We start from the raw sequence: 144,179 nt of genomic DNA on the forward strand, positions 1-144,179 counted from the left end.
CTGCAGTGCGAGCGTGCAGGAAATGCCCTGTATTGACATTGGAATGTCTCGTCGATGTACCTTGCCTATACGTCACAATACAACACCACCTCTTTCCACCATGGCGTATATAGGACTGGATAAGCTTGCAGGAGCTTTCAGAAAGAAAAAAAAACAATGCACCCTATCAAAGATAAATCTGCGTATATATTGAGAATGAGGGTTGAGAAAGTAAATATGGGAACAAGATAATATAGTATAGTCTAGATAATTCACATTTGTTTTACAGAGTTCTTTCATATATACAGTATGTAGGGTTTAGTGAGACTTTACAAAATGCTTGTGTGTTCTCCTCATTGGTGTGGTTCTTTACTCAGGTGAGAAAATAGCAATCGTCCAAACGGAGCAAACAAGACCAAAACTATCTGGGAGCGTCTGAGAGACGAATCTCGATTACGACTTGCTACATTCTTTGCATATATATTTTTTGTGAGGTGTTAAATCGAGCTCAAAGACAGAGCTGTATTTCTACAGAAATTCTACGAATACTGAAAATTTGGATAAGAAAATACACTCACTGTTCTTTGTGTTCAGTGGCTTTTTAATGAGTTTTCTATTCATTTCTTAACTTCTTCTCTTGACCAATAAAGTAAAGATTTCCATAAGGATATTTTTATTTTTAGCCCTTCATAATCCTTGTCCATGTTTTTTTGCTTCCTTCAATTATTTGCTGTGTGAAAGCCAACCACACAGCATACAAAATAAACACAGACGTGGTTTAGACATAGAGGCATCGTAAGGCCTCTTTATACGGATGAAGTAAAAGTGGACGGAGTCCCCGGCCAGAAGGCGAGTTACGAGCCTTCATTTAGGGGGAATTACAAGCAGTGCAGTCATTTCATGCTTTTCAAAAGATTTTAACTGATCTGTTTACAAAGCAGATGGAGAAAAGATCGGCTTCGCTGACTTTCCAATCATGGATGAATTAAAAAAAAAAGACACAATAAGCGTAAGAGCTTGGACTGTTTTGAGGAAAGAAGGCACGCTTTAGCTCCCACAAATTTCTCTCCGGCCCATAATGCATTTCACAGTGTGTTTATTAGCGCACCAGCCATGTGGAAGGCAGAATAATGACACCATGGAGGGAAAAGACTGTAAGGACCATTAGCTAAGTGGAGCAGCTCAGACACAGGAACCAGACGCACACACACACACACACACACACACACACACACACACACACACACACACACACACACACACACACACACTATCACTTCCTAAAAAGAGTACAAATACACTTTTTTTCCCAAGTTAAACTCCACTTCTGAGAATCTTTTTCACAAATCTAAAGCTCTGAATGGAAGCACAGGCGTCATCACTAAGAAACGCCTGAGAGCCGTCACTGAAAAGAGACGATTATATCTGAGTGAATTGCTGCATGGATACAAAGCAGTCTCTCTTTTTTCCTTCACACTGACTCAGAGCCTGGTTCATGACCTACAGAGGTCAGCTCATACACACTGACCACACATTGAACACAAAGAAACACACTCTCACACTGAGCTATGAATAAAACATCTACATTAATTCTCATAAATACAACAAATGCTGCTTATTGACCTGCTTTTACCAGCTTCCCAGCTAAAGAAATCTATCTGGTTGTAGAGTTTGACCTCCTTGCCTATAGATTCAGGTCTGGAACTGCATTTGTGTCTCCACTCCTGTTCTGCCTTGCTGTGAAAGCAGAGCTGAAAGAGTGATGTCACTAATCATCACGAATAATAACTTGGCATCGAGTGGCGCAGCAGGTGCCATAGCGACCAGCTGTCATTTTGACATGAGTAATAAGTGGCATCACTGCACTGATAATGACACCATCAATTTGCATGCAGACCCATGACATGGACAGCGCATGGATCAGTGGGAACCAAAAAGGCCCGCCTCTTTGTTTTTGGAGTATAATCAAGCCTCGATTGAGCAACGCCACTTTGCTTTCCCTCACCATGCTCTGTGCCATGGCACAGATAAAGAAAGATGGCACTGATCGCCCTCTCAATATGCTCAATTATACATGAAACCTAATGATAGAGGAACAGATAGAACGACACAGTCAACCTATTTCAACTGTTAGGCAAAGACTGCTGAAGATATGTTTTAATCTACAGTATAATGTCACTGTCTTTGTTATCTGTCTTTGTGTTGAGCCTTTGCATGTAAAATATGTCTTAGTGCAAATACTTGGGTAGTATTGGGAAGGAACCGTCTGAATTTAAACATCCAGCTTTGTATCCTGCAGTGTGTAAAAAAACACTCTCACACTCACATGAAGCTCAGCTGTCAAAGAAAGCAAGGAAAGTCTTGAATAAAGTTGTCTTACTCCACAAGGTTATGCAAGAAAAAAAAGTAAAAAAAAAAAAAAAATCTCTTGTAACATCTTTCTTGTGTCCTGCTTCAGATAGCTGCACACCTCAGACACATTCAGAAAGTTCTGGAAATTTGGCACACCCCGCTTTCCTGTCACTGTCAAATCTGAATTCTTCCTCTGGGCTCCCTTGTGAGAAAAGAAGTGAGACATGCTTTTGAAGCCTGTGACAGATGTTTTGTCATGTTTTGTACTTTTTCCGCTTTGTTCTTCTGGGATGACAAAACGAAGACATTTTCGAACGCTAAAAGAGGAGCTTGACTTTCTTTCATCGCCTCTTTCATTTTCCTTGCTGGTTTTCCCCCCAATGTACCTCTAACTGGTCGCCTTCTAGGGTGTCCCCCCTTTCTTTTTCTCTTCTGGTCTTGACCCTTCTGTCACCCTCTTCTTTCGCTCATTCTCTCTATCCCTTTACCCCATGCTCGTTCTCCTGCCGTTACACCAGATATTAAAACAAATCAGCCATGAAATAAGCTCCTTCCTCCATCCTCTGTCGAGCTGTCGGAGCTTGTTGCTATGTACTGTGGACATATTCGCCCGTTCACCTCTTCGCTGTTATCGTGTCTTGTCCCTTCTTAACTCTTGCATTCTGGTGTTGCAATCCAGTAGTCCATGCTGACCTCTATGCTTTGACTCAAGGGGTCAAAGTGTACCTGAAACTACTGTACCTGCAAACCAAAATGGCTGCATTTAGAGTCATTTGGAAATGCATACTTAGCAAAAATGTGTAAACGTTTTTAGATAAAAGTTGACCTAAAATCAATTAAATAGAGTTAAACAAGGTCAGCTAAAGTGTAGACAGGAAACATGTGTAAATGTGTGTGTGTGTGTGTGTGTGTGTGTGTGTGTGTGTGTGTGTGTGTGTGTGTGTGTGTGTGTGTGTGTGTGTGTGTGTGTGAGAGAGAGACAAGCTTTAGGTTTGGGTGGAGGCATAGTGTGCCAGCAGTGTAAAATCACACATGTACTGAACACATCCCTGTGATTTGCTCCAGCTCTTTAGACCTTAAGGGGATGTTCCCTACACTAAATTTCCATTAAACAAATCCTCTGTTGGGAGCGCACATCCAGTCATGAAATGTCTGCTCCAGTTTTTTTGACCAGCTGAGCCAATCACAGGGAGGCTGCAAGCCTGCCATGGAGACAGAAGGCAACGAGAAGGTTCATCTACTCCACATCGAGAAGCTTAACTTCCTCTCACCTGGTAGTGGTTGAACTTTTTATTGTGGTGGGTTGTTGCTAAAACAGCAATGTGTATGTACAGTGTGTTAGGTGCTGGATGACCATGAGTCATGAGAACAGCTTGGACATTTATTTGTTCTTTTGTTTCCTTAGTAAGTGTTTCAGTGGTGTTTACTCACACAGATGTAATCCAAATGCATGTCAATGCCATAGTATAAGATTCACAATATATGAATTCCGATCACACCATTCAGGGTGTGCTCAAGATGTGGGATGAATCATCCAAGAAGAAACCACACCTGTCATTTTGCGACAAGTGATCGGTCAAAAGCTTTGGATTGATTTGTTTGGAGTTGAATTGAGTGGAATGACGAAGAAACGTGGACGCAAACGACAGCAGCAAAATGTTTTTTTTCCGTGCTGAAAAGTTATAGATGTGAAAGTTTCTTTTCCCGGTTTAGCAACAACACATATCCCACTGTTTTCCATGCAGCCATTCTGGTAGCACCTTACAGTCACCTTGTATTGCCCCTATTGTCTTGTATTTAATTAAAGAGCTCTTAAAGTGCTGGCTCTGAATGGGCTGTGCCCAGGGGCTGGATTTTGCTGAGTTGAAAAGACTCATCGACGACGCAGGCTTCCTCCAAAGCTGATCTGCGTGGGGAATGCCAGACATGAGAAGAGAACAAAAGCCTGCACTGTCCCCTAGAGAGAAGCAGGGCTCCTTCAGGGCCTCAGCTCAGACCCTGGGCCCCATCCATGGACATCAGGAATATTAGCCTTGGGCTGGCTCTTAATTTGCCTCATGAACAATTCAAGATTGTGAGAGATTTCATGCAATCAACAAGAACATTCCAGGCTCCTTGAGACGGTCAGCGTTGTCGCTCTCTTTCCTTCCCTACCTCCCTACCTCTGTGTCATTCCTTTTCTCCCACTCAGCACATGCCTGCCATTCTCACAAATCTCACAGTGAGGGAAGGGAATGCTTATTTGCATGGTATCTTTATTAATCTCAAGATTCCTTCACCTCCCTCCTCTGCTACTAGCTATGAGCTTGGCATGCAGAGGAAGGATGGAGCACGCTTCCAGGAAAAGGTCCACCCGAATTTGGAAATTAGATCCACAGAGCAGAGTGGGTGTTACGCTCTTATATGGCACTGCTCACGTTGCTTTCAGGTTGAGCCATCGCTATTGTATAACAACCAAGCCTCTTCTAGCGTGTAGATTTTCCTCCAGGCCATCTGTTTTTTCAGCGAGATGAGATTTCGAGATTGAATGCTGCATCTCTTCTACCCAGAGCTGATTGAGCACCCAAAATTGCTCCTCACAGAGCAAAGCCCTGTATTATTATTATTATTATTATTATTATTATTATTATTATTATTATTATTATTATTATTATTATTAAAGTGGAAATATGCAATGACATCAATGTCTTAAATGTCGTCACTTTACATCAATTTCCACACCTCTATGGATTAGTTGGGATCTGACTTGCATTCTGTGAGAGCGAGAAAAATGTTTCACAAGCCTAAATGCTAATTGCCTTCATTCTGGGTGAAAGAAAGAACCCCTGAGAGTCGGAGGCAGTGCTGTTCTTTGTGACATAAATAAACACACACACTGCATACAATTAATGGAGGTTTAACTGAGCACAAGGACTAATTTCTTCCTCTCTTCTACCCCTTCCTACCAGGCTCCGAGACAGGAGAATGTTCTGGCAATTACCACACGGTTACCATGGTTATTACGAATAATTCCAGGTTATTCATACTCGGAGTGCCAATCAAGCCAAAGACTCACCCGTTCATTATCTTAGGCAGGTTATTTTCTCTGACTGCAAAGTGATTTAGCCGGCATGATTGTAATCACAATTCTGGAGCCCTGTAGTTCATCACCGAAATGGATCTCTTTCAGGCGTTAAAAGAAAAACACCAACACTGCCATCTTCTCTGCAAGCAAGCAGACAACAAGTCAGCTTGTTTATCATCTCAAACATGGAGCCCCATTATTTTTAAGCTAATTTTGCCTCTATTGATGTTTAATCTCAGACAGACAGGCTTCTCTTGGCATTATACAGAAGGACCATCTGCCACACCTGGACTTTGGCACCTGTCCTGATGACGCTTTTTTCCTTCCCAAGACAGCGGCCACTTTGACTGATCACTGCCTATTTAAGATTTTAATTGTCTGTGCTGACAAAGCTGTGATTGGGCTGCTTATACGGCTGCCAACTGAGCCGTCCCTCCGTTTATTCCAGGACAATCTTCCACTTCGGCAGCTTCAGGCCCGTCGCTCGTTTCATCTGCAGAGGAGCAGGTAGTCTCGCATCCCCTGGTGCTGTCGGCATTGGTAAATTGATTCTTATGATGTTTACCTTTAGCCTGTCGTATTAATTAACCCATAAATTATCTTCGAAGTTCCTCAGAGGTGTTCTGGAAATGAGCTGGTTAATTAACTTACTGCGCCTCTGGCTACGAGCCGTGCATTAACATCACGTGTACGAGAGACGTCATTTAAAGGTAACATCTGTTAACAGCTAGACTGATTGAAAGAACAATGCCTTGTTAGCTGATTGGGTGCGATAGTGATCTCCTTATCACTGCTTAAAGTAGAAGCCTCTAATCTATCACAAAGAGTCTTTGTTGGGACGAAACTGTGTTCGGACAACACACCTGACTCAACTGGTCAAGCAACCGTGCTGAAAGAACGACAGCTTAGCGTCGGTTTAGGCTGGTCCGGTGCTGGCAATGCTAGTCATTGACATGCTAGTTGACTAGCAATACCTTTCTGTTGGCCTGTCTTACTCAATCAGGGAAGGTGTTTTATTCTTGTATGGGTAAGACTAAGGACCGATATTTCTTGGTTAGTGTTTTGTTTTTTGTTTTTTTTTGCATAAAATGGATGATAAACAGGAAGTTAACTCAGCTTATCATTCGGGACAGCCAATAGTAAGCCATAAATGCAGTGCAGAAGAATAGAGCACTTATCATCATTTATCCAAAGAGAATCTTCATGGAGTATGAAACCCAAAAGAAGCAGTAATGATTTATGCTGGAGAGCTAATCACAAGTGGATCCACACCTCCCCTTTTATCATCCTTGGAGATGAAAATGTCTTTCCTGCTTCTCATGAGCCTCCACCATCCCGTTCATGAGCCAAATATCCGTATGTGGTCACAGTTGCCATGCTGCTGGCTCAGAAGCCCCTTGTCACACTCGGATAATGCATTCCTCACGTGTCACGGGCACCACACTGAGAAACCACTGCAAAAAAATAAAGTCGAATGGACGTCACTCACCCACAGAACTGAATTGTTTTGTGTACCTAAACTGAGGATTCTTACTGACCCAAGCAGAGCAAGGTGTAGCTTTGGGTTTCATGTGGACTGACTGGCTCCATCGAGCTGTAAAGGTCACAGTGAGGGCCAGGTTCTGGAATGATGAGTACGCTAAAACACTCCACCTACAGTGAAAGGGAGTTGAGAACAAACTTGAAATTAGGCAAGTCAGCAGAAATATTATGCAAGGCATGGCAAAATGATATCAACAGGGACCAGGAAGGGAGTTTGAAGTATTTTTTTTTGGTTGAATTAAAAGACACTAAGGCACTATCAACACATTTTTATTAATTCGATTTAATTTACCATCATTGCTCCAGGACTATGGTCCAACATTCAAGAGGCTTCTCTATTATTTGCATCATCTCCACCATCATCCATTAAGTTCACCATCCATTATGTACACCATCATTCTGAAAAACATGTGTACTGAAATGTGTGAAAAAAAACGTCTACAGTCCAGTCTTCATCACTTCATGACCAGCCTCCACCTTCGGCCTTTGCATATAGATGCCTCATCCCAGCAAAGGAGGAGAAGGAGGGAGGAGATGAGTAGAACAGATATGTATATCATTCTTATTCTTCCCTTCATCTGTTTCAAAAGCGCACCCTAAAGAAGGGGTGGGGGATTTGTGCTGGAGTAAATTAACAAGGGCCCTTGATATGCAGATCAGCGCCTATTAATCAAAGAAATGCGATTAGGGTTTCAAATGGGGATGAAGAAAGGCTCCATTATCTCACTGGAGTGTCACATCTAATAACGCGGAACAGCAATGTAATTCGGTGGCACGGCGGCCTCGAGTGGAGAACTCGGCCCTTCGTCAGGCGAGCGCCAGGTGACCGAAAAGATGGGGGCAAGGATGCTTGGAAAAGAGAGAGTGAAATAAAAAATCAAAAGGATGTTCGCACAAGCGAGGTGGCCATGTGCACAGGGCTTTGATGCTAAAGTGGGTCTCGGTGCTCAGCAGATGAATGACAGTAGGCAAAATGGAGAATAAATGTGTGGAACACTCGGAGCAGAGCTTGCACCGTTTTATGAATGCTTGATCTCAAGTCCAGCAACCAAACCCCCATACACACATATACACCGTCCTCACTCTACTCTACACACTTTAAATACTATAAGCACAAAAAAAGCAAGTTTCATTCTGACACTACCAGAGCTAAATACCTTGAATCACAAATAGAAATATATCAACGACTGTTTATATGGATATGGGAATGTCACTAGCTGTGCATTACATTTGGGTGAGAGTTGGGTGAGACCTTTATTTTGTCATTTGTTAATCTGTAGAAATGTCATAGAAATGCCAACTGCTATAAAATTAGCAAGTCAGCACCTACTAGCGATTTTATCCGCTAGTCAACTGCCTCCTAAAGGAAGTCTTTTGTTGTTGCTGTTGTTCTAAATAACCTGAATATTCAATTTGTTGTTCTTTTCTATGCCACACAAATAAATCTGTATAAAACTGTAATGTCCTGAAACATGAAAGAAAATAAGAAGAACAAGAACAGATTTTTTTCAACAACAACGACTTCAATTTTTCTAACTACAGGTTGAGTGGTTTTAAAATGAGTAGTTGTGCAACCCCTAGTACATACTCTTAAATTTGTAAACACACTGTTTGCTTGGTGTAAGACTCTCATAGACCTCTTACCTTATGATGATTTTTGAGAAGGATACAATCCAGGATGCCCTTTAATTTGGCCAGATAACTAGGTTTCTTAATAGCTCCTTCCTGATTTTTAACAGCACGTCAAAAATGTGATTTACCCAATCAGCTTGCTTTCGATCGGAACAGGTCTACGTATACACGCAGTCTCTCTAGCCTGGATAAGCTTTTAAACACAGAGCTGTTTCTCAGCTCGATACCAAATTGATTTTGACAATCGTCTTGCCACTGGGAAAAACACATATCTCACCAATGACTTCAGGGCTGCATTCCTTAGCTCCTTGGGAGCCTCAGAAATTATACCAACATTAATATTTAATACTGTCAGGGACCTGGGAAATACGCATGTGCACCAGGCCCTTTGTATGTGAGCCAGGAGAATGTGTGGAGAAGACTCGAACAGAGGTGTGAGGGGACCATGGAGAGAAGGACTGCCATGGATGCTTCATTGTGAATAATACAAAGCAGGAGGACACCGAGGTAGCCGAGGTAGCATAAAGAGGTCGGAATTCAGTATAGACAAGATCCGTGCTCCATGGAGAGCAGGCAGGAAAGAAGCTTCCGTCTGCAACGAGCACAATTAGTCTGTATACCTTATCAGAAAGCAAGAGGTTATGTCATTACTACGGTTTAGGAATCAAGGTCAAGATGCACAATAAAGCATGAAGACAGCTAATACAAACGTTTGACATTTTGCACCCCTATGAACTTTGGCTCAATCCCAGGTACTGTGTTCTTCTGTCTGTATGGGAGCTTTCCAGGTTTTAAAGTTTCCTTCCACCTCCCAGAAACCAAACAGTCAGTAACCTGGTGATTTGAAGAAGTTGAATCTAGGTGTGAATGTGTGTCCTGTGATGACTGGGTTCCTATCCATGGTGTATTCCTGCCTTACACACAATGTTCCCGGGATAGGAACTTCACGAATACCTTCAGGACCAACAGTTAACCACCATAATGACTCAAAAACTCAGATTGTATGCTTTTTATAAACTGAATATTAGCTCGATTAAATCTTGAAAAAAAGCAAAACAACAGCAGGAATCTTGAGGGACTACACAATGCAAATTTAAGAAACAGTGTAGACCAACATCCCTCGTGATGGGCAGGCCAAGGGACAGCCAAAGGCCAGTCAGAATGAGCTCATACTGATGCAATCCCTGCATCTGAAACTTCTCTGCAACACTCATGCATATTTAAAGCTTCAAGTCTTCTGGATACACAAGAATTTTTAGTCCAAGTGTAAAGAAATGGAGCCACTGGGCAAAAGAGGACCTCCAACCAAAAACCGCCCACAACACCAGACAGTCTATAAGCAATCATACATTGTAGTTCAGGAAAATGAACTTTTTAATCACAGCTTGGGATAAACAAAGGATTAGATCTTCAATGCTGACTGGGGGAGACTTTTACAAAAGTAATCCTATTACAATAACCTATAGATGTATCACATACAGTACATGTAATACACACTGTACTGTGCACTGGGTAGCATTTATGGGAAGTCCAAATATCTTACAAGTATCTAAATATTAAGTGAAAAATAATTATAAAAAATCAAGCCTTTAGGAAGATGTTGTCATTTAATTATTATTATTATTATTATTATTATTATTATTATTATTATTATTATTATTATTATTATTATTATGTCCACTGTATTTAGTTTTAGTTACTTCTGTATAATTTTTGATTTGAAACATATTCATTTTTTTGAAATATTTTTTTCACCTGATTAGTCAGAAAGTGATTTATTTTCCATAGTTTTTCAGCTGTTGTATATACAGTATGGTAAAGTGGTTTTCTGCAAGAAATACGTTAACATTTATGTCAGTGCCGTGCAGAGACAGAGAAGTTTAAAAGTTGTGTTTAAAAGAGTTTTATATATATATATATATATATAAAGAGAAACTAGTGATCGAACCTACTGTTTACAGCTGCTATAAGGTAAGTGGGAACTGAGTTTTGTGCACGTTATATAACATTTAAGGATAAAACATATAACGTTACATTCTTTAATAAATAAAGATTGTAACAACAAATATTTGTGGTATAAGAGGATCAAAATACTGTTATAACTAATCCACGTCAGCATGGTATCCACACCACCACACTACGATATCATAATCAAAACTGTTCCTTTTTAACAACACCACATTGTTATTTTATCTCAAAGCATATTTTTTTCCGATCTTACACATGACCAGACTCTAGATTAATGATCGTTCATGTTTTATAAAATGAAAAACACTTTGATTTAGACTAATCAAACGACCCTGCATTTTGAGTACCTCATTTTTTTATTTATCTATTTTTTTTCACATGCATCACAATCCAATCCATTTTTATTACTCACTCTTTGGTACGTTCCTCCTTCTTATTATAAACCTCCTGCCTCCTCAAACAGACCTCTAGCTGACCAAACCTATAAATCTTGCTCTGCTAGGTCTCAGGGTGATTGATAAGCTCTCAGTGATGCTGATAGGGGCTCGTTTGGGAGCGCTGAAATGGTTGCCTTCTCCCACAGATGGGACTCTCCCTTTCACAAATAAATAAGGTAAATCCCAAACAGCCTTCAGGGAGGTCCCAAGTGAGATAAATTATCAATGAATAAATTGAGAGTCATGCATGAAGGATCTTGTTTAGGCACCTAAACAGATCAACATGAAATCTCTTAGATCTTTAATTAGCAAAGGATTCGGATCTCTGCAAAGCTGGAGAGCGACGTTTTGATGCTAAGTTCAAATCACTGTCATGTCTCTCAGCTTTAATGTAGTGTTTGAAATTAATTACATCTGTTTTGAGATATTTTTAGGAAAACTTCACACACTATAAGACATATTTGCTGCTGAAGATACATACGTTCATGTTGCCTCTGAGGCCGCGATCAATCAAAGGATCGAAAACATCAAGCTAGTGTCAAAAGGAGTGCTTCATCATGCTATGCTTGGGTGTGTTTTAATGTGTGTGTGTGGGGGAGAGAAAGGAAGCTGACCATTCACTGTTTTTCTAGCACCATCACCCCAAACCTTAGCACAACTTCTGCCCTCCATGATGAAATGGTTTTCACAATGACCCCAGTGCACTGGCCCTTATCTCCACCTCCGTGACGCCACATCCTACCATCACAGGACTCACCCATAACCTCTACGTGTGTTTGTTTTTCCTTTCCTCCAAAGTCGAAAACCATCCGTGGATGTGTCTCAAACACACTTGTGATTTTTGGTAGCCTTTATAATTACTCTACTGAGTGTAAAGGCACCAGCTTGAACATTCATAAAACAGATGCGTCACCTATTGAGGTGGTTTTCATCTGTGTCTCATATCAACTTCAGTTCATCATTTTAAGTAGAGAATCTCTATGTGGAAGAGACAATTTTGAATTTCTAGGGTAAGGGTTAAACCTAGAAAATGTATGAACTCTCAAAAACCAGGAAGGAGAAAAGAGGAATCAGGAAACAGGAAGTGAAACAGGAGGTTGTTGTGTCAGTCAGCTTTATGGTCTGGTCTTTATCAGCAATCAGGTCTGTGCCTAACTCAGAGTTTGTGCTGACCCATTAGTTCCTTAGGAGCTCTCGGTTGCACAATTCTAAACTGTTGTAGAAAGGACATTATTAACATTTACGTTATTTCCTGTCCTGTTTCACCCAAATGAGAATGGGTTCCCTTCTGAGTCTGGTTCCTCTCAAGGTTTCTTCCTCATATCATCTCAGGGAGTTGCCGCCGTCGCCTCCGGCTTGCTCAATAGGATAGGGATAGATAGCTATATAGTATCATTAATTTTAAGTTAATATGTTTTAAATTAATTGACAATTAACTTTACTTGTATATGTTCGTCTATTATTTGTATCCTTGTTTTTTATTCTTCTTATTATTATATATTTATTTCTTTTTTCTCTCTCTTCTGTTTCCATTCTTCTGCTCTGAGACAATGGGAATTGTTAAAAGTGCTATACAAATAAATTGAATTTGAGGTAAACACCAACTTCATCTCAATTAACTTCATCTCAAAGTCTAGGATCCTTAGTAGGATCCTTCGATTCCCGCCTCCGCCTTGTGTGTCTGGAGATTGCATGTTCTCCCCGTGCCTCGGGGGTTTCCTCTGGGTACTCTGGTTTCCTCCCACGGTCCAAAGACATGCATGGTAGGTTGATTGGCATCTCTGGAAAAATTGTCCGTAGTGAGTGAATGAGAGTGTGTGTGTGTCCTGCGATGGGTTGGCACTCCGTCCAGAGTGTATCCTGCCTCGATGCCTGATGACACCTGAGATGTCACCTCCCCATGACCCGAGGTAGTTCGGATAAGCGGTAGAAAATGAATGAATGGTCATTTATATGCCAACTATCCTTTTTTTTTCATAAAACACTTATGAACAGATGTGTCAATCTTTAGATGTTTTGCAAAACATGAAAACAGATTTATTTCAATATAACAAAATTCCATTTGATCTGGTTCGAATTGATTAAATATAAAATATAGCCCAGGTCAGTGCATCTCTTAGTCATATACAAATTCCCTTCTGATGATATCTGAGAAAAGGCTGCAACCTCAAGCGCTTGAGTTTTCTTTCAGCATGTTCATAAATACACTGCTATGTTATAAATGTAGCTCAGGTTTAAATCCAATGTTTATGGTCACATCGGGTCTCCAACTTTAATCCCATAGAGAGAAATTCGCTAAGCACTAAGGGTTGAATTTGGACTCGGTCTTTGTCTGAAAGCTGCCTCTCAACTAAATGTGTAAGTGTGTGTGTGTGTGTGTGTGTGTGTGTGTGTGTGTGTGTGTGTGTGTGTGTGTGTGTGTGTGTGTGTGTGTGTGTGTGTGTGTGTGTGTGTGTGTGTGTGTGTGTGTGTGTGTGTGTGTGTGTGAGATTACTGACCAGCACCAGTGTGAGATGACCCATGCACTCTGAGTGATTCGTAATTGCAGCTTCAAGCAAGAGTCTGGGATTCTCCAGGGAAACTGGGGGAAATATCTCAAAACTCCAGGCTTTGCAGGGTTGAGGATGGTTGAATCCCAAATGGCTCGCTGCTCCCTATATAACTGCACTTCACTGAGTAAGAGAAAATGCCTAGGGCACTATATGTGCATTAGGGAACCATTTGGGATCCAGTGCCCTACTTCCCAGATCAGTGCACCACACTACACGGTATGAAATAATGATTCTATGGCCTAGGTAGTGCACTATGTGTCTAATAGGGAAATATTTAGGATTCAGGTTAGTGCAGGGAATGAAGAACTCTGCAAAAACAGGAGAATGTGTTCTACTTGGATTTGCTCCATCAGCAAAAAAGACAGCTGGCAGAAGCTGAAGATGGGAATAATTTACATAAAATAAAAAGTATTTTAATATTCCACATACTTCTGTATTCTTAAATATCCCAAACATTTCAGAAACACATGTACTTCAGCATTCCATTCTCTTCAATATTCCTTACACTTCAGTATTCCATACATTTCGATATTCCTCCCACTTCAGTATTCCTTATACTTCAATAATCCATAAGTGTCAGTATTCCACACACTTCAATATTCCAGAATATCTATATTCCATACATTTCAGTGTTGCATAAACTTCAGTATTCCACAAGTTTCAGTATTCCCTACACTTCAATATTCCATTCTTTCTTCTTTTGGCTGTTCACTGTTCTGGGTCACCACAGAGGATCACGTGATCTGCATATTAGATCTGGCACAGGTTTTACACCGGATGCCCTTCCTGACACAACCCTCCCATTTTTATCCAGGCTTGGGACTGACATTAAGAGTTAACTCTTAAGTGGTTGGGTTAGCACCCTGCCCAGGAATCAAACCCTGGCTGTGGCAACGAGAGCGCAGGATCCTGCCGCTGTACCACCAGGGGGCCTAAACTTCAATATTCCATACACTTCAGTATTCCATACACTTCAGCATTCCATACACTTCAATATTCCAAACACTTCAATATTCCATACACTTCAGTATTCCATGCACTTCAATATTCCATGCACTTCAGTATTCCATACACGTCAGTATTCCATGCACTTCAGTATTCCATATACTTAAATATTTCTTACACTTCAGTATTCCGGACACTTCAATACTGTGTACACTTCAATATTCTATGCACCTTAGCATATAGTACAGTTCAGTTTTCCATATAATTTAGTGGTCACTAAACTGCACTCTTCAATATTCCTCACACTTCAATATTCCAGACAGTTTAGTATTCCTTATTCTTCAACATTCCAAACACATTAGCATTTTGTAAACTGTAGTATTCTTTACACTTCAGTGATCCAAACCTATCAGTATTCCCTACAAGTCAGTAATCCGTACACTTCGCGAAATTCAGTATTCTGTACATTTCAGTTTTATATATGCTACAATATTCTTCACTAGTCCATATTCTTTAATAATACTGTGTAGCCTATACTTTAGTATTCCATGAACAATTAAATAATTCTATAAACTTCTGTTTTATGTGCACTATACTACTTTATATAATTCAGCATTCAGTATACATCACTCTCTGTAAAATTCAGTATTCCAGTTTCTTCACTGTTCCTTAGATTTCAGTAGTTTATTTTATATCTACTGAATCTACTGTCAAAATCCACTGAAAAATGGATAAATAAAATGCAGCTAGCTGGATGCATTTACATTTTTCTGTATACAGTGCAATTCCTTTAAGCAGACAGATATACACTATGAGTGAAATACAATCATGACTAAGTAGGAATGAGTGAGTGATGGAGGTTGTAAGGTTGCCAGACATTCATCCTATACTGTTCTTCCTTTTCGAGAGTGCTTCTTTGAGAAGGACATTCACTACACACCCTGACAAAGGGTTCGGCTACAAAGGATGGCCCACACTTAAAGTGACAGCCGCATTGAGGAACGGCCTTCATGTGGCATCTCTGGGGGAAAGTGACATTTAGTGGCACACCCAGAGAACTGTCAGCTATTTACCGCGCACGACTACGGGACTCATGCAGGCAGGCAGCCTATTGTAAATCACCGCCGACGGCATTGTGGGACACTCACATTTAGGCAGGCGCAAAATAAAAAAAAAACCCTCCTCGGGCACCTTTTGTCAGCGGCGTGACAGGACGGAGAGAGACTCCTGTCTCCTTCGTTAACTCGACAGACAGGAGAGGTCTCTCTGACTTTCAGCTCATTCGAGCGTTCACCTGCGTGCGATGAATTCTTCGTGTTACATCAATGGGGAGATTTAATGTAGAACAATATACACAGGACTCGGATTGAACTGTGCTGTCTTTTCAAGAGAAAACAGAGAGTTCATCAGAATCACAAGTTTGCACTTGACATTTAGAGCCTGCATCATTTCGGACAAAGTCTATAAAATATTCCAGCAGCTTGCTGCCAGCAATTCCGTATCATTACCTTCCTCCTCCGGAAGAGAAGCTCAGCCCTGCTGTGACACATGCCACTCAGGTGCTAGAGCTGCATTTTTCAAGCACAGCTGCAGGGTTCTTCAACATAATAACTAGGTTATTTTCTCCAACTATCCTCCTCCATACAGCGGCACACACACTGGAAAAGATAAGCAAGGCACTCGGCTTGTCAGTCACCAGATACATGATTGACACCAAATTCATTATCTAGTTGTTTTTTTTCTTCTTTCTTCAAAAAGTGTTGTTTATTTCTCATTCATCATTCAGAAGTCGACAAAAGTGTACAACTTTAAAAGCATGTTCCATACGCATATCATAAATCTATATCTATGCATATGTGAAATTTCCCCTTTCCCCTAGTGTATACTTGCACACTTTGACACTAGCAGGCATGCATACTAATATAATTGCATTCTTGCACACTTGTACACCAACAAACGTACTTACACATGTGTGTATTAGCAAAGTTGTATACTTGTGTACTTACATACGTATGACCATATTACCATATTTAATATGCATACCAGTATACTAATACATATTCTTGTAGCACACCTGCATGCCTGAATATTATCACACTTCACATAATACTTAAAGAAGTATGAAGTATAGGTAAACATCAGCTTGTTTATACATGTATATACTATATACTTTCAGAATATTATCACACGAGCATGTTTGCGTATTAATAAACACACTCACTAGCACACATATAGTAGCATAAGGGCACACTAGCACACGTGTACTTGCATGATTATGTACATACTAAAATATTAGCACGTACTTGTGTACTTCCACATTTGTTCACTACACATATTTAGTAGTATATTACACACTAGCACATTTACATGTTAATGATGCTGATTATTTTGACAGCTAGAAGACAGTGAGTGTCTCAATCAAGACATTATCTTCTTACAAACAAACCAACACACAGAGTTTTGTGTAAAAGGCGATGGTGATGTCGGCAGGCCAAAGCCCTTCGCTAATCTGTGATTGGATGCTGCTGATCCCAGGACTTATGAGACAGACGAAGTGTCACGGCAGTGAGGAGATTAGATAAGTAAAGTCCACTCGGGTTTATTTCAATTTAGTCTGATCGCTAGAGCGTTACAGAGGTCCCTAATGATGCAGGGGCGGGGGATGGGCGAGGGAGGGTAAGGGGTTACACTTAGAGAGAGAGAGAGAGAGAGAGAGAGAGAGAGAGAGAGAGAGAGAGAGAGAGAGAGAGAGAGAGAGAGAGGGAGAGAGATACACATACCCTCACCTCACCACATGTCACTTCTCATGGTCTCACACAACCTGGCTGATGTGGTTTCTGCTTTCTATAAACATACACAAAAGGATTCAAAGCTTCAGAGTTCAGAGTGTATGCTAGCATATTCTTTTATACAGGGAAAAAAAAATCATAAATGCAGGCTAGCATATGTACATCCTTGATTAGTGCTTAATAGGAAACTCACATGCTCACACATGCACTTGCATGATAACATGCACAGCCACTTGTGTTTACTTACTAGCACAACTAGCATTCTAGCATATTAGTGATCATGGAAGCTTACCAAAATGTATTTGCTAACTAGCACACTAACTAGACAGCTAACTAACTAACATACTCGTGGACTAGTACTAGTGTACATGCATACTAGTGCACATATTAGCATATTAACACTAACACTAAATATTAACACTACTGCTTCCCTTACATATTAGCACATTCCCATACTAGCGACCTTACACATTTACATAAAAGTATGTTGTACACTAGCACTCCTTACTTTTACAATGCTTAAAATTACATTCAAAAAAGAACCATTGAAGTTATATTACAAGAAAAATGTAAGCGTAACATAAATAAATTCATAAATAAGGAAACAAATATTTATCTTTACTTTTGTTTATTGCAGAAAGTATAAACAGTATAATATATGTGCATATTTCACAGAATGTACAGGAACTCGAGCCCTGATTATATTGAACATTAAGACTGAGTGCACTTGACTGTAAATAATAGTTGCTGTGTGTGTGTGTGTGTGTGTGTGTGTGTGTGTGTGTGTGTGTGTGTGTGTGTGTGTGTGTGTGTGTGTACAGCAGTAGCAGTATAATAGTGCTAAAAGGATTTGTACAGTGTGTTACGAAGCAAAATTACAGTTCGGAAGGAAAAACAAAATAAACAAAACAAAAAAATCTCTCTGCCTTGAAGCTCTTTAAGTGTTTTGAGCTTTATCCATGCTTTCACTTTATGTGAAAAGCAAGTGCACTACGCCACACTCCTGTCTCTGACAAGCACAGAATCATTTCAATAAAATCTCTAATTGCTATTTTCAAGACATTTAGAGAATTGTATTTTGTCCTTGGCCACCACAACACCTTCACTGCTGTGGGGAAAAAAGGTCCTGTAGAGAAATGATGAAGTCAGGGACATTACAGCACAGCTACAGAGCATTGGCAGAACATATATTGCTAGAATACAAGAACGCCTGCCTACTTGCACACTAAGATGCTAGCATACCTGCATATTGGCATAACTGAACACTAAAACAATACACTTGCATACTAACACATTTAAACACTAGTACACTAAAATATTTGCATACTTGCATACTAACACATTTAAACACTAGCACCCTAAGGTATTTGCATACTTGCATACTAACACACTTTCATACTACATCTTTAGTATTTACTAATTACAATTTAGCACAATTACTAGAAACATAGTAATAAAATAAAATAATAAAAATTTATAATATATAAATAATAAAAAAAAATATATATATATACTAACACATGTATACATGTATAATTGACTGATTGCACACATCCGTAGATGCATATTAGCATACAAGCCTGTATATCCGTATAAATACTTGCATTCATCCATACTTTGCACATAAGAAAGCTCTGAGTACGCGCATGCGCATTAGTGTACATAAAATAGAGGGACTCTGGGTGTTAATTAAGTCAGTGGTCGATATTTGACGCAAAACACCGCCTGGTGGTGAGAAACAGAACCGCAGGTGCTGTTGTGTCCCTGGACCACACGTTTATTTACTGCTTTAACGCACCCGAATCGTTGCCTCATTAATCCGTTTATGAAGTGAAAATGCGTGAAAAATTAGAGCAGGAGATACACAGCAGCAAGTGTCAAATGAATAAGATGTGCAGCAAGTGTCAAATGAATAAGAAAAGAGAAGCACTAATAAAAACAGAACTATTGAGCCAGTATTCGGGTACCTTAGTATTCAGTCTGCCACTGATTATTGTTATCATCTTTAATTACAGCATGACATCATGCTTTTTTCTTTCCAAAAGAGTCCATCGCTTCTTCACTTTATTTTCAAGGGTCATGGGAAAATGAAAAAAACACAATGAAGGATTTCCTGCAAAGTTGCTGGGACTCCTTCAATAAATGTCAAGCAAACAATTTCTTGCAATCATTTGTATATGATTTAGTCTACGATTATGTGGATAAATAATATCTATACATTCATACAGTACACCTTCCTGTGTATGAGATGTTACTATAGAATATTAATATAATCCTGGGATTTTCTGTACACCCTGCATGAATTAATCAACATCGTCTGACCAATCAACCAATCATAAAAAAATCACTGTGGTGTAAATAGAAATAGAAATGCGTTTTGGTAGCTTTATTTTTATTAAGGAGGAAAAAAATTCCCAGTATGATTAAATCGAAACATGATTTACTTTTTAAAAACGTGACATTAAACTGGAATTATTAGGAAGATCTTTTCTGAGCTTTCCAAATTGTGCTGTAATGCAGATTAGATAAAAATCTCTTCTCTGCATGGATTTTCTGTTTATTCTATATAATACGAGATCCCTTATGACATAATAACTTAAAAACTAATAACATAATAATATAATAGTAACATAATATACATACATTGTTACATAATATATTTATGTATGTATATATTATCATATATTATAATAACATAAGTTATAACATAATAATAATAATATAGTAACATAATATACAAACATTGTTACATAATATATGTGTGTGTGTGTGTGTATATATATATATATATATATATATATATATATATATATATATATATATATATATATATATATATATATATATAAATATATAATGTGTATATAATAAGTAACAAAAAAATAAGTGTCACTTTCAGCTTCTCGTTCAGCTGAACACAAGTTACAGATAACAGGATCTACAGATAACCTCAGCTCTGAGAGGCAGCCATCTTGGACAGAACTTGTGTTGGTGCTCCACCTGATTCCTACTCAGCTCAGCATCAGCGTGCACGCCCCCGGTGTGGGTTTGATGTGCAGACTTCATTAAGAGCAATGACGAGGAGCCCAAGAGGAGCGACGCTTCACAACGATCCATCGGAGATGTTTCTACACCTGAAAGCTAGTTATAGACTTCCTGTGAAACTGTACTGGACCAAACCCTTTCTAAAATCAAAATAAATTACAATAACAGCCCGATATCACTTACGCACATGTAGTTAATCAGCTGAGAATTTTATGTGTGTTTTCATTTATATTGCAAGCTGCTAGGGAAAGAAAACTTATCTGCCAATTCATTGTATAAATGGCAGGTTTAAACCATATGACACATTTATCAATCGTTTAGACATTTAGCCACACCCACACAACTCCAAGACAAAATACTGACTAATTGTTGAAAGGGTGCAGAGTGAGTAATGCAGTAATGTAGTAATGCAGCTCAGCCATCGCAGCTGTCGGCTCCCACAGACCCACACACTAAGCCTTCTGTCTTGTATAGGGTGCCATTACTTTTGTTCTAAATAAAATGTTGAGGATATTTTGGTCACGAATGAGTGTCAAATTGAAATAATTAACTGATTTAAATATGACGTATAAACGCCGTATATTAGAATTGACTCGTTGATTAGAAGCAGTAAAATCCTACAGATTATTTTACGAAAATAAATCGGTTCGTATACAGAGCGATAACTGAAGCATGTTATTTCGCACTATTTGTTCATATCACAGTGACGTCGTATTTAAAAAATCTGGCTTCAAGAAGATTTGGCTACGAATGTGTATGATGCTGGTGGCTATATGTTTTAGCATCGTAGCTCTAGTAGAATAGTAAAGAAACCGGATTAGCTGTTTAATGGTGCTGTATGATATCTTTAAAGCCATAGTTCTCTAAAGGAGTCAGGCTTCTATTTTACAGAATGGTAGTGTTCTTGGTCCTCGTGAGTGTGTTTCTGCACTGTTCTGGTGCTATTGGTCTTGGTGATGACAGGATTTAGGGAGGAGCTATCCTGGCTGTGGTCATCTCGATGGTGATGATGATGGTGATGATGATGATGGTGGTGGTGATGATGGTGGTGGTGATGATGGTGGTGGTGGTGATTCTTGTTCGATGATTCTGTTGCATTTGTGTTCTGCTCCGTACTCCTTGTTGTGGTCACGTTGTTGCTAGTTATTTGAGTAGAGTTGAATTGCTGCAATTTAAAGAAAAAAAAACATTAATAGTATTTTAATAATGACACATCCTGGATGTTGCAGATGTTGCAAAGAGAGACATGTGCTTACCGTGCAGTTACAGATGTTTTGCAAGTACGTGGCTCTGATGGCCGCCTCCACGTACGGATAGTGCAGGAAGCTGTACGGCAGCACAATGTGAAACGTCAGACGGCCGCATCTACTCACGCAGAAAGAAAGAGGAAAAAGGTGGGAGTATTCAGAGGTATAAAGATGTTAGGCCTGGCTTTATGTAAATGATTGCCCACTATCATGCTCACACGCACTAAATCCAGTACATTTAGAAAGAACCTCGTTAAAAATTTCATGTGTACCGATCGTAAACTAAGAAGTCGTCTTTATCTCCCTGTAGCGTGTCCCAGACGTCGTCCTGCAGTGGGCCCTGTTGGTACACAGGGATTCCCTCTGCTGTTCGTTTCTTCAGCTCCCAATACATGGCCCTTGAAAAAGCGTCCTGTTCATTCACGATCAGAAATGCAACGCTGGTCAGGTTTCCCCGTACCAGCTTATCACGCAGGTCTCCCATCCTGTGATCAGGACATCATACTGTTACAAATCGGATTAAATCAACACAAGCACAGCAAGCGTTAATATTTATTAAAAGGTAAATCCTTGTTGTGATCAGTTCATTATCATTTACTCAAACTGTATAAACATCCAGTTTGTTCATACCTGCTTTCACTTCTTTTTGATACCAATGTTTAAACAATATGTGGAATATTTATTTCTGTATAAAGCTAAATCAGTAAAAAAGCATCCAACGTACAACAAACCTGCGTTTTATAACATGTATTATAACGGCAATAACAGTGAATAAATAAATAAAAGTACAGAACCTTTTATTTTATTTAAACCAAACTGCTAAAGTATGAGTTGAACTGCGATCAGATATTTGACGCAATTAAGGACAAATTATTAAATGATTACGTTTCTTACAATAATGCTACTGCTAGTTCAAAGAGTCTGTTGCCAAGTAATATTTTTTTATTTAGATTATGGCTACTTAATTATTTAAGAACATTTCTTGAATAAAATTTGTGCCTTTTTTATTCCTTTGGCTGATCCCTGTTCCAGTTCGCTGGATCAGCCAACAGTGCTGATTCGCTACAGTGGATCACGTGGTCCACATATTTGATTTGGCACAGGTTTTACGCCGGATACCCTTCCTGACGCAACCCTCCCGTCTTTATACGGGCTCGGGACCAGCACTGAGACTTAACCTTTCAGTGGCTAGGTTAGTGACCTGCCCGGGAAACGAACCCAGGCCGCGCCAATGAGAGTGCAGGATCCTGCCATTGGATCACCTGGGTGGTGCATATAAGATTATAAAAATATTGGAATATCATACTATAAAACTGGCTCATACATGATGTCATCAAACGTTTCCTATGAAAAATAGAACTTCTAGTCAGAATGGATGAAAATGATATAATAATCTGGATAATCTAAAGGGAAATACTTCAAATAATATAGACTTTAAACGTTAAAAACATGTTTAAACCCCTTTATGAGAGAATTTAGAAGTAAAACCTGGATGATGTATAATAATTATTCAACAACGATAATTTCTTTCAAAAATAATATGATAAAGACATCTAAGCTTTTAATCTTTCCATTTTTTAGCATCCATTTATCATAAAAGTGATTCATCTGCTAACCCCATGTTATTATCAATATGTCATATGAGTATAAATATAAATGGTGTATGTAGATTGAAACATTTAGTGTGCAGTATTAACAGCTAGTTTTAGTTTAGATCGTTTAGTTTAAACTCACTTAGCAGCCTGCGTGAGGCAGAAATGTCAGGTGGCTTTCAACAGTGCTACCACCACCACGTTTCCCAACAGCTCACTCATGGGAGAGCGGCCATCGATCTCCCAGTGCGGTGCGAGTTTACAGATGGTCGACTTGCTGCTGTCTCTCTCCACGAATAGCGTTGAAGCCCAGAGCAGGCCTGGGAGTGAGGCCAAGCACAGAGCCAACACCGCTTGCATGGCTCACGTCTCTGTCCCTTCCTTATGGAAGGATGTGAGCTTAAATCCCTTGACTTCTTCCCTACAAAACAGATACTTGAAAGCATGAAAGCATCTGCCAGATTAAAAATACAAAGATAAAAGCAGAAATATAAGTGCAATCAGCGATTTTACATGCTTATATTGTCTAAGAACAGAGTCAAACAGAGAGTTGAGCACATACCTCGGTTATCTCACTAGCTCTGTGTTTAGAAGAAAAACAAGTGGCGTCTGTTTACTCAGAGGTTTTTAAAACCTTGTCCAGGAGAAGCCCAACTCCCCTGAACAAACACAGTGAACCAATAGAGGAGGAGTTCAGGGGCCTCGTATTGTTACGACACCGGGATCCTGGATCTGAGCATATCTGTTTTCAATACTTCATCATGGTTATTGATCTAGTGAGAATTTTAGAAAAAGCAAAAACAAAACAAAACAAAAAACAGAGTAAAGATTAATTAAACTTTGTATTGCTCATCAAACGTGATGAAAATGTTCATGAGGAAGAAGCAGATTTGTCTTGAATGTTTGTTTTAGACGACGCTGTGACCATTTGTCACTGTTTGAGCTAAACATTTGCTAACCCCAATAGGTGGAAGGTTGTGAAAAACAACCGCCTACACAAAATCCCATGCGGGAGCCATACATTTCACTCAAATTCATATCACAGGTCAGTACAGTGTGATCAGTATGGTGTGATTAGTACAGTGTGATCAGTATGGTGTAATTAGTACAGTGAGATCAGTATGGTGTGATCAGTACCGTGAGATCAGTATGATGTGATCAGTACCGTGAGATCAGTATGGTGTGATCAGCATAATGTGATCAGTACAGTGTGATCAGCATGGTGTGATCAGAACAGAACAGTGAGATCAGCATAGTGTGATCAGTATAGTGAGATCAGTATGGTGTCATTAGTACAGTGAGATCAGTACAGTGTGATCAGTACAGTTTGATCAGTACAGTGTGATCAGTATGGTGTGATCAGTATGATGTGATCAGTACAGTGTGATCAGTATGATGTGATCAGTACAGTGTGATCAGTACAGTGTGATCAGTATGGTGTGATCAGTATGGTGTGATCAGTACCGTGAGATCAGTATGGTGTGATTAGTACAGTGTGATCAGTATGGTGTGATCAGTACCGTGAGATCAGTATGGTGTGATCAGTACCGTGAGATCAGTATGATGTGATCAGTACCGTGAGATCAGTATGGTGTGATCAGCATAATGTGATCAGTACAGTGTGATCAGCATGGTGTGATCAGAACAGAACAGTGAGATCAGCATAGTGTGATCAGTATAGTGAGATCAGTACAGTGAGATCAGCATGGTGTGATCAGTATAGTGAGATCAGTATGGTGTCATTAGTACAGTGAGATCAGTACAGTGTGATCAGTACAGTTTGATCAGTACAGTGTGATCAGTATGATGTGATCAGTACCGTGTGATCAGTATGATGTGATCAGTACAGTGTGATCAGTACAGTGTGATCAATATGGTGTGATCAGTATGGTGTGATCAGTATGGTGTGATCAGTACAGTGTGTTCAGCATGGTGTGATCAGTACAGTGTGATCAGTACAGTGTGATCAGTATGGTGTGATCAGTACAGTGTGATCAGTATGATGTGATCAGTATGGTGTGATCAGTATGATGTGATCAGTACAATGTGATCAGTATGATGTGATCAGTACAGTGTGATCAGTACAGTGTGATCAGTATGGTGTGATCAGTATGGTGTGATCAGTATGGTGTGATCAGTACCGTGTGATCAGTATGATGTGATCAGTACAGTGTGATCAGTACAGTGTGATCAGTACAGTGTGATCAGTATGGTGTGATCAGTATGATGTGATCAGTACAGTGTGATCAGTACAGTGTGATCAGTACAGTGTGATCAGTATGGTGTGATCAGTATAGTGTGATCAGTACCGTGTGATCAGTATGATGTGATCAGTACAGTGTGATCAGTATGATGTGATCAGCATGGTGTGATCAATATGATGTGATCAGAAAAGTGTGATCAGTAGGATGTGATCAGTATGATGTGATCAGTACAGTGTGATCAGTAGGATGTGATCAGTATGGTGTGATCAGTACAGTGTGATCAGTACGATGTGATCAGTACGATGTGATCAGTATAGTGTGATCAGTATGATGTGATCAGTACAGTGTCATCAGTACAGTGTGATCAGTATGATGTGATCAGTACCGTGTGATCAGTATGATGTGATCAGTACAGTGTGATCAGTATGATGTGATCAGTACAGTGTGATCAGTATGATGTGATCAGTACAGTGTGATCAGTACCGTGTGATCAGTACCGTGTGATCAGTACGATGTTATCAGTACGATGTTATCAGTACAGTGTGATCAGTACGGTGTGATCAGTACGGTGTGATCAGTATGATGTGATCAGTACAGTGTGATCAGTACAGTGTGATCAGTATGTTGTGATCAGTATGATGTGATCAGTATGGTGTGATCAGTATGATGTGATCAGAAAAGTGTGATCAGTATGGTGTGATCAGTATGGTGGGATCAGTACGGTGTGATCAGTATGGTGTGATCAGTACGGTGTGATCAGTATGGTGTGATTAGTATGATATAATCAGAAAAGTGTGATCAGTAGGATGTGATTAGTATGGTGTGATCAGTACAGTGTGATCAGTAGGATGTGGTCAGTATGGTGTGATCAGTATGATGTGATCAGAAAAGTGTGATCAGTATGATGTGATCAGTACAGTGTGATCAGTACAGTGTGATCAGTACAGTGTGAGCAGTACAGTGTGATCAGTACAGTGTGATCAGTATGGTGTGATCAGTATGGTGTGATTAGTACAGTGTGATCAGTACAGTGTGATCAGTATGGTGTGAGCAGTATGATGTGATCAGTATGATGTGATCAGTATGATGTGAGCAGTACAGTGTGATCAGTACAGTGTGATCAGTATGATGTGATCAGTATGGTGTGATTAGTACAGTGTGAGCAGTATGATGTGATCAGTATGGTGTGATCAGTATGGTGTGATTAGTACAGTGTGAGCAGTATGATGTGATCAGTATGGTGTGATCAGTACAGTGTGATCAGTATGATGTGATCAGTGTAGTGTGATCAGTATGATGTGATCAGTACAGTGTGATCAGTACCGTGTGATCAGTACAGTGTGATCAGTATGGTGTGATCAGTATGATGTGATCAGTACAGTGTGATCAGTATGATGTGATCAGTACAGTGTGATCAGTATGGTGTGATCAGTACAGTGTGATCAGTATGGTGTGATCAGTATGATGTGATCAGTACAGTGTGATCAGTACGGTGTGATCATTACAGTGAGATCAGTACGATGTGATCAGTACAGTGTGATCAGTACGATGTGATCAGTACAGTGTGATCAGTATGATGTGATCAGTATGATGTGATCAGTACAGTGTGATCAGTATAGTGTGATCAGTATGATGTGATCAGAACAGAGTGATCAGTACAGTGTGATCAGTATGGTGTGATTAGTACAGTGTGATCAGTATGGTGTGATCAGTACAGTGTGATCAGTATGGTGTGATCAGTACCGTGAGATCAGTATGGTGTGATCAGTACCGTGAGATCAGTATGATGTGATCAGTACCGTGAGATCAGTATGGTGTGATCAGCATAATGTGATCAGTACAGTGTGATCAGCATGGTGTGATCAGAACAGAACAGTGAGATCAGCATAGTGTGATCAGTATAGTGAGATCAGTACAGTGAGATCAGCATGGTGTGATCAGTATAGTGAGATCAGTATGGTGTCATTAGTACAGTGAGATCAGTACAGTGTGATCAGTACAGTTTGATCAGTACAGTGTGATCAGTATGGTGTGATCAGTATGATGTGATCAGTACAGTTTGATCAGTACAGTGTGATCAGTATGATGTGATCAGTATGGTGTGATCAGTACAGTGTGATCAGCATAGTGAGATCGGTACAGTGAAATTGGTGCTATCAGTACAGTGAGATCAGTAATCAATTTGATCAGTATGATCAATATAGTGCTCGGTACAGTGAGATAACTGATCAGTACAGTGAGATCAGTATTGTGATCAGTACAATGTGATCAGAACAGTGAGTAAAAAAAAGTGAAGAGCAAGATAATGGTGATAGGCAATAATTATGGAGCAAGGTTATTTCTAATTTTTTTATTTATATTACTATTTCTAATAGTTATTTCTAATATTTTAATGTGTGCAACCGCATTTTGATTAACCATGTTATTTATATCTCTGCTCTGCATCCCACAACGCTTCTTTCCATTTCTCCTACAAGATTAATCAAGCTCCCGCTCTGCCACTACACTGTTTTTGTTTATACCCCTTTACTACTACAGAAACAGTGCCATAAGTTACGTCTGTGAGAACCTCGTATTCGTTTTATTTACAAATTTAAAAAACGACATCATATTTTTGATCCACATAGAGTTACATTTGAAGATGTTTTAGCTTTTTTTCTGACTCTTACAAAATGCTGACACTGGAGATTACTTCCAAAGACGTCAAATAAAAAACTTCTTACAGAACACTTTGGATTATGTTGAGCTTTAGCCGTAAGTCCCAATTAACGAGCTATTACTATAGTTACAATAAGAATGCACGCATTTATAATAAATAAACCTATGGTTTATGGTTTATGATGTGCAGCTATGCTAACCAGCAGAGTTGCTGTACTATAAAATTAATCACCACCTTTTGAGCAATCGGAGTCTGTAAAACTGGGCAATCAGAGTCAGCTGTGGTATAATAAATAAATAATTACAGGAGGACACTGAAAAAAATAAATTTACAAATGTAATGTTCTGCCAAGGCCTGTGTGCTGATATGTGAAGTTTCAATCAAAAATATAAAAACACACACAAACAACAAGCCAGTCTCATGTCATCATTCCAATCAGTCCTTCGTCACTTGTCGCATTTTCATCAGGACTGTCGCAGGCAGTGATGATCCCCAGCCCGAGTTCTGCTAGGTCTTCCTGCATGCTTGCGCTCATAATCATTTTGGGTTCAAGTCGGTTACATAGAGTCCGGTACGAGGGCAGCGGGTATCCGAGCTCTCGCAGAAACTCGTATCCCTTGACTCCGACTGCGCAGCGGATCTTCCGGGCGGTCAGGACAGTGTCATGGGACCAGACGGCGCGGCGTGATCGCTTGGTTAGGGTCAGAGCTCGGATCTGGTCCTCAAACAGGAACATCTGCAGTCCTTTTTCCATCCTGCTGAGCCTGTGCAAACGCTTCTTCATCTCCTCCACCTGTGAAAACGGATTTAGAAACAAAAGCAGGAATGATTACTGGACCATCATGCAATCAGAGCTGTATGTGAATCGTTATGGCATACAAACGAGGTGATATTTAAAAATCGTTTTTTAAACCGTAGCCGATCTGACCTCTCTCTGCAGCCTGGCCGTGTGCTGCTGCTGCTGCTCCAGCTGGGTTTTATAGTGCTGACACAAAGAACATGGTCGCTCTTCCTCTGCTCTCTGAAGCTCGTCTTCCTCAAACTCTGCTCGTGGCTGCCGGCGAGCGTAACCATGATCCCCGAACTTTAAATCTTTCTCTGCTGTATTCAACATTACAGCATTACAGTTCAAAGTACAGAGTGTGAGATATTTTCTTAACGTTGACTTATTTATTGTAACTGTCATAACTGCTGGTTTAAATATCGTAATCAGGTGCTGCAATATATATGAGATTTATACATTCAATTTCTATTATTTTCTTATTCCCTCATACACCTGTGCAAAAGCAGCCTTTTTACCTGGGTCAGGTTTCAGTGGCAGGGTGGAGTGCATGTGTTGGGTGATGGGCGATGGCGGGTTTGGTACGTTGAACAGTGTGGGAACTGCGTTGGGTTTCAGTTTCCTTCCTCCTGTCGGTGACCTGGCAATCTCCTCAAACTGACTTTCCTCAAAATGATCCTGCAAACAATCAAGGAAAGATTAATTCTAGACAGGACAGAGTAAGCATAACTATGAAAGCTAGATATAATATTAGCCTAGAATAAACGTCTCCAGTGCAGCCATCTTGGATCGACTTGCGTTGAATTTAGTGAGATTCTGAGAAATGCAAAGATTTATTCAGGGTGAGCTTGGATTCATAGGTGATATTTATTTGACTTAACACATCTTATATGTTCAATGATCAAAATCAGTTAGCATTAAATCTGATAAATTAAAAACATTTAAAATGCATTAAATGTACTGTATATTTGTATTTCATAACTCATACAATGTATGAAATTTATTACGCAAATTTCTTTAAAAAAAAACAAAACAAAAACCGTTAAATATATATTGTGTTACGGTCGATTAATCAACGCACACACTTATCCTTGTAATAGACATGCATTAGCTTATGTGCTAATCTGGTCCTTTCCAATATGGCGGACGAGTTGACGTATTGCACCATCTACTTTTTTTGCTCTCGACTGGAAAACATTTCTAGCTGTTCATGGTTCCACTTGCCTGGCAGAGTCTGGAGCACGGGGTTGGCACGAAGTCTCGTCGACAGTTTATCAGCCACTTTCTCATCCGAATCGGATCCTTTGGAAAACGGAAAAGTTGTTTTCCGATGGTTGTAGAATTGGAGCAATTCGGAGCAGAACATCCACCCATTGTTTTAGCCAAATTAGCTTAGCTTTATTCCCAGTCTACCCGTTTTCATGCAAATCCCATCCTCCTGCGCTAGGATTGGTGGGTAGTACTGTGAACCGTTGTCTGATTGGCAGACAATGTAGGTCAATGTATTCTAGCCAATCACATCGAACGTCGCATAAACGGTTAGGAAAAAAATAAATAAAGGTTAGCAACAATTAGCTAATAACACCCTGATACGTCGTTAGATAACTATATTTTGCATGTCAAGCATATCATCATTTGAATAAAAGAACTTAAAGCTTGTTGAAGTTAATAACACGCATTACAAACTCATGTCAGATTCTATATATTCCTAAACAAGACAAATATTCCCTGGCAAAGAAGTGAAAAACTGAGTTTCTTTGAGCCAAAATGGCGCCTGTGTTGTCCACAGCAGGCTACGTTAATAACGTCTTGCTGTTAGTTGTTCATATTATTGCCTGAAGATTTTTTTTATGACGGAAGACATAATCGTACATAATTATCCACATTACCAAATAAGTCTTCATTACGGTTTTACTGTCATCGTTCATATTTACTAATATATTTAAAAAATGTTTGTTTAAAAAGCGCAGGCAGTAACTCAGTCACCTTTTTAAGGACCCCAGGGCAAAACTCAAATTTCGTCCAATTCCCTACACACAAGTGCGCTATTTATTTAATAAACACTATGTTTTTACGCCCTAAGTAGGGCACTTTATAGTCAAAGTGATGGAGATTTAAACACGACCAAACAAAAGATACTCACATGGAGAGAAAGTCACGCATGGAAGCGGTTATTATTTATTTTGGATAGAAAACGCCTTGTTATTTTATTCGTTAAAACTCTAAAAACAACAATTAAGTGTAAAAGAAGTCATTATAATCCTAATAAGCGTGTTTGGGAAAATGCAGACACAACAAACACGTCAGAGGCTAGCATGTAAACATTGATATTCTAGAAAACAGTAAAAGACTTATTAAAAAAAAAATCATAATAAAAATAGGGCTTAAAAATAAGTCAGGTTTAATGTCAGTATATATATATATACCCCACTATAGTTGTTATTTTGATTAGTATTAATAGGCAGTAAATGATGAGCTCCTCGTTGGTTGTGCCTGTTATTGATGTTCAGAGTAATAACTTTAAAGAGTTATGGCCTGCTATGGTGCTCGCTTTTAAAACATCCTCGTTTATCGCCCTGGACACGGTGAGCCTTTAAACACTCATTAAACAAACACACTCACTTTATTTTAATTACATTTCCCTTGTCTAACCACTGTTTTGTTGATGTTTTTAGGAGCTCAGTGGCCTTGGAGCGAGAAAAGCTCTTCTAGCAGAGTGAGTATTAAAAACGCAGTAGTGAAATAAATCCTCATTGTGTTTCTACAACTAAAAAAATCCTCTATTTTCTAAGATCCATTTGTTTCGAACGCACTTGGTGATATTGCTGTGTAATGCTGTTTGGTTTTAGAGCTTCTGTATACATTTTTTCCGGCCCGGATATTAGCCCCGCCCCTTGTCTATTATACAAGTTCTAATAATTAAGTTCTAATAATTAAGTTTGATTCAAATGTATTTCTATGGCTTTTTTTAAACAATGGATGTTGTCTCAATGCAGCTTTACGGAACATAAACATATAACAAAAAGTTTAAGATTAATATTAGATATATAAATGTGTATGTATTTATCCCTAATGACCAAGTCTGAGGTGACTGTGGTGAGGAAAAACTCCCTTTAATGGTAAAGGAAGAAACCTTGAGAGGAACCAGACTCAAAGGGGAACCTCATCCTCATATGGGTGACACTGGAGGGTGTGATTATAAATATACAGTCTGATAAATGCTGTATTGATGAGGAGATTGTTGTCCTCAAAGAACACATGGAGTTGCATTTCCTCTTAGTATAGAAGAGTCCAACTGGAGCTGGTACATCTCTAGATGCCTCAGCATCCTCACGGCCTTCATGGCACGGAAAACAGTCGGACCTGGTACAATTTCTGGATGCCTCAGGATGGTTAGAAAGAGAGAAGCAGCGGAGAGGAATTAACAGAGCTGCTGTTCATAATATTACCAAGCATTACCATTACGCTTGAATAAAGAGAGAAGTTTTTAATCTACATTTAAACTGGGAAAGTGTGTCTAAGCCCCAAACACCATCAGGAAGACTATTCCAAAGTTTTAGAGATAATTACCAAAACACACTACCGCCTTTATTGCTTATAGTAATTTAGGAATAGTAATTATAGTAATTTATAATAGTAATAGAAGGGTATTAATAAACGCTTTTAAAAGCTCTAAAGACAGCATATGTGATAGAAGAATAGAAAATGAATATTTATTTCTATATTTACACAATTTATCCTTAAACATGGTCATTGTGATGTTGACTTGTGTTAGACAATATCTGATTCGTTTTTTTCCCTCTACTGTAGGTCGATCGAGGATCGTTATAAAGCGATATGCCATGCAGCCCGGACTCGCTCTGTTCTGTCTCTGGGACTCGCCTGTTACAAGAAACTGGATGATAAAGTAAGTGTTTTATCTTTAAAAACTGTTCAGTTGCCACTGTTCTGGTTAACTCTGAGTGTCCCAACTCTGCGCCTGCAGGTGGACAGGACGTATCAGGTTCAGGTGTACAACCTGACGCTGCTGTGTGCGGAGGAATACGTCATCGAGCCGCAGTCGGTGAAGTTCCTCGTTCAGCACGGCTTCGATTTCAACAAGCAGTACGCTCAGGGCGTCCCCTACGACAAGGGCAACGATAAGGCGAGTGTTGTAGTCCTGCGCTTGGGATGCATTTTTTTATGCCTTTTTATACCACAGTGATTTGTCATTTAATTTATTAAAGGACAGAATAAGGAATGTTTTTTATCCATTTATAGATACATTTAATATTGTGGAACATTTGCATGACAAGTTCGGGCTTCTCACTTATGAGAGAGCTAGCTGGACAGACAGGGCCTTTTTACACCTGGTCACTTCGTGTGTTTCCTCTGATCCGATAGCTATCTGATTTGTTAAAACTGTTCCATTTACATCAGGCCACATAAATGCGTCTTGGCGAATCGGACATCAATCCGATCTTTCTACTCTCGCCCGATATGCAAATATATTTTAACTTATTTCCAGGGTAATTGAAATGGAACACGCTTTGGTGTATGCGGTTGCTACAAAAAACAGCATTTACTGTTTACTGCATTTTCGAGTCACCTGGGTGAAAGATCGGAGCCAGCGCTGGTGGGAAAACGTTTGTTTCTGGCGCGATGCACAACTCGCGAGTCACTTGCGAGTGACGTACTTCCGTTTGGCAGGAGTATCGCGCTGACGTATGTGGCTTGAACAACCACATTCATTTACACCTGTCCAGTTTCATCTCAAACGCGTCCCAGACCACCTCCTGAAGTGGTTTGAGCGATCGGATTTATATCCATCTCGAAACCGTTTCGGAGGGTGTTTACACCATCGGATAGCTATCGGATCACAGAAAACGCATGAAGTGACCAGGTGTAAAAAGCCCCACAGACAGACAAACCTAGCTTGAGTGATAGAGTATGCCAGCGAGAGATGGAGTTAGAGACACAGTCAGATGGGGAGGAGCTAGAGAGATATGAAGACTAAGAGATAGACAGAGCGGGAGACAGACAAACATAGATTGAGAAACAAAAAATTCATTAAACTCAGATTTTCCCAGTTGGTCATTTCGTTCAAATATAAGAAATGAGAGAGTACTTTTTTGTCTGAGATACTTAAACTTTGTGCACGTGTGTGTATGTTAGGGTGGAGAAGCTCAGGGTGTCAACATGCGTACGTTGTTCGTGGAGCTCCTGAGAGCCAACAAGCCTCTGGTGCTCCATAACGGCCTGATCGACCTGATCTTCCTGTATCAGTGCTTCTACGCTCAGCTACCCGACAAACTGGGAACCTTCACAGCCGACCTGTCGCAGATGTTCCCCGCCGGCATCTACGACACCAAATACGCCACAGAGTACGAGCTGCGCTTCACGGCATCCTACCTAGAGTACGCATATAAGAAGTGGTATGTTCAGACATGAATAAATAAACACACACCAAAAAAAAAAAAATCTCACAGGTGCATTTAAAGTAGTCTGTAAAGCAGAAAATAAACCCAGTATATTAATTCTAAGCAGTAAATGAATACAAATTCACAATTCATTTAAAGAGCTATTTTACAAGGTTTCATCAGGAAGAGTTTTAGAGTTTCTGTCATATATTAATGTAAAAAAAATCATTTAAGTTGTCTATATTTGTCTATATTTATTTCTCTGTGATTTTAGGTTATTTTAGTTCTTATTAACCGTTCTTGCCATGAAGATAGCCTCAGTAGCTGACATGGCAGTAAATTATAGCAACTAACTAACTAACAACAAATTCACTGTAATGAAAATGAATTCTTGAGCAATAAACAGAAAAATCAATAATGCAGTAATAAAACATTAAAACAAATCAAATAATTTGCCTTTTGCACTATTATACTTGAAGAATTGTGAAAAAATACTTGAGAGAAAAATTATAAATGAGGTCTGGATCGTAACAAATAAATAAAGTAATGCAATTTCTGTATAATACAATAATTGAAGCAAAACTCTGAGGAAATGTCATCATGGAGGATGGGGATGTTCTGGAACTGCAGGGGGTTTGTGAAGTAGATTGTGAGCCGTATGCGTTTTGTGTATTCAGTAAACTGGACAACAGCAGATCCATCGCGGCTGCTCAGGACGGACCTCACGTCTTCCTGGAGTTTTGTAATTACACGGGCAGCATGCAGAGCTACGTGGACTACAGGCCTTGCACCGACTGCCACGGCTGTGACGGACCTCTGAACGTCTGCGTTCAGTTCTCGGTAAGTTCCTCTCAGTTCTTATTCGATCCTTATAGTTACACTTCATGTTGCGAACCATCTATGAAACAAGATTGGTTCCTTCACTAGCCTCAAAAACACCCAGCTTGTGCTTGGCTGCTAGGATTGCAGCAGCCACTAGATGTCGCCCTTTTCAAAAGAAGTTGTTTCACCGGGGCTAAGCTGAAAAGTATCAGAAGGTCCAGCCATTTTGCTTCCATGGCAACAACCTAATTAAATCACAGTACTTCTCAGGCTTAATGCATTCCTTTGTATGGAATCTAATGAATGGGTTAAGATTTAAAGTGTTTATTTCGATGTACAAATAAATAATTGATTTAAACTGTACAGATTTAAGGAGACAAAGTTTTCCAAAATCCTGTTCGTGCGTACACTACGTTTCCTGTGTAAAATGCTCCTCTTTGTATTTCCTGAAGTCGTTGTTTGTTACGGCAGGCTTACGGATGGTGCCCCAGCGGCTCAAACTGCCCCATGTCCCACGACACAGACCTCATCATCCGGCAAGACGAGAAATGCAAAGAGGACAAGCGGCAGAAAAGGAAGCGCAGGAAGAAGAAGAAAGCTGCAAAGCAGGAGGGAGAAGAGGAGAACGATGAGATGCCACTGGATAAGAAAGCTCACATGGAGGATGAGGATGGCAAAAAGGTTCTAGGGACATTTACGGCTCACGGAGAAGAGAAGCCAAGCGACGTAGCTTCAGCTGCAGAGTCTCACACTGAACCCGGAAAGAACGAATGCGACACCCCTCAAATGCACGAAGCAACACCTGATGCTAGAAACCAGGGTCCTAAACCCAGCGAGAGGAAGGCAGAAGGAGGAACGCACCGAGCCGGCTTCGACGCTTTCATGACCGGATACATTTTCGCCTTCGCGACCATCCAGAATGACGAGGGACCCGAATCCTGGATTCCTGTCTGCGCCAACAAGCTGTATCTGAGCGGCAAGAGCGTGCCCCTTCACGTAGCAAAGAGCACCTTCTCTAAGTCCTCCAGAGCTCACGTCACCAAGATGGAGTACGTCTGGAGAAAACGCTTGCCCAAAGCAGACGGGAACTCGTGACGGAAACGTGCTTTTGTGATCAATTCTGTATGTTTTGGTAATAAAGCTTTTGATTTCATATAAAAACGTGAACCGTTTCTTGCTTAGCTTTTCATGCAGCACAGGTTTCTACAGGTTTCACACATTTTGTGGAGCATTTATATTTAACCCCTTCCCATTTACTGTGATGCATTGAAGGGGTGTGACCAAGCAGACAGCTGCAAAGTAGTGAGCTTTTATCTTATACAAAAGTTTCATACAGAAAGTCACTGGAAAGTTATCACAAAGAAAACGCACACGTTGCATCCGGAATAATTGCCTCAGGTTTAAACGACACAAAAGCAAATCATTTATTATTCTTTTTAAACAACTGAATATACATACATGCACTTGACCCTTAAAAAAAACAACAACAAAAAAAAACAACTTTAAGCCATAAACAAAATAAAGAAGGTCCTGATCTGTCTTTGGTAGAAATTATACATCTCTGAACATCAGTTACAAACCTGTACGATGAGTAAAACAGCCAGGACGAAACACGTCGAGACGCCAAGACACTTTTTTTTTTTTTTTTTTAATGTTTGTGCTCATCGAAGTGTATTAATAATAAGCTTTACACAGTTGACCAGCAGGGAAAGTAAGACATAGTAAAACTTTTTTTTTCTTCCTTATAAATATCAAAATAGAGCTTCTCTCTATATTACTATAAAACTAGTCTGCTTCGGTTAGACTTATTGCATAGAAATGTAGTGACGTATCCAACAAAACAACATTAAAAGATTATTAACCCATTGAGTTCCTCGATTCAAGTGCAAGATACACATTTTTAAGTAGTTACAGACATGGACGCTGTTTATTAGGGTAAGCGTTTTATCTGTGCAGGAGTAACACTCGTTTGAACCCAGGTGAACTGCGCATACGGAATGTTTATCTCTTCCAGCGATCAGGTGTGCTAATTAAGAGAGATGCATACAGTGCAAAATTATGTGAATAGCTGTAATAATGTTTAAATACCTGAAAAAAAAACACAAAATCACAATTCTGCTATTTGTATCTTTTACGATTCCCAAAAATATCGATTTCGAGTCACAGAAAGTGTTTTGTCAGATTAAGATAAACATAGTGCTCGTAAAAATACATTCATTTGATCTCCGTCTGTGTGAGCGCTGTTTATTATTTTCAGTTAACGATCTGGTTCAAAACGCCTGCTGTGTTAAGTGTTAAATAACGCGATGATGTGCGTCTTCTCAGATGTCGCACCGGGACAGTAGGTCAGGTGACGCAGATGCGCGGCAGGGAGCGAGAACAATGGAGCACAGTTCCTGGGGTTCGGCCGGAGTGCTCAGAGGGAGCGGGTTCCTGCCGGTCAGGGAGAACAAGCTGGATGCTTTCTCTTCATCTTCGGCTTCCATGTCCTCTCCGTTTCCGTTGGGCAGCTGGTATCGCTCCTTGTCATTGTCATCATCGGCGCTGCCTCTGCTACTCGAGCAGTCCATGGCTTCCTCTGTCTCAGCCGAGCTCTCATCCAACTCCGCCCTTGTTTTGGAAGTCTCTCTGGGTCTGTATGGTGGGATCTCGGGCACGGCGTATTTCTTCGCCCAGCCACTGAGCGCTTTCGGCCGAATGTCTCCGCCCTCACTTCTGGCTGCACTGAAGGCTTCACACAGCGCCTGCTGTGGAGACACGGGCAGGGAGTGGCACTGTCGTCCTGGCAGCAGCCACAGTTCAGGCCACGAGCTGCCGGCATTGCTCTGAGGCTGGTACGAACTCATGCTGCCTCGTGGCGAGTGCAAGTCAAACATTAGTGAGAACACCGACTTGCTGGGCACGTCAAAGAACTTAATCTTACCACCCTTGAGGTCCTCACGAGCGCTGAAAGGGTTGACCTTGGCGATTCCTCGTGGTCCGGGGTTGTAGTAAGGGTCCTGGACGTTGACCTTGCGGCCTGGTTTGCGCGAAAAGATATCTGACTGGCTGCGTGAGAGCCAGATGTTGCGTCGTGGACGAGGAGACTTGGGTGGGATCTTATCGTCCTGTAAACCCAGAGGATTCAGCCGCTTTATACCCTGAAACTTATCACCTAAACAGAGACACAGAGAGAATTCACATGCTGAATTATTTCACATATATATATATATATATAATGAAGTTCTGAAATCAAAATGTGTTACTTTATTACATGTATTTCAACAACAAAAGGAAAAGTTCTAGCATTTTCAAGTTCCTCAAAAGTGAAAGGGTGGATTAAAGATTTAATTTAAATGACAAAACATGCCCTAACATCTACATTTATAACCTAATCCACTGCTAAACTATAAAGAATGATTACAAACTTATATATTTATGTTTTTCCTGAACCAGGGGTGTCCAACTAGGTTATTGAAAACCTCCCTTTTTTCCCGGTGACTTTAAAGTCTTTCACCACCTGGGGGCGCCACGACACACTAATCCGTGGGCTCTTCAGGCTAGAACTAAAGGTAAGAGCACACCAGGGGATTGTATGGAGCTCTAGGCAGATGTTATGCTATGTGTGGAATTACAAACATCACACCGTCATTCAGCCTTGTTTGGAATAATGCTAAAAAGCCAAGCAGATGTTCTTCGCTGAAAGCTTATTGGAGGAGCAGAACCAAAATAACAACAACAAAAAACTAGGGGCTGCTGCTCAGGTGGTGAAACGTTCCTGTCCAGAAATAGAAGAAGAGTGAAGGGATGCTGAATGATTGATGGGATGCCCGGTGAGAGAGCTGGCCCTCCCTCGCTTCCTGGATTAGCTGCCAAAGGAAATTGGAGAGCAGGGTAGTAAAAACGAGAGTGTAACTGGAGCTGGCGTGCGAGCAGACAGCTTGCTTTAGAGAAAACACAGCAGGCTGCGATGTCCTGATGAACAATGTGTGGGGGTCAGGAGGAGGTGTGTCAGGTGGAGGACCAGGTCTTGCGTGTTTTACAGCTTCCAAGGAAACGTCCAAAGTATGACGAGCTGTTCGAAGGAACGCGGCTGTTGGATTGTGGACCGTCTGTTTTGTTTATTAGTCATGACTGACTTCTGATGAATCGTTTATCTTATCAAAACCTGTTAATGAGGATCCTAATGTTGCACTTGGTTGGTTACACACCTTTAGCGATGCTCTTTTTATCCATCTCGGCTTGTATATGGATCCTCTCCCTTTCTCCATCTTCAGCTTTTAGACGCCGCTGGATGTCCTCCAGCCTTTTGACGATATCCGGGAACGAAGGCCTGAGTTTTGGGTCCATCTGCAACCCAATATACACAGAATTCTAGAAATCGGTGTATGCTATTCTCGCTATCTAGAGACAGTGAAGAGAGAAGCTCGAGGTGAGATGAAGATGAAGCGTTAAGTCACAGCACTTACGTTGCAGCTGTTAAAGGCGAGCTGCAGGAAGTCAGGAGGACAGTCACCAACCATGTGCTGGAACGCGTGATAATCCAAGCCAAAGTTCTGCCAAAGTGAACACACACACACACACACACACACACACACACACACACACACACACACACACACACACACACAGTTTTACACAAGTCTATATTTAAATTGCTGTTTAAACCTGATTCTGATGCATGAATGCAGGTTTATAGATTGAGTTTATAGATCTGGACTGGAAGGTTCTGTCTAAATCGTTCTATTTATTTATCACTTGACTGCACACAGGAGGAGTTATCTGTGTTCAGGAAGTTAAACAGGACTTCCACATTTCTTGGCAGCATACAGTTTTGATTGACCGTTATCTCTCAGGTGAGAGTGATTTATCTGTGAGAGCACAGGACTGACTTCGGTGCGAGGCAGGTAGTCGGGGTCGGCCTGGATCCTGGCGATGATCTCACACAGGATGATGCCATAGGAGAAAACGTCGGCCTGGAGACAGACGCAGAGAAACGTTCGCATTATTTAGTATAAATCGAGGTGGTTTGTGTCTGGTTGTGTACAGAACTGTAATGGCAGGTGTTCTGGATCTCGCCGCCTCACCTTTTCGTTGTACGGTTCGTCTCGCAGAACTTCCGGAGCCATCCAGAATGGAGAACCTACGACTGACAGCTTCTCGCCATCGACCCTGCGGACACACGAGCGAGAGATTCTCAAACGAGTTCACGCATGTTCCACAAAGAACCCCGTGGGGTGAAAGGGAGGTCTTTGATCATGTTAATGTGAGTGGAGTAGTGTGTGTGTGTGTGTGTGTGTGTGTGTGTGTGTGGGAGTAAGTGCGTGTGTGTGTGTGTGGGAGTAAGTGCGTGTGTGTGTGTGTGGGAGTGAGAGAGAGAGATCTTTTTTAGCTGCTTTGGTATTATTAGCTCTGATATTAGTTCACTTCTGAACGCTATGTTCTGCCAGATCAGATGCCCTTACAAACCCCATGATGCATACACTCACCCACCCACAGACACACACACCCACACACACACTCCTCGCTTTATCTTTAGTTATTAAACACGTTACAGTTGTTTGCACGTTAATACTGGTGCTGATCACAACACAAATCGCAGATTAGCCAGGTGTGGAACTAAAGGTGTTTCTGTCATGTCTTGGAGGGGACACACACACACAGACACACACAGACACACACAGACACACACAGACACACACAGACACACACAGACACACACAGACACACAGACACACAGACACACAGACACACAGACACAGAGACACAGAGACACACACACACACAGGGTAACTTACTCATGACTGGGGATTTTTTCTGCAAGCCCGAAATCTCCAACAATGCCGGTGTAACTGTTTTCATCTGATTTGATCAGGCAGTTCTGCAAAAAAACACACACAGTATACTTATGCACTGCCAAAATTTATTGCATAAGTGGCACTTTAAATCTTTGGGTAAAAAAAAAAAAATGGAGAAAAGTTTTGGCACCCTTCGCAATAACCACGTTCACCTACTACTTCTATTTCATAATCGATTACGACTGACTCAGTCATTAGGGCAGAAAAGCAAAGTGTTTCTGCCTCATTAGCAATGTGGCCAGTTAAATTAGTCAGAAATTAGTCTGAGAATTATTCACGCTGAAGAGAAACGATCGTCAGTGTTTACATTCCCTCAGAAGGTCACATGTACAAACGCGAGCGCTGCTTGCGGTTTGGTACTGGATTCCTCTGGTTAAGTAAGCGGTTCTGCAGCATGCATTGATCCATGTAGATAAACAGATCTTTACAATTCCAGACATTACAGGGACTGAAGATACGGTGAACTGGTTAGCTTTAGAAAGGAATGCATATTGTGTCTGATTTCCTTTTTTTTTTTTTTTTTAATGAATGATACCAGTGCGACAAAATTAGCCGTGCTCTCTGGGTAGGCGGAGCATCACCTTAGCCAATCAGAGCGTTCATCGTAGTGTAACGACGCTCCTGTGATGCTGCTGTTTCGAAAAACTTGAACGTGAGACGTGTGTCAGAAGCGCGAGCGTTACCGTGGCTTTCGTTACCTTAGAGGTGAGGTCTCTGTGAAAGATGCCCTTGGAGTGCAGGTAGGCCAGACCCATGGCGATATCTGACGCCAGTTTGACCCGTGTGGTCCAGCTCAGGAACTTGTTGCTGTCCAGCAGCTGCTCCAAGTTTCCGCCGTTGATGTACTGCAAAAAAACAACACATGACAGGTTCAGGCAAATGACCATGAGGAAACCTGTATACTAGGAATCGACTCAGTACAAGAAATTACAGCAGCGTTCTTATTTTTCTGTCATCAGGCCCATATTTTTACTGAGGGAAAAGTAAAAAAAAATAAAATAAAATAAATTCATATGATCTACAGGGGTATTTCAACTTTTGCATTTTCTTTCTATTTTTAACAAATACTTTTTGTTATTATACATGATACTACTTTCCCCACAATGTTCTACTTCACACTTTTAAATATTATTTAATAATAAACAATAAATAAATAAACACAATAAACAGACATTATGTGCTTTTATTTACTGTGTTTAATTATTGTGTTCTTTTATTGCATTCTTTTTCCTTTTTAATACATTTTGTTTCACATTTCTTGTGTGTTACGTTTTGAAAAAACGATAAAATAATATAATCAGTTATTTTTATCATCAAATACCTTTATATTTTCTATTGTTAAGATTTTATTTACTTCTGTTAGTTAAGATATTTTACGTCTATTATTTGCCTGTTTAACCACTTGACTACTTTTTATTTCTCCGGGATTTCTGAGGGGTTATTTTTAAGTGTGGGTTTTACACACTTAATATGTAATATATGATTTAAAAAAAAGGTTAATTAAAGTAGTAAACTTGTATGTTTAAGGGCATGGAACCAACAAGAACAACACAACATTAAACAACAAAACTGTATGAAAGACATAAGTACAGAATTTTTGGTCGAGTCTCGAGTTTTTTGGTTGCCAATTTTTCTTTGTATGTCCACATGTTTTTCTGTCCAAATTCTTATTTTAAAAAAAATCTTGAGGTAAAATTTACAATCCTGAGGGTAACTACATCAGAAAATCCACCTCGGTGGGGCTGGTTATATAAAAAGTAAAGCAAAGAAACAAACAAAAACAAACAAACTCAGCATAGACGGATTTCCCAATGGCAAATCCAATCTTTTACTGGTTTTCAGTTTGAAGTGGTTTAAATGTCTGTGTTCGTGTACATCTCGGCTTGGCTGCTCTATTAATACGTTCTCTTTTAAGCCTCGTGTGTCTTGACCGAACCGAGAGACTCGGTGTCCCTATTTGTCCTACTTATCCCATTGCCTGAACTCGACGCAAACGCTCAGAGAAAATCAAACTGTATTATAGCATTGTGAAGATATTTAAAATCAGAGATGCTTCCTCTTCCTCCTCCGTTTGACGTCACTGACCTTAAATCGAACTGTACTCTGAGACCTCGATCTGATCATCTGCTTTATCTTTCGCCGTTTAATCTGAGCTAATGGAATTACTGAACGGAGCTAAAGATCACGCGGGATGTGTCATTTAAACTACTGACTAAACTAGCTGACAGGCAGGGTGAGGATGAGGGCAGCCATGACATCATCGTTTCTTTCTCCATCACACCATGGAGAAGACGTAAACATTTTTACACAACATTACACAAAGTCTTTCACACTAATACCTAGTGGCAGCCGGTGTATGAACTGACAGCGGTAAATCCTGGACTCTGATTAGTCGGATGGTGCCAATTCATTTTCTAACAGAAGCTCTGACGGTAAAGCAGGTTATATTAATGAGCTCGTTATCTGATGATGCTTCCTGTAAGGAATTGTTTTTTTTTTTTTGTCTAATTAACTCCAAGGCAGAGTCTACAGCATTACATGTAACTATAAAAAGATCAAACAGAAGTGACGCTTTGCTCTGTAATAAATAACCTACATGTAGGCTGTAATAAAAGAGGAATGAAATGCTTAAGTATGTGCCATTATTAGAAATCTCTCCCACTTCATCATGTTTTTATGAGTACGGTGTTTTATGCCCGGCCTGTCCTACGGAGTGTTTTGATTAAAGGTATCGGCTTCCTATTTTAAACAGAGTGCTCGATTGCAAATGACGTCTCGATGTCTGCTCTGGAACCGGAGCTGGAAGCCATCGGGGCATCTTCGCTGGTCTTCTGTGAATCGGACAACTTTGAAACAAAGCGGGTGGCTGGTCGAGACGCATCTATCAGAGTTTTGAGAGAGATGAAGACGGGACATGTAACAGCTAAAATTAAGCGGATGTTATGGTGCACATGTTCGCTCTGTCATAGCAGACTGCTAGCTCATCTATTTGAGGCTAAATATACAGTCTCCTAGTCTGGGCTTGGCTATTTCTGCCCTGTTTACTTCATTTGATACAAATGTAGATGACCTGGAAGGTGTTTCTTGGCTATATGTAATCCAAACTGAACAAAATGCTGTTTTTTTTATTTGTATTAAAATAAATAAACAAAGCGGTAGCATTAATGCTACGTCTCCAAGCGACTAATTTTCACATGGGGTTAACGGTTTCCTACATTACCCACAATGCCATTCTGTTAGGGGCACAGAGTTGCTTTAGTTGCTGCTGAGCGGTAAAAGAAGCTGTTTTGTTTTTAGGACTGTTATCGATTAAATATATTGCGACATCATTGCAGAAGCTCCAACCTTTAACAGGTAACAAAAACAAGGCACCAGAATCACTAAACACATCATAAATATTTCAATATGAACACATTTGATATGTTTTCCATTAGGCACATCAAATAATAAAGCGGGGCCAAGGGCAGCGGGGTATTTTAGAAAAAAATTAATTAATATAAGTGATGATTATTTCAGCCTCTGTCACGATACTCGGTCAGGGTTGTGCCAGGTGGCAGATGTGCGGTGTGGATTGTTCAGTGTTACACCGATGACAGACTTGTGTTTGTATATAACACACCGGAGGCTGCGCTGGTGGGTGTGTGTTAATGCAGTGCATGGCACCGGAGCTCATCTGTTACTCATCGTGTTTACTAAGATCCGGTTTGTGCAGGAACGATGCCTGATAACACGCAGCATCTGTAAATGAACTGTCAATCATTCACCTAATCAGTCCTGTGTGCACTTTAACCCTCCTAATCGATACCGATCACACATACAGGAAGTCATGCCTGGGGGAATAACTATTTCTTCTCTAAAAAAAACTTCTCCTGAATCTTTGCTATATAAAGACTAATTCGTTTTTTCCACAGTGAGGAAAAGACAATAATCTGCATTGTCACTTTGTTGTGTGGAAACGTTGTGATGAAACTTTTTAGCTGGAACTGCAATTAATTACACAAGAGCCAGGTCACCATCGCAAGAATCGTGGTACACGACTGTGCTTCGTATTTATTTCACTTGAAAATAGACCTCAGTTATTGTGATGGCGGTGGTAAAAATGCTGGGTTTCCTTCCTGCAGTCAGTTTGAATGCACCGGGGTTCCATTCGTAACCCTATGTTCATGCTAGCGAGTGACGAAGCAAGAGAGACGGACGTTGGTTTCCTGTGTACGTGTGATACAGAACCGCGATTTTGTGACAAGCTGCACTGGAATCGGGATTTTCTGAAGGCCGTAAAGCAAAAATCCGACGTTTGGCTCGAACGATGCCGTCAGAAAATCTAATATCGTTAAATGTATATAAAGTCGATCTAAAGAAAATTAAAAGATTTAAAGAAATTTGGAAAGAGATGATTAGACTGTAGCGAGTGGATGTACAGAATACATTCACTTGCTTGCTGAGAAACAAAATGGAGGCCTTGATAAATAATGTAGTATACAGGACGCTTTCTTTAAATTGATGTCTCATCCACTACGCTGTGATGATTTTATGGTAAAATCTTTTTATTCTCTTTTATTTAATATAACAAGCATTAGGAAATAATGCTAATGCTAATACCATCATTATTATTTTATTTTTTTTTAAACAGCAGAGGACCGAGTCTTGATCCTTGAGGAACCTCTATAAAGCAATGTGATTTCTAATAAAAAAAATAAATAACTTACACATTTCTATGGGTTTGAGGAAACGTTGTGGTAGCAGTGTTGGTTTCTTTCTCTCCCACTGCTATCGGGTGTTTTAATGTGGGTCATTTTAACAGCTGAGTTTATAACTGCACTTGTCCTAGACCTAGACTTGATCCCTCACAAATATCAGCTCTGATTATAAAGAAGCGTGCACCATATATGTACACCACTACTGCCTTTCTGTTTGCTTTAGCTTGAGAAATACTTCCATTACAGCATGAAGCTTTTTGCCGAGCGATATTCACACTCTTGTGTTTGTGGTAAAATTGTGGTGTCAAGACTTCTCTTCTCACCTGGTTTGAAATGGGTTACACCGATGAGTTTAAAATGTATATATATAAAAAAAAAACACCAGACAGCTTCATGGTTTCATCATTTTGTACCCAAACGTTCATGTAAATCTTCACAACTCAGGTGAAACACGCTTGACTAGAATGAGGATGTGAATATTGAATAGAGTTTTTATTTTGTCATGTATACATCATGGCTCAGTAAAATTATTTCTTCAGATATCCCAACTTTGGGAAGGTTGGGTTCAGAGCACAGGGTCAGCCACGATACAGCGACCCTGGAGCGGCGAGGGTTAAGGGCCTTGCTCAAGGGCCCAACAGTGGCAGCTCGGCAGTGCTGGGCCTCGAACCCCAATCAACTGCTTTAGCTACAACTGGCCATGTGCCTATGTTTTGATTTGAAATATCGTGACGTCGAATACTTGGAATCTGCCTCTGTTCTGAAATCAAGAAATTTATAAAATATGTATCGAATCCCAAGGAAAGGGATGTTTTGGAAGGGACTTTGAGTTCTTTGAGCCACTTTAAGTATGTGTTTTGAAAGTCGCATTCCTTTAGCGTTGAAGTGTGTGTGTGTCACCCAAACTGTATTCCTAAGCCTAACCATACTCCTACACACAAACAGCTAACTTTTAATTAACCTGGCTCCTACTGCTGCTATTATATTCAGCTGCCAATCACGGCCTGATTACATACACACATGCACACACACACACACACACACAGCAGTCCTAGCACTAGCCCTTTACACAATGTAAGTTTATTGTTTACAAACAGTGATTTGATGATTAAGCTACCTCTTAAACAATAAATAACATTTAAAAAGATCTTTTTTTTTTAAACAACAGAACAAAACGAACGCGTGTTCAACCACCTTGGATAACGATCTCTTTTTTCCCCAGGCATTTCACCCTTAAATCAGTAGCAAGTCCCTATATAAATAAATACTGTACTTTCTCGATTGATGTGATTTGTATGGAATATTCCAAATAATTTTTTACAACCTGTAATGGACAACTCGTGGAAAAAATCAACGTTTTACGCACAAGGTGTTAAACGTTTTCACACATCAACCATCATCAGTTTTGTAAAAGCAGTATCGGTTAGACAAAAAAAAAACAGCAGCTCAGCGATGATTTAGAACTTTTGTAGAGCAGAAAGTCTGCTGTAGGTGAGTGTAGAAGCATGTCGGAGCCTGCCTGGAGGCTCTTCTTACCTCTGTGAGAGCATGGAGCTGACCTTCCTGCACACAAACACCCATGAACCTGCAAAAACAGAGCAGAGAAAAGATTACGGTGTGTCTACGCTTTGTCCCATTCTGCGTTGTTCGTGTTACGTCTTAAAGAAGCAGGACGCCCTGTTCCGGTCAGCCGTCCTGTTCTGTGGATCGTTTAGCAAAGCTGGAGGAGTGACAGCTAAAGATTCCAGCTTCTAATTGATGTCCTTTCAACAAGTTTGGAATGATCTTCTCCAGACGGAGCACATCCTGTAATTTGTCACTGAGGATTAGGACCCGACAGCCGAGAGAAGTGAGACGATGTGGGGAACGAACCTGGTGTTTTCAGCGCAGTGCAGCACTACAGCAGCCCCTGAGTGGAATTTGTGTGTAGTGTGTAATGAGGTTAAAAACGCTTTTGGACTTTTTCAAAATAGCACTTTTACAAGACACAAATCTACGTTATAAGCCAGAGTGTGTGTGCATACGGGGTTTTACAGTAACCGCACAATGTTGGTGGGGAAATAAAGCTGGCACTTGAATGTTTTACTTAACAAGTAGACACTAGAAAAGTTTTAGCAAATTTTGTTACTCATTTTGTTAATCAATCACACACACACAGATGTGTCCCTGGACTCGGAAGGCGTATAAAAGGAACACTTTGTGACATGCTATAACAGGAAAACAAACAACGTCAACAGAAACCTCGCTTCCTGACACCACTCTGTGAAATAAATGGCTAAAATATTTTGTAACATATTTAAATCTTGGGGTATGACGGGCACGTGATACCGTGTGACCTCCAGGTTAGCGTGGTAGTTAACTATGTTGGTGATGAAAGAATATTTAGTGCTTCAACTGCAAAAGATGAGCAAAAAGGAACACACACACACATGCGCACACACAGTCCCTGAGTGAGATGTCTAGACGTTCGCTGACAGGGAGGACACACAGTGTTGATGGATAACACTGGCATCCCGCTAGCACGTCGCTCTGCCTCCCCTTCACACGTCACAGCGCAGCTGGAAGACACCGTTTATGAATGGCCCCATGTCTAATACAGGGTTATTGTGCTGCACATTAGCGTGGCCTCTTGACTCCCACGTCAGCTCAGAGTAACATTCCAGCAGTACAGTTGCTCAGGAGTAAATCGAACTTGGTCTATGGTAACAAAGATATTTAGTGGTTGGATGAGGAACAGAGGTGTTCAGTGATTGTCCTGCACTTGATACTGTTCGCTAGCTCACTTAGTCACTAAAGCCTGATCAAAAAAGTATTTAAAAAGTTGGCAAATCTAGCTGAGCTGAGTTGGCAGCACTGTGTGTGCGTGTGTGTGTCCATCAGCATCTCCTTCCCTCTGAGTCCCCAGTTCTCCCCCACTACCCGGGGCAGTTCCAACCCACCACACCGGTTTAGGAGTGACTCCCGGGACTTATGGTGTAATAAACTTCAGGTCTGACATTTATAACTGCTGCTTGTTGGGTCTTTTTCTAAGTAACAAAGACCCCCTTAGTCAGCGCTCAGGGCCTTCCGCCCCCGTTCAGCAGGACAAAACAATGACGTGATTGTGAAAAACACACACAGGGCCTCCCCTCTTTCAGCCCTCCCACCCTCGCTCTCTCTCGCTTTCTCCGCCTGTAGCTCGCGCACACATTCTGCTGTACAAACACCAAGCACGGAAATAGAGCGAGCCCAAAACGAGCTGCCTGAACTGCAGTTCCATTTATAGACAAATGTGCACATCGAGTCTTTTTACGAGACCGTAGTTTTCCATAGCCAGCCACTCAGACATTACACACTACCAATCGAGTTAATGGCAGAGAAATAAGAATTGCAGCTTTACACTACATCTCTTTTCTAAAGCTTTGTCACGTCTGATAATCACTGAATGACAACATCCTGACTACAAATACGTAATTTGGCCGGTTGAGCAGCTCGAGTGCTGAATCATAGAACGGATGAATCATATGTGCTAATGTACCATCGCTAGCATGAACACCTACCAACCACACTGCTTTTGACCGATACAGGTTTCACATTTATTTCATGTTACTATAAGTGTGACTCTGGTCAACTCTAAAATAAGTACAGTTAGCATGTAAGTTGAAAAGTGAGTAATAGATTCCACATCATCCTCTGGTCACTTGGTAATTTGCATGTCAGATGTGACACCATCAATCAACAAAACAAGTGTGTGTGTGTGTGTGTGTGTGTGTGTGTGTGCGTGTGTGTGTGTGTGTGTGTGTGTGTGTGTGTGTGTGTGTGTGTCTGACCTGAGGATGTTGGGATGCGAGAGTCTGTTCATAAGTTGCACTTCTCGAAGCATGTTAGCTCGGTTACTGCTCAGTTTGTTCATCTTCAGAGCCATCACCTGGTCTGAGGCTCTGTGACGCACCTACACAAACACAAACACACCATGATATATACACAATATTCAAAGTGTCTGTGGTGGAACATCACAATAAGTATGAAATAAAACACCCCCCATGTCATATTGTTACAGGAAACTAATCTGCAACAGGATGGTGCGCTACACTGAATTTAACGACACATCCTGAAGTGTTTTTATTCCACTTATTGCAAACAAGTGCAACCAGACAAAGTGCAAACAAACAAACAAACAAACATAAATAAATAAATAGTGATCATTTAACTAGAGATTACACAATTTAATATGATAAAACTCTTGAACTTTGTCTGTACGGTGTCCGTAACTCCATACACTAAGGTGTACTTTATTCAACGTATTGAATCGCCAATTCTGAATGAAATGAGGCTTGCTTAGTTCACCAGCAGGGTGAGAAGATCTAGACCTTCTTCATCATGTCTATAGATTGGTACGAGTGACAGTGAACGATCCGCTCTCAGACCCGTTTCTTTGCTTCCTCTCCACGTCTGTGTTTCTCTGATGGACTAAAATATGTCGAGAATGATAAACCACAGGAAGCTTTGATGACAAGTGTGTTAAAAAAAAAAAATTACTTCAGAGTTGGCCAGAGTGAATATCGTAAAGCTAATCTACACTAGACGAAGCATGTATACAAATAAACAGTGCGGTGTGTTACCACGGATTAACAATGCTAAAGCTATTTTAGAGAAAGCAAAATGTGGTTTCACAAAAGCGCAGTCGAGCTGGTGGGTGTTGGATTGGCTGTATTTCATTGAAATTTTGGACCAATGCCATCAGAGCTTGAGAGGAACTTGAGTCAGGAGTTCCCCAGTGAACACACACATACACACACACACACACACACACACACACACCAGCACAAATGTTTATTTTTCATTCTGATTGCTCAGACAGTGTGGATTAATTTGCTCCAGCAGAAGCACCCGTTCTTGTTTCTATAGCAACAATTCAGTTCTGCAGAGAACTGCAGAAATAAAAAAGCTATCTAAACAAGTTTACTGCAAAGACATATTTATGGAAGGAGTCTCCAGTTTAACCGGTTTGATTAATAACCCCGTCACTCATTTGCTGAATCGTAACAGAAATGAAACACATCAGAAAGTGATGTTGAAGGAAAGTTCTGGGTGGTAATAGTAACCCGGATTCATCCCACCACCCCGCTGATTGCTTCTTTTATATTAGCGCTTGGTTTGCCGAATCCCTCACGTGTATTCGATACTTGTTTCGAAAGCTCAGAATTTGGCAAGGTTTATGAAACTGTCTAAAATCTGATACTAGGATGTGAGAAGTCAGATGGCCATATATTATCTCCCCATGCTGATTTACAGCCCACCTACAGAGTGAGCAGTCTGGTTGGAGCACAAGCCCAGACAATCACTCTAGCGTACACACAGGTCCAGACAACCTGCTCCACAGCCTTTCTGCCTGTGGGGAAGAGGCATCCGCTGGCATGCGCTCCAAATACAAGCCATTACATCCATCTGTTTTGAAGCAGCATTCACACCACGGGTTACCACCTGGGAATTTCTTTGCTGGTGTCAAGCAAAATTGCGGAATCAGAGTCTTGGTGTGATGTTGTTTCATGTTTCTGAAGACAGCCCTAGTTTTTGTTTGTGAGAGATGAGACTTGTTATGGTAACTGAAAAGTAATTTTGAGTATGAAGTGCCTACTCCAGCCCCACCCACCTTTCCAAGACTGCCTAATTAAGAGATTTTGACTTCTTCCCGATTGCTGTGACCTGCAACAAAACTATTTTTTAGTTTTACTTTTAACGGAAATGTTTTCTTGTCTTTCTTCATACCTTCATACTTCACCTAAGCAACAACAAAACATTCCTTCGATGGAGATTTTCAGATGTTTTTTTTTTTTTAGCATGGATATCTGTTTAAAACCGGTCTAGACATGGCCATATTTTTTAATCTCCTGTGAAACCTTTCTATCTGGGTATTCATTCACATGTGTTCTGAAACCATCCGAGCATGAATGGTGGTTTCAGAGCTTATTTGAAAGAATTCTGCTATCTGTTGGGATCTGTAATTAAACCTGTTCCAGCGTGGCTATCTGTCCGGATCTACTACGAAACCATCTGATCAAATTTCGAGTTTTGTGCCATGTGACAAGAAGGAATTCAACCTATGTCCCATTGTTTTCTGTTTGTTTTAAAGGTTAATCGACTTGTTCCTAGGAGATTACCCCTGTGTAGTCACCTGGTCAACAACAGAATTCAGTACAATAAGCTCTAACAACCCCATGGGTTGGTGTGACCAAAACCAGTTCTTCTCATGCGATGGAACCTCCTGAATCTAGCACGTGGGACAGCCTGTCTCTGCCAAAAGTTGTGACTATATTAAATGGTCTTTAACTCTAACACACAGTGCTGTCAGTCCTGCATCATCCCTCACCAATTGAAGCATAAACAGTGGCTTCCAGGAAGTTCTGCCATCCCAACAGTCCCTGGTTCATTTGCGCTGAAAGAGGGATTGATCTCCACAGTGGGCTTGATTTGAGCAGATGAGCAGCTCTGCATGTCCAGAACTCCTCTTCTAAACTACGCAGGATGCTTTAACATGAGAAGTCATCTAGACCAAGGGTTCTTAACTCCTGTCTTCAGGACCACTTGCCCTGCACAACATTATGTTCCCCTACCTTCAGCACACCATTTGTTTTTAAACCAGGAAATGGCATGCTGTTAGAAGAAAATTAACAATGCTGAAGTGATGGGAAGAAGTGGAATTATTTTCCTAATGTGACATTTACACCAGTTTCCCAATTACAATTCCATATTAAAAAGCACAACATATTTAAGTGTCAGGTTATGAATCATCTACAAAATAAATTTCCTAATTTCTTGACCAGCCACTTGAAATTGACTCAACAGAAAAAGTAGGATTTGTCATGTTACCGAGAAACTTTACAGCATAAACTCTGGAGACTTGATCTATAAACGTTAAATAAACCTCTCTTTAGAGATATCAAAGATTAGAACCACATTTTTATCTGGTTATATGGAGTTCCTACTGTATGGGTCCCTGTGTAATCTGTTACTATAGAAACAATAACGTAGCCAGAATGACTGTCTGATCTGCTGTGACAGAAAATGAATCAACATGTTCTGACCAATCAGAATCGAGAATTCTTTATCATGCATCTGTATAACTCAATCTTATTGTAGGTGTACCTCGGGGATTAGTACGAATTCCGGTGACAGTTATAAATCTTTAAGAAGCACCAAAAGCATTTAAAGGATGCAACTTTTACTCAACTTGCCTAGGAACATAAATATAGCAAACTCTTTACCTTGTAGACCTCTGAGAAGAAGCCGGAGCCGATGCGTTCGCATACGAAATCGTCGAGGCGCGTCAGGCAGGAGAAGGCACTGATGAGGGCACGGTAGGAAGAAGGACACAACCTGTCCAGTTGGGCAGGGCCTGTCTCTGCTTCAATCACGCCTCCATCCAGGTCCTCCCGCCGATCAGTCCGCCTGGGAAACCCCGCAATGGAGTTTCGCTTGCTCCTCTCCATTGCTATTGGTGCACGACAAATGTGGTGAACAACTCCTTAATCAGGCTTTCACATTTTCTAGGGTGTGACAGTCCTCTGCCGACCTTTCAAATCACAAGAGAAATAAACCTACATTACCTTCACATGTCTGTCTGATCTTTTGCATCAATACAACATTTGTCAGACTGTATATTTGTAATCACAACCTCCAGTGTCACCCGTATGAGGATGGGTTCCCCTTTGAGTCTGGTTCCTCTCAAGGTTTCTTCCTTTACCATCTAAGGGAGTTTCTCCTTGCCACTGCTAACTGAGTCACCTCAGACTTGCTCATTGGGGATAAATACTCTCCATACACATTTAAATATATCTAATATTAATCTTAAATTTATAATTTGTAATCTTAAATAATTGTTATATTATTCTTTATATTAACCTTTTGTTCTATGTTTATTTTCTATAAAGCTGCAAATGTCAATTGTAAAACACGCTATACAAATAAACTTGAATTGAATTGTTCATCTTATTTCATTATTGATGAAATTGTTGAATTTCAACCCAGAAAAGCATGAGGAGGGGAAAAAAAAAAACAGCTTATCTTATAAAAATACCGGTTTTACAATTAAATCCTTTTATATAATATCATATAATCCAAATTATATAAAAATATTTGGAAAGAACACTGGTGTTTCCTTCAAGTGTAAGAAGGATTGAACTATGGGGCAATGTGAGTTGATCCGGAAAACCAACTGAGGCAACAAAGAGCTCATTTTTGGCCTTGGAAATGTAAACTTTGCTCGCTCTGTGTTTACGGCTTGATTACAGCCATCTTGAGTTTGACATGCGTGCCTGGACATTCAGATAAATATTTATTTTAACCTGTCCTTGAGACTCTTCTATCACTGTGTCATTTATTTGTCACGTACCAATTACACACTAAAGAAGGCAGCATGACTGACAGAAAAATGTCCCTCTCACCTTTTCTGGTGACAAAGTATGACATTTACATAACGTGTCTCTCGAGCTGAGCAGGACAACTGAAACACGAGAGGAAGTAACGTGATCGGTGAAATACCTAACTGTGCCGAACCTTGACTTCCTCTCGTTTTTTTTTGTTTTGTTTTTTTATTCAAACAAAAAATGTTATCAAAAAACAAAAAAGTTTAGATTTTCTCAATGTTCAGCATCTCAAAATGCATGAAAATATCCGTTCCTGCTGCTGATTTCCTCAGAACAAACCTGCATTCCCCAAAAACACAAGCATTCTCATTTCCACTCATTCATCTGAAAACCCAGTGGACGGATAAACTGCAGCTCTGTAACGTTTTATTTCTAAATGAAAAAAAGAAAAAAGAAAAAAAATGGCATAATGTGTAGCTTTGCCAAAACCTCAACACAAGCTTTTCTCTCAGGCCCCAATTTAGGGCCAAAAACGTAAAAGGTGGCCAACATTCCTCCAGCTGTTCGTCTCAGATTCTGGTTAAACCGATGGCTGAAGTGCATCTGACGTGGACTCTCTAATAGCCAGATGGAAAGAGAGAGAGAGAGAGAGAAAGAGAGAGAGAGAGAGAGAGAACTTTGCCTGCAGCTGGAACAACACTCTAAAGTCTATATTTAATCAGGCATCTCTCTCAATCCTATTTTTCACCAGCTTTAGTGCCGGGTTTAGTTCTCCGGTTAGGATTTGAAGAACTGGCTAGTGTTTTTACAAGACAAATGACAGTAATTAGATGTGCGAGATCAACTAATGTGACTGAAAGCCAACTCATTTTTAATCTCAGAATAAAAACTGAAACCTTCTGGAATTCCTCAGGGATTGAGTCGAGGCCCAGCGCAGGTGTTATACTGCACTATTGAGCAAGCTTCCACGTAGGCGTTTTGGTTCCCGGTCGGTTCTTTAGACATCGAGAACACGGCAATGTCATTTCACTTTGGAGTGGATCAACTTGAGAATGTTATTTGACTAAGAAAGTGAATCGATCATGCCGTGTGTTTTGAGACGTGAGCTGATAAAAAAGCCATAGCGCTGCTGTTAGCATTTCTTCCATGGTTCAATCCTGATTCCCGATATTCAGTAAAGGTTCTTGCTGGGAATAAAATTCCAGAGCGGAGATGTAGCTGGAAGTTTGATCAATATTACAACAGTCTCAGACAGTTTAGTTTATCTCAGTGTCACGGCATTCTCCGATTCACATACAAAAATATGCATTGGGTCATTAAAGACAGGGTCTCCGATTTTTGAAAGCCAATGTTGACATAAAAATCACCAAAACAAACACGCCCCTAACCCAAACGGGTCCCACCCCTGTATTGATAGCTCTGCCCACACATACATACACAACCCAGGCAACTAATGGAAAGAAATGTGTCTGTATCATAGCTGAAGGGAAGAACAATACGATTGCAGATAAACAAATAAGCAAAAATGACACACAAGCATAATCATGCAAACGACGGCATATATTAGTTCTGTGTAACAAAGCAAAACCAACGTTACTCACCTATTGAGAAGGAAAAAGCGCCTCGGCGTCTTAAGTAAAGTCGGCCACATATTCACAGATCGGAGTTTCCCGAGTCAGTAACTCCTGAGCTAAACGCTGTTACTACACAAAACGCGGTTGTAGCTGCCTCTCTACATTACTACGATAGAAAAAGGTGTTATTTGTGTAGTAACAGCGTTTAGCTCAGGAATTATTGACTCAGGAAACTCCAATCTGTGAATATGCACCAACTTCCAGCTCCTTCAGTTCTCTCCAGCGCTGGAAAGCTGATCCTATATTAACACAGGTACTTCTTGCCTTATCGTAAGTCTTTCTTCGCTTTTATCCACCATGTCAATGCTAAAACTGCTTTCTGCTAATGTCACACATGCGCACTGAACACTCTCTCCGCCGCATATTGACAAGACCTGCCCCTCATTGGCTACACGTTTGTTTTGATTTTTGTTTATTATTTCCGCCTGACTCAGTTTTCTGAAATATTTCTCAAAAATCGGAGATCCTGCCTTTAAGCTTTTTTTTAACATGAATATGAGAGTTTTGATTGTGTGCTTTATGAATGTGTTACGGCTTTGTTGACCACAAATGCCGAACAAGCTGCTATTTTGTCATCTGAAAATTTCTTTTTAGAAAACGTATCTGCAATCTGGACTGAATCACGAATTTGAGACTATAACTCGTGACTCATTCAAATCAATTTAAGGACTTATTAAGAGCACACTTTGATCATTCAGACACAGTAAATGTTTGTTTGCCCACTCCTTCACATCCATGTCAAACTGCAGGCAATGATCCTCTAAACATCAACAAAGGTTTTCACATCGATCTGTGGTGTTCTCAGACGCTTGCTGAAGACTGCAGGTGTTTTCTGCACCGAGCTGAACAATAACATACCTGACATTCCTTGTCTGAAGTGAGATTTCAGATAAGCTCTGGGTCACTTTCAAAACAGAACTACCAGCTCGAACAAACGTATTGCGAAACATTTTAGATGCTTTCATTTAAAATGTCATAGTCAGTGGTTATAAAATAATAATTGTGCATCTCGCATACAGGGACCCAATGATGAATCGCTTACTGCAGGCTAAAGCTCACAAAAACACAATGGCAGATACAGTGAAAGTGCTTGTAGGAGTCAGTCAAAGAAAATGATAATCAGTACGAGCTCACACATAGTGAGGCTGAGGAAATGAAAAGCATCCCAGCTGGATTACCACACGAGGTGTTAAATCAACACCTACGGTAACAAATTAACTCTTTGTGTTCATTTTTTGTCTCAAAATTATATAACCTGATATAATTATATAAGAACAGCTCACTCACTCCTGAGCTGTAACATCTCTTCGCTTAATACCTTAAAGGCTGCCTCACTACTAAAAAGTGGCCTCATCGTTCTTACGGACATGTCACATGGCAAGGGCTAACTCGGCACTCAACCCGAGAAACCTAACACCTAGAACAGCTGATAAAGACTGAACCACTGTAAATAACCATAAATAATTGTTATGTGTAGTACAGAGTCTGTGGTCTATCTCACAAAGAAGTGCTGCCCCGCCGCTAGCTCCGCCCACCCACCGAACCCTAACGCCTTAACTAACAAATTTTCTGCGGGAAACGCTGTACTCTCTTAGAAAGACCAACCTAAATCATTAAAGACCAAATAAGGCCTCATAGAATAGACTCAACTCAACTCAAGAAGTGTTAATTTCAACTAAACTCCAAGTGGCCAACTAAACCCTGTCATCACCAATGCAACTATCAAAAGGTCAACTTAACAATGTCAAAATCAACACATAAATGGCCAACTAACCCTGACTCAAAACATGAACAGTTGACCAAAATAACCTGCAAGAGACCAATGTTACCAGTGAGACTCCATAACACAAACCACAAGAGCCCAACGTGACCGGCGAGAGCCCAACGTGACCGGCGAGAGCCCAATGTAACCCGTGAGAACCTAATGTAACCTGCGAGAGTCCAACGTAACCTGCGAGAGCCCAACTCCTTCCTTGACCAACTCAACACTAAAGAGGTCATATTAGTTCACAGAAGTCCATCTAAACCTCTCAAAGGGCACATTCAACACTGTACATTGCTAGAAGTAGTACACAATAATGAGCCAGCTCAACCCTCAAAAAAAAGAAAAAAAAGAATCATCCCTCTGAAAGTCAGTTAACCTACCATAAACGTCACAACTCTGGAACCCACACAAAGACGATTCAACCCGAAAAGCAAACTGAATCTTTACAAAATCAACACTAAGTCAACACACTACAAGCCAAATATCCAAATCAACACTCTACAACCCAAGAAATGGATGTCACACCTCGAAGGGCCAAACTAAACAAGCAAAGGACCAACTCACATAAGCAAAAAGTCCAATATGTCACTCTAAAAGTCAAGTCAACACACGAGGTGTCAAAGTCAACACAACTTTGCAAAACCTCCAACCTAGGAGTATCAAGAGGGAACTGAACAAGCGAAACCAAATCTTCACATCACTCAACCCATTCAGGGAATGATCCAATTTTGGATCTAACATTATACACGACAGAGATGACCCTCACCAGTAGATATACATTACAAAACATCTAAACGTGTATGCTTTATTTTGATTAGAGCTACCGAAGCAGAAGATGCAGCACTCACTCCATGGCTGTCTGACATCAGGTGCATGCACAGGCACTGGAGTCCTTGCAAAAGTGCACACGAAAAATGCACAGGTTTGCAAATAACAAGTCTTGACAACCAGAGCCATGCAACAAGCAAACAAACCAAAAAAAAAAAAAATAACGCATCAATCATACAAGTCCAGCATTGTGTAGCTTCTACAGTAGCTTCATGGTACAACAGAGAGGCATCTTGCACGCGCACGTTTCTATAGAAACGCTTAAATTAATCTCAGACATTATTTGATTTGTTTGGGTTTTCGTTTTGTGTACAAACAATCTTTTCTTCTTACCTAGTTGTTGAAGTTGTGCTCAAACCAAACGCCTCCTTTAATGCCATTGCACTTCAGGGGACGACATTATAAACGCATTTCGTCCAAAAAAATCCACAAACAGAAATATTCATATACTTTAGAGAAGCCAGAAAGTTTTCAAGAACTCATCCTCAAACATCTGAATTAAAAGATGCAGAAATATCCGACGTTTATAGACCAATAACGTTAATATCTTGTAGAAAAAAATAACAATAACAATAATAAAAAAAAATAAAATAAAAAAATAATATATAATAATGGGGGCACAAAAGTAACAGTTTAAACGTAGAACCACGTAAAGTAAACAAGACGCGACGGGAGTTTTTCCAGAACCTTCCTTCCGTTTCTTATCACGTTGTCCTTCTTAATAGTAGCTGATATTCTCCAAAACGTCGTTGAACTCGCATGAAAATCCACCGTCAAAACCGTTTGTTGAGTTAATCTGCGTCAAAACACAAGTGAAGTATATTCCCGACTTCAACCACTCTGCTCTCCGTTAGCTGTCTCCGAAATACCTTTACATTTCTAATCGAGTGCACTTCATAACCTGCCCAAGCGTTTATTTCGTACCCTGAGTAGTGCGCATATATGACAAGTGAACTTGCATTTGATATTCCACCCGCCTCTCATCCTCGACGCGAACTCGGGTTTTCGCAAAAATCGAGATTGACAGTCAACGCAACCAATCCGAGTTAAGATCTAGTTTTGATTGACATATTCTTCAACCAATATGAAATGAGACTAATAATACGTTTTCCGCCAATCAAACGCTTCCTGCCTAGTGTCCGACCAATAATGTTTCTACGTAGATTGTTTTGACCTGAACGTTTCACAGCTCACAAAAACTAGCACATGAAATATGTTTAAAACTTACTTGAGGTTATTTTAGGTATTATATTACAAATCTACGTGTTTAGCAATAGTGGAAATAAAGGTGGAAATATTTATAGCGAACGTGTTATTAACTTTCACAAATTGACAGGAGATAAAAATGTTTAGACATTTATTGTAGAGTAAAACGCCTTCTGTTTCAGTAACAGTTTGGTGGGATTTGATGAACTGCATTTACTACATGAAGGCCAAATCTCATATATCTCTGTTCACCCTTTAGAACTGCACTACAGGTTGTTTTTTTTAATAACAGCAACTACACACTTCGTAGTGCACTAGGACGCCATTTTGGCTTCATAAATGGATGAAGAGTGAAAATCTGTTTTAGCGCCATCTATTGGTGAAAAACAATTCATCTGAACTCAAATATGTGAATAAGCAAAGTTCTCTCTCTCTCTCTCTCTCTCTCTCTCTCTCTCTCTCTCTCTCTCTCTCTCTCTCTCTCTCTTAAATATATATATAAATTAGCATTCTCGACGTGTGTAACATTCATTCATTTTCTACCGCTTATTCGAACTTCTCGGGTCACAGGGAGCCTGTGCCTATCTCAGGCGTCATCGGGCATCAAGGCAGGATACACCCTGGACGGAGTGCCAATCCATCACAGGGCGCACACACACTCTCATTCACTCACACACTATGGACAATTTTCCAGAGATGCCAATCAACCTACCATGCCCGAGGCACAGGGAGAACATGCAAACTCCACCCACACAAGGCGAAATCGAACCTCCAACCCTGGAGGTGTGAGGCAAACGTGCTAACCACTAAGCCACCGTGCCCCACCGTGTGTAACATATGTTTTAAACCCCCCCCCCCAACACACACACACACACACACACACACACACACACACACACACACAGTGTTGCTGCAAGGCCACATCCTCCCAATCAGCCTCTAATCCCCTGGTCTAATCTGGTCACTGGGTCACTAGTGTGCTGCCTAATAATCACACAGTCCTTCTTCTCTACATTCTCCATTTCATCATCATGGCAGCCGCAGGACACTTTATCTTTTCAGGTACGCTATAAATCAGTATTAGACTACCGTGTGGCCATGTAGAGCCGTTTATCACAGCTTGTCACAATCCATCACTGCTTTTCTGTTTACTGTAGAATGACAGCGGTTTATTTTGATTTACTGATCTTGCAGTGCTGGTGATGAGCATAACTCTTGCAGAAGCGTATGTTGAAGAGCTGGATGACAGGTGCGCTAAAATCTGATAATTTGTCTTTCTTCAATTCTTATTATTATTGGCACGAGTGGACATTAATGCAGCATCAATGATGTCAACAAAGCAAATACAACATTTACTATTTCATAAATAAATAATAATTTTAAATAAGTAAAATCTGAATTTTTATCCAATAAACAGTTAATTCTTCTTTTTCTTCTTCTTCTTCTTCTTCTTCTTCTTCTTCTTCTTCTTCTTACATTTAAGTAATAAAATGCAATAAATTGATAATAATAATAATAATAATAATAATGATAGATAGATAGATAGATAGATAGATAGATAGATAGATAGATAGATAGATAGATAGATAGATAGATAGATAGATAGATAGATAGATAGAAGAAAAAAAAAACTTTAACACTTTTTCATTGTAAATTTGAACAAATGTTTTAAACTCATGGTATCTTAAGTATGTAACCTAGTGAACCAGCATGTACATGTATTCAATGTTAGAGATTTAAGCACTTATGTACGTCGCTCTAGAAAAGGACGTCTGCCAAATGCTGTAAATGTAAATGTAAAGAAAAAGGAACTTCAAGGAAATTCAATTAATATGTATTTATTCATGGAATAAATATCATTCATTAGTTAATATTAAAAATATCAGTGCAAATGCTAATATGATGTGATGTATTGTGACTATTTCTGTTGTTGTTGTAAATAAATAGTGAAACTGAAATCGGAAAAATGGCCTAAGAGATAAAAGATCTGAGTCTGTATCCAAATCATTAGTTTGTGATGTTTATAAATCTTTATAATGCGTTGTTGTACTATGCTTTATGTATGCTGCTGTTTTCTAAATGGCCAGATTTAAGGAGATGCGTAAGAGTGAGCCCTGGTTGGTGGAAGTGAGTGCATTTTTAATTCTGTCTCTTTATATTTTGATGTAACATGCAGCATGTACATAATTTGATCCGATCCGAACTGATCTGATCTGATCTGCACTCTAGTTTTACGCTCCCTGGTGCGAATACTGTAAAACATTGGATCTGATATGGTACGAAGTCGCAGCCGAGCTGAAGAGTCAAGGCTCTTACGTCAATGTGGGCAAAATGGACAGCACTGCCTATACCGGTGAGCCACACAGACCAGAAAAACATCTAATAAAGTATCTAATTCCTCAACATCAGACGTATCACAGGATAAACCAACCAGCCAACCAACCAACCAATCATGTTGTCCCACAACAGTCTATAGAGTGCTTTATAATTAGATTAGTCTAAATGAAAAAGTCTAACCCTTTAGACAGCGCGCGTGCTCCACACTAAGCTTCTTCTGATTAAGCGCCAGATGGACAGTCAGCATTTCACACCAACTTTGCCTTTACGCTGAAATTCTGTCATGGAAGTTGTTAAAGCTGCAGTCTGTTGTGTGTAATGTTTTCAAGACAAACAATATAATAATAATATAATAAGAAGAAGAAAGTTATTTGAGAAAAGGAAACTTTTATCTGCAGTAAAACTGTTTCAAGCTTCTATTTAGATTTTTTCTGGCCCTGAAATGAATATGTGAATCTGGTGCTATTAGAATTTAATGTATGTTTTGAATAAAATAAATATCAGTTTGCATTTATTAGTTAACAAACATATTGATTAATACAGAACAAATAAGATTTATTTATTTATTAGTTGTTAATTAAGCTAGATAAAGTCAGAGAAACTTAAAGGAAAGCGTTAACTAGAACATTTTTTTAAAGAATAAACCATGACCATCTTCCTTACACTTGCTAAAAAGTTTGCTCCTGTTTGGAAGTGTTCTTGTTGATCATTGAGTGTCACTCCGCTGTGGAGCTAATATGAAGCTCATATGAAAGTAGGCACTCAGGATTTTAACAATTTGTAGTGTTTCTTCAGTGTTTCTGTTTTTCTCTAGAACACTGGGGCAAGATATTCATAGAAATATCTATCACAAGAACGCTTCATTTTTTTCCCACACAAATGTTTGTATCTTAGTGGTCACGGTGGCTTAGTGTTTAGCACGTTCACGTCACACCACCAGGGTTGGGGGCTCGATTCCCGCCTCCGCCTTGTGTGTGTGGAGTTTGCATGTTCTCCCCGTGCCTTGGGGGTTTCCTCCGGGTACTCCGGTTTCCTCCCCCGGTCCAAAGACATGCATGGTAGGTTGATTGGCATCTCTGGAAAATTGTCCGTAGTGTGTGAGTGAATGAGAGTGTGTGTGCCCTGTGATGGGTTGGCACTCCGTCAAGGGTGTATCCTGCCTCGGTGCCCGATGACGCCTGAGATAGGCACAGGCTCCCCGTGACCCACTTTGGATAAGCGGTAGAAAATGAATGAATGAATGTTTGTATCCTCAGAGTAAATGTTGATATTAAACCCATTTCTGCTCTCTGTGATGCTCCAAGTGCTTGTTCATCTAAAAAGTAGCTCAAATGTGATATTTAATCAGTAAAATTAAGTGTAAGGTCTCAGTAAAATTAAGAGTCCTGTGTCATTTTAGATCACACTCTCGGCCAGAAAACCAGTTGTTTTTTATTATCTCCCATAAGTCCATTTTCACTGTCATTGGAACTCTATTTCTTTTCCTTTTCTTTCTTTTTTAGATGCAGTCACAGAGTTTAACATTCGTGGATATCCTTCTGTCATCTTGTAAGTACCTGGGATATGATTGATGCCTAAAAGCTGATCAGATATCCTTTTAGATAAGTCAGAGAGATTAATTTGAGTTATTTCCATATAATTACTGCATTTTTTAGATGATGTAGAAAAGGTGTGATGTATTATCACAACCAGAAGCTCAATAGCAGCTATTTTACATTTATGGCATATGATTATCCAGAGCGACCTACATTTTTATCTCATTTTATACAAATGAGCAATTGAGTTATAAGAGCCTTGCTCAGGGGCACAGCAGTGGAACCTCGGTGAACCTCAGTGAAGAAGAACTCTCTTGAAATCTTTTGATCCGTAGGCCAACACCTTGGCCACTAAGTCGCTATGTCCCCATCTGATAGAGAGAGTGAACATTAACATACCGTATTTCCATTCGAAAAGGGATTTAAAGCAGAAAACATGTAGACAAATCCTCCAGTACAGAGCTGTGATATGCAGAAAATATTCAGCATGTTGCTCTTGCAATTAATAAATAAAAGCAGAACAGCTTGTCAGCTTGTTATCTGGAGCGAAACTATTAGCTACCGAATTCATCCCAAATGAATCCCACAAAAGCTCTCATCTCGTGTTTTTTTTTTTTTGTCTTTGTTTGTTTCTTTTTTGTTTTTAATATTGTTCAAATGCGTTTACAGATCGTTCCCGTGCTCATTTGCATACCGAATTTCCTGCAATATCCATATTACATAGTTATTGCAGAAATCATTCCCAAATCAGAGTACGCTATTTCTGTAGCAGGATAATACAGCAGGCTCTAATCTCTCCACAACTGTATTATAGATTTTTTTTCTTTTATTTATTTTTTCTCTTCACAGCATAAAAGGTGATAAGTATTTTCACTACAACGGCCAGAAGACAAAAGATGCCATCCTTGAATTCACCAACAGAGTATCTGGGTAAATTTATATACTGTACTTAAGAACATTAGAGTCTGATGTTCTAAATAATAAATGTTATTTGTTAATATGTTATTTAAGAAAGAAAACCACGTAGCTGTTGATAAGATACAGTGAAGCTTTCTGTAAGGAATCTCCAGTGTCAGCAATTTGTAAGAGTCGATTTCTTTGTAAGCGAACATGAGGTTTATTTATTTCTGTTTTTTATTCAAGAGAGAGAAGAAAAAAAAAGAAATGCTGGCCAGGGAAAGTCTGTTTATAGCTGCTATAATGTGAGAAAGGACAGGAAGTAAGATTAGACATATCGCTACAGTGTAATACAAATAAAGCTCCAATGTGTGGACATGCAGTAAGAAAATAATGGTTGATTATTATCCTGTGACAGCGTGACACAGAGGGTTTTATTTCTTCTATACAGCGTGACACAGAGGGTTTTATTTCTTCTATAACGTCTTTAAAGCCAATGTACAGATTCTTTGTACAGATTAGATATCTTTTCAGGTTAAAGTCAGACATCTTTGCTGTATGTGTGTAATGTAACACACACTAGTGCGTGCCATTTCTCTGCTTCTGCTCAATCCAGTCCGTTTGTGCGAGCTCTGAGCAGCGCCCAGCTCTTCCAGAACGTCCTGAGCCGCCATCAGCTTTTCTTCCTTTACGTCGGTGGGCGGTCACCGCTTAAGGTAAACCGTCTGCACATGTTTTGTGCATGCTAAACAAAAACATTATGCCAGATATAATCTAGACTATCTAAATGACTTTAGCAAACAATAATAAAGACATAAAAATTCAAAAGTCCATTATCTCCATCCGGCTCATAAACCGGCCCTGATTATTTGGTTCAAAGCGATTATATTGTCGAAAACGCGTAATTGTTGTTAGTGGATGTAAGTAATGATTGTAGAATGAGTCCCTCATCCCTCATTAAGTGTGTAATGGACTGCTGACTCATTTTGTTTAGCACCTCGATAGTAAACGCTGGTTTATTTCTATATTTATTTACGTATAAAAAGAACACAAAAGAGAAAAATCGCTTTTTGCTGCTGTGTTTGTGTTCGCTACAGTAAATGAACAGTTGGAACTGATGGGAAATTGCTGCGGTATAATAGAAACTAAACACTAACAGGACACACAGTTATAGCAAATACTGTTTTTTTCCTCGAATGTCCAACATTTTACAACAGCCAGGCAGATTCAACCGAGGTAGTACCATTTACTTAAACTTATAAAATAGATTTCTAATAAATCTATCGATTTCTATACGTCCATTTATAGCACAGGATTCTTCCATGAAGCTGGTTCTTTATTATAAATTCATACAATTTGAAATATTGTTAATAAATTCTACAAAACGTTAAAAATGTGTCATATACCGTACTATCAGTAATATACAGCGTGTGCAGAAACACTACAGAATACCGTAAAATGCTATAGAGCATCGAGAATGATTACATAATTACGATTAACGTGTTTATAAAGCACCATATTTGGAATTCGGTGTCTAATTAAAAGTGGATACAGATAAGGAAATAGACCATCACGACACAATAATACACCAACACAATAAAACAATTGGTTGTGTAGTGAATAAAATAAAAGAAAGTTTTAGAAAAGTGAAAAAATAAAAGGTGAAAATGTTTTTTGTTGTTGTTCTTTGTCTTTTTCAGGGCAAGTTTTATAAAGTGGCATCTGAATTTATCACCTACAACTATTTTTTCTCCGCCACCGTGGACGTTTTACCTCAGGTGAAAAGAAAAAAACAAAAAACATTGCATTTCCACCCTAAATAAACAACTCCGTGTCTGAGTCGAGTTTCAAATGTTTTCAATTTCAGACGGTCGTGCCGCAAGACGTTCCCTCTGTGGCGGTGTTTAAAGATGGATCGTACGACATCTACGATGGTGAGAACTCCTTTAGACTTTTAAGGACTTTTCTCGTGTCAGATGTAAGCAATTTCCTCTCAGTGCCTCTCGAATGGTGCCGTCCCAGTTCGGCTGTGGAGGAAGCTGGTAGTGAAAAGCCAGTGCATCCAAGCAGAGGCTCACCAGGAAGGGGCTAAGGTAGTAGTCGTTACGGAGACGCGAGCAGCGATGGAGCACCCTGAGGACAAACTCTACACCGGTGCTGTCCTCATGCATTATCACGCTGGTCTGCTGCACATCACCGTTATCATAGAATGCCTTGTGGAGCCAGAGGTTAAGCAGGAGGTGATCGGAACACTGCACCTGGACCCGGAACACGGCCGTCTCAGAGGAGTCGGTCATTACTTGGATGGTCAAGACGTCCATCTCTGTTGTCAGACTCCTGCCTTAATGTGCTTTTCCTACAAAGACGCAACATTATTTATCAGCCGCTTCACGAATACTGAGGAATGTTAGCAGAGCAAATACTTAAACAGTCAGGAAAGAGAAGAAGGATGTCCTGAAGAACCAGTTTGACTTATTTAACATCGTTCTTTTTTTAGGTTTAAAATGCTTTAATATTAATCCAAAAAACAACAAGTTCTCCTGCATACAGTACCAAGGCACAAGGCAGACTTTTTCATCTACAATCTGATGCATGTTATATCCCATAAATACAATCCCTTTATTCTACTCACATCCTGTCACGTTTGATCACCCGACGTGATTTACAAAATGAAATTCTGACCTCAAATGAGCTTGTACGAGCGATACGAACCCATGATCACCACTTTTACAGTACGCCAAGTAAATGAAAAAAATCACGTGATATATTTGTGAATCTGTGTGCCAATAAATTCATTTGAAAGTAATTAGAGCAAAAATAAACGAATTGTGAAAAAATCATGTTCATGTTGTGAACAACATTTTAACAAATGAATGTGGAAAAAAACATGATAAAACAAAATGAACATGAAAATAAAAAATTGTGAAACAAAAAAAATAGATAATGCGCTATATGTTAAAGTGTTTAAAACTAACTAACTTAATAAATAGATTTTAGTACAAATTTTATTAAAGTTCTGTTTACTTACTTTTAATATTCTGCAACGTTTCTATTCCAGAAGTGAATCATTTCTTTTTTAAAAAGAATATATTTCCACACAATGCCTTATAAGGAAGATCTGAAGATCTGTTTATTTTTCCACAGACATCATGATAAACATACAAAACATTGCTCTTCTCCTGAACCGTATGAAAGTTGCGTCTTTCCTGATCCACTATACGCCCTCTTAGTCAACTGACTTCGATGAAGAATCCTGCTTGCATGCGGTTACAGTCACCATACACTGTTTACTCAACACACCACTTTAATCCATGGAAATTTCAGCAGTGCTAGTAATAAACGAAGCTTGATAAGATACAGATTGTACACGATTACCTGCTCCGAGTTCTCTCCATAAATGACATGTGGCCACTGTATTATAAAGATGGAGCTGTGATGAATTTACAGCCATGATATCAGCTTCAATTAATAATAATCATTTAAAAAAAACCTGTGTAACTGTATAATAAAGGTTCGACTTTTCATTTATTAAAATATATTGTACCGTTGATTTACAAAATTCATTAAGTTCATTCATTGAGTCATTAGCTTTCATTATTTTTACTAAAAGACATTAAAAAAAACATGTTCTCTGATTAAAAAAGTATGTTTTTATTTTGCTTTTCTTTTCAACTTTTAAACTTAACTATTAAACTTCAATGTGTTACCTGACTGATAAAAGTCAGAATTATACTCAATTGCAACACTTTCACAAATATTTTCAGCAATTTCCATTAAGTTTTTTTAACGTATATAAAAGCTTTCATGTCTGTTTGTTGGTAACAAATGTTGGTAGCAAATATTAGCTCGATAGCCGTAACTAGCTAGCACTGCAAATATCGTTGTTAATGTTGATGTTGTTGTTGTTGTTGTTGTTGTTGCGGTGCACGTTGTTGTTGTGCAGAGTGCGCGTGATGTTCAATTTCACAAAAGGAAATTAATTTAAACACACTTTAAAGTCTAAAGTTTATTTCTTTTTGTGTTTGTTATTACAACATAAAATATAAGAGCCAATTAAGTTCCTGTATGCAAATGTCTTCTTTTGCCAGGGAAATGGGGTGGGGCTTTTTGTATTGGGGTGTTTTCAATTCAGAAACAGAATCTTAAGAAACATTGTGCTTTTATTCATGATTAATATTCTTTTTTCTTTAATATGTTTAGAAATGATTATCATATTCATTGAATTTGTTTTTTCGTCCAGAGTTGCGTGATGGCAATCTTTCCTCCTGGGTGGACCGAGAGCGTTTTCCTCGTTACTTCCTGATTGACAGCTTCTCTTTGTACCAGATGGGCGAGCGAAGTATGATTACACGCTAACACAACTAACAACATACTAACACAGTGTTGACACTATTCCAAATTTACTGTAGAATATATAGCACCCTATAAAAGGAGGAGTTAGTTAACATCAGTTTAGTTGTCATTTCAATGTTGTCAACTCTTTTCCTTTTATAGACTTTTGTGGGCATCCCTGAATGCAAATCAGCTGTGCTGTGAACATGATTGGTTAATTATAGCTGATTGGATGTATGAAGTATAGAGAAAAATAATTAAAAACTTTACAAATCTCTAAGGAATTATACTTCACTTCGGCTAATGGAAATATGTACTCGCTTCACTAAATATTTGTTAATAAGTCATACATTAGTCATGACACATTACTAAAGCAGTGAATATAAACCCTTGCATTGTTGTGTCCCAATGTTCTTCTCAGCTAAACTCGTAGCTGTTGCTGTGGTGGATGAGAAAAAGCCGTCTGCAGAAAGTATTCGGTAAAACTCCGACCTCAGATCACATTCCTCTGCTGTTAAACATGAAATGCTTTGTGTGGAAACACTGCTCGAATTCTTTGTTTATTTCTCTCTTTAGGTATAAGAACCTTGTGGAAAAGGTGGCCACGGAATACAGAGACCAGTACAGCATGTGAGTTTCCTGAGAAATAATTCATGCCTGAGATAATGGAAGATTTGGGTATAAAATGACGTGCATCTGTATGTGTTACAGGAGCTTTCAATTTGGTTACGTGGATGGAAACGACTACATCAACGGCATCATAATGGAGTGAGCAGGATGAGTTACTCTGTGGATAAATATGATTGTTCTTGAGATATTTACTGAATTCTGCTCTTTATATGAGCCTGAATTTAGATAGTAGTGTAGAAATTATATTTTTGATGTGTTTTGTATGTAGCATTCTGTATATTTGTTACCTCCCCAAACACACATTGCTAAACAAAAGGTTTCAGTATATATGAATTGCTTGAAGTCTTAAGATAGCTAGCTAGGTAGCAATATTTTATTGATCCTGCAAGGGAAATTGTTATGCTACAGATACACGAAAATAGCGAAAGCAAATACAGATCTGTAAAATAAAACCCCACCAAAACAATTAGTAAAAATATACACAACCTTGAAAACATTTTTTAAAACGTTCTCGGTGGAGCCGAACAAATCTTTGTAGTATGATTTGATTAAAAGGATGGGATGGATTATCCATGATCTCCCAGGTTCTTCATTGATCTTCAACTCCTCCTCCCACTTACTTCAAATTTTAATCCAATGATTGTAACAATAAGAAGGAATACTACAGAGTTAGTGGACTACCTGAAAAATATTTATAAGGAAATGATGTTATGGTGAAAAACATCTCAACATCTGATGCCTCTAGACATATCATCCATGACGTTCCTGGAATTCGCAGGTGTTTCAGATGATCATACACCCTGCTCCAAGCAACCCAGCTGAAACTGATCAGACCCCAGCTGGTTATCTATCTACCATCCCAATGGATGTCTTTTAGCTTCTCCCTCGATAAGAGCTCTGGACAAAGATTGAGTCGCAAAGCCCTGGCATCAAACCTCTATTGGCAAGCACCTCGCCCTCCAGCCGGCCCACTGGCAGTCACTGAGCAGACCTCTGTACTTGGCAAGCTTTCTTTCAGCGGCCTGTTCCAAGCGGTGAGCTCCACATGTTTGCTGGATGCAGACAGCAGGATAAAGTCTGGTCTCAAGGTAGTTGCTCCTGAGGCTAAGGAACTTTATTTGAAGCTTGAGCTCAACTTATACAAGCCAGTCTTTCTCAGAGCAGATGTGACACAGTAGCTCTCTATCTTGCATGAATGTGATTGTGGCCTTGGATAATGGGACCTTTTAGAACAAAGTCTGGGCTAATGGCTACCGCAATGACCTTCAGAGGTTGATGGCCTTGAACGTTTCATAGTCCCTCTGACCACCAGCTTAGGATGTGATGGGATCCATACTTGGAGAACAATGAACAGGCTGGTGACTCAGTCTCTCCTCATCTGAAGCATATTGCAAGGACAAGGAGACTTTATTTTGGCCTGCTCATCTTTTATCTTCCTTTCAAAATAGAATCCATTTTCTTGACTATTGTAACTATAATGTTCCATTATTGTTTTTCTTTCCTCAGCGAGTTGCCAATGCCTTCTCTCATTGTCTTGAACATGTCCATTGATGGATATTATCTTCCTGGATCTACGATGGAGACCATTGAAGATCTTTTCCAGTTCCTCAATAACATCTTGACTGGAAGATCTGAGGTCAGATCACATCCACTATTTTGTTCAATCTTTTCTGGGCTTCATGTTTAACCTTAACTTCGTGTTGATGTTTCAGTTACTCGGAGGGAACGGATTCCTTCGGCAGATAAAGAGACTTTATTATCGTGCGACGTCTGCTGTAAAGGTGAGCGATGAATCAGTAGGGAAGATGAATGTGAAGTAAAGAAGCCTCTCATCTTGAACAAATATTGGAGAAATATTTAGAGCAATTTTTTCCCCTATGTGATTCCTAACATTTCTTTCTCGCTCAGATGAGTTTTGCCTCAGCTCCCTTCGGTACGTGTTTTCTTATTTCCTTGCCACTGTTTGTGATTGGATTCATTGTCATGGGAATCTGTACTGCTGAGCGAGTGGATGATAAAACAGCAGATGATGGTGCTCGTCCTGCGGTCACTCACAGGAAGAGAGCAGCGCTGAAACACTCTGAAGCCAAGAAAAAAGATTAACGGCACCACGAACATGGCTCCCAGCCCTTGTCCTCAACAACCATTACTTTGAGAATTTGTCTGCATTATCTGCTCTAACACATACACACACAAACACACACACACACACACACACACACACACACACACACACACACACACACACACACACACACACACACACACACACACATTAACTCAGCAAAGTGCTGTTCGACAAATTACTCTCATTAACTGTGTTGAAGAAGACCACTCTGCACTGTGTTATGGGAAAATTTATTAATCATTCATGAAACTCAGATTTTCAATTTATAAATAATAAAACTCAGATAATTCATTATTTGTAATTCGTACTGAATTTTGTAACACTGTTCTGACTAACAGCACAAATGCTACGGTTCTCAGGGAAGTTTTAAGTTGAATCCTTATGCTTGATAAAATAAAACACAATCACCAACAAGGTTTTGTAGCGAACCAGAATCACTTCTATCCCTCTGTTTTTACAGCACAGACTGAAGTGTTTTATTCTGCTAAAACACTGCAATGTGCCAAACACTAGCACATTTTATTTAAGGATGATGTGTCATGCATTTTTTTAATCCATGTATAGTTACATTTTAATGTTGTGGAGCAACCACAAAACGACTCTGTTCCTGTTCCGTTGTGCTTTTTTAAAATTTTCTAGCCACTTTAGAGGGTAACATCATTTCTACCTTATGATGTGGCTTGTAAAAATAGTGTTTTATTATACTGTTTATAACTCACACAAACAGTATGTCTCACAAACTACCTTCTTATTACAGAGTGTATGAAACACACTGGAGGCTGTTTTGAAAGGCTGAGGATGGAAATGCACGATATTAAAGTGCTTAAATCTCATTTAGAATCGAATTTGGAAACTTTTGACCTCATTTTTTAATCTAATTTGATGCAAATTGATCAGATTCTGTTGCTTGTAAGAAAGAAATATCATTTTTAAAGCCCAAAACATACTCAGTAATGCTGCTTAAACAGTGTCATTACTTTTCTTCCTTAATTTTGTCCTAAAGGTGTGAAAACCTTTGTGTTCAGCTTTGTAAAATACTATTTAGAGTACTATATAACATATATAGCTTTCAGCTACTGTTATAAATAAAGAAACAGATCAGAAATGTATCCGTCACTAGGACTTGTTTTGCATTTCCGGTATCCAAGCGCCACCTATTGACAGGAAATAGGCTGCACAGTTTGGAGAAAGAATCCATATCGAGAGACGGAATTGATATTAAAATGGCGAGTAACTAAACAACAAATGATTTTCTTTGATAAAAAGCTGTTTTGCTTTTTTCCCCCCCGCGGAATCTCGCGTTTTATAATATATGCATTTTTGTACAGTTCGTAACTGTACGTAACTTCCGGGTATCTCTCGGCATCACTCGCCATCGTTCCTCTTTCTGCGGTTAAGACTTATATTTTGCAAGTTTGTGCCTGTTTTTGTCGTCGCTTGAGGCTGCTAACGTGTTCTGGCACGTCACGAGTGCATATTCGGGTCAGGAAATTGAGGTACAAAAGATTAGCCTTGGCTTGTTTTTGCGTCGAAATAAAGGGACTTGTTGCCGCGCATGCGCAGATCGAAATCAGATGTGTGAGGAAACGGAGCAGTGGACTCAAAACACCGACGTGTTTTCTCTCAGAAGGCGCTTTACATGCGCACGTTTATCTTTTGTGCAGGAAAATAACACGATTTGGAACTGACTCCATGGAGACCACGTGTGGAAGAGATTGCCAAATGAAAGTGAAGGACTTATGGTGTCAAACCAAAAGGACTGAACAAGAGAGATAGGAAAAGAACATGGGGATGTTTAGTCATGGATGATGCATGTATTACAGAAGCTTTCTCCTCACAAACAATGTTCAGGACTGTGTTATGTTTTCATGGTCTACAATGAAGGAAATTTTCATAAACCTGGTGGTTTGGTGGTGGTCTACCTAGACCTCAAAAACTTTTTCCTCCATACGAATTCAGTACAACGGAATTCATCAAGAACTTGGCAAGCACCCAAACACTCCATGTGAAATTCTTCTGTCTTGAAAGTATGATTCATCTCCTAAAATTGCTGTAGACGTGAGTAGTAGCAGTTTTTTATTTTTTTGTTAAGGAGGAGTGTTTTTCGAGGAGAAAGAAAAAAAACCACCCCACATCTGTCTTTTAGATCATGGCTTTATGCATGGTGAATTCTGCGCTTCTGCTATGTCTTGTGAATTTGGGATTTTCCTTCTCTGGGATATTTGACCCTTCAGGCAAATATGGCACAGCCGGCGAGCACGACATGCGGGCAGATTTCCATACGGACACCAACACAACCACAGAGAGAGGATTTATCATGTCATCAAACATCCACCCCAACCTTTATTTTGATCTGACAGAAGTGCGACGACTGAAAAAGAAAGCTGCCAGTACACATGGACATGTATTTAAAGTCATACGGAATGCTGTGACGATCATGCTCGACAGCCCGTCACTCTACCTGCCACCCATGAACCACGAGGAATTTGCAAAGAAATGGAATGAGATTTACGGTAATAACCTTCCGCCGCTTGCTCTGTACTGTTTACTCCAACCTGAAGACAGCACCGCATTCCAGTTTTTAATTAAGTACATGGATCGTATGGCTGATTATCCTAACTGGATGGTGACTAGTGCGCCAAATGATGAGGTTCCAATATCCCATTCCCTCACTGGCTTTGCTACAGCTTATGACTTTATTTATACCTATCTGGACACCCAGAGAAAGGTTCGCTACCTTAAGAAGATTCGTGCTGTAACGGCGGAACTTTATGAACTGTCCAAACATAGAGGTTGGGGTCGTCAGTTTCTACAAAACCACCAGACTACAAACATACTAGCTATCCTTACGGGAGCTATTGTAACCGGTGTCCACAAAGATCGTGAGACCATGATGTGGAAGCAGGTAGCAGTGAACTACATGGAAAAGACTATGTTCCTCTTGAACCACATCGTTGACGGTTCCCTGGATGAAGGTGTGGCATACGGGAGCTACACGGCCAAATCCATCACTCAATACGTTTTCTTAGCGTCACGTCATTTTGAAATCGACAATAAGAATAACAACTGGCTGAGAGCCCACTTCATGTTCTACTATGCCACTGTGCTCCCTGGGTTTCAAAGAACTGTTGGAATCGCAGATTCCAACTACAACTGGTTTTATGGGCCAGAGAGTCAGCTGGTCTTCCTGGATGCATTCGTGCTCAGGAATGGCTCTGGAAACTGGCTGGCGCAGCAGATCAGAAAGTCCCGCCCCAAGGACGGACCCATGATGCCGTCTGTAGCACAGCGCTGGGCTACTTTACACACCGAGTTTATCTGGTATGATGCAGAGCTCACTCCTCAGCCACCGCCTGATTTTGGGAAACCAGACATGCATGTATTTTCAAACTGGGGTGTGGTGACCTATGGCGCAGGCTTACCTTCAGGTCAGGACAATACTTTTGTGTCTTTTAAATCTGGGAAGTTGGGTGGTCGAGCAGTGTACGACATTGTTCATGCTAAGCCTTATTCCTGGATTGATGGCTGGACTAACTTTAACCCGGGTCATGAGCATCCGGATCAGAACTCGTTTACTTTTGCACCAAATGGACAAGTGTTTGTCTCTGAAGCTTTGTATGGACCAAAATACAGCTATCTTAACAATGTCTTGGTATTTGCACCTTCCCCGACTAGCCAGTGCAACACGCCATGGGAGGGGCAGCTAGGGGAATGTTCCAAATGGCTAAAATGGGCAGAAAAGGAAGCAGGTGACAGCGCTGGTGAGGTCATCGCAGCGTCCTCATACCAGGACACTATGTTTGTTAGTGGTGAAGCCGTGTCAGCTTATTCGTCTGCTATGATGCTGAAGAGTGTCTATCGAGCCCTTGTTCTGCTCAACTCCCAAACCTTATTAGTGTTAGATCATGTTGAAAAGCACGAAAAATCTTCTCTGACATCATTTAGTGCCTTTTTCCACAATCTCGACATCGACCTGAGATACGTTCCCCACAGGTCTTTGAATAAGTACAGTGGAGCTCTAATGGATGTATGGGACGCCCATTACGAGATGTTTTGGTTTGACAACCAGGGAGTCAGTCCTGTTGGCAGGATACAAGAAGTAGAACAGGTTGCAGAGTTCAAAAAGAGATGGACTCAGTTTGTAAACGTTACTTTTCCCATGGATGATGTAGTCAGCAGGGTGGCTTACCTGATGCATGGCCCTTTTGTCAAAGTATCTGACTGCAGGTTTGTTGACAACAGCAAAAACGGAGTTAAACTATCAGTTACCCTGAATGACACTGAGACGACAGTCACTATAGCAACAAACTATAAAGATATTGGTGCCAGACACAGCTACTTAGGCTTTGCAGGGTTTGCCAAAGCAGAGAATGAACATAGAATTATTCATTTTGGTCAAGGAGTTCAGGTTTTACCTAGCCAAGGGAAAAAAGACTCTACATTTAACTTCGGTTTCATGATCAACGTCATTGCAGTGTGGGTTCTGTGTTTTACCATCGCAGTTTTGATCATAAAGAGAAAGTTTAATATTTCCTCACGTAAACTTTTTCGCTGCACTGTCATTTCAGTGCTGCTTTTCTGGGTGCTGGAACTCTTAGTGACATCACATCGCTGTCAGGAGGTGCTGTGCGGCATAATGTGGAGGGATCTTCGTGTCTCTGAGGAAGCCGTCACTCGATCTGCCTTCCCTCTTGATCGCACCCCGGACACCCTTCCGTTCATAATCATCACCTCCCTTCCCGGCTCCGGAGCCGAAATCCTTCAACCGCTTTTCGACAACAGTTCTGACTTTGTGTATCTCAGCATTCCCTCCACGTACCTCCGCATTCCTGAGACCAGCTTTGCTCCTGATTCTTTCATAGACGCTTGTGAGTGGTCCAGAGCAGATGCTCAGAATGGAAAGTTTCGAGCCATTCAAGGATGGTTCCATTCTATGGTCCATAGTATCAAACTGCACCTGCAAAATATTCAGATCTACAAGAGTAGTATTCAGGTGGAAAAAAAGGGCAGTGCTCAGGCAACGAGGAAGAGGCGGAAGCTCCTGATGGAAATGAACGAGATCAGAGACAGGCGCTCTACCTCGAGGGAAGTGGAGTACATCAAGGAGTTGAGGCAGCACTTGTCGAACTTCCCGAATGCCTGCCCAGTGTTGAATCTTCGCAGTGGGAGCTGGTCCTTGAAACTGTCGTTTGTTCAAGAGGTCATCGGGCGCTCCTTACGTTTTGTTCAAGTAGTGCGTGACCCCCGGGCATGGATCTATCTCATGCTCTACAACAGCAAACCGAGCCTTTACTCCAGCAAAAACATCAGAAAACACTTGCTCAACATTCTGAACCAGGGTAGTGACAGGGCAGGACAGACCTGCACACAGTTCCATGCGGCATTTCAGCCTCTGCGTGAGATCCTTGCTCAGGCAGATGCTAACCCCGTGCTTTTGCTAGCTCATCTCTGGCTCGCTCACACTTCCGCTAGCCTCCATGCGAGCGCGGATTTGCCCTCCCACACCTACCTTCAGGTGAAGTTTGAGGACATTGTAAACTTTCCTGAGGAAACTGCAGAAAAGATACACAGGTTTATCGGCGTGCCGGTTGCTCCAGCGGCCATAAACCAGCTCGCATTTGCTACATCCACAAATCTGTATCATCTTGTCTACGAAGGGGATATATCACCTGCTAAAATTAATTTGTGGAGAGAAAATATGGCTCCTGATCAGATTAGACTTATAGAACATGTGTGTGGGACTGTCATGGACACTCTTGAGTATAACAGATACGTCTTTGTATGAAATAAATGGAATTGCTATTTGTATAAATGCAGAATTGTTTCTATAAAATGGATGTTTAAAAAAAGTGTTTACTCTTTTTGGAATTTTTGTACAAATAAGATTGGGCAGTTCTTTCTTGTAGCTATAGGAGCTTTGACCCTAAGCTTTTGGAACCACTGGATATTAAGAAGAAACTTTTTAACAGGTCAAGTGAGGACAAAAGTTCTGTACTGAGGAATACTGCACATGAGAGCCAAAAAAATAGCAGGGTTGCTGCACTACTCTGTTTATGAGAAATCTCTTATCGAGTTTCCTTAGGATAGTAATTCATGCACAATTGTTTTAAGATTAGATTTCTTGTTCAGGACAAAGTTTTAAAATGCAGAAGGATATTTTAAGATATTCGAGAGATCTTAAGAGGATAAAAGCTGAATTAAGGACGTATCCAGTCACTGACGACGCAAGTGCTTTAGACTTCTTCTTTAACAACAATCTCTTACCACACTGCTTCTCTACGTTTCCCTATAGCGGTATATTTCTAAAATAAGCTGTAACATGACTCCAGTATCAGACAGCCTCCAGGAGTCGATTTAAATTCCTGCTGATGGAGAGAACAAGGCTTTTCACCCATCACTGTCATTACATCTGTCTGCTGCTATGTATGCTTTGTATCGATCATGACAGGTCATATAGTGACGGATAGTTATTAGCGTCAGCTGGTTTGTGTCAGGCTTATTATCATGCTAGCTGACGTAGCAGAGATTAGCAATAACGCTGTTGTTAAATAAAGTGGCATCATCAGTATCTTTATAAATTAATTATTATAACACTTCATAAGCCAGTAATTATCTATGTAGTGGTGTTGTGCTGAAGCTGGGCTACAGTTGACTCCAAGGAGGTGATTAATTTGTTCTTACAGCACATCCTGAAATGATTTATTAATTTTAAACTAGTCATTTATCGATTGCTGTCATAATTCATTAAAGAACGATTACATTATACAAGCTATAAATATTAGTTTCCTCACCCTTTTCATTTCGTTGTTGTTAAGTTAACAAAAATCAAGAGAAACAAATATCGATCTTACTGAAGATCTTCCAGAGAAAACCCAAATTCTGAAGATGTTCCTCTGGTGGAAAACTCCACAGAAATATTCCACCTTCACCATATGAACAATTAAACATTATCAAATTATGTTAATATGAAGCAATTCTCTGCAAATAAATCATGAGAGTGTTACTACAGAAACAATGCATTTACAGTATATAGATCCAGTGCATTAATAGAACTAACCTCCTTTCAGATCTGTTCATCTGAGAAAAAGTCACTGTGGATGTCACAACTGTTTATATGCTTCTACTCAAAAAGTCACAAAGATTTATTTTGATAAATCGTTGCACTTTAACTTGAAATTAAAGATACATCTATGTGAATCCGGAGACGCTGTGTTCCAGCAGTATAGTTGCGTATCAGAGCCAAGCCGAGAGAGACAGAGAAGAAGAAAAAACAGACCGTGAAGAGGCTCGGCCTTGACGTGAGGGCACGTGAATGTTTCTGTGGAAAGAAAAGTGGTGAGAAACATTTCTTTGGAACAGTTTTATAATCAAACAGCTCTAACAACTTGGGACAGAGCAAATATTAGCCGGACTTCAAGACGTAGCAGTTTCAAGTGTCTACTTTCACAGAGTGTTTAGCCGAACAGCTGTCTGGAAGAAACCATATAAAAACCTAGATAAATCCGCAGAAAGCAGAAAACAACTTCTCTATATGACCTAGTTCTTCTCTCTGGCTCTTTTTTTCTGTTTGTCTGTAAAATACAATGCTGTAGATTCGTCACTGAGAGTGCAATTTTGCTGGGTATCATTTTGAGCTGTAGAGAAACCATTACTCCTGCACTGGAATGATAGAAAGTAATGTACTTTCAGAAGAAGAGGATTATTTGTCAGGAGAAAGCAACTCGTCCAGGAACACACAGAGACGTCAGTCGCCGCATATTCGGCCACTTCAGAAAGTGCTCCAGCAACCCACGTTTGTCGTTCGTCAGCAGAAAATTTGAGATGATTATTAAAGTAGTAAATTGTATTCTAGAAGGACAAAAGTACTTTTGTCTTCAGAAAGGTTTGTTTTTAAGATATCGTCACTGAGCGTGAAGAAAGATGTTTTGCTATTCTCTGTGTCACTTGTGATGAACTTCTCAACGTGCTGTGAGATTACTGCAGCACTGCCAGGATAAACACTACACACACATACCGAACACACGTCATTCTCTCCACTGACCTTTTACCTCTTCTTAGCCCACTTGCTTCTCACAGATGGACCTGAGATTTTACTATTTAAAAAAACAAAAACATTGTTACAGTGATAGAAATCACAACCTAGCCTCATCAAAGCTGTCATTATTATTATTAGTAGTATTGTTAGTATTTAGTTATTACCCTCTTTGGCTGGTTAGTTGAATCTGAAATGAACAAAATAATAATAAAAATATGATTAAAAAGCTTCATGGTTCTAATAACAACATGGTTATACACAACATGGTTATACACAACAAAATCGCAAGCTTCAGTAAATTGATCTGTACCAAGGAGAAAAAAATGGAAAAGCTTTGATTGATGCTGTTTTTGATTCATATTAAAGCAGAAAATCAATAAGCTGTTAGAGCTCAGTGATATGACGTTATATTGATATATTATGACTAAATAAAAAAAATTATTTAGGACTAAATTTTATTTATTTATTTATTTATTTATTTATTTATTTATTTATTTATTTTTCACAGTCCTGTGGGTATAATCAAATCACACTTTATAATTATTATTATTATTATTATTATTATTATTATTATTATTAGTAGTAGTAGTAGTAGTAGTAGTAGAAGTTCTAAAAACATACAGATGACAAATATATTTTTGTACTGAATCTTTCAGCTGCCTTTATTTTTATCTGTAAACGTGAAATAAAAGTAAGTTTTTCTGACAAAATTGTTTCTCCTGAGTTTCATTGACGTTTGTAATTGAGGTAAAGTTTGTAACCATTGCGGAAATCTGAAATCTGAATCATTTTTGAGTAATAATAAAATATTAACAGTGATACAATAGAAATAAAACTCAGGAAGACAATCAAACGATGTAGCAATGCGATGAAGCTGAGTTACTGTTAAAAACAAGAAGTGTTTCATTTGTTTACACCAAAGTAAATCTGAATTGGTTAAAGAATGACACTTTTTATAGTTATAGTTGCATACAATGATGTAGAACATTCACAAAACTGTCTTGCAGTTTCACAGCCTTGTCTTCCTATCGAGAAAAGTCCTGAAGCTGTCAGAAAACCAAAAGTTACAGCTATAGGATACAAAGTGCTAAACGTGCATTAACGTCATATAAAAAAACAGGTTTTCACCGTATTTAACATAGGCACAAAACACTTTAAGGAAAGAAAAATGTTTTTAATGAATATTGTGTGCTGTACAAGTCAAACAGAATGCTGTGGTGTAAGAAAGAATAAATATTTATCAATAACCATGCTGTAGTAATGTATACCCCTGTTTTCTGACAGTCAGAAAGGTCGCAAATACATATATTTATACATTTATTTTAAAATCTGATCTCTGGCTGTTATTCAGGGAAACTGAGTGAAGTTCTATACATCTGTGGGATGTGATTTGCATTTGTATATACAGCTTGAGTTTATTCTGGACACGCTGCAGTAATTTGTGTGTTTATAGAACAACGCTTTTTGGAATATATTTTTCATGTGCTATAGCTGCACCTGCAAAGAATTAGCTTAAGTGCTACAGAATATGGCGGCAGAGACGTCAGTAAATGGATGAACAGTTTGCAAAGATATTTTGCTTTGATTTGTTTATATTATAAATATAACTTTTACAAAAAAAAACCTGCTGAAAGAGCAAACATTTACATTTAAAGCTGCATTAAGAAGAATAGGGTTAAAAAGAGAAAACACACTCATGCACGCACACAACACAAAATCCGGTATGTCTCCTGTCTAAGCAAATATATTCTATCATTACTTTTTTTTCAGGATTACTTTTTGGTTTATTATTCTTATTTTTTTTTTAAATTATTCTTCTTATTATTTACTACTTCACTTTGAGCTGTCTCCACTAAAACGGCTTGTGGCCCCCAGAGGGCGCTCTAACACCACGATTGACTTTTTTTCAGCCTTTACAGGAAGCATGGCTTATCCTATAAAAAATATTTTATATATGCTTAAGGATGATATCAAGTCATGAATTTCCAAATAATAATGATAATAATTTTAAATTTTATGTCTTTTCGACATTTTATCGTGTCATGTTTTTCATAATTATGACAATGTTAGACTTCTTTTCACCTTCCATCTTCTTGTCAGCATTACACTGTAATATATATATAATAAGATCATAATTTTGTAACTTTTTCTTGGTGAAAATGCAGTCCCTTATGTCTGACACTATGTTTTGGGCAAATTTGTTTTTCTGCACTCTTTAATGTCTTCATCAAGCTCTTTGGTGCAAATGTTCACAGCAAGTTCACCTGTGTTACATTAACACCTTCTGGTACACAGTAGGTGTGACTCTGAAGCACACACCTTACATCACTTTACACCTTAGGTGTTAACACCAGATCATTATAAAGTCTGCTGAAAGCTGGCTTTATTACTAATGATGTCCATGATTGATTTTGTTTTCTTTCATCATTCGTTGTTGTTTACAATCTTTTCTCCGTTTTCACTGTTTTTAACAGCGTTCTATGTTGCTCCTAGATGTCCAGAGGGATTTTGCTTCATCTCTAACTAAAGAGAGCGATGCAGCAGCGCTTTAGAACATTCGTCGGTACGTGTCACTTAAATAGATCAGATTCAGTTTTTCATGCTAATATCACTGTGCTATAACTAGCTGAGATTTAACTTATATCATATGTAATGTATAGCTGCATTGCATTCTGGGATTATCCATAGTATTAACAATGTTGGATTTCTCCATAAAGCTGAACTTGGTTTGAAAAAGAAACATGGGTGTAGGAAAAAAAAAGCTACATGAGCTCACACAGCATCAAGCGCACAACAAAAATACAGTCAACACATTGACTGTCAACACAAAATATATTCAATCAGTACCACATACCAAAACACATCCCAGATATTTCAATCTAAACATATTTTGTGTGGCTCAGGATGGAGATTTCTTTTAAAACGTTCTTATAAATAAATAAATAAATAAATAAATAAATAAATAAATAAATAAATAAAAAGTGACAGTCCTGCAGTGTGTAAATTGTGCTCTGTATATATGCATGAGTCATTCTGAATTATATTACGCCAATTCTTTCTAATCCTGACAGTCCAGATGGGAATCTAAACCTGGTTTGGTTCCAGACCTCCTGCATCCCTGGAGGATCCTGTAATGCAGGCGAGGAACCAGGCTCGTGTTTGAACATTCACCCCGAGTGCAAAACGTCGGCAGCGTGATTAGTTTACTTGTAGCGGAGACTTTGATGAATTATGTTGCGTCGTGAGACCGGTGCCATTTATTCTTCTTAATGTCAAGCTCTCGGAAAGTGCACGCTGATAGAACCGTGAGAGAGCTGTGCTTAATACAGTAAGGAGTCCACAGAGGTCTGATGGAGGAGGGAGGGATGTGGTGTTCGGGGTCTGGAGCATGGAACGGGTGAAGTTTAATACATTTAGACTTTAAAAACGTTCCATCAGAAAGAGCATTATTTTGGAAAAACACGGATGTAAGACTTCAAACTGCAGGATGATTATGACGACCTTCAATTTTGGCCACTTTTATCAGCCCAGAAAAACTTATGCTGAGTGACCTCAAAGTTCCAGTTTTACCTCAGACCAAGAAGTGACACCGGAGACTACTTCAGCAAATGATAAATAAACATCAACTTATAGAAAACTTTTTCTTAATGCTTATTTACCAATTAGGTCAAAATTTATTTATTTATTTATTTATTTATTTATTTATTTATTTATTTATTGTTACATCGTTATTATACTTGTTGCCCTCCTGCCCTCCTGAAGACTTTCCCTGTAATGAAAAGCACCAAAACTGGAGACTCCTTCTGTAAATGTATTTTATTTACCATGAAGTTAAATAAACATCTTATTTATATCAACAGAATAATAACTTTAACAATTACGAAGATTTAAATTCAGAAAGGTTTAAATTCGACACATTGTGCCCCGGTGCATGTTGAATCCTGATGGAACATTCTAGAAAAATGACACACACTTCTGACCAATTAGAATCAAGGATTCAAGAAGTTAATCAAATCATGCTGTTGTGTTTGTGTAAAGTAAATAATATGTACATTTTAGTAGTATTTTAATATGAGTTAAGTTCTAGTAAATTCCAGCAGTCAGGATCAAAAAATAAACAAAGACAACAAACAAGGACAGAAAACATCTAAACCTCAGAGCTCCAGGCGGGAAAAATGATGGACGAGACTGCTCAGGATGGAACAGGAAGCATGCGGGAGGGCTTCGCTACAGCTTTATAAGCAAAAGTAAAGCACAAAACTTTGCACAAGCACCGATATGTGCCACTTTTATCTCTTCTTCTCTCCTCTCTGTGTATAAAGATTCTCTGTTATGTCGAATCAAATACCTTGGGGAGGTTTTTTTTTCACTTTTGTGCAGACTGCTCTCCCGAGCACACACTCTAACACAACCTGGCATTAATATTCAACGTTATTTAAATGTCTGACTCCTAAAAGTCAAAAAATATGCCAGTGCTTTTTTTTTTTTAAATGAAAATTCCCCGGTTAATCCTAATTAGCATCTGTGCCTGACCCCGTTTTATCATTGTAATAGGACGGAGAAATTAATAACAATTAGCAACAGAATTAAAGATCCAAGGTGCTCTGACTGGGCATGTAAACGTCTTATCAAGGAGCTCATAATGAGGTGGCGAGACCTTTCATCTTTCATCAGTCCACTCACAATGGCGTCAGATGCTTCTTTGATAGTCGAAGGACAATTGATGTGATGAAAAACAAGAGGTGGTTTCAGGCAATTGGATCCATTTAGATACAATTTTCCACCGCTTGCTACTAAAGCGGCTTGCTTTTGAGCCATTTCAGCTCTCTTCCTCTCTTGCGAATCAGAGACGATACAATCTAAATGCTAATCAATTCCAGCGAAGAGGCTGCTTTAGTGACGGCGGATTCTGTACCGCCCTCCATCCATCCCTCCAGCCCTTCCCTTGATACCGACCCACAGGGACGAAGAAGACGACGGGTTTTGTTAGCAGGCTGACATTTAGTTGGTCTCATACAAATCTAGCCTAACCGCTGCTTATTAGATTAACTCTTGATGGGCTGGCGGAGTCGGGAAAACAAAACAAAACAAAACAAAAAAAAGTTCCACTTTGTCTAAAGCAGTTACTCTCAGTTCTACAGCTTACACAAAACAAAGTGCTAGAGCATCCATAACTCAGAATTACCCTTCATTTGGCAGCGCTTAGAACTCTGCTTGTCAAACTTAAAAGCTCACAATCTCAATTCTGATTGGTCAGAAGGCATTTCTCGAACAGCAGCTCTTGGCTTATATTTGTTCTTACTGGTTATTGTTTCTATAGCAACAAACTCCATTTACATTAGGTTTATTTTTTGGCGGTCGCTCGACATCTTGACATAGATTTTAGATTTTGCGTCTTTGAAAGAAGTCTCCAGTGTCACAGAGTTAGAACTGAAGCAGTCATTTTCCACCAGAGCATGTCCCGACGATGTCACAATAGATGTAGACGTGAGCCAAGGGTGCACAATCAGATGTGCTGTCTAGTTAGGAGGAGAAGCCACCCTCTCTCTCTGCCTGTCAATCACAGCACTAGCAGATCATGGGTCTCTGTGAACTCATGTATGTGGAAGAGGACAGACAGCGCTTTCCTCTGAGCAAGTCTGATCTGGTTTGTAGGTGGAAGGACGTATGAATGTACATTAAAATACATCAAATTCTTCTTGTTTTTCTGTTTGACAGACAGAAAGATCTGAAACTTTCCTGGAACAGTCTTCATCAGTGGAAGGTCAACGCTGAAGACCTCCTCAAAAACCTTGATGGAACTTTGATGGCCAGAGATGATGATGAAGTTTTAATGACATCATTTTAATACGTAATAGATAGATATATTGATAGATGATGAAGTTTTAATGATGTTTAATGATGGTGGTGTTTTTTTTTTTAGTTGTGGATCTGAAGGACTGAGTACCAAGAGATGGAAGTGTTTTGTTCAGGTTGTTCAGATAAAATCTCTGAATTCTCACTGGAGCACATTGTGTAAGTGGCAAAGAATTAAATTGTTTTTTTTTTTTTTGTTTAATATTACCACAATAGCTGTGAGTTAAATCTGTACAATGAAAAAGGAAATCATGAAACTGTGATCACCTGACTTGCCTCCAGATACAGCTATAGCTCCAGATAAGCCACGCCTCCTCCAAATCTAAACAAAGAAGTCAGTAGCTTAGCCAACTAGTTAAACTTTGATGAGATTAATAAGGAACAATAAAGGCAGAATTTTAATCCTGAGCTGCCTGGAGAAATTATGCATTCTAGTACTGAAATGAGTAAATTTACCTCAGAAATAAAGCACAATTTGTACAAATTCTTTTGTAATCAAAACACAAACCATTTTATTCCCCAAACAAGCAAAGGAAAATGGAATAATGTGCACAAAATCACACCACAGCGTTTGCTGCTGACTGTAAGCTCCTACTGCAGAGCAAGACCCAGGATACATATATTTCTAAAGCATTTGATTTTTGTATTTTTGGACATTTTTTCTTGAAATATAAAATATTTCTCTCAGGATTGCCTATAAAGTCTATTGTCTATAAAGTCTAAAAATCTCTGAAATACCTATTTTGATTTCAAGACTGAACTTAGTATAATTATTCTGCTACAGTAGCTTGCTCATGAGCTGGTTGTACATTCCAGCTTAATATTATACATGTAGCTTGACTCAAAATCAATTGATCTTTTAATTAAATGAACTTTAAAGCTAGCGTTTCACCAGGGAGAATGACCAGACCCTTCTGTTTCTGTAATCTATGAGGTTTTTAGTGTGAACTGAATCAGAATGCACCAATAAACACTACATTTTTTCAATCCAGGGCTAAAAAGTGTGGTCTTGTTAATTATTAACACTCCTGTAAATATTAATTATTAAAGCATAATAGGAGCCTAGAGGGACAATTCAGTGTGTGTATCATATCGCTAAAGGCTGATGAGAAGCTGTGTGAACTCATGGATAAACAGGGATTCATACTTCGTTCTGTAAGATCAATTCTAAGCAAAGTAAAATGAAAACTACTGGAGCTTTTTCTGTTTAAGCTTAGCATAGCAGGAAAAAAAAACCCAAACTTTGCTAGTTAGCTTAAAACGTGCACATGACAAATTACATATTTGCTACAGTTTTGCATGATTGTTGTTGTGCTCCTGAGCATTAATTAAGCCCAGAGCATTGTCTCTGGGGTGCTGTAGTCCACTCTACAAGTACAGCTAAGACAAATTAAATGCAACCTCATGCTAGAATTATCCCCAAACAAAGCAGGCAAAACCGCAGTACGCTGTAATTAAGACGACGATCACCCCTTAAATGATCTCCAGTTTCCTCTGCCTGCTCGCTGTTCTTTAATTTTTCATCAGGGTCCCTTCATCCCTCACCTCATTTCAGAGCTTCTATCAACTAGCAGACAAAGGTTTCCTCCCTTCACCCTCTCCATAGCAGTGGCGTGACCCTTGAGACTTGCACCACGCTTCTGCAATCTAGTAACGATTACCTGCTCCTAGAGAAGCCTCTTCTTTTTTTTTAAAGGGCTCTCAGAAATGCCGACAGAGAAACAAGGAGCGAGTAAGACCCCTGTCACGGACACTATCGACCTCGGAGAGGCTTCACGCAGGTGTCAAGGGGATACGTCAATAACGAGTGTCTGCTAGCCTGGAAGGTAGCATAATGTTAAATTTTAACACTTCCAAAAGGCCTTAACCTTTTTTTAACTGTACCAAAAGAAACCTGGTGGGTGGAGTTAGAAATATTAAAGATCATTGTTTGGTCAAACCTCACAGATATATGTCAATTTTTACTATTTCATGATTTATCAAAATAAATAAAATATCTAGAACAACTTTTTAACATTTTTTACATTCATATTTATTCAGTTTTTATAAAATCTGAAGTGTTTTGTTATTTATTTACTTACTCAGCCGCAGTAACGTTTTCTTGTCACTTGTCATTTCATCCTACTGTATGCTTCATGTAAAATCTGCCATCTTGAACTTATGGTCAAGTCCATGATGGCTGCCGCTTCACTGTATTTGTGCACTACATGGGGTGGAACCCTGCCCTAGTGAACTACTGCACCACTTCCATCAGTAAGAACCGGGTGCTGGTTCAGAGCTAGTGCTGGTTCGAAGTTGGTTCCACTGGCGAGCCTTCTAAGAACCAGTTTGCCTTTCCCTGGGCTAGAGAGCCATCACAGAGCCAAGTCTTACAGTATGTCACCGTACACAATGTTATACAGCAACGTTAGGGCAGCAGCGACAAACACAAACACAACATCAACAACGGAGGGTGTTGCTTAACTGTTAATGCTCATGGCTTTGTGAACCTACATTGGCATCCAAACGTCGTTCTCTTTTGTCTTGTTGGGCACAGTAACTCCGCCCCCAGCACCTCAAGCAAGTGGTTCTTAAGTCTAGACCAGCAATGTTTTGGTGCTACTTAATAACCACTTTTCCTGGTTCAGAACAGGTGGTTTGTGTGTCGAAAAATTAAAGAACTGATTTCAAATTAGGCTCTGGCTCTGAACCAGCACTCAAACTGCCTTGGTGGAAAAGGGGCATAAATGAACAATACACCATACCGCTCATTTAGGGGTTTATTTCAAACTTAAACCATGCAGTGAAACTTCTCATTATTTTTGTGCAAAGTATAGGCATCCTCACAGTGTTTCATGGTTAATAGGTTAATACTTTCCGCAAGCGACATGCGTTTTAACAGCATAGTGCAATCAATTTGAAATTCTCAGATTATTATCTATTACTTTTGGCTTCAAATCCACTTCAGAGATTGCAATTCTTTGACTGATTTTGTCGGGACAATCTGTATCTTTATTAAATTCTTCCATTTTCCTAACAGATGTGTGAGCATGACTTGTCTACCTTTTAGCACATCGGTACTATCTCAACCGTCCAATACAATGATAATATCTACTACGTGCTATGAAACTTTAATAATAACAGGGTGCCAAGAGCTCAGTGTGTTCTCCTGATACTAACAGAAACCAATGATGATATAATAAATAATTACTCATTGTTGGAGTTTTTCTGGTACTATTTCTCAAGTGGGGGAATGGGTATTGAAAAAGTTGCTTTGTTTTTGACGTTCAGTCATTACTAATTCACAGTAATCAAGAGTTTAATCTTAGTACAAGATACTGAGCACTGTTTTAGAATGCTATAGTTTAAATTTCACTCAGTCTTCTTACACGGATTCTCCTTGCTTTATTCTGCTGAATCATCGCACTTCAGAGGTGCAACTTTATTTTTCCCACAATTTGGTCAATTCCCACAAACCAGCCTACTCATATTATGTATATCATACAACAGCTGAGATCTATGGAGACTAAAGGCATGTTACATCGTCATTCTAAGGCACAGTCATGCTAAACTTTCAGCAAGTGAAATTTCTTCAGAGAATGCTAAAAATATGGAAGGCAACTGGATTTGACATCATGCTCCATGGTTTTGAATTTTTTTATTTATTTCATCCCTGTTAGCAACAATTTAGTAAGCTAACTTAATGATTGCAATTTTCGGGGTTTTCTTGCTCAGTTTTAGACATTTAACCATCTAACATCTTGATAGATCTGAAAAGCTGTGTGGTATAAACCTTTACACCCTGTGCTTCCTCCATCTTGTTTTTTTATTGAAAGGTATTTCTTCATGTAATACAAGTTCACTTTACTTGGAACTTTTCTTCAGACTGATTTCATGTTTCTGGTCACCAGCATTAACACGCCTCCTTGACTACCGGTACAAAAACCTACGAACTTTGAAACACTATTCCGTGTTCCCAAGTAGCGTTTGAGTCGGCCGCTGTGGATTTTAAGCTCGCTGAGTGCTGAGCTGCAGCCTTGAGGCTCTGTACCAATGTCCACAAAAAGTCTCAAAGCTGACACGCTCTTGGTTTTATTTTAGGTTTTAGATCAGGTTTTTGCATTTATTTCTCCCTAGCTTAAAATCAAGAGGAACTTAATTCCAGAGTCGCTCTCTTTATCGAATGCTTTTTTCTCCTTTTAAACATCCTAATGAATTCATTTGTACATCCAGTGCTTTTGATCCATCTCGCTCTCTTTGCTCTCATCTACATCTGTGAGAGAAACTTTTCTTTGAAAGAGTCTTCTGACTCCCATGCCTGGAGAGAACGAGTGAATAATTGAAACTTGTAAAAAGAAAAAGTGAAATTATGGCATTTAAACTCAAGTCGGGAGAAATCTAGCACGGAGAAAGCAAATTACAGCTCGGTTTCGGGGGAAAAGAATGACGTTTGACAAAGATGTAACAGGTGGCACTATTTGTACGGCGACCGCGGGGTAATTTCGACAGGATCATAAGTGTTTGTGCTGGAGCCGGCTGGATATGAACGAGGAGCAAGAAGCAGCGGTGGTAAATCAGTGGGAGCAAACAGAGAACACCAGAGAATAACACTTCGAAAAAGAAAGAAATGGGAATCTTTGTAACTCTACTCTGCTCACCGCTAGCCATCAAACACGGGAGGTGATATGTACGAGTGGTCGCGATCCGCTCTGCCACCGTCCCACTGCCATCAAACTTACAGCTGGGTATAACATAGCGCTTTCCCACTGCCATAATGTTGATATTCCCCTGGTGATTTGCTGAAAATGCCTCCATGGTTTCATCTGTCCAAATGTCCATGATGTTCCTCGTATTCCTGGTTTGTTTGGGACATCTGTAGGACGAGGGCCATGTGGCAAGATTTTGTAACATGACAAGCGATAAACATTAGACGAGCGTAGACGGGAGAGAAAACCTCGACGCTGAGATTTTTCTGCTTTTTATTGGACACTGTGGAGACGTAACACTAAATCTTTACATGGGAAATGTTCAAGCAAGTGTTTATCCCGAAGCCAATACAATTCCATTGAAATATTTCTCATGTTGTAGTGATTCCAAGGCTGTATTTTCATTACTCCTACAGGAAAGAAGCAAGCGGGTCGCACCGGAGGATGCCACAGGAGGATGTTGTTATTGCAGCACCCAAACAATGCAGTTTAATCAGAGAGAGAAAAAAGATATAAAAACATAAGTGATTTGAACAGTTCAGTTCCCAGAATGCATTGCAGTTCCAGCACACAACAGTTCCAGCATCTGAAGCTCCAATAATAAAAGTCAGAAGTCACCGAAAACTTCTCTAAGTTGTATGCAAGTTGAGGACTCCATGTTTCTTTCGCTGCATGAAGCGGTTATTGTGAAGTTAACACTTTTGAAAGCTCAGAAAGCTTTTTGTGTAACACCAGGATCTCTCCTACAGAAGCAAACAGGCCATCCAGCCAAGACTTTTCATACACTCTGCTAAAGCAGGGCAGTAATGGTCTAGTTTAATGGCTTTAAACTACTCTCTCCATGATCAAAGTCTCCTCCCGTTCCCCTGCAGTGACTCACCTCAGCCGGCAGAGAGAATAAAATGTTCCCCTCCTTTCCTCGGTTTCCTCACCCAACCTGCGAGCTCATCATGGAGGTCTGGTGAAACAGAGGCTGTGTCATCTTATAGCAGCTTGACACTCTGCAGAGTTTTAGATCATGATCTAGGGCCGGGGAAAAGAAAAGACCTTAAAAAGTGTTAGCTAAGCTTTAAATTACACCTAGCTTAAATTTTTACTTCAGGCAAAACGGATCTTCTACATGGCTACAAGCTAAACTGGCTAAACATCCTAGCATGACTGATTCTGGCTCACAGGTCCTGAGCCTTTTCGTTTAAATGCCAACTTTCCTCTTTGTTTGCATTTCCTTCACTCAGTTTTTCCCCGCTAACTGACCGCTAATACTATTTAGCACATGTTTCTCCAGATAGCAACTTTATGAATGTTAACAAAGAGCAATATGTTATTCTATGCTAACCTTAAACCTGTATTGCTAACATGAAAGAAACCGACTTTAACTCTTAAGAATGTATTTAAAAACAATTTCAGGTTAAATGCTTTGTTGTTTGTCAACCAGAACATCATTATCATTAATTTAGAGTAGCACTGCTGTTTATGATGGGATCTGAGAGGAATCTTGTGGTTTTAAAATATACACAGATTCTAAAGTATCTAAAGTATTTTGTAGTATATTTATATTTGAGCTTCTTAAAAAAACATTTGGTATCTCTAAAGATCGTGTGTATTTTTCAAATCGACCAAAGATACCAATTCTTTGAAAGAATCATTTCATATATAAATGCTTATCTCATCACCAGTTTTTTTTATTTCTTTTCTTTTCTTTCTTTTTTAAAGTGCTAAGAGTGGTATAAAATGGTATAACATTGCATTAGAGAAACACAGCCTTCGGTTAAAGGGAACAAGCTATAATTGACTTTATGGTCCTGTCTCATCATTTTTTGCCGTTTCAAGCTGCTTGTCGAGTCTCAAAAAAAGAACAAATAGAAAACTTCAACATGGCTACTCTATGTGATTTGGATTAGTGACCATTGTGTTCAGTGTTGATGTTAGCACTGTTTTTTCCAGTCTGAGTTTCAGCTCAGTGTAAATCCCAGTCCACGCTCTTCACTCTTCAGAGCTAAAATGAATAACAAAATATCATGAATCTGTTTTTTTATTAATATTTATTTCTAAAATTTATCTTAAAAGAGTAAATTGGAAAAGCTAATCTCCTTCCAAAGTAGCATAACCTTTCTAATGCTAAATTCAGCATCTGAAACAGCGCAGAGTGAAAATCTGTCATGACTCGGAAAGAGAGATGAGAATTCTGAGCTGATCGGGAAGTGAGCAATGGTTAGTGCACCAGCCGTGTGTGTGTGTGTGTGTGAGTGAGTGAGTGAGGATTAAAAAGAACATTGCTGCATATTAAACCTCTATATCTGTAAAGCGTGTTTGGGAATTCGAATTGTTTCTTATCTCCTGCAGTCTGTAAACGGCGAATTTCTTTCCTAGGAGACCAAAAAAATCGGAGCTATGATTTGCAAAAGAGTTGTGACAAGAATTTGAACGTGTGAGAAGCTTAGCCGGAGAATGAGATTACACCAAACTGGCAGAAATTTCACTATATACGGAGCTTTGCATAAGTTTTCACCCCCTCGACCTTCTCCCACATCGTGTAGTGTTGCAACCTGGAGCTGAAATGGGCTTAACTGGGATTAGACACTGAATGGGAGAAAACATCTGTAAACTGCTGTTTGGAAAAATTAATTAGAAAAACATAAGCATTCACCCCTCTTTTTACTGTAAAACCATTTTAATCGATTCTGGTGCAATGCCGGATTTTATGCTACGTCATGTAATTAGTTTAACAGAGTCAATGTTGTGCACTTAATCACAATACGTAGTTTGTTAAAATGTAAAAAGACACAGCATCAAAGAGACCAGAGAGCTAGCAAAATAAATAAATAAATAAAATCAGGAAAAAAAAGTTCAGGCCAAAGTTCTAGAAAAATATCAGTCAGGGATTTTCTTAAAAATATAAAAACTTTTTGTGTCTTAAAGAGCACCACTAAAAAGAAAAGCATAGCAAGTCGTCCACTGCGAGACAAAGAAGATTAGATAAAAGTATGCTGCCACCATCGTGCTTCACCACAGTGATTTCTTGTGCAGTCAAATTTTACATTGTACGTTTTTTTTTTCTTAACTATTTCCATCGCTCTCAATCCAATATTATGGACCTATTTTTTGATGTAAAGTCCTTTTCAGTTCCAGGTCGTAAGCCATACATAATGTGGAAAAGTTCCAGGGGTGAATATTTGTGTCCTCATAAGCCAAAATCTACCTCCAATAGAATCATCTCACTCAGAATCGAACCAGGACTTTCCAGGAAGTCGTTTCTGCTGTCGCTGATAACATGATAACATTACCTCTTTGTGCAAGTTACTGTATCGGAAGAAGTGCGCATAAATCCAGGAGGAAAAAAAATCTAACAGATACATCTTCATAACTTGTAAACAACTCCAAGGGACAGGTTTAATTGGATTTCTCAATCAATTTGCAGTGGAGACGAGATATACAGCGTGAAAGTAGATAATCTCGTGATCTGAAGCAATAATGGCTTTTCTGTCTTATTGATCATCTGTTGCGTGCCCAGTACTGATCAGACTTATACAGAACAGTTGGCCGCCATCTGTTATCACGCTCAGGCTGATCAATTGTTTTAGTTCCTTCTGTTTTACACATTCGAAAGATGAAAATAGACTGGAACAGCTTTCAGGAGGGCCTTTAGCTGATTAGTGAATCAGTGACGCCAAGGCAGCGGTGGCGATCGTCTGACAGGTACGGTGTGGCGTCTTACAGCTGTGACGGAATAAACAAAACTAAATGCACATGTCTTGTAAATAGAGGCTGTGTTGATGTTGTTTTTTCCCCCTTTCATTGAAATATATGTTTAGGATAAACTCTACAATTAACAACTAATATGTAAATCTTGTGTCACTGGCTTTTTTTTGATTGGTTAGCTTTGGAGTCTGAGGTGAATTTAGCACCAATTGCAAAACAAACAACACATGATTTACACACTACACACAACATTTTAGTGGTAAATGTAAGGTAAATGTAAACAAGTCCAGAGTTTAAATTATTAGAAAATGTGATTTATAAAAACTAACAGAGAATGTAATCATAAACGGATAAAAATGACATAATCTAAGAGGAATATATCGCTCCAGGAGCTGTTATTACAGAAAATGAATCAATCACAGAAACTTCCTGTCCTGTCCTGTCGTGCTTTATTCCTCGCTTAAACCCTGCCCCCTCGATGACCGTTACTCTATTCGTAACCCTTAGTGAAAATGAAAAGGTGATTACGGATGGTTTTGCTTTCTTTTCATTTAAGAAATCACTCTGCAGTTCCTTCTTGAATCTGCTCGCTTTGTTCATTGTAATGTTTTGAATCGGCGACATGGCCCTGGGACATGGCGATAAAATGCTAAAACCAACTAAGCGTTAGAACACGGGAATTAGAATGGGAAAATCGGTGAAAATAGAGGAAGGCAAGACACGTGTAACTCCATGTGAAGTCATGTACTTATTCCTATCAGGTGGCTTGTAAACTAACAGCTCCAGGGGCCAAACTGGATGACAAATATTGTTCATAATGGCTGAAAACTAATGAAGCATGAGATGGCAGCAAGAGCTACAACACGGCCAGAGGCTGGCTCACTCATTTCTCTCTCTCTCTCTCTCTCTCTCTCTCTCTCTCTCTCTCTCTCTCTCTCTCTCTCTCTCTCACTTGTTTTTCCTCTCCGTCGTTACTCCACTCCTCTTCAGTTCTTCACTTTCTCTTCAGACTTCTGCCTTTACTTGTTTTTTCCCCCTGTACTGAATCCAGGGCAGGTTTTAAGTGAACTTGGCAGGCTGTTGAAGCACTCGTGTTTGTTCTCTAAGCCTGCTGTAAGACCAGTGTCATGTAGCGAACATGAGCCGGAGGCAGTTGGATGAAAGTTCTGAGTTTCTTGATTTGAAAAAACTGCGGTCCAAATCCACACAACGAATGCAAGCCGTCAGGTTAAACTCCACATCCTCATCAGCTGTCTATACTCGCAGCTAAACAGACTATAAGAACAGAAAAAGAAACAAAACCAAAGGAACAGCTTGATATTAAGCAGTATATAAAGAAAGCGGCTATATTCCCAATCAGCGGTTCTGTTTTAGGAAAATTATCATGACCGTTGTTACTATCCTAAAGTGTCTGATTTCTTTAAAACAACAAATCATTGCCAGTTGAATGTATCAAATAACACATTAGACTTTTTTTAATCCATTTACAGTTGTCTCACAGAACTTAGTTTCTATTTCCATTAATGTGATAGCAGCTACATTATATAAACGCAAATTTTACCTTTGGTAGCTATAAATGCCCATTTCAACAGAATCTCTTTATTCTCTTTTACTGACAGTTACACACCTCTGACACCGGAGAATCCTTCAATAAACCTTAAAGTTAATAAAACCATTATAGGGATTTTTTTTGTTTGTTTTCTACATTCGGTAATCTATTTTTGTTGAGCGATTTAGCTGTTAATACAGAAGCAATAAGCTTAAGGTCATGTTAAACTTTTAATAACATTAAAGACTACAATAAAGACTATATATTTTATAATAATAAACTAATATATTTTATTGGTTTTATTATTATAATAATTTTTATTATTAAATAATATAATACATTTTATTATTATTTTATTATTATTTTTTTATCTAAAAATATAATAAACTAATATATTTTGTTTTTGTTAAACCCTATTTTTAATGATGATGATTTTTATTGTTAGATCATTTGGCACGACTAAGGAGCAAAAAACAACAATCAATTAGATATCTATTTTTGTCTTATGCATTAATACATGCAACTTATTTAACATTCTGTTAGAAACTTTTATACATATGCTGTGTTAATATTAAAGCATTAAAACAGTACACTGGAACCATAATCCAGTGTCACAAATGAAAATGGATAAGAAAATGGATAATTTATTTGTTTTTCATTTATCTTTAATATTATTTGACCCCCTCAGCCAGTTAGATCATCCACTTCCACCTATAATGATATCCTAATGAGCTGAAAATCCCCACACTTTAAAGCTATCATCCTCTCAGACCCCATCAGAGCTGGAGTTATATTAAGGATCGTTTCTTTACACAGAGGCTTGTCATTTTGAATACGGTTCACTGACCATGTACACTCACATTTGGTTCGTCATCTGATTTTATTTCTGCGCAGCAGTTAATGCAATTATCCCGTGTCAAAAACGGCTGTCACAACTCGCGCTGAAAGCCTGCATTACTGTCAGTCAGTGTGAGCTGATGCCGCTGTGATCGTATTAATAATATTTCAGGGCGTCGGTGAACATTCAAACATGCCGTAGTTAGGCGACACGTATCCACTTCGGTCCTAACCATCTGCTGCCGAACCGATTAGCATGGTGTCAGTATCGCTACTATCGCGTTTGCTTTCACAGGCTTCCACGGACTGTTTTTTAGACAAATGTTTCTGTAAACACGTTATGCTAACTATGATGTGTTGGTCCTCATGGCTAATGGAATGCAGCTCACTACGACGACATATTAACACAGACCATCGAATCACAAAAGCACATCAGAGACTCTATTTCCTCAGACAATTGAGATTCTTCGGAGTCGCCTTCTCCTATGATTCTTCACATCCATCATGGACAATGGTGTGCGGTGTGCTAGCACAGACGTCCTAACAAGGGAAAGTAAACTGTCGAAGCCGCAAAAAAGTCTTAGCATCATCTCCTCAGGAAAGATCCCTGTGTTAGAAAGTTCATGGTCCTTCTGAGGAAGTACAAGAGCATTCTCGGTGGATTCCACTTTGGTGCTTTGTGGGTCCTCTGATGTAAAACCAGAGCATTTGAAAAATGACAAGTTAGGCAGAGTTTGAAGCTTGTCGTTGATCACATGCGGAGTTTGGCGCAGAAAGCAAATGTCTTTCTGAAACTATGTACAGTAATTGGTCTACAGGTCAAGAGATCCTGAGCTTTCTGGTTTTCTGAGAACATTCCAGCTTTCCGGTAAGCTTCTGAAATTTGTAATCACATCCTACATTTTGTTGGTTCCTGAGAATGTTCCTGATGAACATTCTACAAAGTAGCAGAACACCTTGTTTTCAACCCGCCAGAAAGGACCCATGTGAGGCCCATTTTTATTCCCATTCCCTAACTTCCATTAAATTCAAGGCCTTGATGCCCACGACCTCATCTGAAATAGCACTTTCTTCCTCAACGCTCTTCTCTATGGTTTACGGTGAACAAACCAATGCCTGGTAGTGCATAGTCAGCAAGAACCTTCAACCTGATTGTCCCTCAGTGGTGGAATTAATGCCCAACCTCACTCCTTACAGCAGAATCTGTATTCAAACAATGCCCCCATCTTCTGTGAACACTTAACTAATCCCCTATCTAGTATTGTAGCACTACTTGTTTATCCTCATCTACTTGATATATCGTTTTGCTTATATTTTGAATGAATAAATCTTAAAATACATAGTTCCTGAGAAGTTCCTATGTTCCTTGAAAAGTTACTGTATTCCTAACGGTTTCTCGGTTCCCTAAAGATTCAAATTAACTAAAGATGCTTCTAGAAAGTCTGTGACTATATGTGACAGTATATTTAATGAATCCATTTTGCTGTAAATCCTTTATCCTATTGAGTGATGTAATGGATCTGGAGTCCTTCCTGTGATTGAGATACCAATCCATCGCAGGGTAACACGCATTCATGCTAGTTAGAGCAGCCAGTCCACTTCCTGACATGTTCCTGAGAGGAAACAAGAGAAGCAGGAGGTCTTGATTCATTTCCAAATCTTGTTTATTTATCTATGTGGTTTTATTTTGTTAGCTGTAAATGTAACAATTATCTATAGCTAACAAACCCAGTCGGATTAATGGCACATCAATAAATGGTGAATTTTTTATTTTTATTTTATTTTATTTTATCCATTTTTTTTTATCCCAAAGAACCTTGTTATTGCACCTGCTTTGGAAGTCTGGAAGTCGGTCGATTGTACACTGTGTATTTCTCTAATTATGTAATGAAACAAAAGTGTCCCACCACTGGACACTGATTGGACGTGTATTAGTGTCTATGCCTCTCTCTCTCTCTCTCTCTCTCTCTCTCTCTCTCTCTCACACACACACACACACACAAACACACACAAAAACACACACTCCATGACAGTTTTAGCATTCCAAGTTCTTTATGAAATCTAATTGCATTATTTGGGTCTGGAGTCTTCGAAAAAGTAATTAAATTATCCAAAGATCCCTCAGAGGGGGAAAAAGGAACAGAAAGTGGTGTTATGAATTATTCATACAATGTACTAGGAGCTCATTAAGTAAAATGGACAACTTCATGTTTGTGATTACCGTTTTTACTGTAACGTGTAATTAAGCATCCCAGAAAAAGACTGCATGCTGATTTTAAAGGTAAACACTAAGTCACTTTTTAGTTTCGTTATAAATAGCATTCAGATCCCACAATAAATCACTCGCAGTAATTAAGGCAAAGTAACCGGCCGGCGTGTCACTAAAACGCTGATTTATTGTTCGAAAAAAGTCCAGCTTCGTGCTGCGTCGCTGCTCTAATTTGTAAAAAATGCTCAGAAAATGGTAGAAACTGTAACTATAATGGCAGCATCATTATACACCATTTAGGTTGCGTTTCTACACCAGTCACATCTTAACAGCTTCATTTGTGCTTTACAATGTTATGAAGTGTGCAAGTTTGTTAAAGCAAATGTCTATACAAAAAACCCAGGACTCTAGTTTGCCCAGGATAAAACACTTTTTTTTATATACAGCAGATTTAAATGCACAAGCAATTCATGTTTGCTAGCTTTTGTTGAAAACAGCACCAACTCTTTATCTCAAAGGCTTCAGAGCCTGTTGTTACTGAGATATAGTATGCATGATTCAAACAGAAATATACATGTTTAGGCCAGTAGTTAGCTGGAAAAATGTTATATTTTGTTTTATATACTCCCTATAAACAAGTGGTTAGTTATGAAGCCCTGTTAGCCTACTCTTTGCATGAATGACTGCTAATGTGGCTAGCATGTTTGGCAGAAAATGTATCAAGCTTTGTGTCCATGTTGTACTAGAGGAGTGTGTAGGACCCCATAAATGAACAAACAAACAAACAAATTAATAATTAAATACATAAATACATCAATAAATAAATATAAACCCACAATTTGCCCAATCTTGTCTGCTACCAAAGTAGTTCTGACCAATCCCATCTGCTCCAAAAAGGAGGTGTGAGCAATCATGTACATTCCCAGAGGAATTCTGTTCAATCCCAACTGGACCAAACGAATTATAACCGATCCCACAGGCTCCTAAATTAATCTGACCTAAATGAATTCTGCGCTATATATAAATTCTGAACAGTCCTACCGACTCCTATGGAAAGTCTGACCAATCCTGCTCACTCCAAAATAAAGTCTGACCAATCCAATTGCCCCAAAATGATTTCTGACAAATCCAGTCCAGTCTCAAAATAATTCTGTTCAGTTCCACCTGGTCCAAAAGGAATTTTGACCAATTCTTTTTTGCTTCATTATTCTCTGTTTAATTTTGCCCAGTCCCACCTGATCCTAAAACATTTTTGACAAATCCCGTTCAATCCACAAGAAATCTCAGATACCGTTATAATGGTTCCTAAAACCTGTATGTGATTTGAGATTGCATTTGAAGTGGATAGGATTATTCTCATGATGTAAGCCATTGTTTTCCTAATAAATTCAGCTCTTAAAAGCCCCTCAGTCAATATTAAGGTCACTCAAAGCCAAAAGCCACACTTTTTTTGAGCATCCCATAATGCCTTGTGTGAGACTAAAAACAAAGCAGAGGCCATTGGCATGCTGCAGGCTGGTACGTCCTGTGCCAGTGTTGTCACAGGTTCTGGAGTTAGTACACTACACCACTGTGCAGCGACTGTAAATGAGCTTACAGGCTGCAGAACAGCTCAGCCTCCAATATCTGCTTGTCCTTTAGTGACCTCTAATCTAACAGGGCACCAGTGAGATCAGAGCATCAGGGGATGGAGTTTCTCTCCACCTACCTATGGCTGCAAACTTCATTAGGAGATGTACATGTAAAGGATATTTCTAAGTCTGACAGGATGGTTCTAAGCTTAAACATGAGGACACAAGTTGTTATAGATTTCCTGTCTTCGTATAGCAGGAGATAGGTCTTTTTCATAGGATTTTCATTTACATTTACAGTATTTGGCAGATGCCCTTATCCAGATTGACAAACATTTATCTGATTTATACAACTGAGCACTTGAAGGTTAAGGACCATGCTCAAAAACCAAACCTTTCTGTCTGTACAGCATGGTAAAATTCTTTCTTCTCACATACCAGCTTAGGAAGCTGGGGTCAAAGCATAGGGTCAGCCATGATGTAGCTTCTTTGGAGCGGTAAAGATGAAGGGCCTTGCTCAAACCTCCACCAGTGGCAGTTTGGTGGTGCTGTGGCTTAAACCAAAGACCTCTTGATAAACAGTCTGGTGAAAAAAAAAACATGCAGCAAGTGGCATTTCTGTATGTTGGAAAATTCTTGTGTGATGAAAATTTTTGAACCGGAGAACAGCCTTTGAGCTAACAGGAAGGTTAAAGAACCTCGTATAATCACTCTTTAAATTCAGGGTGAGCAGAACAGCATCTCAGAAGACAGAACTTGCTAAACCTTGTAGGTGGATGGCCCACAACAGCAGAAGTACACATTCGATTCCACTCCTCAGAGCCAAGAACAGGAAGCTAAGAATCCAAACAGGATAGATGAATATTATTCTCCAGCAAGTTTTACACCAAAAGATCTATCTTACAAAAAAGATAAGTTCTCTCATCTCGCATACCATGCAAACAGAAATGACTAGAAGTGAAAGTTATCCTTTCACAATGTAACTGTAAAAACTGTAGGCTCTGTATCTCTGCACCCATTCCACCCTCAAAGGACGTTAGCCTAATAGCAATGCTAACACTGCTAATAATTAATGAAATTTTGCAAGGGTGAGTTAGCATTATGCAAATGAGGTCATGCTAATCTTTCCAATTAGCTTTCATCTGCTCTATATTATACGGACGTGTCCCCCTTGAAGTGTATAAAGTATTTACATGTCGGAAAGTTAGCTAGTCAGCAGTCTAGCATGAAGGGGGGGGAAAATTATCTGATCGTAAAATGAAGAGAAGCAGTGGCCAGATTTAAAAAAAAAGTGAATAGCACAAGGAACACATCACTTCAGCATCGATCAGAGGACAGGGAAAAGAATTGCAGCGCCTCGGGCGGAGACTAAAAGTGAAAGCGGTCAATCTGGATTGTACAAAACGGCCCTGGGATGTGAGCGTAGTGGCATATGGGAGAGAACCCGTGCATATATTTTACCACCACCAAGTCATCGCCTCCAGCTGAGATAACCGAATTAGAGGCAGCAGCAGAGCAGCTCGGGTTCTCAAAGCGAGGAAGACCAAAGCAAGATGACAGCACACATATTTTACATTCTCTTCTGCATCTGTATGTCTGTAAGACATATGAGAGTGAAAGTAGAATCACACGGAAACCTTATCTCAAGATTACATTGCTTCCATCAAAAATGGAGCAAAAGGTTGTGAATTTGTAAAAAAAAATCCATCATTTTGGTGGTCAACACCTTGGTTTTGGGTTCTACATACAACCTTTAAGGCGTTTCTTTTTTAATCCTTTCCTGTAAAAAAGTTCTGACTTCTGACTAAAGCAGTTCTATCTGGAACCATCAACAATCTGGTGTATTGTTCCTTATAGAACCATCAAGTACTCACCCACAGGAACGTTTAGATCCATGATGTTTAAGATTCATAAGAGTACTTAGCTTAGCGGTTCTAACTGGATGCTTTTTTTGATAACCAATAAAATAACTTTTAAGGTTTCATCAAGATGACCAAATTTTTTTTTGACCAGGTTTAAATTTAACACTGTATACACAAGGATTCATTGGACAAATAAATGTAATAGATTTTAAACTGGTTCTAGTTGGACCTTATTTATTACAGGGAATCATTCTAGGGTTCGAGGAGTCAACGGTTCGAACAATCGACCACAGGTAAAAGATGAAAGATCAAGTTAAACTTTATGTTTAGGTGTAAAACCTTTTGAATAATGTACACAGAAGGTTTAAGGGTTCTTTGGATAGATTAGGGTTCTAGCTTTCAAATACTAACTAGATCCTTTACAAATAAAGCTGCCAAGAAGAATCAGCAAAATGTATTGACAGTGATGCCATAGAAGAACCAATTTGTTGAACCTTTAAGTAAATGATTCTTTAAAGAACCCCTTTCCGTTTTGTCATAACAAACATTTTTAAAGGACATTATTCTACAACAAAGGACCTTTTGTGCAATGGAAACCTTCTACTGATGCTAAGGGTTCTTATTATTGATGTTAAAAGTTTTTCAGAGTGTATGACAGGGAAACTTTCTGTTTAAGGTCACTACATGGAAACATTTAAAGAATCATTTGAGTTCCAGGTTTCTGTGAACACTTTTCCAAAACAGGTTTCTTGAAGGTTCTTTGGATAGATTAGGGTTCTAGGTTATGAGATTTGTTTTGCTTTAAAAATGAAAATATCTTTTCCAAATTTGTTGTGCTGTTTTTGGTTTGCTGGTTTTTGCACTTGTAAAAAAAATGTAAAACAATAAGTCTTTCACATGTTTGTCACAGGATCACGTATTTTTCGCATAAGCGTACGGAAGAGGAGGGAGGTTTGGAATCACGTGTGAAAACGTGCGTGACTTTTTTCAGCAGCTGCGGCAAAACCTGGTCGAAGTCATTTGCATATTTTAATGGATTAGTTCAATTATTCGTGCATGACGCTGTTATTTACTGGGGTTCCTGCCTTGTTAGCTCTCGAACCACGTGTTTCTCCATTCTGCAGAAGATAAAAAAAAGCAGACAGGGAAACAGACAGACACACACACACACACACGAAGAAGAACACTAACCCATAACATTAACCTACAGTATGATGCTGCTGTTTCATCATGATGATGACGATAAGATTTATTGATGCTCTACTCCTGCTGTGCCAATAATAGAATACTGTCTAATGGAAGCAGACAACATGATGCACATTCACACACATTCACTTACACACACACACACACACACACACACACACACACACACACACACACACACACAGTATTACTGTCTATAACCCAGCACACAGATTGCTGTAGATTTGATTTTTGCAGCCTCATCCTGCCAGGAGGCAATTCATATTCAGCACTATTTATGGTTCCTGTTGGGGGCATCAATATCGACTTGACACGTTTTTGACACGCAGCCAGCTGCGGAATCAGAACCGCCGCATAATTTCATGTTCCTTTCCTGCCGACTTTATTTAGCACCCCGACGTCGTTTTTTTTTTTTCTTCTTTAAGATGCCTTACGAACAGGAGACATCAGTGATATTTCTCCAACAGATGCCTGGATCTTTTAAAAAAGTGTCTGTTTCATCTCTGTGGAGTTGGAGGTTCAGGCAGGTTCCTGGTTTCATTCAGCAAATCAGCAAAAAACAAAACAAAACAAAAAAAAACAGCAGTATATGATGTTCCTGCTTTATGAGGTTCTACAACAAAAAAGTACTCAATTATTATTTTTTTTGCCTTTTTTAAAAAAAATATTATTAACTATATTCCACTATAATATAAAAAAAGTACAAAAAATACATTCTAGCCTTCAAAAGCGATTCTAACTAGACCATTTACACTCTACAAAATAAAAGGTTCCAGGATGAACCAAAAAGGGGTTTTCGCAGTGATGCCACAGAAGAATCATATTTGGTTCCCAAAAGAACATTTTATAGTCTAAAAAGCATTTTTCTACTACAAAGAACCTATTGTAAAAGAGTTCAATAGGAATGTTCCATAGATGTTAAAGGTTCTTCACAGAACCGTCCACCACTGGGTTGCCCATCTATAGTGAATACGCTTAGACATAAAAGAAAAGCGTTCTTTCGGATGTGCATCCTATCAGGAACTGATTGTCTGTTGTAATATTTTACATAGAACCTTTAAATGTTCCCCAGAAAACAGACCCATTTGAACTTTTATCCTTTAATCAATTGCATACACTTTTACAAACAAACCAAAAAAATAAGAGATCCCTCATTTATAGTTCTACCTAGGTTCCTCGGACAAGAGTTCTAGGTTAAACCTGTTTCCTTTAATAATGTATGAATAATAAAAAGTGTGTTCCTTAAAATTTCTTTAGATAGATTAGGGTTCTAATGTCCTATAAGAAACACTTTATTATATATAAAACCCGTGCTTTAGAGTTCTACATAGAACCTTGATGGGTTCCCCCAAGAAAGAACTCTTTAGAGTTCTAGGTTGAACTTTTTTCCTTTAATACTCATGTTCCTCACGAGTTCTTTGGATAAATTAGTGTTTATGTCATTGAAACCTTGTGTTCCACCAATAAAGATTCATTCATAATAGATTAATAAATCCCTTAAAATATTTACTTAAGGATTAAACTTTTTTCCTCAATAGTGTGATACTATTGTGTCTAACCCTTCAGCAAAGAAGGGTTCGCTGTCATAGGGTTCTCCAAGAGGAACCAACCAATATCTCTTTAGATTTAGATTTAGAGTTCTGATTGAACCCATTTTTTTTTTTTTTTAAGATTTCAGATCCTTGAGAAAAATATTCCAAGGTTCTATAAATAATATTTATGGTTAACTCAAAAAAAAAAAAACCCTCAGTAAATCTGAAAAAATCTGTTAGTTTTTTTGCTGCGCTGTGATTGGCTGATTGGATAACTACATAAATATGGTGTGATTTTATATACATAGTGTCTATGAACTGAATATCTTAACGAATTTACAGAGTGACGCCATTCAGAATGTTAGAAACTTAACGCTTAACATGAAGTTACATTTCCTGTCTTATTCATTTTGTTGACATTTTTAACTTTACTTTTGACTGAGTTTGCACTTTATTAGAGTCATACATCTCCCTGGGCGGCTCGGCGTATATTATTTGCTTTATTTTCCCGAGCCTCTGGAAACAAGCTGGTTAAGACATTGTATTGTTTCATAGCAGATGTTTACAACAGCGCTCAAGCTTTCTGACATGTCACTCCTATTTCATCACATTTTTGCTGCGGCTAAATCGAGCTCAGTGCCGCTGCCGCCGTCGCCGTCGCCACCACCTCCTCCTCCTCCTCCTCCTCCTTGCGAAGCCACCGCGACTTTGACACGTCCTACGAGCCTGACAATATCGCATTCCAGCTCTCACCTAAACTGACTTAATAGGAAACCTGACATATTTTTGCAGCAAAATATTTTCCCCCTGCCAAAGGTGCTTCGACGGAAAGGCCGAAATTCGAGCATGACACGTCACAGATTTGGCAAGCAAATAGCATTAGGCATCTGAGAATTAATTGTATCCTTGCAGGAGGGGAGGTTTTCAAATGCAAATGTCAGCTCATTTTAGCAGGTAATACAAAACTGCCAGGAGGCACTCGGTACGCTGCCTCTCATCTTTAGAACCGGGGTAGATTTATTCACGCACACACACACACACACACACACACACACACACACACACACACACACACACACACTGTAACCCGTCTGATTCTTCTTGTCCTCTACTAGCCTAATAAAAAGCCAATAAAAGGCTGCGGCTCGATCCATTCTGTTATTTCTCTCGCCGCTCAGTGTGGCGTGTCACCGAGGCAGAGATAAGTTTCACTGCCATTTTATCATATTAGAGACAATTAGTAAGGACTTGGCAGTAAGTAAAAGCTTTCAGACCATGATATGAAAGGAAGCAGAGAGTATTTATGATTCGCTTTGCAGTAACATCTAAGTATTGTGAGCTTCACACGGTGGATAAAACACATTTATATTCGCTGGACCAGAAGACAGATTGAAACCAACCCGAAGCTTACAGTAATAATGGTAGCTGATGTTAAAAAAAAACAGTTGGTAGCTCTAGTGTATTCAGAGTATATGTCTGCTAGTACCATATAGCTTATGTAAAAGTTCTTTTTTAAATAAATTCATATAGAGTTACTGATGCTTAAAAAATAAAATGGGAAAAAGAAATAATCATGGATTTTTTAGTATGGCCCCGTAAATGGATCCCAACGGTGCCAACACGTGTGGAGTGAAACCTCTTGACCGCAGTTTTTCTGATTATGAGTGCTCTTGTCCTATCAAACAAATGGACCCGAGCTGAATGTTCTATAATACTGATTATATCTGTGGGATTCATTTCTATTTTAGATGATAAAAAAAGACTCAGTCATCAATGTGATTGATGTTCACTTGTGATATTTTTTGACCTTGTTCCTTGCTTTGTTTTCCCCGTCTTATTTAAACCTTAATGATTATTTGTATAGTCTTGAGTGTGACCTTTGCGCACTTGTACACCTCAGTATAAAAGCTGACACTTTTCAGCTTATGTTTCGACTAGACAGAGTATCTGAGCTGGCTTCCTGGACCATATTCTGATTCTTCAGGCATCTTGATTCTGGTTAAATCAAGATCTAGATCAACTAGAAAGATTTAACATACCATAGTGTTGGGGGGTGTTTGGGGGGGGGGTTACATTATCTGCTTAATCTCCCTTTTCATCATGAATCGATTAACTGGACCAGTAAAATTAATTACACCCAGACTGCAGCGTAATTACCGACATGACGGCTGCCTCCCAAAAGTTGGATTCGATTATCACGGTACAAAGAAATGCGCAGATTGAAGGAGAGATGGAAAAATGACATATCTATGCGATCGGGACATCTGACAGCTAAAAGGACCGCCATAAACCAGATCAGCCACTTTTGCAGGATTTTTTCCATTGAATGCATATCCAGACCATTTACTACACTGGAAAACGGTGCTAGCATTTACATCGTATGCGTATCTGTGACAGATATGGATGGTGTGCGTTATATCGTCGTGAAAACGCATATGTCTAATAAGATGCATTTTTAAATAGAAAAAATGTCAACCTACGGTTCGGAAGTCCTTATGCTTCAAAACAGATTTTTGGACGATTCAGGCTCATTAACCCAGAGGCACCAATGAAATCTCATCAGTTTTTTTTTTTTCGCTTGATGCTCATCTGGCAAAACAACTTTACCCCTATATTCTCTCAGGAATCACACCCACCAGAGTAAACATCCTGACTAGGTATCATGTGATCACTTAGTCTACATACTACAGAAAGAAAGCTGAGGGTTTTTTTTATTTTTTGCTGTATAATTCTATTTTTTCTCCTCTGCCTGCTAGGATTTTCTTGTTAGCAGTGTTGGCACCGCTGTAAACCTAATAATCCCAGTATATACAGTGTGTATAATGTCTTCAGTAGTTGTGTGCAGACTGACTGTGTAACTGTGCAAATATGGGGAGAACTTTGAGAACGTGGGCTGGAGTTCTGGGTGGCTTCTTTTTTATAATAGAAACCTGCTGTAGCAGCATTGCGGGTAAGAGAACGGGGGAGGTGCCAAAACTTTTTCACAGAGTGCAGAAGGTGAGTTAGCTAGGTTAAGGAGCAGTTTGAGGTGTGCTGTTTAATTGTTAAACAATATGTGTTATGGTGTAAACCTATGTTATGGTGTAAACCTTCATTCTCAGTGAAGGAGGCGTGGCCTCTATACCTGTAAGTTCTGGTAATGGAGGCGTGGCTTCTCTACCTGTTGGTTTCAGTGAAGAAGTCATGGTACCAATTGGCCCTATTTAAGTAGGCATGCCTTCTATACCCTAGGGTTGTAATAAAGGAGGCATGTTCTCTATACCTCTATTTGTTTGGCGTGCAGGAGGCGTGTCCTATGTGGTTGTTCAACCTAGAGAATTAGGTGGACTAACACTTTTTTCACGTTAAAATTGAACTGTTTGTCCAATATGGAATCAAATGGCAATGAATTCACATGATACTAAATTACACTAATTCACATGATACTAAATCCCTGCCTACTGTAAAACAATTTTCTTACACAATTTTCACTGATTAGACCGATTACTTATTATTACATATCAACCCTTGTATTGCATCACATCAGTGAGAAAAATCTACACTCCTAATTCCTAATTGCTAAAAGTGCCTGATTATAATCATCACCCTAACTTCATACACCGCACCGCACAGTTACACTGATCCGGCTCTTTGCTCCATCAGCCTCATTTCCCCTCGTACACACCATTGTTTGCAGGCCTGCTCATTCCTCCAGTCACAGACTTTTAATTACGAGCCAAGAGCTGTCATGTTTTTGTGAGCGTGGTCATTATATCACGGTGAAAGTTTAACCACAAGACTGCAGCTCATGGTCATAACTCAAAACGGCGAGCTGTCATGTAGGAGGACGCTCATTAAATAAATGTGAAAGTTGTACTGCGAGAGGGATGGGCTGCAGTCAGCAGCAACAAAACCACGTTAATTACATTTTGCCTGACAGCAGCGTGGGTCGACATACGAAATCAAATCGATGGGTTTTAGTAGCTGTGGAGCTGTAATTTAAAGAGATACACATCCTCACTTGACAAACACATGACAATGTATGTCACCTTCCATACAAAATTCGGAAACTTTATGACTCCAGTCATCAAAAATGGTGAATCCGTTGCAATTCTATAATTCACAAGAGTAATTAGGGGTGTATAATCTGATCTCCGTGACATATTCTGTTTCCCCCAGTTGTCTACCCTGACAGCATGTAGGCTATACTACGTGTATTCATTCAGTTTGTACACATCATTTATTTCTGTTCTCCACTATGTCTAATCGGTTCTGAATTATTTTGGGGTGAAATTCTTTCTCAGAATGCTTTAATAGGCAAATAACTTCTACACACACTTCACCAGCCTTTAAGTCCTTATATTTTACCTGTCATTCAGTTGTAGCAAATTTTCTTGTTGCTAATTCTCATATAACTCTTTTGGTAGACATTCTTATCACACAACCTCTTCTAAAAAGTGAATATATGCACACTTCAGCTTCTGAAGCTTGTCTCCAGAAAAGTGTATAAAAGGTATCAGTGATATTCAGTGGGTGGAGCATGTGAGGATGAATTCAAAGAACTCTCAGACACATTGCTAATAATTTCATCACTGTGACTGATGATATCCCCAGGATTTGGCTACTATAATGGTGATTTTTTACAAATGGCAAAAAAAAAAGCTTTATATATCTGCTTCACATTTTTGCAGTTACATTAAAAAAAAAATGTAAAAAAAATTTTTTTTTTTTTTTTTTTTTTTTTACAGATTTACAATTTCTCTTTTAAACATTGAGGGTCATTAATGGTTCTTTGTCAGAGTGGATGTTTCTTGAAAGAACCTTCAAAGAACATTCATGGAACATTTCCACTAAACTCTTTCACAAACCTAGATTCTAGGTACATTTTACTGTTATTACGTTATAGTTTCCTCTGTTACCTCTCTACCTCTGACTTTACAATACAAACTGATTATTGCTGTAAATAATTTCCAAGAATTGCACACAAGCTACAGTAAATTTAATATACACTGTACTGAACATTATACAGTGTACTGAATTATGAAAACATACTGAAACATATAACTGAATGTAAAGGGGTGTGTGTGTGTGTGTGTGTGTGTGTGTGTGTGTGTGTGTGTGTGTTTGAGCACAGGTGACATCATTAGAGCAGAACTGTACAGCAAAAACCAACTCTTGAACAGTAAAAAAGCTGTCGCTATCTGTTAGACTGAAACGGATGCGTGCTGCTGCCCAAGGAGCGAGAGAACCGGAACCGAAAACCTGAAGCACATCTCTATCTGTCTTTCAGCCGTAAACAAAACCCATCTCAGTCCCAAGTTTAGTGTAAAACACACACTCACACACACACACACACACACACACACACACACACACACACACACACACACACACACACACACACACACACACCTTTACATACAGTGTGAGAGAGAGAGAGAGAGAGAGAGAGAGAAAGAGAGAGATAGATAGAGAGAGAGTGTGTGAGAAAGAGAGAAAGAAAATTTGACTGTATTTAATTTGTCTTGTTTTTCCACCAGGTTTGTTTCTCTGGCTGAATATGAAATGTAATGCACTATGTAGGGTGTAAAAGGTAATTATGTTTTACTTGAGTTACAGCACAAGGAACACAGGTTTGATATTGTTTTCAAAATTAAAAATTTCAATCAACATAATGGAACAGTCAGTGCTGCTCCCTGTTTTTCAGTAATTATTCACGTTTTGTGTTTAATTTGGTGAAATTAATGGTGAGTTTTTCACTCTGTTCTTTAATTTCACAATCAATCTTTTCAAATTTAAATATACTTATTAAAAAATCCTACTTACCGTACTACTCGCTCTTCTTGCTGTATGTCTCAATTCTGATTGGTCAAAAGTATCTTATTCCTTATAAGAATCTACGCCTAATAAGATTAAAAGCTAGAATAAACATCGCGATATGAAGTAATAATGAGATTTGTATGTAACATGTATGGAAGGAGTTTCCAGTGTCTTGCACTCCTGAGATTAAGCTATTTGGGGCCTTGCTCAAGGGCACCTCAGTTGTGGCCGGCCCGAGACTCGAACCCACAACCTTAGGGTTAAGAGTCAGACTCTCCTACCATTGGGCCACGACTTCCTCCCCAAACATGTGTTTATAGCTGCTATAACATACGATACAACACAAGCTAACTGGTTTCACAGGCATTCACAATAAAATAAAATAAAATAAAATAAAATAAAATAAAATAAAATAAAATAAAATAAAAGGATTGTGCTAGTCGTGGTACTTTCTCAGTAATATGACAACAGCATTTCTTTGGCTTATTAACGTCAAGAGATGAAAAAAATAACTTCTGTTTATAGCTGCTATAACGTCAGCGAGAACCAGAAGTAAGATGTTTTTTGGTCTTACAACAGAGACTTTTACAACATGTTTAAAAATTGAAATCATTACCAGGTTGCTGTGGTATAAAAGGAATAAAACACTTCAGCATGTGATTTTATTGTTTTGTTTCTTACTTACTTATAGAAGTCTCTCATCTACTATAATAGGTATAGATGGATAGATATCTCCAGATCAATCTCAAAGAAATCACGACTCCAGGGCCTGTATAGGAATATAGAAATAAAGCAATGATTCAAGTTCACAGCTCGATCAAATGAAACGATCGAACAAACCACTATTACAAAAAATAAATAAAGAAATAAACTAAAATCAGAGAGATGTAAGGGAGCCATACGGACGAGCCCGGTCCGCCTGCTCGGATTTTCCACTCGTCTTTTTGACATAACGGCAGAGTCACCGAGACCTCATTCAGTTTCTAATGATCACGGTGTTATGGGTCAACCATCTATCTATCGGCTTTACTTTTCTGATATAGAAACAGCTGCAAAGAGACGAACGTTCCCTTCCTTATTCACAGCGCAAATGACTTTTCTGGAAAAAAGCGTCAGGGAACAAAATGAAAAACGGCGTATGTGCCTTATTATATTATATTGTGCACCTCATCACTGTCTTATGAAATTGCATTTTCTCGAGATTTGCCATGGCTGGAGGTGACTGATCATTCGGTTATGTGCAAACGCTCCGTGTCAAATCTGTGATGCGCTTCACTGTTGTTCCCTTACGGCCAAGAGATTTATTAGCCTTCTCTAACACCTACATGAAAGACAAAACTATGCTAGAAAGTCATACTGTATATGGCTCTGATGTGTGACCTTGACTTGAACGAAAGACCTTGGAGACCAAAACGGAGAAGCGATTCGTGACGATATTTTAGACGGAAATCACAGAGCTTTGAGCTCCATTTATTTCTCCCTCCATTTATTTAGCTGCTTCGGGTCAGTTGTTTGTTGCACCCCGTAATTCTCCTGGGCTTGTCGTCTCTTACACTCCGCTCTCCTGTGAGCTATCCTACTTCCACTGCTTGAATCCACACCCACACCCACACACACACACACAGATGGAAGCATGTCTTGCACTAGTTGTCAAATAGAGCATCACATCCACTATGACCTTCATAATAGGAGAAAAAACGCATATCAAGGGAACGTTAATCTAATAGCGCTCGTCCATAATTGATGACACAGCGTAATCTCGTGTGCATATAAAACCATGCTGATGTTTTGTACAGTAAAGGGCAAAAAAAGATGGTTAGGCAGGAGTCCAGAATGTCTCAGTGTTCTTGGCGGAAAATTGAAATCTGACTCCGGCCCAGTTTATGATCCCATTTTTTAACCTTTTTTTTTTTTTTACTTAAAAATATAACTCTCCAGTCAGTACGTCAGTGAGTATTAGTGACATATGAATACACACACACACACACACACACACATATTTCTATTTTTCTCTTCTCCTTTTTTTGTTCACGTGAATAATATTTATATACATATGAATATATTATATTGTATTTCTCATTTACTCTCTTTTTTTCTTTGTACTTTCATTTTTCATTGTACTTTTTTTATGTTTATAACATTTTCACTCATTTACTTTTTTATTGATTGTAATTCTCTTATTTTTCTCTAATTTTTTGTTGTTTTTCTTTGTTTTTTTCTTTGTAGTTTTTTCAGTTTATATAACAATTCCCTGCTGTCCATGTGCAAAATATTTTAATCTCTTTTTTGCTTTTATTTTAATTTTTTTTCTTTTCTTGACTTCCTGTATCAGTCTTTATTGTTCATAACACATTCGTTTTCTTTCTTTCTTTCTTTTTTTTTTTGCAATTTTCCTTTTATGCACAATAATAATAATAATAATAATAATAATAATAATAATAATAATAATAATAATAATAATAATAATAATAATAATAGTCTACTGTTATTACATTCACAAATTTAAGATATATCTTTTTTATTATTTGCTAAAATATCCTAATTGTCCTGCTAGAGGTGGTTGGAAAAATAAAAAGTTTTCACAGCCATAAAATCAGTTTCATGAAGCTGATCATAAATATTCCATCATCTCAAAGCAAAAGACTGTTGTATTTCAGTGGTTTTGTGTATTAGGACGGTTTTGATGGATGAGGCTCCTTCTGTCTGAGGTCTCTGAAGGCTCGCCTGGGCTCTTGAATTGGTTCTATAGCACTGACCCACTTTAATATCTTCCTCCAATAATATGCCGGTGTTATTATTATTATTGTTATTATTTCAGTTGGAATTAGCCGAATAAATCACACGTCTGGGCTCCTGGGGCTATCAGATGTGGAGCCTGTAGCGTGATTTACAGCTCGGCGCTGAAGAAAACACACACTGACCCACTTGGAGCTTTAAGCCAGATCTGTCTTTAAATCCACCTGACTGTAGAAGAGCAATTAAATCCAGGTGCTGAAGCCTCACACGATCCTGAAGCCGTCTGACGGAAGTGGGCCTGGCCTCCATGCTTCATTTCTTGTTGAACCAAATATGATTTAATTGGAGAGGTTTGGTTTTGCTGATGCACATTTACTTAACGATTTACCAAATACTTATGATCAGGTCTAATCTTCTTTCAGAAACGCATTCGCAAAATCTGAATGCTAACGAAAGAAAGCCATATCTCACAGATACTGTTCCTTTTAAAAACAGGTGCCATTTTTCCCATCGGGCAACACAGCAGAAAACAAAAACCTTGCAGGTGTTTCCAGGGGCGACATCATTCTTCCCGGACGTTCATTAGCGAGAGAGCTGTCTCCCATTAATTCTCTGACAGTTAACATTAACGCTAGAAAACATTAATTAATGCCACAAATTACCTAAAGCCCAGAGGGATGGCGTAACCTTAGGGTGTTTTCATCATCCATCCTCCCACTGCAATTATCAAACTGTCCACAGACAGGTACCATGCAAGCGCATGACCATTGTGCCTTAAAGTAGCTTGTCAGCTTTGTATTATTCCCTCATTTGTTTGTCAAATCCTTTGTAAATATTCAGATGATCTGTCCCTCGTGACAGAGGATTATGTGAACACGCAGAGACGTTAATAATGAGTAAACATTGGAGAAACATGCTGGCTAAGGACCATCTGCGTAGCTGAGACATTCACTTAGCAAATCTTTCCTAATCATGTTTAAGATCAGTTTCTCTGTCTGTATTCGGAAGTAGTCATAGCCTAAAAAGTCTCTCGTTATAATGATATCTCTTGTAATTATTTCATTTTGAGAAAAGTCTCTACTCGGGATACATTGTCGTTGTCATAGTAACCGGAAGAAAACATTTAGCCTCTGCCATCTTTGCTTATGGTAAAATCGCTGCTACTCTGGCATTTGCATATCGTGACCCTTATAATTATTTCCTTACTTTTTATTCTTAATGCACGTTCACGTGAATGTAGGAGCGGTTAGCGGAGTCTTTTTACTAATCGGTTTGGTTGAAACACCCACAATATTTTACAGATATTAAGTTTCTTGTTATTGCGATCTCGTATTTATTAGTATTAATTAGTATTTATAAAGCACTTTTCTAAAAATCCCTGAGATGATATGAGGAAGAAATCTTCAGAGGAACCAGGCGGAGAAGGGAATCTCATCCTCGTTTGAGTGACACTAGGACAGTAAATAATATAAATGTAAATAAGGTCCTTTTAACAACAGTGTATATTCGAGTGGAATTGTGCAACCAAGAGCTCCTGAGGAACTAATAAGTCAGCGTCATTCCTGAGTTCATTATAGACTTAACACTAATTCCTTCCTCTTGAAGTATTTAAATATTCACAAATGAAGACCTGAGCACAAAGCTGACCTATTGCAGTTCAAAAGAAGTGAAAAGTGAGCTTGAACTCTTTCCAGCCCAGACTGTAGATTCATCCAGCCAATCCGCGACAGTCTCAGTATCAGGTGATTACACAGAGGGACACATAAACCTCATCTGATCTCTACTGACCTGCTCTGTGATCGTGAAGCTGCGTGTGAAAGCCAGGTGCAGATGTGGATTCTTAAATCTTTTTGTTTTATTTATACAGATTGTCTTCGAAGGTAAAAGCAGACTAAACACACAAATTCTGTCCAAACAAAGCACAAATTACAAAAGGAGAGATGAATATGTTTGTGGAAACACAGCATGAAGATGGTAGAGTGTTACAGACTCAAACAGTAAAAACAAAAATAATGAATGCAGCTGTCTATCTGACATTTTGTGTGTGTGTGTGTGTGTGTGTGTGTGTGTGTGTGTGTGTGTGTGTGTGTGTAAGTACAAGTTTGTCCCACATCATTCTTATTACACCCTCAATTCTACGAGAGCTCGTGATACAACTCATTGCTCAACTCTGATACTTCCATCGTCGAGGTATTGATAGATATTAGATTTTCGCCTCTCATCTAATATCACCCTCAGCCGTCACCGCACAGGATCACAGCCCGAGAAATAATAGCTAGCTCTACCTGAGGAGACGTGAATTACGTTTTTCTTTTTTTTTTCCCGAACATTAAACACATCCATTTTACATCTTCCACTGCAGTGTAAAAACAGCTTCAGCACTTTAGGGAAACTTCGTGGGAAAGCTGCTGATCCTGTAGATGCGTCCCGCTGAACTAAGAGCCCCGGATCATTTCCGTGAGCAATGGAGGAGGAATTTTTATTTCAGAAATTTTGGGATTTATAAATTATAAATCGCATATTTATTTAAATTATGCATACCTTTCACTTGGGATGAATAACACTTTCCTCGACGTCTGTCTCCTTTATTTCTTATCAGGCCTTTTTCAAGTGCAGACTCTATTGCCGTCTTTCTACTTTACTTGTTAGATGATTTGTCTAAGTCAGGCGTTCACTTCACAGTCGCTCTCGCACTATGAGTCACAACATTCTCCTGATGTAAGAAATGCTAGTACAGGTTCGATGCAGTGAACAATGTTATTAAAAGACAAAAAGAGGCCATAACAAGCTGCATCATGGCTTTATAAAATGAACAGGAGATAAATAATATGATTTTCATGAAACAAAAATAAACAGAAAGACATTTTACATCTATATGTGACTCAGTCAGTGATAGCTAAAGCAATATAATATATATTGTTTGTTTGTTTTTATTTTTTTACCCAATAAATACCCATAAAAACTCCAACAATTTATTTTAAATTTCTATTATTATTTTTTTAATTGTCTTTATTATTGTCTACTTCTGACAGTATTATCACTCATTAATAATTGCAGAAATTATAAAAAATATGCAAACATAACTATATATAAAGAGACGTTACTATATATATAAATATATAAAGTAAATAACATATAATTAAATATATTCATTCATTAAATCAAAAAACTATTTAATGTGAAATTATTTCCTACATTTTGTAGTTTTATAATATATGAATAAAATAACACATTTTTTATATTGATAATATGAAACTCAATGTTCTATTAAAAGTAAAATTTACCATCTCTTCCCGGTGTCCCTCAGGGCTCTGTTTTCGGAACCATTTTTCCTTCCATTTTGCAGAAATGGGCTATGTTCTGATTTTTATTAATCCAAAGATCAATCTCTGTGCTCATGACAGTATGATGTAGATGAGAGTGAATCCCCTTGATTATATTATTCAGAAGGTTTAGGTAATTTTTTTTACTGCCCGTCTCTGATTTTGCTCATTACAATTTAGGCAAGCGTGAACATCTTTGATTGTGCTATTCAAAAGGTGCCGGACAAAATTTTTTATTCGTCTCAATCCCAGGGTTTCTCTGATGGGATTGTGTGAAGTTAAAAGCACCTTTCCAGATGATGAACTGTGTCGAAGATAGCAAATTATGTCCATGCAGGTACAGATTACGGATGAGAGATTCAGTATATCACTAAAGAATTCTGACAAATAACTAAGTGCATTCTTATAAAAAGAAATTAAAGAACACATTTGAGCAAAAAACCATGCTGGTTTTTTGTTCGGGACATAAATTGGAGTAAAAAAAACAATAATATTACATGAAATGGAACTTGATATGAGCAAATAGCCATTTATTAACATCCTTGTCAAAATTATAGGCTTTAAATGGTCAGTTTCAATCAACCATTAACTGTTACCTGTTAATGGCGTCACTGGTCGAATTGCTTCCTGTTGCTATGGCAGCAGTGAAGTCTGAACACTTAAGGAGAATGAGCTCACCTACACTTTAGAAACTTTAAAACCCTGCCGTGTGATAGTTATGCTTTAAAAGTGCTTGGAAATTAAATATGAACTGGGAAATTTTTTACCTCCTACAGCTTGAAAATCACTTTCATGCAGGTGATGAAGGATTATAGAAAAAAATATGCTCTAGTATAATAACATGCTATTTTTAAGGATTGTATATTATTAGCAATATGCTGTGTATGGATAAAGGACTTTCAGTAGCATGTGAGGAAAAAAGTACAAGGGATTGGAAAAATATCCACTAAGCAGTTTATGAGACAGATTTCCAGACAGAGATACACCCCCAAATGTGGTTCTTCTCTAAAATTCAAGATTGATTGCAATGGGATTGATGGATGTGTGAAAAATACCCCACAACTCTAGCTACACTACAGTATATTGTACATTTATTACAATTACTAACAAACTAAACCAGCACACCGGCTAGTTAACTAGTTTGTAGAGCTTTTAGCTGGCATTAAATTTCCATACACTTACTAGGTAAATCTTTTCACACTTGATCTATTTTCCTGTGTAATAGTAAACTCTGGGTCCTGGGTTATGTTATTTAAAGTTTCACACTTCTCATACTTTACCTAGGGATAACAGTGAATTCTTGTCCTTCATAATTTGACGTTTCACACTATATTCCTAAATCCTGAGCAGCTGTCCTATTATTTGCATATTTGTGTATTAACAAATGTGATTGGATAAATTAAGCATGCTACAGTGTTAAATAGTTTCTTGTCTCATGACTTGTCAAAAAAAACTGGTAAGAACCTTTTTAACCTTTCCACGGTCGTTCTTTGATATCTAACTTGTGCCGATTTTTCTGTGTCACGTATTACCCCATTGCCACAGGTCACGCATCCGTGGTGTTCAGAGATTTGCTGCCTGACACATTCGACAAATACAACACCTTATTTTTTTCACAGTAAGCACGTATTGCCACCATAATAATTGAATAATTTCCTGCAAAAGCTGTGCTGATCATGTTTTCTAACCCCAGGTAAAATCTCAGCGCTAACCTTGCTGCTAAATTACACGTGTGAATGAAACGTTCCTCTACTCTGTGTTAAGAAAAGTGTCAAAAGCCCTAATGAGCTAAACGAAGTGTCAAGCCAGTTTGGTCAGTGGGAGGAGTGAAAACAACTGAGTTTTCTATTTAAAACTTTTTTAAAGCGTAATTTTTTTAATCCAGAAGACATATTTTAAAGTGAATCTACAACAAGAGACAGTACCGAGACATTATATCAAATTACCTTATTTATAGAATATAACTTCTACATATGACATTTTCAACAAGTCTACAGCTTTCCTACTACTCAGGTTAATATGTAATTAAAAGCCATACACTGTACTGAAATCCAACCTACGCATGACTACAATCCCACACATTAAACCACAGAAAGCATTAAACCACATTTGATAAAGAACATGTTCCATTTAGCAAGGCACACATGTGATTTATGGAGCTTGGATCAGATCATTAATTAAAAATGAACCCGTGTTGCCACTAAATATTAACCATCTCTGGGAAAAAAAAAAGGCTGGAAGTACAGTATCTCTAGAGTCTCTAGATTCTCTCCACAGATGAATCTGAGATCTAAACACACAAAAAGATGAAGCCTTTCTTACAAACAGAATGAGACTCATATAAAAAAAATAATCAGGACTTGTGAGCGAGTTTGGCTTTGGGTATGTAGGTCACATCTTTTTAATGGCCCATGAATTGCAAAATGTTTAATCGTCTGCCTGGGCTCAAAGACGACGTTCAGCATCGGCCATCAGACAGGAAACGGCTAGCAGTGAAAACGCACACTGCTGATGTGCGTATGAGCAAGAACCATTAAAGGTCACTTCATTGAGCTTGCGTTACTGAGACACTGAGCTTGAGTTTCATCAGCCGTGTTACTATGCAATGACCTGATAATTAGACTGAAGAGCATTTCCAGTCTGGTGTGTATACTTCATGGGTAATCTTTTAGAATAATTGGGTTGAAGGCGATGATTTACATCAAGCTGGCATAAACAGATTTAAGATTGGCATAAACAGCTCCATAAGTGTAAACAGCGAGATTAGTGTCTGTCCCATAAATAGTACAAAATTAAGTAAAAAATTCTAAATTAAGTATAAATGTTTTTTATTCCTACATCAAGCTTTTATTCATTGCTCTTCAGTAACTGTTTTTCCTATTCACTGATTGGTGTCGATCGAGAGCCTATTCATGAAAAACTGGAATACATTCAAGCAACATAATACAGAACCCACATGGAGATAAGAGGAACATGTATAATTCCATAGCCAGTCAATGCACCTCAGGATCGAACCCTGAATCCTGCAGCTCTGAGATAATGGTGTCCTTTGGGACTGGGATCCAACAAGACCGATCAAAAATATTCTGCTCAGATTTTTTTAGGGGCAGGCAGAATTGGTTCACAATTGGAATTGTCTGTGTAAGCAATAGGGTTGGTAGGAGTGGATTGGTAGAAATTCCTCTGAAAGTGGGCTGTATTGGTTGGAATTCCTTATGGGATGAGCAGGATTAAGCTGAATCACTGGTCACTGAATCACTTTAGGCAGCACTGGTAAGTATTCCTTTGGGACTGGGTGGGAATGGTCAAAAATATCTGTACAAGCCAGATGGATTAGTCAGAACCAAGCCACAGGAAACCCTCATGGAGAAGGGAGGAACACGGATAATTCCACACAGTCAGTCACTGGACACAAGATCCAGACCTGAACTGTACAGTTGCGAGATAAAGCATTCACTGGGACTGGGATCCCATGGGAACAATCAAAATATTTTTAAAGTCAGGAAAATGGGGTGTCTTCAGGGATAAAAACCAGACTCAAATGCTGAGATACAGCAGCTACTGTATGCTAATACAGAGCTATGTCTCTCCACTGCTTCTCTCTTTCTACCCAATCTGAGGCATACAGAAATTGTACCAGGTCCAATTGTCTTCCATGCCATGAAGATTTTGGACCTTCACTGAGATGAGGCCAACCATGTGAGAATCCTGAGACATTTACCAGCTCCAGAGACTTACCAGCTCCAGTTGGACCTCTTGAAATATTCAGGCATATCGAAGAGGAGATGCAACCATCAGGTGTAACATCAGTACAACGTTTGTCGGACTGTATATTTATAATCACACCCACCAGTGTCACACACATGACGATGGGTTCTCCTTTGAGTCTGGTTCCTCTCAAGGTTTCTTCCTTTTCCATCTAAGGAAGATTTTTCTCGCCACAGTTACCTTATCCTTGCTCATTGGGGTTAAATACAAATACATTTAAGTATATATAATATCAATCTTGAATTCTTTTATTATATTAATCTTTATATTAACTTTTTGTTTTATGTTTATGTTCTGTAAAGCTGCTATGAAACAATATCCATTGTTGAAAGCACTATACAAATAAATTTGAATTTGGATAACAAAAACGGGTTTATTAAGAAAATAACATGGGGAAGATAAAGCAAATGGGATAATAAAACAGAAACCAGGGGACATGACAAGAAACTAAAAAAACCACAAGCACTAACACAAGTACTCAGCCAATAAACAAACAAACAAACAAACAAACAAACAAATAAGCACAAGACAATATATAGGGGTACCTATCTATCTATCTATCTATCTATCTATCTATCTATCTATCTATCTATCTATCTATCTATCTATCTATCTATCTTTCTTTCTTTATATACAGGGGCGGTTCTAGGCCTTTTTTAGGGTGGCTCCAGCCCTCCTGTCTGTGATCTCAGCCACCCTAAAACCAAAAGTGTAATTTTTACTTTCATAAATAAACTATAAAAATTACGTTAAATGCAGGACATGTCGTCGATGGGGGAAAAAAAATATTTATTAGTTTGATCCAAGAGTTTGATCCATTTTTTTTTACTTTGCTTTTACGCACATGCGTTGTAGTCTTTCAATAGTGCATCATCGGCTGTCTGCTTTATTTGAATGGAGAAGCTCAGTCAGTCAGAGCTGGAGGCATTTATCTATAACCTTAATCGGCGGAAAGCCGCAAATACGGCAACCAAAAGGAGTGAAAATTCACTATTCTTATTACCAGAGTTCTAGCACAAACAATATATTAATGCAAACAATCGATTCAATACTAAATAAAAATAATATTATATATTATATAAGGGGACAATCATTGAAACACAAGGAACAGGTGTGCAGAGGCAGGAACTGATTAAGGATAGGGTGAAGCCTACATGGGTGATCAACAACATAATATCAAAGCACATGGCACAAGACAAAACAAAGCCTACCAGAATGTCCCCCTGGTGTTCAGACAGGGAACAGTCCAAGCCATCCATGACAGTTAAGAGTGTTTGCAACAGCAATTAGGATTAGTCAGAATACATTGGGAACAAGTAAGATCGGGTGAAATTTCACTCTCACAGAAATGTATTGGTTGGAATTCCTTCCAGAGTGGCATGATTAGTCTAAATTTCTTCAGGTTAATGGGTTTGGACAGCTTTGGTAAGAATTCCTTTGTAATTATTTTAGAATGGACAAAAGTGTCGGTGGAAGCAGGAAAGATTAGTCAAAATTCAGTTGGCGGTTTGTGGGATTGGTGGAAATTCTTTCACGAGCACAATGTATTAGTTGAGATTTCTTTAATTGTGGGCAGTGTTATTCAGAAATTCTTTGGAAGTGGGTGGGATTGGAGAAGAGTATCAGGGGAATGGCAAGACTTGTCAGAATTCCTATTGGAACGGTCAATCTGTGGTAGTAGGATGATTTGTCATACTGTAAGTGTCTGTAGAAGCTAGTGGGATAATGTAGAATTCATTAGGGAGTGGGCAAAATTGGTTGGTTTTCATTCTGAAGCAGGCAGGAGTGGGCAGAACTCTTTAGGGAGATTACAGGATTGATTCCTCCTTCATGAGCAGGCAGAAATTATGAATTGCGTCTGAGAGAGTGGGCAGGATTAGTCAGAATTTCTTCAGGAGTGGGTAGAATTGGTCAGAATTGTTTTGTGAAAAGACTGGATTGTCTAGAATTAAAACATTTAAACAGTACCAATGGCACCTCTATTGTCAGGAACCAACATTAGCCATGCTCTATGCCATGTTTCAAATTTCTGGAAACTGGAGGTGAGATATATCAGCGTGATCTATAGGCAAAACTCAGAGCAGGAAATCCACCAGGCAGCATGACAAGATGATTCAATTATGCAAGCAATATAAGTCCACATCAAAAACTGACAGATATCTGTAGATTCACATAAAAACATACAAAGAGTCACAAATAGACTAATAGACTAGCTTGTATAAAAGCGATGACAGCCTGATGGGGTTAATTTTATAGAAAAGAGCCCTGACACCATTAGGCGGTCAGTTGACAGTGGGTAGTGTATTACAAGAACACTCATGGAATATGTTTCCGCATAAAACCCCTGCAGCAAAATAATACATCACCACTGGGTGCTTTCTTTCATAGTCGTAAGAGCGTGGTGTGATTTTGGAAATCTGTTCTGCAGCATGTAGTGGTTCAAGGCAGTCCTTTAGAAAGCTATCAATCACTTCATTCTCGCTCTACAATTCTCTCTCTCCTTTATTTCCCCATATCTCTCTACTCCATTGTCGGCTCGACAGTGACACGCTGCCAGAAAGCTAAGGTACGTGAGGACATCACTGCATGTAAGATAAAGATCAGATTGGGAAGACATGGTCTGATGTAAAACTGCGAGGGGATAGGAAATCCATCTGTCTGACCTCAAGCCTCAGCAACACGGATCTAGTCGTCTTCAGATTAAATCTCATATCTATTAATTTCCAGAATATAATTTGGAAATGTATTATTATTAGTTCTTATCAGTTCATATCAGCTAGAGACTCTGCCTGTGGCCTCTTTTTTTAATGCCAAAAATGACAGCAGCATGATGGGTCATTGCGGTTCAGTGCGGTGCCAGTGTGTATGAATGATTCATAACCTCTTTAGGGCATAATTTCCTCTAACTTTTTGCTAAGGTTTCGCTCAGCCACCTTAATTGCAAACCGACACACTCGCATCAAGTACACCATGCCCTTGCTATGCTAATGCAGTCACGATGCTATCACTCATGCTAGTAGAAACACTATTATTTAACACTGTTTTTATTGCTTTTATAGTCCCCCATGTTGAGTCAGTATATGTTCTTTTTCCTGTGCTGTGATTCAGTCAGAGCATCTCAAAAGTACTTGTTAGACAGTGCCATGCTGTGCGGACTGTCTATTTATAAATTCTTTCTGGCATCCCTCAGGGCCGAGCTTTTGGTCCGCTTAGGTTGTCAACCCACTCTTTGTAGCCCAGCGGGATGTTCGTGTTATGATTAGGCCATACTTCTCAGAAGCCATTACATGGCATGCACTCTGATTTTTCTCAGTAAACACCTGAAACGCCTACACTTATTTTTATGTACAGACGAACATAAGTGCTCAGATAAATGCTAAAAGGAGGTTTTTTTTAGCAGAGTCCAAGTGGCAGTGAACAACTTTGCTGTTCACATTAATCAGTTGTCCACTGATTAACAATAAGTTCAGCTTAAACAAATAGCAGAGATTTTCAGCTCTGCAGAATAAGACTCCTGATAATTAAAAGTGAACACATGCACTTTTATGTCAGGCAAGATGTCGACGGAATCATAAATCTTTTAGGGCTGCCAGGAACTAAATGTGTGAGCAATACCCTGTCAGATGAGCAGACAGAGCCTGAAAAGTACAACTTGCTCCTCACTTTGTCATGAGGGACAAAAGTGAAGGCAGTTTAGGGGATGAAGCTAGAATGGGATGAAAGACCTTGGCAAGCAAGGGCACTTAAACCTGGAATAATTATTTTTTTTCGGGGTTGGAACAGATCACCATCTTTCTTAACTTTGTCTGATCCAATTTCTTTAATTCCACTAAAGCTACTGTGTCTGTCGTTCTCAGTCCCTTGTTTTGTCATACACACATTAGCGTTGCGGCTGATAGGAGGTAGGGATTATAGTAGAGAATAATGATTTTTTTCTTTTTTAGTACCTCCCTCTGCAGTCTTGGGAAGAATTAAATCCTAGTGGACTACCTGCTGCATAGGGGGAGGGATTGAGGAAGGCTGACTGAGCTGGGGGATGTTGTGAGGTGGAGGGGATTTCAGGTCCTGATTGAATTGCGGCATGCGAAAAACTTAACAGCACCCATTTTCTGTGTCACTGATCCCATAAATCCCGAAAAGTGATCCCGAGAAGAAATAACAAGTCTGGCCGAGACAAGCCGAGGATTGAGTTTTAATGTGGTGGTAATAAAGAACGTCATTCTACTGTCCTCTGTTAGCCTACGATCTGCAGCTGATAAAGAAATGTCAATAACACCGTGAGGAAAAAACATGCCAAACTGAACTCGATAAACATGCTCTCCAAGTGTGATAATGTCATCCTTATTTTTCTGATGGCTTTCGTCAAGGTGACATGAAGGTAATAAGTCATACCTACATATCTATGTTTTATATTCCCACAGTGCTGCTTACAAAAGCTGGACAAAATACACATGTATATATGTACACTGTACATACAGAAAAATAAGTGGTGTTTAATCAACACCCACAGTGCTTTGCTTTGTGTCCAGGTGGAATAGATGTTAATTCAACACTTCCACTTATTTTTGCTTGCTGCTTCTATATATAATCCTTCAGTGCATTCAGCTCTCACTTCGTGGTATAATCAGAGCATCTAGGAAGTATTTGCTAGACAGAGTCGTGCTGTTTGCTGTGTGTAATTATGCATTCTGTCTGTCTGGTGTCCCTCTGGGGTGAGCCTTTGGTCCTGTAAGGTTGTCAACCCACTCTTTGTAACAGAGCTATCAGAATCCATTATATGTATGCTGTGAGGATTTTTTCAGTATACACCAGAGAAGCTCTGGGTTTATTGTGTGTGTGTGTGTGTGTGTGTGTGTGTGTGTGTGTGTGTGTGTGTGTGTGTGTAGGCGTTTTTTGCAGAAACTAGCCATTTTGAAATTTAAAATCCAAACACTGCTATGCAGTTTAGCATTTCCTTTAAATCCACACCCCCAAAGCACATGCACCAATGGGGCCTTCTGAAAGCTTTAACTGAGGGGATTTCCTTTAGCTAGGTTTAGACTTTATAATATTAGCCTACATCATCATTCAGAAATGAGTTTACATAAACACAAACATCCTTGCAGTGCCCAGCATTGGAACTTTGTTGTTAATCATCAGTCAAAACGCTAAAACTTTGCGCTTTCCAAGACTAAGATCAACAAGCAAAGAATTCTGTCATTGGGTTTCTGTCTGTAACACCAATCAAGCAGAAAACAAACATACAATTTAAACAGAGACTGAGACTTCGTGATGCTAGCCTTTATGCTATGATCATTATGTTAATTTTTTATGTTAATATTCATGCTTTGATCTTAATCTTCGTCTTTATGCTAATCTTCATGTTATGATCTTAATCTCATCTGTATGCTATGATCTTTATGTTAGTCTCTACAGTAGTCTTGATGTTTGCATGTTATAATTTTTATGCTAGGGGCGCTTGGTGGCTTAGTGGTTAGCACATTCGCCTCACACCTCCAGGGTTGGGGGTTCGATTCCCGCCTCTGCCTTGTGTGTGTGGAGTTTGCATATTCTCCCCGTGCCTTGGAGGTTTCCTCCGGGTACTCCGGTTTCCTCCCACGGTAAAAGACATGCATGGTAGGTTGATTGGCATCTCTGGGAAATTGTCCGTAGTGTGTGAGTGTGTGAGTGAATGAGAGTGTGTGTGCCCTGCGATGGGTTGGCACTCTGTACAGGGTGTATCCTGCTTTGATGCCCGATGACGCCTGAGATAGGCACAGGCTCCCCGTGACCCGAAGTAGTTCGGATAAGCGGTAGAAAATGAATGAATGAATGAATGAATGAATGAATGAATCTTTATGCTAGTCTTTATGTTATGATCTTAATCTCATCTTTATGCTATGATCTGCATGTTAGTCTTTTTGCTATGATCTTTATCTAGTTTTTATGCTATAATCTTAATCTTATCTTAGTCTTTGTTATAATCTTTCTGCTAATCTTTCTGCTATGATCTTTATGATCTCTATTCACCTGAATGCAAGTGAAAGAAGGTTGAATTAATAGCAAGGTTTGTTGTCCTGATTAGTTTCTTTTAACCTTTACTGAAATTAGACAACCATTTAAATCACTGAAGAGAGGAAAACTGAATAAATGATACATACATTTTCTCCACAACACGATGTTCTCACACAGGAGACAAACATCACACCATTGTGAAAGCTCATCTACAGACTTCTCGACTTTCTAACAGGTCATGGTGTGGAGCTGTATCTGCCCTCTATCACTTCTTACCCCTACTGTGATAAACACATCTTGCACTTTCTGGAAAAAAGAAGCTTTTCCCCCTTCAGCCATGTCCTTGGTTTTCTAGCAAAAGAAAAAAAATCCCTTTTCCTCTCGCTATTATGTGAGCTGGTGAAAATCTATAAATTTGAGCCATTGTTTATATATATATATATATATATATATATATATATATATATATATATATATATATATATATATATATATAACATAACATAACAGGTATGAGTGCAAATATGTATGACAGAATTCATAATTAATAAAGAATGTACACTTTGTCTTTCAAAAAACAGCCTTTAGGATTTCTGCATAGAGGATGAGGATGATGAGAACCGTTCTTGATGCCACGGTGACTTTCAGGCAAGAAGATTGCCAGCGTTGCGCTTTAGAGCATTAGCTACAGTGCACAATAGCGAGCTGTGTGCCCGAGGCAACACGACTATGCTGACGACGTCATGCTGTGGCACTGTTGCGCGGTGAAAAGGCCAGCCAGCTACTTTATTTGCACTCGTTTACAATCAGGAACATTCCATTTTCCAAATTTTTCTCTCATCATGTTGATGGCAATTTCCCTGGCAAGGTGTTTAAAACCTCAATAAACCAATTTATTCACATTTAGCTCTATTCCTGATTAGTCCTGTTAGACACGAGACAAAAAACATGGCATGCTTTTATTTGCTTTGCCTTGTTCGACGATTGCTTTTTTCAGAGTAAGGTCTTAATGTGCTGCCAAATTTACAGAAATTACAAATATACAGATGACTCATTGCTAAGCTTTTCTTCGGAAATCACACATCTGCACATTTATACTCACAACTCAATCTTTTTTTCTGAAAAACAAAAAAACAAAAAGTTAATAAATAAATGTCAAACCATGACATTTAGAAATCACACTACCACCAAGCAGAGAGACGTTGTTTTGTTTGCACACCTAAATCCAAACTATATCAACCCATATTTTGGGAATTATATCATTTTATACACTGTCATTTTTATTTAATGTCGTATCGAGGTTGCAAGTCAGGAAAGTCTTTTTTATTTAACTGTAATGTGAGGCTTTGCTGTGATGTGGAACTCAGGACACAAGTACAGGTGAGCTTCTCATCTATTACATCTAATAACAGTAGATCCAAAGGTGAAGACAGGCTCTTAAAACTGAAAAAACTGGGTACACTTGAAAATTCAATGTCAGGACAAAGGGGCAAAAGTAAAAAAGACAGGCTTGCTAAACAACAAACAATGGCTCAGCCTGTAGGGTGACGGAATAAGATACGGGACACAATAATACAAACGCACAGATAGATTCAAATACTGAAATAATTTTAGTGACACTAAAAACAGACGAGCTTAATCATGAATCAAAACAAAAGCACACAGCTACATAAACAAAACCATAAAAACACTGAACACCGAATAAAAGCGGAAGTGAAATCGAGCGCTGCAATACTGTGGGCTGCAGGCGCTGCTGCGCAGCTCGGCTCACAGCGTGAAAGGGAATTTCTTGACATTTGCTATAATTACAACTTATTATTATTGTGAACAATAGAATAAAAATACAGAATCGACAACAGAGATGATGAGGGGGCGGAGTCACTCGTACCACCTTGAAGGTTGATTATTTTTATTTTTTAATAACAGACCGATCTTGAAGTGTTTTATTCCTCTTCTACTTGTTATAACAGTTTGCCAAGGATTACCATGTTTTACTTATCACAATAAATGACACATGATACTTTTTTTTTAATCTTTTTATAGTTATAATTAACTGTAATAGTTAATTATAGTTTTCTAGTTATAGATGTATATTGATTTTTAGAAAAAAATAAAGAGGAAAATGGAGACATTCTTTTTCTGGACAACATACAGACTGTTGGAGACTGACACTGGAGACTCATTTGATGCATTTTAATGACTAGCGATTATAGTGTTTTCTTGGAGAAGGAGCAACATTTGATTTATTATCAGTTGAAGATGACATGCCTGCCATATATGTGTGTGCCTGAGTCCATCTGAAAGCCATGGAATAACAGAAAGGATAATGTATTCAAACAAGTAAACTGATATAAACCCGCTATGTGAACGAGTCTTGTCCTTCTCCGATTCTGTGAAAGGTCAAGAGTTTCTGTTTAAGGCATAGAGAGAGACAGCTGTTTCTCTGATTTCTCACTGGGGAAAATACGTGCTTTCTGCAGGAAGGCAAACGTTTCGGTTTGTTAATAAAGATAACTACATGCAAACTAGACTTAGACTGTGTGAAGAAGGGCTTTAACCCTTTTTACCAGCACACTGCAAAATTTAACCGATGGGAGATTTTTACTCAGTAACGACTGGTTTTCTGGCTGCGAGTCTGATCTAAAATGAGTCTTTACTCTGTTGACTTTCAGTGTGAGATGTGTGTTTTTCCCTCTGTTCAGAACCTTACAAAGAATTCTAGTGGTTGAAGATCAGATATGAGCTTCCTTTAAGATCTCAGAGAGCAGAAATGGGTTTAATATGTTTTACTCAGAAGATACAAACATTTTTGTGGGTAGGAAAATGATCCATTTTTGTTTTTTTGGAACTTTTCTATGAATATTTTGCCAATAGTACTTTATATAAAAAACAGAAATACTTATAAAACACACAAATTCTTAAATTCCTGAGTGACTACTTTCATCTCAGCTTTATATTAACACCACTGTGGAGTGAAGGACATTCAATGATCAACATGAACACAACCAAAGATTTAACTTTTTAATTGAGAGACATTTTTCACATGTTTTCACCCATAAACCAAAGCAAATACAGACCTGTGACATGTCCTTCATCTGTCCTGAGACAGGACGCATCCTGAATGATGGAATAAGCTTTAATGAAGTCCTGTAACGTCCTCCTTCCATGGCACGATGACATGACTTGGACTATTAGACAGAGAGAAAATAAAATAACACACTTAATTAACAACAAAGCCATTTAAATTTAAACAGTGTTATTGTTAATTACTGTACGATTTCAATTAGCAGGCTGAAGATGTTGCCTCATCTCATGCCGGCGTGTCACATTTCCATTCACCGCGTACATACAACGAGCCACGCCGTAATTGAATGCAGGACGTGTTCAGGTGCGACGAATTGTGCCTGAAGCGCCTCAGCCTGGCCCTGTTCTCGGAGGTAGCTCTCGCTGGATGTGAAGCTGTGGCTAATGAGAAAGGCTGTGAGGCAGGAGCACATTGTCGCTGCTCTGTTCTCTGTCCTTTTTTCTCCTGCTGAGGTCACAGCTCTGGATTTTCCTGCTCATGCAGAGTCCAGGCTCAAGAGTAGCTCCTCATTCCGTTGTCAGGGTTACCTGAGAAGTCAAACGCATGTGGAGCTTGTGTGTGTGTGTGTGTATGTGTGTGTGTGTGTGTGTGTGCAAGGTCTGCTTGTCTGCAGCATAATCATGAAGCAGGGTGCTGATCGCCATCCTCGGTGTGTGTGTGTGTGTGTGTGTGTGTGTGTGTGTGTGGTGCTGAGTAGGCAGAGCCTTTAATTACACACTCTCTTGAGCATGTCATTTCCCCCCACGCTCAGGCCTGCTGCTCATTCCACAGAACTTTTTTATTTCCCAAATTTCCTTCAGATCAAGCATTGAATTACAAAACTTTGATGACTTTCTGAAAACGTGTCACGCTCTGTTCTTTTTTCTTTTTTTCATGTTCAGACAATTCGAAAGCTGCCGAAGATGCAGAGTCTTTTTCAACCTTCTGGTTAAAAACAAGCATTTGAAGTGTCCTTATTTGGACCGGATTAGTTTTCAGTGTAGGGGTGGGGATAAAGTACGAATAGATTCCATTAGAAAGACTCTACAGGAAGCGCTCCCTCGTTTTTTGTGCAGTAGAGCTACTGCTAATTCGGAAATGATGATGATGGAAAGATGGACATAATTACAACGAAGAGTTTGAATGAAGTACTGTATTAACAATCATGTGGAGTTGGAAGCCAACAGCAGTACCGAACCCGAGACTTCCTGTAACTGTAAGAGTTCAGGGACTGTGCCATGATTGTATATGAATACAAATGCTTGACTCGGGTTCGCACTTTTTCAGGAAGTAAAGTAACGTGCGTGTGACTTTTGGCCGTTAACATCAATTCGATTCAATTCAATATTATTTGTGTAGCGCTTTTAACAATGGGCATTGTCTCAAAGCAACATCACGGAACATAAAACATATAGTACAATGTTTTATATTTAAATGTGTTTGTGTTTATCCCTAATGAACAAGCCTGAGGTGTCTGAGGTGACTGTGGTGAGGAAAAACTCCATTTGATGGAAGAGGAAGAAACCTTGAGAGGAACCAGATACAAAAGGGAACCTCATCATCATTTGGGTGACACTGGAGGGTGTGATTATAAACTGTTATAAACACCAGCGAGTGTTATTATGAATAATGTCCTTGCTACAGTCATATACAGTCGAGGTTGTCCTTAAAGACCACATGGGCATTGGCATCTCCTCTTTGAACATCTGAAATCTTCAGGAAGGGAAATCCAACAGGAGAAATTATCTGAACTTATTTCTTCTCTTGAACTCTATTTGTGTTTGTTCAGTTTTGGAAATTGAACTCAAATTGTTTATACGCTTTAGAAAATTCAAATAACGTAATCGATTGTCTTTAATGCTGGTGAGTTGAAACAAAGCTTATCTTCTAGTTGTGTTGAATCATGATTTTAATGCAGTGGGTGAACCTTCCTATGTTTAACCATCTTGAAATGGTTTACAGTGAATGAGATGCCTTACTGTGCATAATAGCTAAATACATAAACAAACAAACAAACAAATAAATTATGCATTTGTGATGATGTACGATGAACACAAATACAATCATGCTCGGATTTGGACCACTGACTGTTCTACCCCTAATGTGGTCTTAATTATAACCATAAAATAATTATTCTGCCATTCACGCTAGCTGTTTATCTGCGCTAACTCGTTTATGTAGCTAGACTTCACATTTGTCCTCTAAATCCTCTATCCTGCTTCATAAAGTTAAAATTAACGTACAGGAAGTAAAGTTTGACAATCGCACTGTGAGCCGCCATTTTGACTCGAACTTATGTAAGATTATGACAGAAAACACAGAAAGAGTGGATGTTTCCAGCTGGGAATTCTGAGCGGTGAGACAGCTTCATTACACGCCTCCTAAAGGAAACCATCTTTTTTCCCCTCACAGATCACAGCACCCCACAATCATTTACCCAAACTCAAGGTGAGTGTCACAAACCCAGAAAGTTATTAACGTCTTTCTTCCCTCCTCTTTTCTTCCCCCGTCTCCTGAAACCCACTCGTATTAGTTTTTAGCAGACATTCTGCACTTTAGATCATATTGGAGACTCTGTGTACATCACATACAGCCATAAACCCTGTATTAAACTTTGCCAATCTAACAAGGAATTAATTAACCATTCATGATTAGATCAGTTCTTTGACCAAAGTCTTAATTAGCTGAGTACTTGTGAAGCATGTTAGCGTTTAATAACTGTAAGTAGATCTCACATATGGCCACCCTACATTACCCTGGTAAAAAAAAATAAAAAATACAATAAATGATGGCACACTTATTCTACACTAGATTAATGTGGGTAAATTGTGCGAAATTGGAACTGCTTTAAAACTTAATATACTTTAATCCAAGAAAATATTATTAAAGCCCATCTTTAGTGGGCTAATTATCTGCGCTAACTATTTAATTAAGTATTGTACTAGCATATTATTTTATAGCATATATATAAAACTATATTCCTAAACCGTGGTATAACCCTTTTCTGATTTGCATATTTGCACATCAGCAAACCTGATTGGATAAATGCAGCGTGCGAATGCTTTAAATAACGGCCCATCTCGCAGCTTCACTTTCATCAGTAATATCTAATATTAAAGTATTATCATCATTTTTTGCTAATTTTAAGTCTGTTGTGTAGTTGACTAGCCGTTCTTTGTTGTTGTCCAATTTCTGTTAATTCTGAGTCATCTATGCAAATAAGGATAATCCAGGGTTTTATAAATGTACAGTGTGAAAAGTCAGATTATAAAAAGCCAGATTAATAGCCCTGAACGGTTTTCCTCACAGTTTAAATTATTAAGGTCCAGGATTGTATGTTAATCCCAGGTAAATTATGAGCAGTGTGAAACCTCAAACTGAAAAAAAAACCCCAGGATTCTGTGTACATGGTGTGTACTAGGACCCAGGGGAACCATTTCAATTGTAAAAAGCCTTTTACAAAACTCAGGAACTGTTATTTTTTTCCCTTTCATATGTCACCCAGCTGAATATACATTTTTGTGTGCGAAGGTCAGAAAAGTGTTTGATGATGCTGCTGTTGATGTGCTCGCTTTGATCCGATGGCAGACAACTGTACGTGTTTTGAGTTCATCTCCTGTCTTTGATTGACGCTGGCATTTTTTGCTAATTGCATCTTTGCTGCTCAGCCTCGTCTCCGCCGTCGCCCTTTTTTTCCTCCGCTGTCACAAAGCACTTAGACATCAGCGTTGTCAAATTATATTGCTCATCCAAGCTTCGACCAGTTTTCAGTAATAGAAATCGGAGCGAAAGCAGCGGGGGCGATAAGGCAGAGCGAATAGACGAGTTTAATAACGGAATCGATATCAGGTGATGGTGGTTAAGAGATGAAAATTAAACACAGTGCGCTTGGAGGATTGATTGCGTTCTCGTTTTAGCGTGTTAAGATGTAATATAAAATCGAAATTGAATCTGGATATCCATTTGTTTTTGTTTTATTTTCAGGAGGATTTTCTGTATTCAGAATAGCTAAAATGGATGAATCGAAAATATCTTGAATATAGTATTTAGTATATCTTGAGTATAATATTTATTTACTAATATTACATTCCAAGCCAAATGTCAGATTAATTGATCTTGTTCACTAATTCCACCCTTAAAACTGTCTTCTGTTATCAGCAATTATTTCTGTGAAGCAGCAAAATGATGCCGGCAGAACAGAATAACTGAAATAAAAACGTTATTATGATTTGTACTCACGATCGACTCTGACACCGAACTAAACAAAACCACGAGAACAAAGCGTCCATCAATCAGTCCCTAAAGTCGTGACCAATTAAAACATTTTGACCCTTTAAATGGCTACTCTAAGCGTTCTCTCTTAAAGGGCCCTGCGTAGGTGTGTTTTAAATATTCACAGAGAGTCTGATGGTTAGCGATTCAATGCTAAATTGCTGCTCTTTAAACTGCACAAGTGTTTCATGACCCCTGGATCAAAGCTCACGGTGTAAGAACACGCCAAGTTTAGTTTCCCAAGATCTCTTTCTCTTTCTCGCCTGCCTACAAAGACATTTTAACCTTATCAGAGGTCAGTGTAAGACCTGATACTACTTTAGCTACTGTAGGAGGCGTTGATTGTACTTTCACATTCAAAGTGTTCAGGAATTTTCTTTTTTTTTTTCCATAAGCGAAAAAATTGAGTTTGTTCCTGTTTTGTTTGTGTCCATGTTGATCATCGAGTGTCTTTGTCATGTTGCACTCCACAGTGGTGTTACTATGAAGCTCAGATAAAAGTAGACACTCAGGACTTTAAGAATTTGTAGTTTTATAAGTATTTCTGTATTTCTAGGGGCAGAATATTCATGGAAATGTTAAAAAGAAAACATTCTATACAAATGTTTGTATCTTCAAAGTAAATGTTGATATCAAACCCAGATCTGCTCACTGAGATGCTCCAAGCGCTTGTTCATCTAAAAAGCAGCTCAAATTTATCTTCAACCACTAAAATTCTGTGTAAAATTATCAACAGAGGGAAAAACGCACGTCTCACACTGAAAGCCTGACACTGAATGTCTCAGCTTAGATCAGACTCACAGCCGGAAAATCATTCGTATATTTATACTGATGCAAAACGTCCCATAAGTCAATGTACTTGTAAAAAGGTTTAAACAGAATCCAGGTGTATTGTATTGTACATTTATATAAGACCTTACACTATACAGTACACAGTATAAGTAGTAATAATGACTCTCATATCATAAAACATATTTCTATTTATTTATTTATTTATTTATTTATTTATTTATTTATTTATTTATTTGTGAGCTGCCTCACCTCCTGAAGCTTGCACTCGCACGTTATGTCTCTACAATTTCAGAGCAAGATATCCCATAATACTGCTTTCATCTCAGCTCACTGCACACAACGCCGTGTATGAATAATAAAAAAATCAGTCTCCAATAATGAAATATTTTTGCAAATCTCGACACCAGGAGAAACATTTCCATTTCAAACAGAGCTCCAACGCGGAACATTTTAAGCTTTGAACCGGTAACTAAATCAAAAGGAAGCCGTCAGGGGCCCAAATCAGTGTTGTAGTCCCAGACTGCGAAGAACAAAACCCCTCACAGGGGCCGGCAGGAGCACAGGAGCCAGGCAAGCTGCGTTACAGGACTCTAATGTTTAATAATGCATGTCGTTTTCTGACAGCGGGGAATGATTAAGAGCAAGTGTCTGGCCAAAATGGAGCGGCACTCTCGCCTCCATCACCTCAGAGCACTTTCCATCATAAATCATACCCCAAATGTGATCAACGTAACACTCCACCTCAACCCCACCGACATCTTTAACCCTCCCCCTTTGTCTTTGCTTAGAGGAACACTTCAGGCACAGATGTTAACGTTGGCAATAATGAACTAAAGCCAGTTAGCATTATGGAAATGAGATGAAATTCAGGCTTTTACAAGTAACGTTCACAGAGCTGTGAATATTAATGAAAAAAGTACAGAAAACTTCATTTATAAATTACATTTCTGCAGCAACATAAACAACACGTACACATAAAGTGAGAGTTAGAATAGTTTACAGGAAAAGAGTGTGTTATTAATATAAACGGTTTTCCTGTTTGACCCATAGCTACATGCTAACATGCTAACTCTCTTCCTGGATTAGGCCTTGTTCCTGCAGCACATGATTGCCACCAGTTGAATATTTCTCTCTGTAGCAATTCACTTTGTTATAAGAGGACTATATTAAATGCTGTTAGGTACCGAAAGCACCGTTCAATCGTTTCTAGCCCCAAAATACTTGAACACGCTTGAACAGCCAGATTTAAATATAATACTGAAGACATACTCAGATATCAGAAATCCTGTTACTAAACCCACTTAAAAAAAAGGATTCGTTTTTATTTGAACACAGCTGTGTATAATAACATAAACCCTGAATTGTGTGCCAGATGAAACACTTTATATTCAAGGCTGCACGGCTGACCTTTAAGTGATTAATGACATTTTTGTCACTAAACTTATCCGTCATTGCCGGCACACATCAGATCAAACAGTGTCAGTGCGTGAAATGTGCAAATAGCGTGATGAAAATCTTCAGGACTCTGAGCGCATGCGTAATACACACAAAATTACATGATACACACAAAAGGGCAATTTTATTTGCATACCGCTGCATTTACACGGATTCTCCGAATTTTTCTGATGAAAATGGTTATTTTTGTAAAAAGTCTGTTTTTTCTCCTAGCTTACTGATCCTGCTGTTCCTATGAACTCTGAATAAATCAGAAAACTAAAAAAAAAAGATATGTAGATAGCAAACCAGTTATTATTATTATTATTAGTAGAAGTATTAATTAATTAATTCATTCATTCATTCACTTTCTACCGCTTATCTGAACTTCTCGGGTCACGGGGAGCCTGTGCCTATCTCAGGCGTCATCGGGCATCAAGGCAGGATACACCCTGGACAGAGTGCCAACCCATCGCAGGGCACACACACACTCATTCACTCACACAATCACACACTACGGACAATTTTTCCAGAGATGCCAATCAACCTACCATGCATGTGTTTGGACCGTGGGAGGAAACCGGAGTACCCGGAGGAAACCCCCGAGGCGCGGGGAGAACATGCAAACTCCACACACACAAGGTGAAGGCGGAAATCGAACCCCCAACCCTGGAGGTGTGAGGCGAACGTGCTAACCACTAAGCCACCGTGCCCCCAGTAGTATTAATATTATTAACTAATTAAACATTTTGCTAAATACGAAACCTCGAATCATCTGATCTGATTTTTCTAATCATTCACGTTTAGGTTCGTTATTCGGCTTAACCTCACTAGACTCAAGTCTAGCTACGGCGCCCGAGTGTTTAGACTTTCTCACTTTCTCTGTTCTCTTAGCAAATAGACAATATAGATGCACTGTTTTAAAAAAGCCGCTAATAATCGTAGAACCTTTAGAGATAATCGGATAGAGAACTTTTGTTCGTCCATCTTCAAGTTCGAACCTCTGTGTCATCTGTTCAGTGTTGCCGTGAAAAGTCAGAACATTAGACCAAAGTCATAACGTGAAGCTATGACGTCACTACGAAATAGGTGCTTTTTGTTTTGTTTTTTTGATTATTGCAACCAAAAATGCTTAATATTGCAAAATGTGTGTTCCCAGTTGAGTTTTGCTGCCTTTTTCCCTCCCAGCGAATTATGACACATATGTAATAACTTTCTATGAGAGCTGTACTCATGTTCAACGCACATGAGTGAAAGCAGGATTTGGCTGAACGTGTGTCATGATGTAACTTAATCAATTAAAGTAACTGTTAATCTTATCCAATCTTTGGCATGACTGTAATTATTAGTCAATCAATATTATGTAATGCTAGGTGTACTAAAAACACTGGTCTGTACTCACCATCAGCGAGTTTGTGTAGATTCTGAGGTTTCGCAGATGATTATTTTATTCAAAGCAATAAACAGTAAAGTACGTTGAGAGTTAAAGGCATTTCTTGAGGGCTGAACAGTCGTAGCTTGGATTTGACCTTTAAACCTTTCAGTCAGAAAGCCAAAGCCTTAACCACTAAGGCTTCACTGGAAAGTAAAAAAAAAAAAAAAAAATTATCATTCAACATAGATTTTATTCATTGGTTTAAAATTCACATTCAGAGGTAATCTAGTGCAGTCAGAAAAAAGACTGTAAAAAAATAAATAAATAAATAACTTCAAGGCTAAATTCACAGAAAAATCGCAAGCTATACTCCAGCAGCTTCTGTTCTATATAAATAAATATAGACTGTGCAAGAAGAACCCTTAGGCTTTAGTTGTGCTTGCAACACGAGTCCTAAAAGCTAACAGGCTGCTGAACAAAAGTACGGAACTGTACACCCACGACGGCCTTCCAAGAGGCAGAAGAAAATCGAGAGAAAAGCTGAAGAGTCGAAGATGCAGCCTCCTGCCCTGGAGTGATCCACTTTTACTAACTCAATAACAGTGATTTAGCACCTGACCTCAGGTCAACTGGTGCTACAGCATGAAGAGAAGGCCTTACGTGTTCTCCTGTTGCTTTTTTACAGCCTACGGATACAAAGTAAACTCATAATTACATAAACAGCAAGAAAATATAATGCTAGCTTCTGACTGCTGATATGCTGGGAGGAGAATGTCGGGATTAACGTTGGTATTGAATATTTAAATGTTTAAGGTTTGTATATCTTAATCGCTGCAATCAAGAAGTTGTCCTGGTGTCCATGTTGGGTTTCTTAGTGCGGTGGTCCCCAACCTTTTTTTCACCGCGGACCGGTCAATGTTTGATCATTTTACCGCGTCCCACTTGGGGTGGGGGGTGGCCGCTATACAATTAAATTAAAATTAATAATTTTTATTTAATTCTATATAAACATGCTTTTTTAACTCACTACAACGCTAAATCAATGAGAACCCTGAGTTTGTTTCTTTGCAACGAGACGGTTCCATCTGGGGTAATAGGAGACAATGACACCCGAAGTGTGTCGCTTATGTCCAGTTTATTCCGTTGTTTTGTTTTGGTTGCCGACACTGCAGAAAACCCCGCTTCACACAGATAGCATGTCGGAAATGGCAATAGGGATTTAAGTGCTGTGGTGACAATCTCAGGGTATTCCGCCATGACTTTAATCCAGAATACTGGCAGAGTTTCTAACTTTCTAACGACGTCTGTTTCGTGCTCATTTTTGCTAATTTGTGGGTTAAATTTGAGCAAACACAATATACACGTACCCCAAGCACTGTTAAACATGAGAAAGTACCGGGTTAGGGTTAGGAACAGAGAGAAGAGCGATACACACCTTCTCTCCACCAAAGCTACAACACCACTGCCGCTTGCAGCCGCTCAGCTCCAGATGTCACCTAAACCCGGCCCGATATCATGATATTTTGCACATGCGCGGTATTGGTGCTGCTTTAGGTGACGTCTCTCAGCTCCCGGTTAACCTCTCGTCCAAACCCGAGAGAAATACACCACAGAAAATAACATGGAAATAATTGAATGTTCCTTGGGTGGCCCGGTACCATTTGGTCCACAGACCAGTACCGGTCTGCGGCCCGGGGATTGGGGACCACTGCCTTAGTGTTTTCTTTTTTCTTGTTTTTTTTAACACATAACAATTTTTTATTTATTCTAGTGGAAACCCTGAGACCATCTTGATCTCATCTTTAGTAAACACGCACACAAAAACATTGTTCTACATCAATCTCCACACTGAAAATTGTAAAAGAAATTTTCTGGATATGAATTTTTAAAGATAAAACCTGTGACCTTTCTGCAATTTCATCAGCATGTTCGCTGTCGAGCCAAATCCACCTTAGGTTCACAACCTCGCTTTTTCTGTCACACATGCACTGTGTGTGTCAGGACCCGAGGATGTGTACAGTTTATATGTGGCAGTAAACAGCACAGCAGTGCCAGGCGGCTCCTTGAGAAACAGACCATTACCATTCTTAACCTTTTCAAAAGCCACGTTTAATAAACCAGCCATAAACTGCATTACATGCTTCATTGTTGAATAAATTTGGTGCCATTACGTGGTCCGGCTGCGTGATGAGAAAGGGCATCCAATAAAAAGCACCAGGCATGATATGAGGTCAGAGCCCTATTTCAGAGCGATTTAACTGAGATCTAAACCCTGCCTTGATGCTCTTCACACTTGCCAAAGCTATAGGTCGAGCATCTTGCAGCTAACTTCATGCTGTATCTGTGTTGCTGTGTATTTAACCTTCACACTTTGCCAATCGGCATCGCCGAAGATCGGTACTGGAATAAGCCCAAAATCATGAATTTCAAAGTAACCAGTAGAAAAGAGAATCAGGGCATGAACAGTTTGAACCCTCTTATTTATTATGTTTCAGCGAGTCCAAAAAAAAAAAAAAGAATCAAATAATTTACTGCCAAACTTTTTCTTACTCCCTTGTGAATACTGCATTAGGATGAACATGGCAGGAACTAAAAGGCTTTTGAATCATTTTTTTATTTCCTCACTGGGAGAGTTTGAAATGTGTGTTAGGGAGTTTAAGTTATTACTGTTACACAGCAAAAGTGTAAAAAAATACAGGTTTAAAAATGATACTGTAGCATTGGGTATTGTTTTGAAATCTTATTTAAGTAAAAGTGTAAAAATACACTTAAAATGTAAAAATGGCTGAGTAAAAATACTCAGACATTTAAAAATGATTATTATTATTTAAAAAAAACATCTTAAACTTCCAAATTTTTAGCAAATCTCACTCACTGATTGGTTGGTTCATGGAAAGAATATAAGCAACAGTAGACATTGATTTTGAAATGTACTAAAGGTTCCTATACAAATACTTAAGCACACCTCTGGTGATCTGGATTTCTTATCCACAAAGCTTTGTGATGATAGATTGCACAGTGCAGTCGATTTGTTATGAGGAAATTAAAAACCCATGTTCATGCAATTCATCCAGCCCTGGTTTTGGCTTGTTAGCAGTACTTACCATGCACAAACAGAGGAACACAGCTGATTATGTCCTTCTTAGAGTTTCATTACAATGCAAGAAAGCTTTTGCGCTCAGAGGATTATGGTGGCCCTGACCAAATGTGGCAGCCAGATAACCGTTTAATATGCAGCTCCTCATTTTGTTTGCCCACCTACTCATATCCCACCTCAAATGCCAAAATTATAAAGCATAACTGTACAGCAGTACGGGAGAGCCGCGAGCACATGGCATATCTTCAGTGGCTCGACTAAAGCACTTATTCTGATTTCTGAGGCTGATGTGGTGCATTCCCAGTGCAGCCAGCTTCTCATCTGCAGTAAATCTCCAAATCTGCCTGCACTCTAAAGCTCACACCAGCCTTGGGCTAGGTTTACATGCATCCAAAACCCAAGAAGGAAGGTGAGAACGTTCGCGTTCACATAAAGCTGCTACGTGCAATTACACCTTTGCAAATATGCGACAACAATAATGTGGTTAAATTACTTGTTTGCTTTTTCATCAAATTCAAATTGAACAAAACTGTTGGTAAAAACGTTGGACTCTTTGCAACCTAACTCAATATTGACCCTGCTAAATAAGCTGTTTAGCAGATAAACAGCAACAGATTTCTGATAGCTGCATGCTGAGCACTTTCACCAGGGAGCCTTCATGTTTGAAAAGTGTGATATCTTCTTATCACCCCCACATATTTACAGAAGTGCTTTTATAGTCACATTTATTCTTGCCTGTTTTTTAAGATGGATTTGCTTTTTTGAATATAAAAGGGCTAATGCCAACAAATTGTGCAGACTTACTATTTAAATTATTAATAACACAAAATTTCAAGATACTTTTGTAGCACACCAAGTTGACCAAAAATAAAAAACATACCAGATGGGTTTAGGTTTCTCAACCATTCTTTTGGACCATGTGTATCAGATATCATCAACTGAAAAACACTAAGGCAGACCTAGGAGCTTAATTTCTATTTGGTAGATAGATATGGTTATTGTGGGCATTTCCATAGTCAACTTAGAAACATGACTGGGAAAACTGGGACTGGGTTATGGATTGGGACACAATTTAGACACTATGGCTTGGGATTCAACAGCCTGGGGCTCTGGACTCAGAGGTCACATAGGTTTTGATTGGATGTTATGGATGTAAATGTAGTCTACAGCTTGGGAATTAGGTCTTGACTTGGACTTGATAGTTAGAGAATCTGGATTTGACTTGGACTTGAGTTTAGAACCCTGGGTATGACTTACAGTTTATGATTTTGGACATGACTTGGACTATATGGATGGGGATTCTGAAAGTGACTTGGACATGATGGATTGGGACTCTGGACATGACTGGCACAAAGGGGACTTATGGCTCAGTCAAGAACCAGACTGTACAATAGTCTGGTTCTACAATAGCTAGACACCAGTATAGCTATTTTTAGTAATTAAATGACATCTGCATAGATCTTTAACTTGAATATATTTTACTGAACCTGTTTAAAAGTGTTGGCTGATTTAAGTGATATTTTGTTCCTGGGTGGATTAAAGAATAGTATACCCCTGACCATCAGTTGCTTCCATCCAGTAACTATTTCCCCATACCAGTGACACAATGTAATAACTGGTTGGAAAACAGCAAATCTGGTTAAAGAGTATCCTCTGCGGTACCAGAGCATCAACGTCATATATCTCACATCTTGTATAATACAGTTTATGCTGCTGCTTCTGCTGATTGAAGAAAGAACAATTCCTACAGAGCCTGTTACATAAAGGAGAACTGAAGCTGAATCCTTTGAAACATCGAAACCAAAGTTCCCTCCCTCTCTTTATCCAGCAGCACTGTGGTCAGAAGTGTTCATCTTCTGTAGATCTGAAAGAGTCAGAACACACTCATCTCTAATTACAGGTGTAGCTTTGTTGCTTTCCACACTCTCTGGGAAAAAAAGGAATGCGGAAATCGGCCGAGACGGGCAAACTGACTGAGTCAGTTACTCTGTGCCTCTGAGAGAGCCCTCATCTGCCTTTCAGAAAGCCCTTTCAACTTGCTGTGTAACTATTCTGCCATTCTGCAGTTGTCTTTTCTTTTCTACCCCCTGCAATTTCCTGAAACACTTTTTGCTTGCTAAATGGCAGTCTCAGGAAGATAAAGGCACAGAGAACCGCTGATGCTGTGAAAAATGGCTGAAGGCGATCGAGGACGAAGAGAGAGAGATGTGTTATGCTTTAGAAATATCGCCGGACAGCAACACAGGCACTGCAGTCGCCGCTGGCTGTGTGAGGAGTTTGCATTTGTTCCTGATGGATGGGTGTCTCCAAGCTGCAGGATGGCACTTGCATTATTAATGGTGGAAAATGCGTCATATAATTGCTGTAATATGTCATATTAAGTGCTGCATGCTTGCAAACACGAGTTTGCCCTCCTTAGTGATTACAACACTGCTGTCCTGATCTCGCTACAACTCAACACAAACAAGATGCAAAGATACAGAGATAAATCCTGGATGTCGTAGGAATTATTTTGCCTTTTTTTTGTCCAGAGGGGGATCCTGAAAAAGGAACTTTAATAAGCAGCCATGGGTGTAACTAGCTTTAGCATTTGTAAAATGAGACAACTCTTTGTAAGAAAGCTTTTAGAAATCCTGTGAACATTTTCCTGCAAGCAAAAAAGCTAGCTTGAATAGTCACATTAATAAACTAGAATTATGAATCCTCTCAATCAGATTAACTGACGTTAGCTAGGAAATTAAACTGTCAGGTTAGCCATGCAGTTAGCAATAGCAATGATTTTATAAACTTTTCCCTTTTCATAGAAAATCTTTTTTCAAATTTAAAGACATTTAGAAGAACTGACTTTTATTAGAAATCCTGCTAACTTATGTTAGCCACCTAGTTAGCATTTGTAAGGTAGTTTAAACATTTATAAACCTGACTCAATATAAGTGACACATGACAAATATATGGTTGTTATCTTCCGTGATAAAGTAGCGTAACACTGATATTCTCTGAGAAATACTGTCAGGTTTGTCCAAATTAGACAGCTAGATTTGGCCAGATGCAGAGTTAAATTTTGTATGAATTTCTCTCTCTCGGGGGTGGTGGTGGTGGTGGGGGGTGATCCTGGAAAGAAAGCTTTAATAAGTAGCTATGTGTGTCCCTTTAGATGCAAGAGTGAAAGAATTTCATACATAATATTCAGTTTGCTCTGTTTGAATTTTTGATTTGGTCGGTCAACCAGTGCTGCAAAATTGGGATCGGAGGTGAAGCATGCTGGCCTCTGACAGCTGTATTGACTGTTGTAGTTGTCTACTGTATCTGTGGGAGTCTGTCACTCATCTCTGTCTCTCAAGCAGGCCTGACTGGCACAAAAAAAACAATATCTTCCTCTTTCAATATCTCACTCTTCACTGGCCTCCTGTTAAACGCAGAATTGTGTCTATGGTTTTATTATTAGGTTTTTGTCCCCACTCCAAAGATGACAATTACTCTGATATCTGAGCCAAGTTTGCTCATGCTATAGAGCATGCATGCTCACCAGTAACATTAATGAACAGGATTGAAAAATCCTCTCAGATATCCTTTAATTCAGCACATTTGAGCAATCTTTCTAATCTAATTGTTAAGTTTCTAAACATTAACAAAGAATCCTCACAGAAATATTAGGTTAGCTTATTTTCCAGCTTTTCTTGCAATTCTAGCATTAACATTAGTAATGTGTAATTAAAGTTTGGTCACAAAACTTTGAAACTTTTAGAACATATTAACATGTTAGCAAGAAAACTGGCTTGACAGGTAGCAAAAGCAATTATGTATATCATGTTAATGAACTGTTAAAGCTGGTAAATTTCCTTCGAATCCCTGTCAGGTTACATTTTGTTACATAGCTAGTTATGTAGCATTAAGTGGCATTAAGCAGTCAAATGCTACCTAGCAATTTAGGTAGCATTTGGAAGGCAGTTTAAACATTTATAAACATGACTTGACATGAATGACAAGCTCGATAGAGCTTGTAGTGTAACGCTGATAAAGATTTTCTTAGGGATCTTATTAGGTTCTCTCAAATTAGCCAGCTAGCAGAAAAAGCTAACAGTTTTCCTTTAATTTGTCACCATCTGTATACTCAGTATTCATTTGGTGAATTTTTCTCATTTTGTATAATTTTTGCCTGAAATATTTTTCACCTCACTGTACAGCACTTTGCTTCACATTCTGAATTCAAACATGAGGTTTATATTTGAATTTTTTTTTTTGAAAGCCTATTTTCATAAACTTAAAAACTCAATTTCATTTGGCAACCAGTGCTGGACAAACTG

General features: G+C 39.0%; 6 protein-coding genes across 7 annotated transcripts; 3 read left to right on the forward strand and 3 right to left on the reverse strand.

Moving 5' to 3' along the window:
* Positions 1-20,204: 20,204 nt before the first annotated feature.
* Positions 20,205-23,860, reverse strand: selenop2 (selenoprotein P2). The gene is made up of 5 exons (XM_027142616.2): positions 23,707-23,860; positions 23,287-23,565; positions 21,825-22,037; positions 21,562-21,670; positions 20,205-21,470 (listed from the first exon to the last, which is right to left on the reverse strand). Exons 2-5 carry the CDS (start codon positions 23,502-23,504, stop codon positions 21,186-21,188), a joined length of 825 nt encoding a protein of 274 aa, XP_026998417.2. The 5' UTR covers positions 23,505-23,565; positions 23,707-23,860; the 3' UTR covers positions 20,205-21,185.
* A 4,046-nt stretch (positions 23,861-27,906) lies between these two features.
* si:ch73-382f3.1 (uncharacterized protein LOC100151273 homolog) lies at positions 27,907-30,589 on the reverse strand. Of its 2 annotated transcripts, none has more exons than XM_027142666.2 (4): positions 30,013-30,589; positions 29,307-29,466; positions 28,936-29,105; positions 27,907-28,800 (listed from the first exon to the last, which is right to left on the reverse strand). In XM_027142666.2, the coding sequence occupies exons 1-4, from the start codon at positions 30,160-30,162 to the stop codon at positions 28,426-28,428; spliced, it is 855 nt and encodes a 284-aa protein (XP_026998467.1). In that variant the 5' UTR covers positions 30,163-30,589; the 3' UTR covers positions 27,907-28,425. The 2 variants fall into 2 exon arrangements, with proteins under 2 accessions (XP_026998467.1, XP_026998466.1); XM_027142665.2 differs by having other exon boundaries at positions 28,936-29,108; positions 30,013-30,586.
* Positions 30,590-30,880: 291 nt separating this feature from the next.
* Positions 30,881-36,176, forward strand: toe1 (target of EGR1, exonuclease). The gene is made up of 7 exons (XM_027142664.2): positions 30,881-31,373; positions 31,464-31,504; positions 32,599-32,695; positions 32,774-32,932; positions 33,943-34,202; positions 34,865-35,027; positions 35,481-36,176. Exons 1-7 carry the CDS (start codon positions 31,257-31,259, stop codon positions 36,102-36,104), a joined length of 1,461 nt encoding a protein of 486 aa, XP_026998465.2. The 5' UTR covers positions 30,881-31,256; the 3' UTR covers positions 36,105-36,176.
* Positions 36,177-36,388: 212 nt separating this feature from the next.
* tesk2 (testis associated actin remodelling kinase 2) lies at positions 36,389-59,021 on the reverse strand. Its single transcript, XM_027142662.2, has 11 exons — positions 58,449-59,021; positions 52,788-53,095; positions 49,353-49,474; positions 47,080-47,128; positions 41,545-41,691; positions 40,787-40,869; positions 40,076-40,160; positions 39,881-39,964; positions 39,458-39,544; positions 39,200-39,338; positions 36,389-38,163 (listed from the first exon to the last, which is right to left on the reverse strand). Exons 2-11 carry the CDS (start codon positions 53,010-53,012, stop codon positions 37,331-37,333), a joined length of 1,854 nt encoding a protein of 617 aa, XP_026998463.1. The 5' UTR covers positions 53,013-53,095; positions 58,449-59,021; the 3' UTR covers positions 36,389-37,330.
* A 1,197-nt stretch (positions 59,022-60,218) lies between these two features.
* tmx3a (thioredoxin related transmembrane protein 3a) lies at positions 60,219-71,428 on the forward strand. Its single transcript, XM_027142647.2, has 16 exons — positions 60,219-60,383; positions 60,516-60,570; positions 61,409-61,448; positions 61,551-61,674; positions 63,161-63,206; positions 64,043-64,123; positions 64,707-64,806; positions 65,791-65,868; positions 65,958-66,024; positions 68,331-68,429; positions 68,844-68,901; positions 68,999-69,052; positions 69,134-69,190; positions 70,559-70,688; positions 70,765-70,833; positions 70,961-71,428. The coding sequence occupies exons 1-16, from the start codon at positions 60,353-60,355 to the stop codon at positions 71,153-71,155; spliced, it is 1,284 nt and encodes a 427-aa protein (XP_026998448.2). The 5' UTR covers positions 60,219-60,352; the 3' UTR covers positions 71,156-71,428.
* Positions 71,429-72,335: 907 nt separating this feature from the next.
* On the forward strand, positions 72,336-77,892 carry dsela (dermatan sulfate epimerase like a). The gene has a single exon (XM_027142822.2). The coding sequence runs from the start codon at positions 73,330-73,332 to the stop codon at positions 76,963-76,965; it is 3,636 nt and encodes a 1,211-aa protein (XP_026998623.2). The 5' UTR covers positions 72,336-73,329; the 3' UTR covers positions 76,966-77,892.
* The last annotated feature ends 66,287 nt before the right edge of the window (positions 77,893-144,179 follow it).

This window comes from Tachysurus fulvidraco, chromosome 22 (genome assembly GCF_022655615.1).
Source record: "Tachysurus fulvidraco isolate hzauxx_2018 chromosome 22, HZAU_PFXX_2.0, whole genome shotgun sequence".
Taxonomy (NCBI): domain Eukaryota; kingdom Metazoa; phylum Chordata; class Actinopteri; order Siluriformes; family Bagridae; genus Tachysurus; species Tachysurus fulvidraco.

Coding starts and splice junctions, on each gene's coding strand:
- si:ch73-382f3.1 (XM_027142665.2), bottom strand. CDS start 30,162: ATGGGTGGATGTTCTGCTCCGAATTGCTCCAATTCTACAACCATCGGA. Junction 29,467..30,012: donor CGTGCTCCAGACTCTGCCAG/GCAAGTGGAACC, acceptor GATTGTTTGCAG/GATCATTTTGAGGAAAGTCA. Junction 29,109..29,306: donor GCCACTGAAACCTGACCCAG/GTAAAAAGGCTG, acceptor TGTTGAATACAG/CAGAGAAAGATTTAAAGTTC.
- dsela (XM_027142822.2), top strand. CDS start 73,330: ATGGCTTTATGCATGGTGAATTCTGCGCTTCTGCTATGTCTTGTGAAT.
- tesk2 (XM_027142662.2), bottom strand. CDS start 53,012: ATGGAGAGGAGCAAGCGAAACTCCATTGCGGGGTTTCCCAGGCGGACT. Junction 49,475..52,787: donor TCTTCTCAGAGGTCTACAAG/GTAAAGAGTTTG, acceptor GTGTTTGTGTAG/GTGCGTCACAGAGCCTCAGA. Junction 41,692..47,079: donor AGCTCCATGCTCTCACAGAG/GTAAGAAGAGCC, acceptor GTTTTTTTGCAG/TACATCAACGGCGGAAACTT.
- toe1 (XM_027142664.2), top strand. CDS start 31,257: ATGATGAGCTCCTCGTTGGTTGTGCCTGTTATTGATGTTCAGAGTAAT. Junction 34,203..34,864: donor GAGTACGCATATAAGAAGTG/GTATGTTCAGAC, acceptor TTGTGTATTCAG/TAAACTGGACAACAGCAGAT. Junction 35,028..35,480: donor ACGTCTGCGTTCAGTTCTCG/GTAAGTTCCTCT, acceptor TTGTTACGGCAG/GCTTACGGATGGTGCCCCAG.
- tmx3a (XM_027142647.2), top strand. CDS start 60,353: ATGGCAGCCGCAGGACACTTTATCTTTTCAG. Junction 64,807..65,790: donor GTGGGCGGTCACCGCTTAAG/GTAAACCGTCTG, acceptor TGTCTTTTTCAG/GGCAAGTTTTATAAAGTGGC. Junction 69,191..70,558: donor ATCAACGGCATCATAATGGA/GTGAGCAGGATG, acceptor TTCTTTCCTCAG/CGAGTTGCCAATGCCTTCTC.